Raw genomic sequence first — 139,730 nt, forward strand, 5'->3', positions numbered from 1 at the left:
CAAAGTTTTTTTTATATATTTATTTACAAAAAGAAATGTGATGGTATAAAAATAAAAATTAATGGAAAACGTTTTTTGCAGTTCTAATTTTACTGCGCACTTTTTTTTCTTCTTTTCTTTGAAAAACTATATAATGCAAATGGAACATGACGAAAATGCAAAATCGGTCTGATAAAACTATTAATGTGCCAAATATATGTTCTGATAAAACTATAAATGTGCAAAATATGAAAAAGCATCCTTACCTGTTATTGAATATTTGACATTACCATACAACGTCCTGGTACAGTATACCTGTTAATCGTTGGAACTCGTGCTTAATTTTATTTCAGCCGGTTGTCAATGGCTACAGATACAATATTATGATTATATAACCTTTTTTGGTCTATTGGTTTATTGCGCAGAAATTTCAAGAAGAAAAAAAAAACTAACTTTGAATTCATATTCGAGTTTATATAATTATATCGGGAAAACTCTTTAAGGATAAGTTTATCTTTACTGCAAAAGTTACGTATAGTCTTGAAAATTCACGTTTGTACAAAGATTTTGATATTTACTGTTTTATGAAGTTTTACAAAAGAAGGTCTGTTCAACAGTCACAAACGAAACAACATTACAAAACAAATAGGAGCCTGCTTGTACAAGGTAAAGATAAATCATCAACGAAACTTGAAAATGGGTTTTTATGGATCATGTAACATGAAAACAAAATATTTATCGACAAATTTATCTGTAACTGAACTAAAATACTTGTCAAATTTCATTTAAGTAGCATTTTTGTTCCGATATGACACAGTAACTGAAAATAGATTTAAAATTTAAAATCCTTTCGTTACTTTAATTTGTAACTATTTTCATGTCGATTAACGACTTTTTAACAGCGGTATACCCATGTTGCCTTTATTCATTTGAGGGTTGACAGTTTATCATTGTATCAACAACAAACTCCTCATAGATACCCGGATGTTGTTTCTGTACGCTCGATGCGCGTTTCGTCTACAAAAGATTCACCAAGAACGTTCTAATAAAAATAAAAACATAAAAAAGCCAAACAAAGTACTTTGTACAAGTGTTTGTGATCATTGAATATCTAAAGTTCCGAAAGATTATGACAAATACAATTATACGGTGATATATTCCTTGGGCAGAAAGTTATTAGTACAAGTATTCCAAAAATTTAAAACTTTTGTAAACATTTCATTCATTATTATGACGAGATCAATTCATGTCAATACGGAATGCTATTAATACGGCTGGTGATGCCCTCAGAGAGGAAAACTCCACTATCAGGCTTATTATATTTATCATGGGTGCATTTCTTTCTTACACAAACGATGCAAACGACTAAGCGCGCACATGTTTTGATTATTTGTTTGTAACATACGTTTGCAAAACTTTGACAAACTATGCACACGCTACAAATGCGTCTGCAGTTTGTCGTTTTTCGTTTGTTAGTACAAAAGCTACATTTGTTTCTAACTTCAACCTGATTAAACGAAGTATTTGTTTCTACGTTTGTAAAAAGTCTGTTTACCAACAATATGTGCATGCATTATTGAAAGTTCAAACAGGGTTAGTAAAGACTTATTAAACGATGTTCTTGTGTCTACTTTTGTAGAGTTTAGAAAACAACAACAAACGCTACACAAGGTTTACAAAATTTTGGTTAGAAAGACATGCGGCCCATATTTATTTAAATTGGACTTTGTCGTAAATTTAGGCACAACCGTTTACCTTTTTTCGCTACTTATTGTCTAAACGGTTTGGACAATAATGTACGAATAAATTTAGCCATCGATATTTATTCAAATAAGTACAGAATCTATGGCTGTTGGGAAAAAGTATCGTGAACGATTAAGTAATAGTGGGCCACTTTAGCGATTGGATCGTTAAAGATCTAGTTTAGGATCGTGAAGGAGACCTTATCGAAAGAAAAATATAAACAAAGATGATTTTCAAATTTATTATCAATAAGATGCGTTTCCAGGAACTATATCGTTCAATATTACTGTCTTAATTAGTTAAAGAAATTTGGTTTTAGTTTAAACTGAAACTTCTCAACTTGGAATATTTGTAAATAAAATATTAATTTCTCGTCGTGAAAGATAGGGTATCGTACTTTGTGTGTAGAGAAAAGGGGGGGGGGGAAAGATCCGTTGCAGCTTATTTGTTATTGCAAAAAAATCCACGAAAATTATCATATCACAGGATAAATTAAATTTGTAACTGTTATGACAAGATATTGAATTTGCATGACTTATTCACATTTGTTTCTATTTCAGTAGATTTGTTCTATCGGAATAGAGATGTACCTTTTTGGTGAAGATGTCGCCATTTCTATTTTCTTAAAAAGTCCTGCTTCTGTTTTTGGACGTAGTGCACAGTATTATTATGGAAGTAAAATAACAGTGATATTTCTTTTTTGGCTGATTCGTTCCACTTTTTGAAATATGACAGATATTTCACAGAGTTTGAAGTAGAATTACACACAATTGCAATCAACTATCCTATACCGGATCTTTCACGATCCAACCGCAGTGTTCGACCCCGTTAGTTTTTTTTCAGCGATAATTTTTCTCGAAAGTACCATTTACATCCGTGAATCCTCTCTAAATAAATTAAAACTTAAAACAAATTTAATGAAAAAAAAATTATTGTCACGCAATGAAATTTGAGAATGTTCTCTGTCCGTTAACAATGTCATACGTGATGTATGTCCTACAATTAATAATTCTATAACCGGATACAAAATATCATCCCATAATTCTGAACCACGGTTATCAAATTAAGACGCGAAAGTGGTTTACCACTGTTCAAAACGCGTAAATCTATTTGAATACACATTATAAAAACGCATAAAAAAATGCATTCTAATGCAACTAGTTTTAAGACCAAGGATCGTAGTTAGGTCAAAGGTAACGCAACAAGATATATCATCTATAATTAGTTACATGATTATCTAATATCTTATTATCAAGTTATAGTTACCTTGCTTTAAGGAAGATGACTCAATGGAGTGATTAGAAAAATGAAACCTTTCCCCAGTGTGAAACTTTCCCAATCTAGGAGCAACTATAACTTTCTATCGAAGGTTGGTGGTTTTCTCCGGGAACTCCGGCTTCCTCCACCAAAAACAAAACCCGCCGCCACCAAATAGCCTAAAAGCGGTGCTTAAAAATGGCGTTATAACAACAAAAATCAAATCTAATTCTTAATATCTATTTATATACAAACATTTCAATAGAGCTTAACAAAACACATCTGATCAAAAATGAAGGAAATAACTCGCGTGGCGCTTAGGGCCATATGAGAGTTTGTCATGGCGTTGTCAGTTTTTTTTCAACTTATGAGTTTTCGACATCCCTTTAGCATCTTTTACCCAAATTTTCTAGAATTAAAATATGCATGTATCATTTTGTATTTTAGCGCGTTTGATATGTTTATGTCGATTAAAGGACGATAAATGATAATAAGCGATATCGAGTTCAAATATTTGTTAACTAAAAGGGATGAAAGATACTAGAGGGACAGTTAAATTCATAAATCGAAAATAAACTGACAACGCCTGGCTAAAAATGAAAAAGACAAACAGACAAACAATAGAACACATGACACAACAAAGAAAACTAAAGACTAAGCAACACGAACTCCACCAAAAACAAGGGGTGATCTCAGGTGATCCGGAAGGGTCAACAGATCCTGCTCCACTTGTGGCACCCGTCGTGTTGCTTGTGTTATGGTTGCTTATGTTATGGTATGCTTAATCTGTTATGGTAGAAATCCCCTTTGTGTTAAATTGAAATTTCACAAAACACTGATTTTGCCATTGAAATATTTAGTAGTACAGTAACGAAAATACGACGATTTATAGAAGTATTTCGTAAAATGCCTTTGTCACAATGCTTATACTATTCGTTCCCTGGAATAACCGATTGCTGTTACGTCATTTGCGCTGATTAACCCCCTGTCAAACGTTGTAGCTCATTCATAAAACACCTCGAGATTGGAGTACAAGATTGCTTCTCATAATTATTAGCTAAAATTATCCTTTTTGTTTAATTTCTAACTTGTAGCTTAGACTAACAGACATGCATAAGTTTGTCATCGACATCTTAGATAGATTTGTTTTGTATTTATCAAATGCAACAATCTGCATTTAATCTGCTTTTAGGTATTGCAAAAGGAGAAATGAATGTAACGTGTGCCCCATAATTGGGTTAAAAAAAAAGAGAAGTGGAATCCAATAACTTTATATGAAAGTAGCTCTCCTGAAACAATTGATTTTGATATATCTGCAGCTCAAATACGACTTAAGGGTTTTTATCCTATTTGTTTGTATTCGTTGATAGAAAACAATGTGTGCACGAATTGTTTGTATTGATAATAACAAATACCAAGAACATCTGATGTAGCGATAGAGACAATGCGAAGAACAATTTTTACTTGCGCATCAATGTAAAGAATATTATTAATTGCTATTTTGTGGATTTTTCCTTTGATCTTATTTTGTGACAATTTTCCATTTCACGCTTGAGATTGAAAATTATCGCTAGAAACTAATGTTGAACGTGTTGTTGTCAATATTAACATCCCGATGTCACAGGTAAAAAAAAGCGACAAACAGATTATCAATGTCCTTTCAAGGGTGATACACGGCCACATCCCATGTTAGTTCTGTCTCCCTTCGATGAGATTGAAAATGAGAAAAAAACCACTGGAAAACCCATCGATAACATATAAGCATCCAGAAGGAATATCATAAGTGGCAGGTGTAAGAAGGAAAGGTAAACCATTATAGGTCACGGTACAGCATTCAAAACGGAGCTTACGCTCACACCGACCAGCAAGCTATAAAGGGCCCCAAAAATACAAGTGTTAAAACATTAAAGCGGGAAAATTAACGGTCGAATCTATATAGAAACCGAGAAATAAAGGCAACAGTAGTATACCGCTGTTCAAAACTCGAAAATCTATGGACAAAAAACAAAATTGGGGTAACAAACAAAAACTGAGGGAAACGCATTAAATATAAGAGGAGAACAACGACACAACATTAAAATGTAACACACACAGAAACGGACTAAGCATTAGACAAAATCCGATGAGAATAACAAATATAACATAGAAAAGAGAAACACTTATGCACCACATAAACAGACGACAACTACTGAACATTAGATTCCTGACTTAGGACAGTTGCAAACAATTGCAAATTGATATCAAATTTGTCATAAGCTTACAAATGAAAAACATGGATGTAATCGTTATTAAACTCTAGTTTCCTCAGATAGAAATAACAAAAATGTGTAACGAACGGAAGGACGGACAGAGGTAAACCATAATGGACCTTCCGTTTGAATGGGTGTACAATGAAGACTACATTGCAACAACGCATGAACTTAAGGTGGTACCTAACACTACAGTGAGATAACTCTGTAAATTCAGCTTAACATTTTAAAAACGTTGTGTTGTAAAAGGAATATTAAGCTTCTCAATGATCAAAATTGGTGTTTGTCAAATTGGTATATAACCAGTGTAATTTTTCTGACAAAATGGTTGGTTTAAATTTTTTTAAATTTTTATATTTTTGTTTGTGTGTCAAAGTAAATACTTTGACAAAATTTTATGAAAATTAAAAGAGCCAAATTTATTTTAGTGAAAGTGTTGGGTATCACCTTAAATTATTGAGAAATTTACAAATTTTCATTTTTATGGTTTATCATGTCATAGCAGGTACAAATTTGATATCTTATGACTCAATTCGACTTTGTTTAAGCCCGTGCAACTTTATGCATATTTCAAGCATAAACAACAAGTTTTACAGTGTATTTAAGTATACAATAGCTGTATCAAATGTGCATGCGGCTAACAGTTTTATTACATGAATTTTAATATTCATAGTTTTTAGAAGAAAAAAATTGTAAAGTAAATGACATATTAAAGATGAAATAAGATACACTGTTTACTCTTAAATTTAACCGAGACACATTACGATAAATAACTTTAAATAATCAAATTAACATGATAACAGAGAACTTCCCCTATAAAAATTTGATAATCTGCTTTTTATGAGATATTACCACACAGGGGGGTTTGCATTTCGAAATATAATTTATTTTAACATTTCACAATAATTTTTCAATTACGCAGTTGAATTTTGAGAATCATCTACTAAGCTCTGATTCCTTTCACGAATTTGGCTATACCTTTTGGACCTTTTTTATTACAGCTCTTCATCTTTTATATAAGCTTTGGATTTTCAAATATTTTGACCACGAGCATCACTGAAGAGACATGTATTGTCGAAATGCGCATCTGGTGCAAGAAAATTGGTACCGTTAATTTAACTACTCTTTAATATAAAGACAATTAAAATTTTAGAAGCTTTCATAATCATAATTGATAAATATTCATAGAAACCGATAGACAACAATCGTTTAATATATTTTTTTAATAAATGAATCTGATTTGTGCTAATTCGACGTTCAGTCAAAGATAGCTTAGGTATGAGTTTGACATCAACATATCATTTTTATTACACCCCACCTACAATAGTAGAGGGGCATTATGTTTTCTGGTCTGTGGGTCCGTTCGTTCGTCCGTTCGTCCGTCCGTCTGTTCGTCCCACTTCAGGTAAAAGTTTTTGGTCAAGTTAGTTTTTGATGAAGTTAAAGTCCAATCAACTTGAAACTTAGTAGACATGTTCCCTATGATATGACCTTTCTAATTTTAATGCAAATTAGAGTTTTTACCCTCAATTTCACGGTCCACTGAACATAGAAAATGATAGTGCGAGTGGGGCATCCGTGTACTTGGGACACATTCTTGTTAAGTTTGCATTGTACCTTTTTATTTTATGAATTTTAATGATTTATATCGCTGAACTTGTTCTTTCAGGCTTTTTTTGTTTTTGTTAAAATTACCAATTGTGCGTCTATTTAGAACACCATCCGAATCAATGAATATATATAGATTTGATCGGTTGTTTTCCTGTTTGAATGGTTTTACTCTAGTATTTTGGGTTTTTATATAGATTTGATTGGTTGTTTTCCTGTTTGAATGGTTTTACTCTAGTATTTTGGGTTTTTATATAGATTTGATTGGTTGTTTTCCTGTTTGAATGGTTTTACTCTAGTATTTTGGGTTTTTATATAGATTTGATTGGTTGTTTTCCTGTTTGAATGGTTTTACTCTAGTATTTTGGGTTTTTATATAGATTTGATTTGTTGTTTTCCTGTTTGAATGGTTTTACTCTAGTATTTTGGAGGCCCTTATTAGCTTGCTTATTGGTGTGAGCCAAGGCTCCGTGTTGAAAAACCATACTTTGACCTATTATGGTTTACTTTTATAAATTGTTACTTGGATGGAGAGTTGTCTCATTGGAACTCATACCATATCTTCTTATAACTATTTTCATCTTTTGAATATTGAAGTTTGGTTCAAAGGCAAGTTTTTTTCGCTTAATGGACGTTAAAATCTACTTTTAAAAACTAAAAAATCATGATTAAAGTCTATTAACAATAATCAGATACTTGGACGTGCCATGTGTAATTTTTACAATCTTTTCATACGTATTACTAGAATGAACGGTCAACCTGTCAGATTTTTAATTATATGGAATGTAAAAATAACGCAATCTTGTTCAAAATCGATCTCGCATAGGGAGAAATGCAAGATATATTTTTAAATTTGATTGGTCACAATGGTCTTTCCAATCTTCTTTTGTATGTGTTTTTCCTTTTAAAAAACTTTAAAGTTTCCTCTATTAATGTTCGTTTTGACAGAGAAAAAATTTAACAAGATTTAACCAGCAAATGAAATCTAGAAAGCGTCTCCTTATCAATAATGTACAAGTCATTATTCATTTGTTCGGCTATTAGATGAAGTAAATGAAAGAAAGAAATGTAGTATATACGTTTTACTCTTTGAGTATGTTTGTTTTGTTCATACATCGTTGACAATTTAATGGAGTTTTATGCTACTGTCATACAAGTGAGAGGTTTAGCTAGCTATAAAACCAGGTTCAATCCACCATTTTCTACATTAGAAAATGACTGTACCAAGTCAGGAATATGACAGTTGTTATCCATTCGTTTGATGTGTTTGGACTTTTGATTTTGCCTTTTGATTTTGGATTTTCCTTTTTGAATTTTCCTCGGAGTTCAGTATTTTTGTGTTTTTACTTTTTAATTATACAGCTATCGAAAACACAATCACACAAAGAAATGGCAATTAGGGGTACATAACACCTAAGTGAGTTCACTCACGAAAAACAGTTGAACTCTTTATTCACATATTTGATCAAGCTTCTTAATGATCAGAATAAGTGTTTGTCAAACTGAAAATTATTTGGTACACATATCTTGAAACTTTCATATTATCGTAAACAGGTCGAAGTTAATAGTTTGTAAAAATTCTAAAAAAATAAAACGAGCTATATTTATTATAGTCAGAATCTCTTTATCGGCGAATGTCTTTAACAATATACCACAATATATTATTATATTAACTAATAGATCAATTCTAATGTATGAACGATGTGATAAAATTGAGAAAGGAAATGGGGAATGTGTCAAAGAGACAACAACCCGACCAAATAAAAAAACAACAGCAGAAGGTCACCAACAGGTCTTCAATGTAGCGAGAAATTCCCGCACCCGGAGGCGTCCTTCAGCTGGCCCCTAAACAAATATATACTAGTTCAGTGATAATGAACGCCATACTAATTTCCAAATTGTACACAAGAAACGAAAATTAAAATACTACAAGACTAACAAAGGCCAGAGGCTCCTGACTTGGGACAGGCGCAAAGGATGTTTATTTGGACTTATTCGGTTAAAGACTACCAGTCACGGCATTCTTGATTTGAGACCGACATATTAACAAATATGGAAATGCATGATTAATTGAGAAAAAAACAATCAATTAATTAGGTTATTTTCTTTCATCAGGAATGTCCAACTCCAAAAATTCGAAACCTGTTAACACATATAGTTTGAGGATACAAACGAAGGTCAAACAAAATAGGCTAGACCAAATAAGGGAAAAATTTATCTGAGATAGTCGAAACCTAACTTTCTAATAATTTCTTCCAATTTCACGGAAATTTAAATAATATTTCTTATAAATCAATGTCTCCTGGGGTCGAAGTCATAAAACTTTGTGCTCGGAGCACAAAAATCATGCTCGATACACAAAATCCAGTATTTTGATTGGTTGATTCTTGAGTCTGAATACAAAAAAATCGTGCTCGAAAGTTTTATGACCGCAAGGCCTGAGCTTATCATACCATCAGGGATAAACCAGTCCATCAGCAGGGTATCCACCCTGTACTATATAATCAAAATATCACTTTATACTTTTTGTGCGTCAAATATCAATGCTGTGTATCCACTAAATGTGTATTACCACTATTGGTTTCCTTCTATTATTCTTTGTTACATTTGCACTTAAAAAAATTGTAGGATTTAACTTTGTTTTAAATTAAGAAATACTTGGCATGAGTAAAGTTTTATTCTTTTCAGTAGTTCAGTACTATAGACATAATTTCACATGATATTTCATTGCATATAACATATATAAGAACATAACCATCACTGGAAGTTAACCAATCAAATGTTCACGTCTTTTTATCCTGTGTACAAGCATTAGTAATCATGTAACATCAAGTTTTCAAATTATTCTATAGAAACACCTAAAAAAAAATAGAAACTATGGTGCTTTGAAACACCCAAGATACATGGTTATGAAATTGTTTACTGCCATTAAATGTAAGATTATTTTCCTACAACTGTCAAATTCAAGTTAATATTTTATCGCCCCTTTTTCGTATTCACCCAGATGTAACAAAATTTCATTATTATATGAATATCTGATATTCATAGTTTTGTTGAAAAAAAAATATTTTAGAGATTAACATATAAAGTTATCAAAGGTAATAGGATATAAATAAAAAACGAAATAAACTGCACCGTTATGCACATTTAACATGCAACGAAGATAAATTCTTCGCATGCAATTACATAAAGTTGTTTATTATAAGATATTTACAATTTTTCAGCCCAGATTGACAGGGGGTGTTTGCACTTCAATACATAGATATTTTGCAATGATATTTCTATTACGCAGTTTAACTTTTAGCATTAGAGTTGTTTTTTTTTTTATATCGAAACAATTTAAATCGATGATATGCTAATCATAATTGGTATATATTCATAAACAACTATTTGACAACTAAGGCTTCATGCATTTATTGATAAATGCAATTAATTTTTGCTAACTAATATTTAGTTAACAGATCGCTGTATTGACATTTTGACATCTATCTGTTTGTTTTGTTCACACATCGTTCTCAATATAATGTGACTGTCATAAAGGTGAGAGGTTTAGCTAGCCAGCAAACCAGGTTTAATCCGCCTTTTTCTACATAAGAAAATACATGTACCAAGTCAGGACAGTTGTTATCCTTTCGTTTGATGCGTTTGATCTTTAATCATTTTTTATTTAATTAGGGACTTTCCGTTTTACATTTTCCTCTGCGTTCGTTTTTTTTTTGTGATTGCACTTTTGAGGTATGAGGTATGAGTTGAAAACCACATAACAAAAGACAAGAATACAAGAATACAAAAAATGACAAAAGCAGAAAAATACAATGGCTGGATATGTAAGCATATATCTTAAAGTTGCACCAAGTTGACTGGACATGAACGTTTGGTTCAATGTCAATTGCTTTTTTCGCCTAAATTGCATAATGCACTTTTACAAAGATAATCAGATACCTGGACGTGTCATGTGTAATTTTTACAAGTATATCATACTTTAGTTGGTAGCAATACGTATAACTAGAATGAACGTCCAACCTGTCAGGTTGTTAATTATCTGGAATTTAAAAATAATGCAATCTTGTTAAAAATCGATCTCGCATCGGGAGAAATGCAAGGTAGATTTTTATTTAGATTGGTAACAATCTGCACGTGTCAATCTTCAAAATCGCTAATCTAAAAATACTACCATGGCTAACATTTTTAACAATAAAAATAGTGGTTACCCTTCTATCGATAAGTGTCATGCCAAAAAATGACTTACATGTCCCCGTCTTTCCACCAAAATTACAGTGAGGTCAACGGTTAATGGTCGCACATTTTCTTTAAATTTTGAAACTGATATAACTTGAAAAACAAACAGTATTATTTATTTACTTACATGAAACAAACTGGATGCGGTATCCAGTACGTAGGTGAAACTGGACGATATTTATCTAAACGCACTCAAAAACATCTGTATCGTTTTAAAAGACCCAACAAATTCAAAAGTATCATTTATCAACACCTTAAGAAGCACAATCATCCTATTAAATATTTAGCAGTTCAACCTTTAGAAGTAGTAAATAATCAGCCTGGTGAATCTCATTCAAAGTTTGTTAGATCACGGAAAATAATTGTATTAAATTGGATTAAAAAATAACAGACAGTCTACCCTCTCGGTCTTAATGATAATATCATGGGAATTGGCAATATATCAAGAACCGATCCTGTTAACATATTGGATATAGTTTCTAAAACTGTTCGTAAAAACCGTTCTCATGGTCGTAGAAAAAATCGCAATCAAAGAAATTTTCGAACCAATCATATCAATATTTCGGACCTAATTTCTATTTCAAAAAACAACGGCAGACATCATCTGTTAACAAAGCTCTCTTCATTACCGGTTAATAGATAAAATAAAATTTAAGAGGATTGCAACACAATTTAATTTAGCAGTCCTAAGTATGAAATCGTTCAAATTATAATGGCATATAGTTATTCTAAACTGTTTACCAAAATTGATCGCCATGAAGATCATAAAAACATTTTATTAAAATAAAGTATGTCAATAAAGGTTTTGATTTTGTAAATATTGTCGGTATTTTTAACGACCATTCTGTTAAAGAACAAATTCCTTGATACTTTGATAATACTGAGCTCCCTCTTTTTTGATATATTTACAAGAAATCCACCCGGAAATTTGTGTTTAATTATAGCCAATTGTGTAAAGATGTTAATATCAGTGAGAATATACATATTTCATGTAATTGCAGTTATTCCAAATATATTTATGGACCCATTTCTCATGTCATAACAGGAGATCTTAACATCGTTCAAGACTGAGAGTTAAAATCATTCCTCATTAAAGGACCTAAATATCGTCCCCCGTCAATTATTAATTGGAATGAGTGTCGTAATATCATCCACAACTCACTCCTCACTGACTGTTTGAACTGGATAAAGTTGGAAAAAGCTGACAAAAAATCTTTAGACTTTTTTTTTTAATTCTTTAATGAACATAGTTGATGAAGAACGCCTCCGGGTGCGGGAATTTCTCGCTACATTGAAGACCTGTTGGTGACATTCTGCTGTTGTTTTTTCTATGGTCGGGTTGTTGTCTCTTTGACACATTCCATATTTCCTTTTTCAATTTTATTGATATACGTATTCAACATTTTAAAGAACATTTTACTCTTAACAATAACCACAATAAACCTATTTCTCGTATCAAACATAAACTAAAAGAACTAGCCAGGGAATTTGTTTTTGTTCCGGCCGATAAAGCTGCTAATAATATTATTATTGTTTGACGTAAACTTTACATTGAGGTTCTGCAAAAAGAAATCACCAATTCACCAACATTCCAACCCACTCCATTTTCAGAAAACGACATCTGTAGCAAACATAAACTTTTAGCTACCGCTTTACAAGCAGAACCAAATACAATAAGAGTCCCAACTATATATTGGCTTCAGAAGCTACACAAAACACTATACAAATATAGATTTATTTCGTCTTCAAGCCATTGTTCCACTACTAAAGTGTCTATTCTTCTTACCAGTTCACTTGGTACAATCAAAAACCTGATAATAAATTGTTCAAATAAGGCCTTCGAAAATAGTGGAATTAATTACTTTTGGAGTGTCAAGAACTCGTTGGAAGTACTTGAAAAATTGCATTATATCTTGGTGATTTTGAATATGTTCAAAGTTTTGATTTCTCTACCCTTTATACAACTTTGCCTCACATTCACATTAAGAAAACAATCACACACCTAATTAAATGGGCATTTAAAAAGTCAGAATGTGAATATATATGTTCAAACTCTTTTAGGTCATTTTTAAGTAGCAATAAAAAAAAAACTGTGTCAATTGGACATGCTTTGATACTATTTATGCCCTTGATTTTTTACTAGATAACATTTTTGTTCGCTTTGGAGATTCCGTATATCGTCAGGTTATCGGAATTCCAATGGGAACTAACTGTGCACCATTTATTGCGGACCTGTTTTTGTATTGCTATGAGTTACAATTTATGACAACAATCAGCAAAGACCCATCGAAACAACATCTGATAGACAAAATTTAATAATACTTTTAGATATTTCGATGATATTTTTGCTCTCAATAATGACGACTTCAGTATGTATACTAAAGAAATTTATCCTGTTGAACTTACTTTAATTAAAACCTAATACTAACAATTACCACTGCCCTTTCCTCGATCTTGATATCTATATCATTAACGGAAAGCTTAATCCTAAAATTTATGATAAAAGAGATGATTTTTCATTTCCTATCGTTAATTATCCATTCTTAGATGGTGACGTTCCTTGTCACCTTCTTACGGTGTTTATATATCTCAACTTGTACGATTCGCTCGTGTATGTAACAATGTTTCAGATTTTAACGAGAGAAATTTATTTATTACTGAAAAATTATTACACCAGGGTTCTCGATATCACAAACTAGTCAAAAAATTTACTAAATTTCATCATCGGTATTAGACCATCATTCGTTAATATAGCTCAACATGCAGACTTCTTATACGTTCAGGTATTTCACATCCAATTTTTTTATGGAAATATTCTTTAAAAAGCACAAAAATGTCAGTATTCACCTCAGAAGCTAACAAAACCTTTAAATAGACTTATTAAGCAGGGATATAGTTACGATACTGTTGTCAGGTAATTAAAGATTGCATATTTTGGCGTTAATATAGATTCACTTATAGAGTCTTTGCATCGGAACTAAACACATTCATTTAAAAACCAGTTGTTGGCATGACACGGGTTATGTTCTTCTCATATATGTTATGATGGAATGATACTAAACCCCTAACGGGAAGGATTGTACCTGATAGTCATATGATGAAGACATAATCTTTCAATCAGTTTTATGGAAGTCTGGAGCTGGCATGTCAGTTAACTGCTAGTAGTCTGTTGTTATTTATGTATTATTGTCATTTTGTTTATTTTCTTTGGTTACACCTTCTGACATCAGACTCAGACTTCTCTTGAACTGAATTTTAATGTGCGTATTGTTATGCGTTTACTTTTTTACATTGGCTAGAGGTATAGGGAAGGGATGAGATCTCATAAACATGTTTAACCCCGCCGCATTTTTGCGACTGTCCCAAGTCAGGAGCCTCTGACCTTTGTTAGTCTTGTATTATTTTTGAATTTAGTTTCTTGTGTACAATTTGGAGTTTAGTATGGCGTTCATTATCACTGAACTAGTAGTTTAGGGGCCAGCTGAAGGACGCCTGCGGGTGCGGGAATTTTTCGCTGCATTGAAGACCTGTTGGTGACCTTCTGCTGATGTCTGTTCTTCTATGGTCGGGTTGTTGTCTCTTTGACACATTCCACATTTCCATTCTCAATTTTATGTCCGATCTTCTTTTGTTTGTGTTTTACCTTGTCAAAAACTTTAAAAGTTTCCTCTACAAATGTTCGTTTTGACAGAGAAAAAAATCCAACCAGATTAACCGGCTAATGACAACTAGAAAGTTTTCTCCTGGTAAATAATGTAGAAGTCATTATTCATTTGTTCGGCTAATAGATGAGGTAAATGAAAGAAAAAAATACTTGTAGTATATACGTTATTGATACAGCTATCAAAAACACAATCACACAAAGAAATGACAATTAGGGGTACAGAACACCTTAGGGAGTTCACTTATGAAAAATCAGTTGAACGTTTTATCCACATACTAATCAAGCTTCTAAATGACTAGAATAAGTGTTTTTTCAAACTATTATATATCCAATGAAAGTATTCCTGAAAGGTTCAAATTTCTTGAAATTTTTATATTATCGTAAACAGGTCAAAGTTAATAGTTTGTAAAAATTCTATAAAAATTCAACGAACTATATTTATTTTAGTCAGAATCTCTTTATCTGTGAATGGCTTTAAAAATCTACCACAAAATAATAATATACTAACCACTAGATCGATCCTAATGTATGGATGATGTGAAGTTTATTTGGACTTATTCGGTTAAAGCCACAAGTCACGGCATTCTTGATTTGAGACAGACATATCAACAAACATGGAAATGCATAATTAATTGAGAAAAACACTCAATAAATAAGGTTATTTCCTTTCATCAGGAATACCCAACAACGAAAATTTGAAAGCTGTTCACATATAGAAGTTTGAGGATACAAACAAAGGTCAAACAAAATTAGGTAAAATTGGTCTGAGATAGTCGAAACCTTAATTTCTAATAATTTTTTACTATTTCACGGAAAATTTAAGAAATATTTGTTATAATCCAATGACTCCTGAGCGTATCATACCATCAGGGATAACCCAGTCCATCGGCAGGGTATCCACCCTGTATAAGGGAATTAACATATCACTTTATACTTTTAGTGCGTCGAATACATAGCAATGCTGAGTATCCACTAAAGGTGTAATACCACGATTGATTTCCCTTATAATAATTATCAAAGGTACCAGAATTATAATTTAATACGCCAGACGCGCGTTTCGTCTACACAAGACTCATCAGTGACGCTCAGAACAAAATACTTATAAAGCCAAACAAGTACAAAGTTGAAGAGCATTGAACATCCAAAATCTATGTTAAATTTGCACTTTTTAAAATATTGTTTAGGATTTAACTTTGTTTTGAATAAAGAAATACTTGGCATGAGTAAAGTTTTATTCTGTTCGGACTAAAGACATAATTTCACATAACATTTCATTGCATATATAGATGTGGTGTGAGTGCCAATGAGACAACTCTCTATCCAAATAACAATTCAAATAAAAGTAAACCATTATAGGTCAATGAACGGCCTACAACACGGAGTCTTGGCTCACACCGAACAACAAGCTATAAAGGGCCCCAAAATTACTAGTGTAAACCCATTCAAACGGGAAAACCAACGGTCTAATCTATATATAAAAAAACGAGATACAAGAAACACGTATAAATTACATAAACAAACGACAACTACTGTACATCAGATTCCTGACTTAGGACAGGTGCAAACATTTGCAGCGGGAATAAACGTTTTAATGGATCCAAACCTTCTCCCTTTTTCTGAAGCAATAGCATAACATCACAACATAGAAAAACACACGGTAAAATATCAATTGACAGGCTTAACTCAATCAAAAAACGTAAATTAATAAACTATGAACGAATAAATTTGATCTGCGATATCTGAATGCACAGTTAATAAAATATTAGGGACAAACATTCAAGGCCGAAAAGCAAACAAACAAGTCCAAACAAAGCCATGGCAAGACACCACTGCGAAATATTTAACCCTTCGAAAATATTCACTTTAAGAAAAAACCCGGTTTTAAAAAATACAGGTAAATCTTGAAGTTTATACAAATGTAGGAAGACGAAGTGAGTGAAAATTAGAATATTCAAAATAATCAAAGCTGGTATATAGACAAGATCCATATAAATATAATATAACAAAAAAGCATTATAAACAGTATCAACAGGTCGAATTAACAAGAAAATACGATTTGAGAGTACTCGCAGTTACTGACACCTAAAAGCCAAAAACAATTAATAATAAAAAATCATGCATCAGAGACCAAAATCAACTAAAACACATCCCAGGGATATAGTATTTTAATGTCATAAACAGTCAGAGAAGACATGAATTGTGCAATGCCAAAAATAAATGTATCGACAGGTAGTAGGATAATGAGGAGCGACTTCTATAGAGATAACAATAAACGTGTCTGTGTCTCTATACATCCCGCCTCAAAGAAGATACAATTTAGTTATGTTTTAATTTGCTAATGACAAAATCGATATTAGTGCCAATGTAAACTATATTCAGAGATCTAATTACAATATTGGTATAATAACCCTTACTTATAAGTTTGTTTAAAGGTTCGAAGAGTTTACATGGATCATATAGTGATTTCCTTGCTTTAAGTACAATATTACTATAAAATTTAGGATGTGAAATACCATTTTTAATAAGTTTTCTACAGGTATAGCCAAATTTACTAATCAAATCTTTGTATTTATGAGAGAATTTAGTAAAAGTTTTAAGTAATTTATGGTATCGAAATCCCTGACACAACAATTTCCCAGTGATGCATTAATTACGTTCGTTAAAATCTATGACATCAGAACACACACTAGCAAACCGAACGATTTTGGATATATACACACCGTATGATGGAGCCAAAGGCACATCGCCGTCTAAAAAAAGGAAAATTAACAAAAGGAAATGAAAAATCGCCTCTTTTGTCGTAAATTTTAGCATGAAGTTTCCCGTTTGAAATTGAAATGTCTAAATCTAGAAAAGGACAACTGCTGCTGATTATGTTAGATTTAGTTGAAGTAAGTTCTTTGGGGTAAATTTCTGAAGTATATTTAGAGAACTCTAAATTATTCAACGAAAAAATATCATTCAGATAACGGTAGGTATTTTGAATGTATCAACCAAATATAACAATGATGGGTCTTTACTGAGTTTGGTCATAAACTGAGATTCATAGCAATATAGAAATAAATCGGCTATTAAAGGGGCACAGTTGGTGCCCATAGGAATACCTACTACCTGACGATACACTTTATCGCCGAAACGTACATAAATGTTATCTAGCAAAAAATTTAAAGCTTCAATCATATCCTCACATTTCCAGTAAGTGTATCTAGCATACTTATATTATAAAGCTGTTTATTATAAAAAAAATTACAATTGTACTGCCCAAAGTGAAGACAGGGGGTGTTTGCACTTTAATACATAATTAATTTAGACATTTTACCATAATATTTCTATTACGCAGTTAAGTTTTGAGCATCATTTAGTCTTTTATATCGAAACAATTTATATCGATGATATGATAATCATAATTGATATATTCATAGAAAACTGTATGATAACTATGGCTTCATGCATTTGTTGATAAATGCAATTAATTTTTGCTAACTAATATTTAGTCAAAAGATCGCTTTATTGACATTTTGATATCTGTATATTTGTTTTGTTCACACATCGTTGTCAATATAATGTAATTTTATGCGACTGTCATACAGTTGAAAAGTTTAGCTAGCCATAAAAACCAGTTTTTATCCGCCGTTTTCTACATAAGAAAATACCTCTACCAAGTCAGGACAGTGACATTTGCTATCCTTTCGTTTGATGCGTTCAATCTTTAGATTTATTTTTGTCATTTGATTAGGGACTTTCCGTTTTACATTTTCATTTTTTATCAACAAGTTTGCATCGTGCCATTTAATAATATATAAAGTACAATAGCAAAAATACCGAACTCCAAGGAAAATTCAAGACGGATAGACCTGTATCAAATTGAAAAATTAAATTCTTAAACACATTAAACGAATGGAAAATAACTGTCATATTCCTGACTTGGTACAGGCATTTTCTTGAGTTGAAAATTGTGAATTGAACCTGATTGTAAAGCTAGCCAAACCTCCTATATCTTGTACGACGGTAATACCGGGTATTGACAACAATGTGTGAGCAAAACAAACAGAATTGATAGGTAAAACTGTTAAAACAGGGGTAGTCAATATTGTGTTTTTAACTTAATCACTATATAACAAACAAATATGTAAAAAATCATATGTCATATGTCAAAGCATATAAGTAAAAAGAAAAGAATACAAAAATTGACAAAAGCAGGGTAACACAATGGCGAGATGTGTAAGTATATATTCTAAAGTTGCACCTAGTTGGTTGTACTATGAGCGTTTGTTTCAATGTCATTTTTTCCCCTCCTAAATTGCATAATGCACTTTTACAAAGATTATCAGATACCTGGACGTATCATGTATCATTTTACAAGCAAATTATACTTAGATTGGGGGCAAGACGTATTACTAGAATGAACTGCCAAGTTGTTTGGTTGTTAATTATATGGGATTATTAAACTAACGCAATCCTATTCAAAATCGATCTCGCATCACTTCCGTTTTCTGATATTCGACAACAGGAGCAATTGGAGATCGATTTTTGCTTAGTCTTAAGTTTTCAATGTTGTGTCTTGTGTACTATATTTGTCTGCTTGTCTTTTCTTTGTTAGCCATGGAATTGTCAGTTTATTTTCTATCTATGAGTTTGACTGTCCCTCTTGTATATTTCGACGTTTTTGAATTAGATTGGAAATTAAGCTTATTTGAATCTATTGTTACTTGTGGTTTTTTTCTTGTTTTGCCCGTTTTCAATTGCGAAATCTTCATAGTTTCTCAAGTTCCGTTTTGACATCAATGTAATCTATTTAAACCAGCTAATGACAACCAGAAGTGTTCTTCTTGTCAATATTGTAAAAGTCATTATTCAATGCAATGATTGAACTTAAAAAAAAACCCAAGCATTACAAAACAAGTTTGACATTGTTTTAAAAATGTATGATAGCGATATTATATATTGATACAAGCGACAGTTTTATAAGATGAATTTTAATATTCACACGCTTGTTCTAAAACCAATCAAACTAGTCATCAACATATTAAACACACTAAGAATGTTCGTTTTGAAACCACTGCAACCTGATTGAACCAGCTAATGACAACCGGAAAATGTTCCCCTTGTCAATTATGTAAAAGTCAGTATTCATTTGTTCAGCTAAGAGATGAAGACAATACTAGTAGAATATATCTTAATGATACAGTAATCGGAAACACAACCACACAAAGAAATTCCATAAAGAAGAGGAATACAGGACACCTAAGGGAGTTAACTCATTAAAAACCTGCTGAACGTTTCAATCACATACTATTAGCAAAGAGAAATCAAGATTCTAAATGATCCCAACTAGTGTTCAAGATAAATTTTATTTATATATAACAAATGAAATCATTCGTACTAAATTGTGAGGTTCAAATTTCTTGAAACTATTTTTGTAAAAAAGGTCAAAGTTCAATGAGCCAAATTCATTTTACCAGTGTTTGGTACCACCCTTAAATGTCTTTATCGTTGTACTGTTTTCAACACATTGATATTATAATTTATCAAGTACTTGATCAACCTGATTCTATGAACGAGTTAAAGTTTATTGGACTAATTTGGTGTAAGACAGACACATTAACATTCATGGATGTGCGATAAAACCGCTGAAAAATTAGGCGCATCTGAATCGCTTTTGGTGAAACGAGATAGTAATTTAAACCAAAAAAAAAGAGTCCAGATAACCTCTAGAGGGGACAAAAGACTTGTGCATTATACAATATGTTAAGTTCTATATCGTCCGGGTCTGTAAAGACCATGAATTAATTTATCAGAACCAATCGTTCTGCATTTAAGCTACAAATTATCCTATCAAAAAATTAAATCTCAAAGAAATGACGTTGGAGAACAGGTAACAAATATACAGGCAAATGTATATATGACGGTTTGGTGTTTATTGAGATCTGACTCAAAACTAAAATATGTGATGCAGGTAATTGAGGTTTGCAGAGTAGAGAATAACGAGAGAACAAAATATAGAGAAAAATGTGCGAAATATTAAGAATAGAGAATAATGGTGTGCTAAATTATAAAAATAACTGCAAAAAATAAAGAACTGGTTAAAATATTGATTACAGAAAGTACAATGCCAATGCCAAGAATAGAGTTATCAAGTAATTACAGGATAGCCATTATTTACGATAAAGAGTTTTGAGCAAAAAAAAAGTCAGATCATAGACATGAAAGAGCCCCCTCCTTTCAATACCCTCATAACAATGTGTCAACGGATCTTCAGAGTATTAATACGAAAAAATATAGACACAAGGAAAAAAGTTGGTATGGTATGAAAGAAATATGAGTACTCATTTATATGTGACGTCAATGCTAACACAGAAATATCTATTCTGAGAAAAGTACGCACGATAAGAAGGTTTCCAATAGAATATAAGCACCAACACATAAAAATTTAAGTATAGCAAAGAAAATGGCTTCGTATGAAAATAATCTGAGTCTCCATTGAAATATATGACACCAAAGTTAACACAGGAATATTATCCGTGCATAGACATTAAACAGTTAAATTATAATCATTTTTCAACGATAAGTATTTAAGATATAAATGGAGATTTTGTATAATTATGTTACATTTACAATATTTACTTTATTCATATGTTAAGCAATAAACTTAAGATTCATTTTTATTGTTATTAGTACAGATATACGGTTGTATTTTGAATGTTTTACTGTTACACAAGTGAAGTGGACATTGACGGTACTTGTTCATAAAAAAAAACCAACTCCTTATATGTATGCCAAGTACAGATCTGAGAGAACTCTCAGTTACTGGTAGCTAGGTCAAAGTCGTACCAACTAATAGAAAAGACTTGCATCTAAGACTAAATGAAGTATATATTACCAGAGTGTCTCAGACTAAATGAAGTATATATTACCATAGAGTCTCAGACTAAATGAAGTATATATTACCATGGAGTCTTAGAATAAAAGAAGTATATATTACCATGGAGTCTCAAAATAAAAGAAGTATATATTACCATAGAGTCTCAGACGAAATGAAGTATATATTACCAGAGTGTCTCAGACTAAATGAAGTATATATTACCATAGAGTCTCAGACTAAATGAAGTATATATAACCATAGAGTCTCAGACTAAATGAAGTATATATTACCATAGAGTCTCAGACTAAATGAAGTATATATAACCATAGAGTTTCAGACTAAATGATGTATATATTACCATAGAGTCTCAGACTAAATGAAGTATATATTACCATAGAGTCTCAGACTAAATGAAGTATATATAACCATAGAGTCTCAGACTAAATGAAGTATATATAACCATAGCGTCTCAGACTAAATGAAGTATATATTACCATAGAGTCTCAGACTAAATGATGTATATATTACCATAGAGTCTCAGACTAAATGAAGTATATATTACCATAGAGTCTCAGACTAAATGAAGTATATATTACCATAGAGTCTCTGACTAAATGATGTATATATTACCATAGAGTCTCTGACTAAATGATGTATATATTACCATAGAGTCTCACACTAAATGAAGTATGTATTACCATAGAGTCTCAGACTTAATGAAGTATATATTATCATGGAGTCTTAGAATAAAAGAAGTATATATTACCATGGAGTCTCAGAATAAAAGAAGTATATATTACCATAGAGTCTCAGACGAAATGAAGTATATATTACCAGAGTGTCTCAGACTAAATGAAGTATATATTACCATAGAGTCTCAGACTAAATGAAGTATATATTACCATGGAGTCTTAGAATAAAAGAAGTATATATTACCATGGAGTCTCAGAATAAAAGAAGTATATATTACCATAGAGTCTCAGACGAAATGAAGTATATATTACCAGAGTGTCTCAGACTAAATGAAGTATATATAACCATAGAGTCTCAGACTAAATGAAGTATATATTACCATAGAGTCTCAGACTAAATGAAGTATATATAACCATAGAGTCTCAGACTAAATGAAGTATATATTACCATAGCGTCTCAGACTAAATGAAGTATATATAACCATAGAGTTTCAGACTAAATGATGTATATATTACCATAGAGTCTCAGACTAAATGATGTATATATTACCATAGAGTCTCAGACTAAATGAAGTATATATAACCATGGAGTCTTAGAATAAAAGAAGTATATATTACCATGGAGTCTCAGAATAAAAGAAGTATATATTACCATAGAGTCTCAGACTAAATGAAGTATATATTACCATGGAGTCTTAAAATAAAAGAAGTATATATTACCATGGAGTCTCAGAATAAAAGAAGTATATATTACCATAGAGTCTCAGACGAAATGAATTATATATTACCAGAGTGTCTCAGACTAAATGAAGTATATATAACCATAGAGTCTCAGACTAAATGATGTATATATTACCATAGAGTCTCAGACTAAATGAAGTATATATAACCATAGAGTTTCAGACTAAATGATGTATATATTACCATAGAGTCTCAGACTAAATGATGTATATATTACCATAGAGTCTCAGACTAAATGAAGTATATATAACCATAGAGTCTCAGACTAAATGAAGTATATATAACCATAGCGTCTCAGACTAAATGAAGTATATATTACCAGAGTGTCTCAGACTAAATGAAGTATATATTACCATAGAGTCTCAGACTAAATGAAGTATATATAACCATAGAGTCTCAGACTAAATGAAGTATATATAACAATAGAGTCTCAGACTAAATGAAGTATATATAACCATAGAGTCTCAGACTAAATGAAGTATATATTACCATAGAGTCTCAGACTGAATGAAGTATATATTACCAGAGTGTCTCAGACTAAATGAAGTATATATAACCATAGAGTCTCAGACTAAATGAAGTATATATTACCATAGAGTCTCAGACTAAATGAAGTATATATTACCATAGAGTCTCAGACTAAATGAAGTATATATTACCATAGAGTCTCAGACTGAATGAAGTATATATTACCATAGAGTCTCAGACTAAATGATGTATATATTACCATAGCGTCTCAGACTAAATGAAGTATATATTACCATAGAGTCTCAGACTAAATGAAGTATATATTACCATAGAGTCTCAGACTAAATGAAGTATATATTACCATAGAGTCTCAGACTAAATGAAGTATATATAACCATAGAGTCTCAGACTAAATGAAGTATATATTACCATAGCGTCTCAGACTAAATGAAGTATATATAACCATAGAGTCTCAGACTAAATGAAGTATATATTACCATAGAGTCTCAGACTAAATGAAGTATATATTACCATAGAGTCTCAGACTAAATGAAGTATATATAACCATAGAGTCTCAGACTAAATGAAGTATATATTACCATAGAGTCTCAGACTAAATGAAGTATATGTTACCATAGAGTCTCAGACTAAATGAAGTATATAGTACCATAGAGTCTCAGACTAAATGAAGTATATATTACCATAGAGTCTCAGACTAAATGAAGTATATATTACCATAGTGTCTCAGACTAAATGAAGTATATATTACCATAGAGTCTCAGACTAATGAAGTATATATTACCATAGAGTCTCAGACTAAATGAAGTATATATTACCAGAGTGTCTCAGACTAAATGAAGTATATGTTACCATAGAGTCTCAGACTAAATGATGTATATATTACCATGGAGTCTTAGAATAAATGAAGTATATATAACCATAGAGTCTCAGACTAAATGAAGTATATATTACCATAGAGTCTCTGCCTAATGATGTATATATAACCATAGAGTCTCAGACTAAATGAAGTATATATTACCATAGAGTCTCAGACTAAATGAAGTATATATTACCATAGAGTCTCAGACTAAATGAAGTATATATAACCATAGAGTCTCAGACTAAATGATGTATATATTACCATAGAGTCTCAGACTAAATGAAGTATATGTTACCATAGAGTCTCAGACTAAATGAAGTATATAGTACCATAGAGTCTCAGACTAAATGAAGTATATATTACCATAGAGTCTCAGACTAAATGAAGTATATGTTACCATAGAGTCTCAGACTAAATGATGTATATATTACCATGGAGTCTTAGAATAAATGAAGTATATATTACCATAGAGTCTCAGACTAAATGAAGTATATATAACCATAGAGTCTCAGACTAAATGAAGTATATATAACCATAGCGTCTCAGACTAAATGAAGTATATATTACCATAGAGTCTCAGACTAAATGAAGTATATATTACCATAGAGTCTCAGACTAAATGAAGTATATATAACCATAGAGTCTCAGACTAAATGAAGTATATATTACCATAGAGTCTCAGACTAAATGAAGTATATATTACCAGAGTGTCTCAGACTAAATGAAGTATATGTTACCATAGAGTCTCAGACTAAATGATGTATATATTACCATGGAGTCTTAGAATAAATGAAGTATATATTACCATAGAGTCTCAGACTAAATGAAGTATATATAACCATAGAGTCTCAGACTAAATGAAGTATATATAACCATAGCGTCTCAGACTAAATGAAGTATATATTACCATAGAGTCTCAGACTAAATGAAGTATATATTACCATAGAGTCTCAGACTAAATGAAGTATATATAACCATAGAGTCTCAGACTAAATGAAGTATATATTACCATAGAGTCTCAGACTAAATGAAGTATATGTTACCATAGAGTCTCAGACTAAATGAAGTATATAGTACCATAGAGTCTCAGACTAAATGAAGTATATATTACCATAGTGTCTCAGACTAAATGAAGTATATATTACCATAGAGTCTCAGACTAATGAAGTATATATTACCATAGAGTCTCAGACTAAATGAAGTATATATTACCATAGAGTCTCAGACTAAATGAAGTATATATTACCAGAGTGTCTCAGACTAAATGAAGTATATGTTACCATAGAGTCTCAGACTAAATGATGTATATATTACCATGGAGTCTTAGAATAAATGAAGTATATATAACCATAGAGTCTCAGACTAAATGAAGTATATATTACCATAGAGTCTCTGCCTAATGATGTATATATAACCATAGAGTCTCAGACTAAATGAAGTATATATTACCATAGCGTCTCAGACTAAATGAAGTATATATTACCATAGAGTCTCAGACTAAATGAAGTATATGTTACCATAGAGTCTCAGACTAAATGAAGTATATATTACCATAGAATCTCAGACTAAATGAAGTATATATAACCATAGAGTCTCAGACTAAATGAAGTATATATTACCATAGAGTCTCAGACTAAATGAAGTATATATAACCATAGAGTCTCAGACTAAATGAAGTATATATTACCATAGCGTCTCAGACTAAATGATGTATATATTACCATAGAGTCTCATCTAAAATATACTATCTTTAGAGAATGCTTTCGTTTCAATATGTGTTCTTTGATGTTTCCCTGATTTTGGATATAAAAAAAACCTTCCTTTTTTGTTGATTTGTCATTAAAAGCTTTGAATATATATTTTTCAATAGTTTTAAGTTATCATAACTCACACAATATTTAGTGAATAGAAACAACTCTTACCTTCGCTTGTATATACTATCCTGACATAGAACGACCTATGTAAGCTAAAACGATTTTATCACAAATTATCAATTCTGTCGTCCACGGGCTGTGTATAGTATTCCTGACACTGCCTGTTACAGTTAGTGATATAATATTCTGGTCGCATTCTTGCTTTCGGTGATTGCAGCAGATAAACTATTGATTCGTATGCAGCATTTCCTGCAAGTAAAGCAAATGTTAATTTAAATACAAATACTTTTTTTTATGAAAATTATATTAAATAATGACGCAGACAAAATCTTTTTGTATTCAAAGATGGAACTTTTACTTAAAACAGGTGACACCACACAATTATTCCTTTCTCTTTTGAATAAGACCCGATAGATGCTGTTGTCAGTTGGCACATTAAGGACAGATATTTTTGATATTTTTGATATCTTTTTTTCTTTTCATTAATTTATTGACTGAACTTGGCTGCTACTTGGCTCAAATTATTGAATTTTATCTTAATAGCTCGACATAGTTCATGTAAGAGTACATTTTCTCATCTTTTATGTCGTTAATTTCGGGTTTCTATGTTTTCTTATCCAAATTCAAATGACGATTTAGGTGGTACCCAACACTTTCACTAAAATTGATTTGGCTCGTTCAATTTTGATAAAATTTTGACAAAGTATTTACTCTGACCCTTTAACAAAATTATGAAAATTTCAAAAATTTTGAACCAACTGTTTTATCAGAAAAAGTACACTGGTTATATAACAGTTTGACAAACATTGATTTTAATCATTAAGAAGCTATATATTCCCTTATCAACACAACGTGATTAAAACTTTTAGCCGATTTTACAGAGTTATCTCCCTGTAGTGTTAGGTACCACCTTAAATACAAATACTTTTTTTATGAAAATTGTATGAAATAATGACGCTGACAACATCTTTTGGTAATCAAAGATGGAACTTTTAATTTAAACATGTGACACCTCACAATTAACCCTTTCTCTTTTGAATAAGACCCGATGGGTGCTGTTGTCAGTTGACACATTAAGGATAGATTTCTTTGGATATTTTGGATATTTTGTTTTTCGTTATTAACTAATTAACTGAACTTGGCTGCTAATTGGCTCAAATTAAGGAATTTTATCTTAATAGCTCGACATAACTCATGTTAGAGTATACATTTTCTCATCTTTTCTATCGTTTATTTCGGGTTTAAACATCTATTGTGTTTTCTATGTTTTTCTCATCCTAATTCAAAATGAGTTTTAAAATGTCAATGTACGAAGACCTCATTTTCGCTAGCATTGAATTGTTAATTACTTTCGCAAGGGCACACATTACAGGAGGAAAGATCATTGCAGATGTGTAAAACTTTGTCCTTCCCTTATTTGATTATTTGAATTGGGTTATTGAATACATCAAGTCAAATTTAAAATTGCGAAATTAATTGCAAAATTCATACTAAATCTGATAGATAGGGCTTAAAGCGAAATAAAGTAATCGCAAAATATGCGTTGGTTTTCAGTAATAAATAGATAATAGGACAATTTTCCTTACTGAATTTAAACCACTGCACCTTTATTCTCAGACTGAAAACTCAAAACATAACTCCGGCCAATTCAAATATTCTAAAATTGAAGAAACAAAATTAAAAATACATACCGAGTTCCTGACACGCTCTGCAAGTGAACAGCAAGGCATGACAGTTTGAAAAATACAAAATCTATGCAAATACAGCATCGCGCATTTTTCAACAAACACAATCAAGTCTAGAAACTTCAGTTTGGTCAGTCTTTCATATGATAGTCATCAGATACAGGACGGACAGCATCAACTGAATGAATTGAAAAACTACTAAAAAGAACAGTTTTATTTAGTCATAAAGTTATATTTGAACCAAAAAGTATCTTTTTAACAGTGGAATTACTAGAGCGTCTGGTTACAACTTTTTAACGGATGACAGCCTTTAATCTTGATATTCATTTCACGTATGCACTACTGTGAACATGTGATTGTAATCTAAAGTTACTTTTTATTGTGAGCATGAGGCTAGGTGTTTCAGTATTAGTTTTCTGAAGACACTTGTGACTAAAAATAAGAAATCATTATCAGCTGTGCATAAAGGATCAGTCGAAACTTTTTGATTCAAATTTATGAGAAAATACCTATGACGGTCTGAATAGAGATCCTTCAATTATTTATTCTTCATTTAAAAAAAGGCAAATTCACACTATTCTTTATATGTTTTGCTCATCATTCTTTTCGCATTGTATTTGAGTATATTACTATTTTCAATTCTGTATTTATTGGCCATTTTTCTCTACTCTTTTTTCCTTTTTACCCTTTTTTCAGTAATAGCACACTTAAACCTTATCCTCTTTCCCCCGAATGTGTCGTACCTAATTAAGCTTCACCATACTTACATAAGCAACACGACGGGTGCCGCATGTGGAGCAGGATCTGCTTACCCTTCCGGAGACCCTGATATCACCCCTAGTTTTTTCGTGTTGTTTATTCTTTAGTTTTCATTGTTGTGTCATGTGTACTTTTGTTTTTCTGTTTGTCTTTTTCAGTTTGTTTTAGATTTATGAGTTTGACTGTCCCTTTGGTATCTTTCGTCCCCCTTGTTTTACATGACATCAAGACGGGTGCCACATAAAGAGAATGATTTGCGTACACCCACCCCTGGGCACCTGACATCACTCCCAGTTTCTGCTGCGGTTTGTGTTATTTATTCTTTAGTTTGCTATGTCATATTTTCTTATCTGATTTATTTGTATTTGTAAAATATTAACTTTAGGTTCAGTTTATTTTTGGTAATATCCATTTCGAGTGGCTTGATAATTATGCATCCCGGCAATATGTTGTTGTGCTATGATAATGTTTTGTATTCTCGCCTTTTATTTTTGCATATGTGCTTTGTTTATATAGTTATTTTTTATTGACATATTTGTTTGTTGTTATAGTGATTAAGATTATAACACAAAACTGACTGATGTACCTCAATTTTTGCCATTGTTACCTATCATGTATCTTTGTTTGTTTTGTCAACACATTCTTGTAAATTAAATGGTCTCTTAAGGGAATGTCATACATCTCTACAACCAGGTTTAATCTAATATATTCTACATAGAGAAATGTGACAGTAGTTTGGAGCTCGGCATTTTTGTTATCATACTCTGCCTTTTGGTCTTATTATTGTTTAGAATTTTCCGTTTTTTTCATTCGATTTATGAGTTTGAATGTCCCTTTGGTATCTTTCGGTTTTACTTTATTCTATGTTCTGATTTTCGTAATGTAACAAAGTATACATAGACAAATGGATAAAAATCATACCTATGGTCATCTTATTCAGTGTAATAAGAAAATAAGATATTGTGAGTTAAATGTGTAAGAATATATAAACTGTTATAGTTTTAATATATGTAGTCAAAACACAAAACAAATATCAAGCATGTAGACACGTTTGCATCCTTTATGCATTTAGCTTTGCTTTTAATGTCTTAATAAAGCGCGTCTCTAGAACTTTCCTTTATCATCGTGACGACATTTGTAGAATGGAAAAAAATTAAATGTCCTTCGGCGCATATGTCAAAGTGATCTCTAAGTGGAATTTGCCATAAGTGCGGGTCGCGGATTTGTCGTTTGTGAACACGTACTCTTGCACTCAGTTTCCCCGTTTATCCAATGAAATTATCTTTCATGTTAAAAGCACGAAACAATAAATTAAATTTCTGGATTTGCAAGTAATGTCTCTGTTCACATGAACTATTTGTCCACTTTTAAATGTTTTTAATCCAACCGTTTCAAGATATTTATAGTTATCTTTACTACATATTCAACATATTGAAATTCTACATGTTTTCACAATTTTGTTTTGTTAATTTGCAGATTAAAATTTTGCTCTTGTAAGAATTCTTTTCAAGATTTTTTTGGTTGTCTCTTACTATTTATTATAGATTCTGGTGTATAATGTTCCTCATCCTCTCGCTTTTATTTAACACAATGTTTAAATTGGTAAATTATTTTTTATGGCGCAGAGACCTTATTTTCTCCTCTAACAATTTCTCCTCTAACAATAAGGTATCAACCTAGCATTGCGCAGGGCAAACGCTTTATCACCTCCTCTAGCTATATATCAAATGATCAGATTGCATTTAATCTAATAGTACGACTTCATATGAAAATAGCACTTTGTCGGTGTTATGCGTCTAGAGCACTTTTCAGGATTAACCTTCATCGGGAAAACTCAAAGCCGAATATTTGAAAGCAGAGAAATAATATCGTCCGAAAGAGTTGTAGAACTTTATGATGACATGAAAATTATGGCCAAATACATCTACGTTTGGCCGATCTAAACAAAGGACAACAAGTGTTAAAATTCATGTAGTACCGAAGTTTTGACTACTGAGCTGGTGATACCCTTAAGGATTGATAGTCCACCTGCAGATGTATCTACCCAGTGCTGTAAAATGAAAACAGCACTTTATGTCCGGTCTGAAATACGACAGTTATAGTCCATTCGTTTTATGTGTTTGTGCTTTTGATTTTGCCAATTGATAAGGGACTTTCCGTTTTGAGTTTGGAATTTTTGTTATTCTACTTATTTATGAATGTCATGCGTTCGAACTATCCATGCTCTTTTGAATGCTTATTTGTTGTGACTTTTTATTGTACCATACATAAGGGACAGGATTCAATTTGATAACATGTTATATCAATAAAGGATTGGACACAAATTATTACAACTAACATAAAAAGCTTTTCTAACATATGCTATGCACATTTACAATGATAGAAACACATAAAACAATAAAAAAACTAATTACCGAAAGCAAAAGAAGGAGTCACAATAAATGTTGGAAAGATGATTAAAAAAGGGAAAAGAGACACACACTACTGACTAGGAATGTTATATTGTTGTACAGTGGTTAACTAAATAACGAACTGTATAAACACATTAGTAAGTTTTGAAATTAAATAAACTCATCATAGATGCCAGGACTAAACTAGGTATATACGCCAGACGCGCGTTTCGTCTACAAAAGACTCATCAGTGACGCGCGAATCCCAAAAAGAATGCCAAATAAATTACGAAGTTGAAGAGCATTGAGGACCAAAATTCCTAAACGTTTTGCCAAATACAGCTAAGGTAATCTATGCCTGAGGTATAGATTATGCATCTTTTCCCAACAATTGGGTTTCAATATCAATGTATATGTTCATATTTATACGATAATTGTCAGAGATTGTCTTTGCTTGTTGTATAATGTCGATTATCGCTATTTTGTGCATTTTTCCTTTGATCTTTTTTTGTGATAATTTTCATATCATGCTTCTTGCTTGATATGGAAAACTTATCACTAGAAACTAAGGAAGCCACGTGGCGTTGCTAACGAAATTGACATTGAAAAAAATAGGTAAAATAGCGATAAACAGATTATCATTGGTCATCTCAACTCGATTGCTTTTCTCACCCTTCGCTGTACCAGCTCAAGCGAGAAAATCAAGGTCGTTGAGATAATCAACGATAATCTATAATTCTAATACGTAATGAGTGGCATTTTCAACAGGAGAACTTCAAGAACATTTATGATCATTCACAACACGCATTTTATAAAGTTTAGCATTAAGGATTATACTAACAGGTCTTTCAAACTAATACAGTTAAAATGTTTTCGTAGATATAGAAATGAGCGGGATTTAATTTTGTGTTTTTTTTTTTATTGGGGAGTCTTTTTTGTTTCGGCAAGACAAATTAAGTATGCACTTTTACTACACATACTAGTAACTGTATTATCTATAGAGTTTCTAATAAAATACATAGATTCACTAAAGCAACATTATATCAAATCAGTCTCTCAACTTGTACCAGATATGTCATCTACTACCAAATCTATTTTGGATCAGGATCTAAGAGCACATGAATTCATCCCCGGCATTATGTGTTGCTTGGTCTTTTGTTTCCTATATTGCGTTTTGTATACTGGTTTTTTTTGTTTTGTTTTGTGCGTTTCCGGCCATTGCGTTATAATTTTTTTCCTACTTCTGCGTTTGAACGCCCCTTTGGCATTGTTCACCTATCTGTTGGTGATATCAATTTTTAATATAAATGATCAATGTGGTTTTGACAGTACATGATGGATTGAAATGTACTCTATGGAACGTCAAATCAATCATTATAGAACAATACTCTTTAATATGAATGTATTACGTGTGGTTACAAACCCACAAGAGGAAATAAATTAGTATTCGTAATGAGTACTAGAGACAGCGAGGATCTACAAATACAAAGATTACAAACTATTTAATTACATGGTTCTGTTTATCACGCATTTTTTTCCTAATGAAAGTTAATTTCTTCTGTTTTGGGAAATTAACAACAATTGAACAAATAACGTTTACTTAATAAATGTCTACAAAAGAATCGTTTTTTCAGCGACGATATATTTGATCATAATTGATGTATTAAACAAAACTCTTCAATTTTATACTGCAAGTTTGTTTTTTTTCTTCAATGGGTGTTGCAATTTTTTACCGTAACTTTTTTCTGTAATGTTTTATATTCTTCAAAAACTTGTATGACTTAATTGTTCGAGTACAGCAGGAGGGGATAATTGAGTGCCGAAAGAACCATTTATCCCTGGAACATATTTAGTAATTGTTTGTAATTTTTTTACTGGCGTATATACAAAATTTAGTCCTGGTATCTATGATGAGTTTATTGTTATTGTTTTTAAAAAAATAAGTGCTGATGCCAGGTGTATTTCTCTATTTAAATGGAAAGACTGCTTCATAGATTGTAAAACTTTCTACAGTTGCAAGCACATTCTAATAATCCTTTACTAATAAAAGAGGGACGAAAGATACCAAAGGGACAGTCAAACTTGTAAATCTAAAACAAACTGACAACGCCATGGATAAAAATGAAAGAGACAAACAGAAAAACAATAGTACACATGACACAACATAGAAAACTAAAGAATAAACAACACGAACCCCACCAAAAACTACGGGTGATCTCAGGTGCTCCGGAAGGGTAAGCAGATCCTGCTCCACATGCGGCACCCGTCGTGTTGCTTGTGTGATTACAATTCCGGTAAATAGTCTAATTCGGTAGGTCAAATTCATGAAAGGGAAGGGGATTGTAATTACGACGTAAGGAACAAATCCGATATCATTTGTGAAACGGTTATTCCATAACGGTCAACCAACTCGTGATGGCGTCCGTAAAATTTACGAAGGAATGATTTCAACTTCGACATTTGGAACTCTTGGTTTAATAACTTCCTTGTGAGCAGTAACCCTCCATCAAGAAAATCATGATAGGAAATGCAAGCACGGGAATATCGTATCAATTGGGAGATATATACCCCGTATGCAGGTGCTGCTGGAATGTTGCTACTTAGAAATGGAAAGTTCACAATTGGAAAGCTGAAATCATCTCTTTTGTCGTAAAGTTTTGTCTTCAACCGACCCTCATTGTCAATTTCTAGATGTAAGTCAAGATATGTCGCCGACTTAACTGTATCTGTAGTATCCTTTATCTCCAATTCGATGGGATAGATGCGATCCACATAGTCACCAAATTTTGAATTGTTTAGTGAAAGAACGTCATCTATATAGCGGAAAGTAGAGTTAAAGGATTTGCTAACTTCTTATCTTTCTTCCTAAGAAGTTTCTGCATGAAGTGCTTATACTATTTCATTGCCAATCTATAAATATCCGGGAAACCTCTTAGCGACAACAAAAAGCTGAACCTAGTTTTCCGCGTCTTTATAATTGAAAGACGAACATTTCTAAAAAAACAAAATGAATTAATCGTTAAAACTCATAATATCACAATTAAATACGATTTGTTTACTTTTTCTCAGTATGCATTGCGCACGATAGTTGATATGTTTTATCATCGCCCATTCCGTCCTTCCGTCTGTCTGTCACAATTATAGATTAAATATTTGGTTTACAATAGTTAACACTAGTTGTGGTCATTCAAGTTGGGAATTTAGTAGAAACGTTCATAATGATATAAATTATTCAAATTGTATACCAAATTAGAGTTTAATTCAGATAAGATATTTTATGTAATAATCGGATGCTATGGTATTTTTCAGAAACGGTAGCTATTTATATTTTGATTATGGAAAAAATGTCTTTCAAATTATACGGTTTAGTCAGAATGTCATTTTCATTTTATAAAAAAAAACATTCCCAGCGTTTTCTTCGTCTGAATCAAGACACAATATGTTACGATTAAAATTGCACATTATAGAAATGATATCAGTAAATGACGATGAAAATATTTCTTCATTTCTATCTGTTCAATCAATGTTGATTAAAAATACATATTTGTTTGCTACATGGGGGGAAAATCTCTCATTCCCGGATACAAAACAAAATATTTCATTTATTTTGTTACCTATTTATCAATTCTAGTTCAGAAAGTTAATAAAAAGAAACTTAGAAAGATCTTTGGGGAGATTTAATTCAGTAATGTTATATTTAGTAAATTTATTCGATTTGCATCTGTACTTAACGTTTTGAATAATTATATGTTTCAATAATTCACCATGTTCACTTCGACAATTATACTTCAGCAGTTAGCATGATTTAACGGTTTATTTAAAATGTTAACAAACAATGTGAATGGTTATGAAAGTGGTTGACCACAAGTGGTTTACAGTATAGTGTGCTTGTTTTGCCTTTCTGTTCTAATGTTCCAGAATTTTGTTCGTTTTTCTTTCAAATTTGACATACACAGCCTATCTACGAAAAAATTGTACAATAATGATTCATCATTACTTATTTATTCAGATAGAAACTCCCTTTGCCTCAGAACTTGCTGCAATGTTCAATCAGATTTGATGCTACTATGAATATCAAATCAACAAAACATTGCAAAAAGATCATAACAAACAAAATGCCCTATATAAAGGCAAAAAAGCACAACCGAAATAATCATTGACAACCATTGATGAATAGTTGCATCTGACTATTTTTTCTTGATTCTTTATGCCGCTTTGGTTTTTTTAAACGATAATAAAAATGGTGACGAAGGAAAACCTTTTTTATGATCGAATGATAAAAGATCAAATAAATAAAATTTAAAAGCTGTGTGTACATGTCTGCACATAATTTACATCATGAGGCTGCAATTACACAATGAACAATCGTTCCCGGATACGATACAAATATTTTATGTATTTTCAACCTATTTCTCATTTCCCATGTTTCCATTAAACGGCTATAAAAGTTGAACTAAATAAATATATGCATTTGCAGTGACGTAATTGGTAATTTTGTTTAACCTTAGAATTCTCGCGACACGATTATGAACGTATTTATTCAATAACATCTTGCTACAAGTCAGAACTGCCACCTGATCCTTCTGGATCTCAGTTTTAAATATAACTTTTGTGCAAAACAAACTGATGAATTTGATTTATTATTAATAATTCATATGCGGTGATTATATTTCGAAAAATATCAACAGATGTATTAACATGATATTATCAGATTATATACCACGAAATTGTACACACGTCGATGCATGTCATGTATATTTATAATACTTAAGAATTTGTAAATTTATTGGGGTGTAAAAGCGTTGACCGAAGTACATTTTGTATGAAGCGCGGAAGCGCTTCATCATAAAAATGTACGAACGGACAACGCTTTTACAACCCTATTAAGTTACAAAAAGAAGCATTCAATACTTATAATTACATTTTTTAGCTAGGATCATGAACACACGATTTTTATCCAGTTTTATTTAAATCACCTGTGCACTTTATTGTGGACCTCGTGTCATCATGCATTATAAATTTTATTGTCTAATGCAATTGTTTACGGAATAACATTTGATGTGCAGTTAGCCAATCAGAATAACGTATTATAATGAAACTTTCATCTAATGTAATTAAAAGTCTGTAATTTATAATTATGGCATAACCATGATTACTCCACTCAACACTGTTGCTGATAATGGGATGGTTATATCCAATATTAAATATAAGGCTACCACAAGTTTCTTCTTTTTCTAATAGTTACTTGCCATATACTGCATTTGTCATGAGGTGTAGTCCGTTTCGTGTTACTCGACTGCAACAGTCCTCAACCACTAAATTAGAGAATGTCATCATTTCCTTTTTCCATGCGGTACATTGTTGAGAACTACTTTCTGGTTTTTTTTTCAAGTTGCCATTTTCATAACGTGGCATATCCTTGTAAAACTTTTGACGTTCTTACTTTCACTTCTCTATACTTGATTGTTATGCACTGTGTTCACTAGCAGGAATTACGACGATTTCCAATATGTGCAGAAGAGTAGTTTAACTGTCCGTCCGTTAGTCCGTTTGTCAGCCCGTTTCGACCTCCTTCCATTCCGTTTAGTATACTAATACCACGAACTTGTGTTCACATGGACTTAAAAGTTTCTACACAGAATTTTTTTTTAGTGACAGTGCAAGCAAGGCATGGTGATATATTGATTGATATTCATTTTACTGTTGATCTTTTATTGTGAACAGATTTTTGTGCATAAGAATTATGAAGTGCTGCAGAAATCGTAAGACGAATATATGAAAACTTCGACTTGATAGTGGATAACCATGAAATTATACTTGGATTTAACCATACTTTCAGTAAGGAGAAGGGAGATCAGTCAGATTTATTTTATCTCCTAGATTTAATAGATTTATTAAATTGTTGAACTAAAATAAAAAAAATATTTACATTTCATACATAGATTGAATGATAAATATTCTCATTTCGCCTTAGCTGTCAACATTTATATATAAAATTAATCCCAGTTTGCCTTAGTACAAATTTTCAGGTACACAAGTATTAACTAAGGCGAAATGGGAGCTTCTGTAAACAATACAATTAAGTTATGTTTTGCAATTAATTGATACTTGTTATTTTTATGTCAAATTCCACCATGAAATACTTTTAAAAGGAAAGATATTTTTTTTTATTTTTGGTGTCCCACTTTTTATAGTTGCTCTTTTTTTTTCCTGAAAGTGTTTTTTTACTAATGTGTTCTATTTTGTAAATAAAGTCTTATTAGAGATGACAAATTGGATATGAACATTTCATATTTTAATGAATGAATAAAGGCAAATATCATACAAGTACAAGGCACTGATATACATATTTGAATTTTCAAGGTTAGTTTAGTTTCCAAGTTTGAGGATATAAGATGCTGCATCGCCATACTGAATATAGTCAGTTGTACCATTGTGTAGGGTTTCCTTTAAAGTGGTGAATCTTTTTTGCTATTTATCTATACTTCTTTGCTTTTCCTCTCATCTTGGACACCTGCTGCACACTGTCATGACTTTCTTTTCCTCGTAAGCTGCTTACTCTTTCTGGAACACATTGGTAATTTAAAATATATTTGGATGTGTTGTTTTGTCTTTTTTTATCTTGTTATGCAAACCCTCTAAATGCTTATTTGTCCTGCATCCTTCTGTCTGGTAGTGGTTCCAGGTTGGTTATAGGTTTCTGCCCTCTCTTCATATCACAATTATACGTTAACTTGGTGCAGGTATTAATTTAGTCTGTGGTACGTTTTCCAAGGTGTGTATTCTTGGTTAAGTATTTGATAAACGTGATTGCAGTTTTGTCTGGTAGAGTGCTGATCTCCTGCTTTCGAATGGAGGCAGTTTTTGTGCAGTCCCATTGGTCTGTGCATCTCATGATAAACTTATCATTGGTAATTTGTTCAAATCTTGAAGAAGTCAAGTCATGGATTTTGCTAAATATATATTTTACCACAGTTTTAGAGAATTTTTAATACATTTCTGTATTACAGTTTCTGTAATGTAATTAAACAAGTCTGTGGGAATTTTTTTTTTCTTTCTGTAAAACTTTTTGTGTTGCATAATGAAAGGATAATTAAATTATTTTAATTTTTCTAACTTACTGCATGAATTAAAAAACCTTTTATTAAATATCAACAAACAATATTTCAAGAGAAGCAACTTCCAAACTACATTTTTTTTTATTGTAGATTGTTCCTGATTTCACAACTTTTGAAATCATAAAAATGGTCACTTTTATTAAAAAAAAAAATTAAAAAGAAACAAATACCTAATTACATGTTGTTCAAATTGCTATAAAAACACAAAGGTTTAATTAGTTTATTTAATATTTTTATCTAAATTCACATTTCGCCTTAGTTCAATTCCCATCTGGCCTTAGTATATTTTATACTTTTTTTACCTGGAATTCACAGCTAAGGCAAAATGGGAACACACCGAACGCCATAATCAATTTAGCTTTAATATAATAAGATTCATTTGATACGACAGAATATACAGTTATATCTGACAAAAAAACTCATTGAATGAGCCCAAGCTTTTGTGTTTCTCTAGCAAGGTAAATTTTTAGTCAATCCGAGATTTTAAATAATAACTAGAGATACTAGTATACATCTATACTGTCTCTGCAATAATCAAGAACAACACAAGAATATTTTTTTCACTATTAGTTCTTTTCTTTCTTATCTTCTGCGGTAGTCCTACTTGAGTGTTTTTTTTAGAAGTAAGAGTAATTATTTTTGTTTGTTGGGCGACTTGTGTTGAGCAGCATCTGATTTATACCCTTCGCATCCATGGTGTCTCCTTTTGCTTTGTGCTGAATATAAATATCCTCATATATATAATGACTTTATTTGACTTGACTTAAAAAGTTGGATAGTGCCTTCCATCTCTCTATTGGAATGTTAGGTAAGTCTTCGATTGATACTGATGAATACAGAAATCAAATTTTGCCCTGAATGGTATTTATAATAATAAACATAATCCTATCCGAGTTGCCTGTCTTCTCTGGTGTTGCATTGTTTGGTAAAAAAATGGTTTCCGGAATAACGTTTCAGAGAAATGGGGAAGTTTGTTTTAAGTCGTGTTGTTTGACAGAGCTACAGTTATTTATACTAGTCTGGTTACAAGTTGCAGCAGCAGTTTTATCACTTTTGTATTGTTTAGTAGGACTATATTGATGCATACTATTTGGTAACTTTTTGGCAATGTCCTTTAGATTTTCTGGGATATGGCGGACGATGAATTTGTAACAAGAGACCCTGTTTCGCTTCTTTTCGAGTTCATGCGGTTCCTTCAGTTTTTGTTTGTTTTCATTTTAAAATTTGCCTGTCTAATAAATTTTTATGTTTGAACATCTACTACTGTTCTCTTAATTTAGAATATATAAAAAAGAGGATGTGGTATGATTGCCAATGAGACAACTATCCACCAAAGACCAAAATGTCACAGACATTAGCAACTATAGGTCATGGTAGGGCCTTCGACAATGAGCAAAGCCCATACCGCATAGTCAGCTATAAAAGGCACCGATATGACAATGTAAAACAATTCAAAAGAGAAACTAATCGCCTCATTTATGTAAAAAAAATTGTAAGGGTTCCGCGGAACCCAGTGTCTCGCCTATTTTTGCTGTAAATTGCAGGCTCAACAATAATGAGGAAAACAATCAATAAAAATATTCTTCTTGTTACTATTTTATGATTGTAAGAAGAAGTCCATTTAAAAGTAAATTACAGAAAAACGGAGTAATCTTTTTACAAACTTATTAAAAAAAAAATTAACCACAGAGTGAATGTTTTGTTTCCCCGCAGAAAAAACTAAGTCCATTTATAGTAAAATACGGAAAAAATGGAATTTTATTTTTACAAAATTTACTTCTGGATACTATCTTATGATCATAAACAAGCATCTGTCCAAGTTTGGTACAAACCCAGGATAGTTTGAGAAAGTTATTAAAATTCTAAAAACTTTAACCACAGAGTGAATGTTTTGTTTCCCCGCAGAAAAAACTAAGTCCATTTGTAGTAAAATATGGAAAAAATGGAATTTTATTTTTACAAAATTTACTTCTGGATACTATCTTATGATCATAAACAAGCTTCTGTCAAAGTTTGGTAGAAATCCAGTATAGTTTAAGAAAGTTATTAAAATTTCAAAAACTTTAACCACAGAGTGAATATTTGTTGACGCCACCGACGACGCCGACGAAGACGGAATGTAGGATCGCTTAGTCTCGCTTTTTCGACTAAAGTCGAAGGCTCGACAAAAATGAATATGTCTTCAAAAGACTGGTGAATTGGTGTTATAAACCTGGTGTTGTGCAAGGTTATGATGAACTGTAACCCAGTTAATAAAAACCGTCCTTCTTACCAAGTACTCAGGTCAAAAAGAAGACATCAGGTTTTATCCTCATTTTATTCAAATAATGAAAAAATACCACTAATGGCAATTCTAGAAGGGTAAGTAGGTCCTCCTCCACATGTGGCAGCCATTGTATTAGTCGAGTACATGTTTTGTGGGTAAAGGTAAACCAGTAATTTAATTTATGAACAAAGTCCTATTGTCTACAAAATAGTTCAGATTCATGATATTGAGCTTCAATAAAAATCTAATTGAGCGACACTGATGAGTCTTTTGTAGACGAAACAAAACGTATGTATAAAATTTTAATCCTGGTATCTATGATGAAATTATTTTCCTCAACCAACAAAATTTGTTAACACTAAAAAAATCATAGTAAAAGATAATAATGACAAAGAATACTTAATAAACCACTGGTAAAAAAAATGAATTTTATGAAAAGCAGTCATAAAATTTCATGTTTATTGGCCTTTTCAACTTTTTTGGATTCAAGCATTACTGATGAGTCTTTTGTAGACGAAACGTGTGTATGGAGTATATACAAAATTGAGTCCTGGTATCTATGATGAGTTTATTTATGATACAATACAATCACAATATTGTGTCAACAGAGTAACTGTGTTTGTTATATTTGTTTTGAGCATAATCGTATAAATTAAAATTCAAAAACAAGCTATCTTTCATAAAATAATTACAATAGAAAAAAAATCAGTACAGCTATTTGAGCATTAAAGTAAAAATAAAGGATGTAAAACATGAACAATATTTTGGTTTTTACAAATAAAATGTCCTGAAAATATTATTTTATGCAGCAATATTTTACAATTTACAATCTAATCAAACCATCTTAACTGATCAAGCAGTAGTATAATTTATTCATCATATGGGTAAATTTTTTAAAAGATATACATTTGCCAAAAGTTTTTTCAAATTTTAATTTTTCCTTGCAATAAAATAAAATACACCATTTGTTTAATCCTTAATTCTGAACATCAAACAAACAATAAATTACACGTCTGGCGTATATATAAAATTTAGTCCTGGTATATTTGATGAGTTTATTTACACCATCTCATTTTTCTAAGTGATTACCCTGTCAACAAAATATTGTTTTATTATGTTTCGATTTGATGCAATTCCAACTGTTTCATTCTCATGTTCATCTACTTACAACTGATGGTCTAAACTTATGATATAGCCTATATCCCTGGGTTTGTGACCCAGATTGTTTTCATTTCATACGGTAGATTTATGAGTATTGAACAACAGTATACTACTATTGCCTTTATGATATCATACCAAGACATTAGACGTTGACTCCTGATATCAAACCTGACTTCAGTTTAGTCATAAATATCTCTTAAAACAGGCAATAATTTGAACTTGGAATTATTTTTAATTGTGGAATTTGCAGAATTTCTTGTGCCTGAAATTTTTAATAAATTCCATGTTTATTCTGTATTATTATGTTCTGTGAGCTGCAAACCACTTTCTATTACAAAGAAGATAGCACATTTTCAACAAAATACATTGAATGGAAAGTGTTATGAACTGCTCAAAACATTATAATACCAAAAAAACACGGAATTTATCAAAAGTTTCAAACACAAGAAATTATGCAAATTCCATAGTTAAAAATAATCCCAAGTTCAAATAACAGCCTGTCTTAAATGTATTTCAGTTAAAAACAACTATTTGGTTGCAGTTTTAATTACATTTGAAGCATGAAATGAAAATGTGACAACCATCTTTACCTCATTACAGATAGGCAAAACTACTAATTACATAAATTAAAAAAATATTGGCAAGCAAAATGTACTGTAATCTAGAAAAATATGTACCCTTTTTTGTGTGACTATACTAAGAAGCATAAGGCAATTAAGCCTATACATGAGAAAGAAAGACAACTCATAAATATTTGACATTATATAAATTATCAAGACAATGGTTTTCATTTGCTTATTGTTCAACATAAATTTATCTTTTGTTTTATCCTATTACAATATGATGACTACAACTATTAATCTAAACATATAACACATATTCCTTTCAGATTAAAACTTCATATTGCTGGCATTTCTTAAATTTATGCTTTTGAGCAAAATAGACAGAATTTTGAACGATTTGTAAAATTCATTTTTAAAGATATTTGCAGTAAAATATATCATCAACAGTGCTGACCACCAAAATATATTTTTTTTTACAATGATCATGATATTTCAATATTTTACAATGTATGCAGATGATTCACACATGTAGTACCAGTCAAAAAATGTATGCATGAAAATTATTTAAAAAAATAAACAAGCTCATGATTTCTATAAAACATGTGACAAATGTAACTATTTTTTTTCTTAAAAAGAACCTTTTTTTCACATTTTTCAAATAAATGTATGTGTTGATGAAATATTTCCAATTACAAGATATTCAAACCTTCAATATGAATTGTTGTCATACTTGGGCAAATAATAAAATTCTATCCTTAGTCCTTTTATTTAATATTGTTGATATTATAATGTTTACAACATAATAGAAATCAACACATTTAATATGATTTTTATAAAAAAAAAATCATAATAAATATATTTTACTGTAAAAATAACAAATATAAAAAGATTATGGCACAATATATAAATTAAAACTGTTGTCTTCTTATATATATATATTATAACATGAACATTTTTTAATGGCAAAAAAAAGTTATTTTAAAAAATAAACAGAAACGTACAACTGATGAAAAACTGGCCTCAACAACAGAATATTAAAAAAAAATTAAAATGTTCAACACCAGGATGAAAGAATGAGAAATTTAAAGAAGTCAATTCTATAAATAGCTATGGGGCCTCGGTGGCCAATATAAAAAAGAAGATGTGGTATGATTGCCAATGAGACAACTATCCACAAAAGACCAAAATGACACAAACATTAACAATTATAGGTAACCATACAGCCTTCAACAATGAGCAAAGCCCATACCACATAGTCAGCTATAAAAGGCCCCGATAAAACAATGTAAAACAATTCAAACAAAAAAACTAACGGCCTTATTTATGTGAATTTTTTTTCAAAGTCATCTGAATAGTTCTACTACTGTTATCACTACCCAATTAACCCTGAGGTTGAACTTAACTCCAATATTAATTGACTAGAATTGTCAGTTTTCCTATCCAAGGTTGGTGGTTTTCTCAGGCTACACCTATAAATACTAACCACCACGAAGTAGCCCAAAGTTAGGCTTAAAAGTGGCGTATATATAGATTCTTACATTGATACCAGTGGATTATCGGATTTATCCAATCGAGATCAATTTTAAAGTTCAAGCCACCTCAGCGAGTACTTTAAAATTTATAATTTAACTATCGAGATTGGATAAATCCGATAATCCACGAGTAACTATGTTAGAATCTGTTTCTCTAATGATTAAAAAGACATTTTCTTTTTTTGTTTACCGAAAATCCCCTTCGAGTGCCTTTTACATTGCACGAAGTTGTCAATTTCATTAACACCGGTTATCATATTTTGGTTCATCCAGTCAGTCAAAAGGTCATGACCCTTAAAATCATCCAATGATCTTCTGAGTTCACCAGCAACCACACGTTGATTAAATTTTGTTATACAATGGGTTCGAAAAGGGATAAATTTCCATAGAATTAGAGAAACACCAACAATTAACAATCAAGTCAATAGCTAAGCATTTTTTAAAACAAACATTCATCTAAATAAGATTGTACTTTTAAGTAAAAGAATTTTTTGAACTGTTGGATAAATTTTTTGATAACTCATATATAGACAAAACAAGCAGTGTTTCATTTTAAACTATGCTTCGAGATTTTTAATTGTCCCATTAAAACTGTTTTTTCCATTTTGTTGCATTTATCATGCGTTTTACTCAATCTTAAAAATTGAATTCTAAAATCTATTTTTCAAGATGGAATTTTAAATGTAACTCATTAAGATCATGAATTAAAACAACTTATAATAACTACTGGGCGTATACACATGGATATACATTATTGAGAAAAACAACCACATTGACACATCAAATTCCTAAAAATATATTTTTACAATCAATATACTGAATTCACTGGCAATCAAGTATATAGCATTATTTTAAGCAATATATCTACAGTCTATGCTAATAAAACAACAAAAAGATCATCTTTAATGAGCACATATTTCAAATAATAAAGAACAAACACTCAACATAGGTTATCAAACATGAAAAGTGATTAAGAAACTTCCCTTTCAGATGGACATGTACACCTTACAACACTTTAATGAAACAGTCATAGTAAATCTGCTTCATTTTGGACAAACTAACCTTAGGACAAAAACTTAGCATTAGTCAGTATACACTGAAAAGTGATAAAGGTTAAGGACTTTCCTTTCAGATGGACATGTACACCTTACAATGCTTCCATGAAACAATTAAAGTAGACCTGCTACAATATAATAACACACACATTCATCTTTATTATATCACATAAGACTGAACAGGGTCATTGAACCAAGAAAAGATCATTAAGCCTTCATGTTTGAGTGACCTCTGTCAGATGGTCATGTATATTTATATACCTATCAATGCTTCCAGGAACAAATTATGAGGGGGGGGACAGGGGGGTACCCTTCTCCTTTCTCCTACCCCTCTTCTCCTTTCTCCCACCCCTCTTCTCCTTATTTTTTTTTTTAATTTACTGGAAAAAAGAGATATTTTATTTTTTCATATTTTATTTTTTTCTCCAACTTTTTCTCCTTTCTCCCAGCCTTCCTCTCCTTTTTCCTACCCCCTTTCTCCTTTCTCCCACCCCCTTTCTCCTACCCCCTTTCTCCCTGTCTCCCTTACCCCTGTCCTCCCCCTCAATTATAGTAGACCTGTTACCTCTACCATACATTGGTAACAAACAAAAAGACAAACACATTGATTACTGACTTGATGAAAATGAGATAAAGATAAAAGGACCCTTTCCTATGTAAGGGAGCTACCATTTGATTTTTATGGGGGGGCTAGAATGAAAAATTTTGTCCTGCCTTTTTTTTTAGTTGTAATCATGTCCTACTTTTTCATTATTCACTCTATCCGGTCCTGTTTTTTTTTTTTTAGTTTATCCTGACTTTTTTTACATAAATTGTCATCCTGACTTTTTTTTTAGCAAGTGTCTCATCCTGCCTTTTTTTTACTCAAAACTCCTGTCCTGCCTATTTTTTTTTCAAATTTCATCCTAGCCCCCCCCCTCCCCCAAAAAAAAAAGTCAAATGGTAGCTCCCTAAAGAAATAATTTATATATTTACCATAAATGACATAAAGTTTATACTGTAAATCTTCAGTATATTTAGCACAAAAACTTAAAATTGTTCACTGTACATTAAAAAGAAAGTGTAAGGTCAAGGGTCATGCACTTAATGATTCAATAGATAAGGGACTAGATGGGTGTCTTTTGTTTTTAATTCTTCAAATTTTCAAGAATATTTAAAGCAAATTAACACTACCAAGATGGATCATTTAAATTTCTTCATTTAAACATCAGTTCAAATATAAATAGCATTCCTGAATCCAAATTTGCAATTTTAATAAAATTCCAAAAACTGATCATTTGCAATAGTATGTGATTCAAAAAGATTGTGGAAGTCTCTATAAACTTAATATGAAAAAGAAACAGAAATTGTGCAATAAAAAAATCTCCATGCAAGATGTCAAACAAATGAAAAATAACTCGCATTCAAATATTTTTGCCCTATTTACAAATTTGTTTTCTGACAAAGCACAATACACATCCATGGTTTATAATGAAAAATATAATGACTAAATACGGCAATTATTTTAAGTACTAAAGAAATCACATACTGAGATCAATGCATTTAACTTATAATGTAAAATAACAGACCACATAAACAATTATATTTATACAAAACTATTTTTTCAGTGGAGAAAATATATACATCTATTCACTATAAAAATACAAAAAAAGTAAAATTGATAAGGCAATTCTCCCCCTCCCCTTTTTTAAAATTCAATATCTTATTTAATATCTTATTATCACAATGGAATGAAGTTAAAACAATGACTAGAAATGTATTTAAATTTATGTATTAGTTTACTTTTTCAATGTCACAATAAACCTCATTTCCACAAAATATAAAGAAATGGGCCAATTTCCATTTTTTTTTATGAATAACATATCTTAATTGAATTTTAAGCTCGTCAAACTGTGCACTTAATGTTTCAGAGGTCTAACTTTAGTTAAAATACAGGAGATGCTGTTGAAAAGACAAATTTCACTTGCATTGCATTCCTTCAAAACTTTGGTTTTAGTGAACATCATTAGGGTGTTTTGGGGTGTCGTTACTTCTGTTCCTATGTTGAGCGATTGGTTGAAAAAATGATAATGCTATATTGCACAAATTAATCGGCAAATCAAATTCTTATAATGGATATTCAGTACTGCTATCATTAGGCAATTGTGATTAAGTACCTACGTAACAAATATTATTTTTAGTTTATTCTGAATAATGACCATCATAAAGGCGCACAAAATTGACGATCTTTTCAGGTGAAGGACGCAACTAGAAAGTTATCAACTTCACAAAATTCTCTATTTCTTGCCTATTTGGAGTGCAAAATAAAACTTTTTATTTAAAACAGAATTGTTTAAATTCACTTATCAAATGTTTATTTAAGAATTGAATGCTTCTTTTTGTAACTTCATTGGGGTGTAAAAGTGTTGACCGAAATATATTTTGTATGAAATGCAAAAGTGCTTCATTCTAAAAAGTTTTTACAACCCTATGAAGTTACAAAAAGATGCATTCAATACTTATAACTACATTTTTTTAGCTATGCTCATGAAAACACATTTTTTTTTATTTGATTCACCTGTGCACTTTATTGTGGGACCAAGTGTTATTATGAATGATACATACGTCTAATGTAATTATTAGTCTTGAAATGAAGAGCCAAATTATGCCCTTACCAAACCTACTACCCCTTTTATGTGAAACTGATTTGAATGTACATTAAAACTTTTGAATTTTTAGTTGTAACTAGTTGGTATAAGGACTTCATCAATGATAGGCAATATAGGAAAGGTGTACTGACATAAGTTATCTCTAAACACATTAACTCCAAAATGGAGCTTTCGTTAGTAGAACCCATGTTAACTATGTGTATCAGTGAGAAAAATGTAAAAGCATAAATATATATATACCAATACACATAATTAACAGGGCCTGGTGATGTTTCATAGCCTGACCGGTTTCGGTCTAAAAAGGACCTTCATCAGAGGCAGAATGCTGGATTAATGTTTTGCACCCTATTTATATAGATATGGTTAATCTCAACCCCCGGTTAAATCTCAACCGCCGGTTAATCTCAACCGCTGGTTAACTCAACAGCCAGTTAGCATATCTAAATAAATAGGTTGCAAAACATTATTCGACTTCATCAATGATACTTATCACATTATTAAATCACATTTGTATATCAGACTCTGTCATAAGTTATGAGATATTCTGGATAACACTGTTCACTTCTGTATACTATAAATTCTCTGAACAACCATGTCCCATCAGCCACTACTGAGTCAAATGGAATATGATGGCCTTTTGTACAGTTTGATTTCAAACAACTTGCACATGGTGGTGTTACGAACTTCTCAGGCTTACTCGTCACAAACATATCTCCAAGCAACATTCTCATCAGTAACATTTTTCTGCCAGGAGATTGCCTGTTTGAAGCACTATCTGAAGAAAAAAAAACCAATAAGAGTAAATAGGAGATCACATACAAAATTCTTTCTTGAATAATAAACAGTGGTGGATACAAAATTTTTCATAAGTGGGGGCTCACTGACTTCCTAAGATGGGGCCGCTTCGGTCATGCTTCAGTGATTCTCTATATCATCAACCAAAATTTTCCCAGAAAAGGGGGTAGGGCCTGTGATCCCTGCCCCCTCTAAATCTGCCTCTAATTAATCAATTTCTGTCTAAGGTGTCCATGGCCTTGCCCACCACTTGTAGAATTTTTTTTAATTCAGTGCTTTGTGATGTGTCTTTAAAAGTGTTGGACTTTGCTTTAATATTTCTGACTAAAGTCTCCTTTTGGTAATGTTTTGTTAAAAAAAATAGTTGTTGTTTCTATTGTGAAAATCACATATGATATTAATGGATTGTGAAATATAAAATATAATGTTTCCATCTTGAAAACCACAAAAATGAAGCCTTATTAATCAGTTATCCATTATTGGAATAATAAATTGGTTGCAATGAAATAACATGATTTCGAAATAAAAAAAATATTAATAATAATTTTGAAAGTGGTAGACATCTGTCATGATGTGTTATTTGGCTTAAATTTGTGTTAGTGTTATTTTGGATAAAAAATATGTTTTATTTTAAGAAAGAAAATTTTATGTTTGTATTTAGTAAAATTTTAATTAATGTGTTTATTTAATTTTACCTATGCTGTGGCATTAGTACTTGAAATGTCACAGTTTGCTCAAAGCACTTTATTTTGAAATATTAATTGTAACTAGCATATGTCACTTTGAAAGTTTAATATTTTATCAAAACATTATGGGCACAGGACGTTTGCGCTTTTTACCTGTAAAACGATATGACATTTGCGCTTTAATTTTGAATCCAAAACCTATGATGGTCAAACCTGTATTCAATTGACCGGACATTTGCGCTTTAAACCTATAGTTGTCCATCTGTAATTTTAAGTAGAAGTAATATTACATAGATGAATTTAACTTATGTTTTTCATTATAATGACAAATGGTGCAAAATCCTTCCATGCCCACTTTTATGAACAGTTTTACTCACTCATTCTGCAAATATTTTTTTCTTTTTGAAGAGTATCATTTGACAACAGTCGGTTAATTACAATTTGTTATATTGATGAACATGCACCCCAGAATTTAGAAACATAAAATGAACATGATTATTTATTTGAAATATGGGAGAAATACCAGTCAGAACAGATTTAAAGTCAGAGCTATATTTTTTTTCGGTCCTTGGGCTTCAGATATCAAGCGAAAAACTGACCAGTGATGACTGTATGTGTAAACATGTCTTAAGAAAGTTTTCTTTTACTAGTTTTAGCTGTATATAAACTTTTTAACATATATCAATATGCTATGAAATGTGCTATGGAATGAGTTTTAATCTTTTAACTCTGCGAGGTCAAACCTGCCGGTCCCAAGCCCAGATTAAAGAGGCGGTCGAGACATATTTATTTATTTTGGATTTTAGTATAAATATTGTTGGTAAATTTTGTTAAAGCCGTCAGTTTTTCGGAAGCATAACCTCACACTACTCATGTCATTATACTGGCCCTATAAGACTGTCTACCAGTCTACTAGTTGACTGTGTAGTGTGAGACAAAAATTTATCTCTGACTCTTAATTTAACTTTGAAAATACTTTTTAAAATCTTTTTATTTTGAGACTATTTATTTTGAATTTGAGATTAAGTACATTTTATGATTTAGCAATTTTGAAAGAAATTGTTTTACTTTGGAATTGATTTTAGATTTGATAATTTGTACTTCAATTAGATTATTATTATTATTTGGAATTGTTTACTAATTGATTTGTTATCATCATTCGTTTAAATTGTAACAGTAATTAAATTATGAAAACCTTCCTTGCGTTTTAGCTATGTCTATCAGAACATTAAGCCTAGCGATAGACTGACCCCCTGTCCCTTGGTTCCAGCACATACGAGTTAGCTCCCCGTTATCTAACAGTGCTCTGGAGTGGACCTTGATGACACATCTTTTATTTCACATCATACAGCAATGGGTATTTAAAAGACGTGGTCTGCTGGTGTCTAACAAAGTAATAACACAAAAAATTTTTTTTTAATTAATTTAAATTTCTATATAAAACTTAATTCTCAATTGAAGCTTTTGAAAAAGTGTTTAATTTAAAATAACAAGAGGCTCTCAAGAGCCTGAATAATCGAAATAAAATATAAAATTTATACTAGATACTCTGAAACTCATTTAGCCTAAGTTTGGCTGAAATTGATACAGCAGTTTCAAAGGAGAAGATTTTTTAAAGAAGGTCAACATGATGAACAAATTGTGAAAAAAGTCTTTAAAGGGCAATAACTCCTTAAGGGGTCAATTGACAATTTTGGTCAATTTGACTTATTTGTAGATCTTACTTTGCTTAACATTTTTGCTATCAACAGTTTATCTGTATCTATACTAATATTCAAGATAATAACCAAAAACTGCAAAATTTCTTTAAAATCATCAATTCAGGGGCATTATACCTGCAAAACCAGTTACCCGATTTGGCTGAAAATTTCAGGACAGGTAGACCTTGACCTAATAAATACTTTACCTTCTTGTCTTATTTGCTCTAAATGCTGGAGTTTTTGAGATATGAGCCAAAAACTGCATTTTACCCTGTGTTCTATTTTTAGCCATGACGGCCATGTTTTTTGACGAAATAGAAAATAAAACACAAACTTTATCTTATACACCCTACTGATCATTCAGTTGAAGTTTGGTTGAATTTGGTTGAGTAGTTTTAGAGGAGAAGATTTTTTTAAAGTTAGCAAATATGATGAACAAATTGTGAAAAATTGTCATTAAAGGACAATAACCCCTTAAGGGGTCAATTGACAATTTTGGTCATATTAACTTATTTGTAGATCTTACTTTGTTGATAATTTTTGCTGTTTACAGTTTATCTTTATCTATAATAATATTCAAGATAATTACCAACAACTGCAAAATTTCCTTAAATTACCAATTAAGTGGCAGCAACCCAACAATGGGTTGTTTGATTCATCTGAAAATTTCAGGGCTGATAGATCTTGACCTAATAAACATTTTTACCCCTTGTCAGATTTGCTCTAAATGCTTTCGTTTTAGAGATATAAGCCAACCAAAAACTGCATTTGACCCCTATGTTCTATTTTTAGCAATGGCAACCATGTTTGTTGATAGATCAAAACTTGGGATACAATTTATAAACTAGATACCCTAAGGAACATTCAGTTAAAGTTTGGAAGTATTTTTTTGGCTAAGTAGTTTCAGAGGAGAAGATTCTTGAAATAGTTTACAACGACGACAGACGACGGACGACGGACGACGGACGCCAAGTGATGGCATAAGCTCACATGGCTATGCCAGGTGAGCTAAAAATGAAAAAAAAAGACTTTTACTTGGTGATGCTAGAAGGTAGCTCAAAAATCTTTCATGACATCCAAAGATTATAAATTATGATTCTAGGCACATAAATAAAATAAGTGAAATCAAAAGAAAGACCTAGGGAGGTACCATTTGATTTTCATTTTTTAGTCCTACATTATATTTTCATTGTAATATCTGTTCTGCCTTTTTATTTTTTCACTCATTTCAGTCCTACCATTTTTTTTTATTAGTTTATCCTGACTTTACTGTATATGAATTGTTATCTTGCCTTTTTTTGTCAAGTTGCTCATCCTGCTTTCTTTTTTAACACAAAACTCCTATCCTTTTTTTTCATTTTTCATCCTACTCTACCCCCCCCCTAAAAATCTAAAAATCAAACAGTTGCTCCCTTACCTGCATACTGATCAGCCTTCGTTGATGATTCAGCGGCATAAATTCCACGTCCAAACATGGCTTTATCTCCCCCTAATCTGTCATCCAGTCCTTTGTTTATAATGTTTTCAACAACCTGATCATTAGTTCCATGAAATAAATAACACTCATTAGCATGAGAAGCCAAGTCTAGCCCAGCCCTCTTGGAATGTAGAGCTGTCAAAATTGGTCCACTAGATAATTTTTTCCCTCCACCGGTAACATGTTCAAGAGCTGCATATTTCTTACCTCGTGCAAGGTCTCTATAAAATTTCTTCTTTGTTGTATTATATTTATCAAACAGTCCATAGTTTTCAATTCTTTGAATTTTTGTAACTTGGATACTAGAATGAGTTAGATTTTTAGCATCAGCACCTTGTCCAACTTTAGCTTTATCCCATGTCTTCATAACAAGTTGTTCAATAAATTTAAACATGTTTTCGTCTCTTTCAATAGTGACCTTTTTTGCTGTGTCACCTTTAAAAAAACCCTTAACATTTGCAGCAGCTTGTTGTATGTTACCTTGGAAATTTTTCCAATATGAGGGTACATTAGCATCATCACATTTTGACAACCAATAGTCATGAGGTCCTCCTGCCTTTTGATCGTTTTTATGATTATCGTTCTTTCCTGAGGGACTATCTGTTTTATCATTTAGCAAAATTTCCAATATTTCTGTTTTTGTTTTAGTTACACCATCTTTCTCACCTTTAATGGTTAGTTTGTCCTGATCTAAAATGGAAATAACTATTTGTTTAAGGTATCAAAACTATATACCATGTACTGTAAATTTAGAAATTATAACATGCCTTTATTATTACAATTTTTAAAGAATTGACAAAAATAAAAGGTAAATTATTGAGATATTGGGAAACGCTTACAGAAATATGTATCAAAACTATATACTGTAAATTTAGAAATTATAACATGCCTTTTATTTTTACGATTTTTTATAATTGTATTAAGGTATGAGTTAAATGAAAGATTATATTTTAATATGTATTTGAATTTTATTTGTAGAAGATTTAATCCTTTTTATCCCAAAAAATGTAAATATAAGGAACAATTTTGAATGGTGACAAAAAAGGGAAAGTAATTCAAGTTGAAATTTTTTGTAAAACATGACAACAGTGAAATTTAATTACGACCTAAAACTTCTTAAGGTAATTGGTGTTAATTAACAGTGTGTTTGACACCAAAGCTGTCAAGTGAAGAAATGCACTTAATGGGTCACTTAATTTGACTGTTTACACAGCTAGCTGAACTTCTGTTAATGGAAGAATAACGAATTTGGCTGGTAAAGCGTTGAAATCCAGGTGAAAATGGGTCATTTTTGGAATTCCGGGGTTATTCAGTGACACGCGGGTGTCCCAAGTGATCCCTCAGAATTGTGAAAATCTCGGGTCACATTGCCAGGTATGGTGTCTTGGTCGTAGGGATATTGAGAAAGCCCCTTCCTACCCATGGAATAGCCCTAACCCTATAGAGTCTGAAATATCAAATGTTTGCAGCAATCACGTACCTCTTTCAATCCAGACATGGCCTTTCTTAGCTGCTATAATTTTCTTCCAAGTGCTGGTTGACAATGATTTTATCTTATCATTCTTAATAATATCCTCATTCAAGAATGTATCTTTTATTTCTGTAGATAGAGTTTTGCGTATCTTTTCTCCCTCGGCTTTTGAAACTGCAAATAACTCCACTGAAATGGCTTGTACAGTCAATTTGGGTTTATCTGATCCATCTTTAGATCCAACAGCTAAAAGTATTTGAAAAATTCACACTTATATCTAATAGAGCTTTTAAATGTAAAACAATAGACCATTTTGAGTTTGTCCTTTACCGGAAAAGAGTAGTAAATTACACCAGAAATAATGGTTGTTCTGCATGTTCTTTATCACAATTGCCTATTGATAGCAAGCCTGATTTTGTGAGAATTCAATTTGCCGAATAATTCATGCAATATAGGAACGTAGTTTTCCAACCACTATCTCAACATGGGAAGGGAAGTGATGATGCCCCTAAACGCACTAATGATGTTTCTTAAACCAAAGTTTTTGACAAAAATGCATAGAACTCAAAAGTTGTATATTCCAACAATTCAAAACAAAAAAGCCAGATTCATGTACATAACAATAAAAGAAAATACAAATATAGCAACAAACAACATTAGCAACTGTTTTTCTTACAAAAACTATGAAAAAATATCAAGGTTTTTATAAGATTTTTAAAAATAGCTTTTTAAACCATAATTTAAGGAGGCGCGCGGGTATAAGATTTTAGAAAAAAAATCAAACATTTATTTTTCATTACAAATTTTATTAATTACCTTTAGTAGTTGTTACTATATCATATGGTACAAAAATCATTCCAAAAAATCAATTTGTGTTGACCCCTGGTGACTTTTAAAATGTAGATATCATTGAAAAAGCTCCAAATTATCTCCCTTTGGTGCAAAAATGCCATATTTTGGCATTAAAATTGAAATATCTTTTTTAAATCATCGGTGACCTATATTTTTTATTGTTGTTTTCGAATAAGCTGTACATAAACTAAATAATTGTAAAATTTAAGCGATTTCTGTAATTTAGTTCTTCTTTTATTTCGATATTACCGATATTTCGCCTATTAGATCAACAGAAAAAAAGGACATTAACAAAAATGTATACTTCTTTTGAAGGCAGATTGTGAGCGTAAATGAACAGTGACCCCATTTTTTTATTTCATTTTTCCATTAAGTATAAGATAAAGTTCATTTATAGAAAAATATAGCGAAATCCTATATTAAATTAAAAAAATCATTTAGACCCGCGAGCCCCCTTAATTGTGAAATAATGAAAAGAAAATTATGTGATAACAGGCAAATTTTAATGATCCAAGATGGATAACACTAGAGGATTCCAAATATCTGACAAAAACTCAATAAAATGCTTTGCCTGATATGACCATCGAAGTAAACCCTAAACAGTTCAAGATTGGACACAATATTTAAGATTTAATACTGTCTGAATTTAGATTGTAATTTTAAACATTTGACATAATATAGGTTTCTGACACAAAACAAACAAAAAAAATTGTTTGCGGTCGTATACAAACAAATAAAGTATAACTTACCCTCTTTACTATCTGATGGTGAGCTGTCGTGTTTATGACGATCATATATGACGGATTCTGATAGCTTTTCTAATTTATCTTTGAATGCACCAACAGTTGCAGAATCAAAGATTACAAACTTTATTTTCTGAAAATAGAAGCAATAAAATCTATCTTTCACAATATTTTTTTTTTTTTTATTTCAGGTCTGCATTGAAAGAAAAGTACAAGTTAATGGGCGCATTTCATTTGCGCCGATTTAAAAAAAAATAAAACCTTTCATTTGCGCCAAAAGGTTATATATCATTTGCGCCAAAAAAAAACACCTTCATTTGCGCCATTTTACAGGTATGACAGGTAATATAACGGAAAAGTTAAAGAATTTTTACGATTTATTTTGTTTTTTGTTTGTACATAACTCCCCGTGGATACATGTGTGGGTTCATACTCATTTCTAATACAAAACTGAGAGTCACTAAGGTTATAATTATATATATAGTGTTCACATGACCAGTCCAGTGTGAGGTGTCAAGATGGACATAGTCAAACAGAGGAAAGAATTCTGTGATATTTGATGACCACATGTATAAGTTATCAAATGTTTTAAACTAGAGGCTCTAAAGAGCCTGTGTCGCTCACCTTGGTCTATGTGCATATTAAACAAAGGACACAAATGGATTCATGACAAAATTGTAAAAACGGCAAAATTTCTTTAAAAATTACCAATTGGAGGGCAGCAACCCAACAACCAGTTGTCCAATTCATCTGAAAAATTCAGGGCAGATAGATATTGACTTGATTAACAATTTAACTTCTTGTCAGATTTGCTCTAGATGCTTTGGTTTCATAGTTATAAGCAAAAAACTGCATTTTACCCCTATGTTCTATTTTTAGCCGTGGCGGCCATCTTGGTTGAATGGCCAGGTCATCGGACACATTTTTCAAACTAGATACCCCAAAGATGATTGTGGCCTAGTAGTTTCAGTGGAGATTTTGTAAAAGATTACTTAGATTTATGAACTAGAGGCTCTAAAGAGCCTGTGTCGCTCACCTTGGTCTATGTGCATATTAAACAAAGGACACAAATGGATTCATGACAAAATTGTATTTTGGTGATGGTGATGTGTTTGAAGTTCTTACTTTACTGAACGATTTTGCTTCTTACAATTATATCTATCATGAACTTTGCCCATTAGTAACAGAGAACTATATTTGGTAAAAATTTACATAAATTTACCAAATTAATGAAAATTGTTAAAAATTGACTATAAAGGGCAATAACTCTTTAAGGGGTCAATTGACCATTTAGGTCATGTTGACTTATTTGTAGATCTTACTTTGCTGAACATTATTGCTGTTTACAGTTTATCGCTATCTATAATAGTATTCAAGATAACCAAAAACGGCAAAATTTCTTTAAAAATTACCAATTGGAGGGCAGCAACCCAACAACCAGTTGTCCAATTCATCTGAAAAATTCTGGGCAGATAGATATTGACTTGATTAACAATTTAACTTCTTGTCAGATTTGCTCTAGATGCTTTGGTTTCATAGTTATAAGCAAAAAACTGCATTTTACCCCTATGTTCTATTTTTTAGCCGTGGCGGCCATCTTGGTTGAATGGCCAGGTCATCGGACACATTTTTCAAACTAGATACCCCAAAGATGATTGTGGCCTAGTAGTTTCAGTGGAGATTTTGTAAAAGATTACTTAGATTTATGAACTAGAGGCTCTAAAGAGCCTGTGTCGCTCACCTTGGTCTATGTGCATATTAAACAAAGGACACAAATGGATTCATGACAAAATTGTATTTTGGTGATGGTGATGTGTTTGAAGTTCTTACTTTACTGAACGATTTTGCTTCTTACAATTATATCTATCATGAACTTTGCCCATTAGTAACAGATAACTATATTTGGTAAAAATTTACATAAATTTACCAAATTAATGAAAATTGTTAAAAAATGACTATAAAGGGCAATAACTCCTTAAGGGGTCAATTGACCATTTAGGTCATGTTGACTTATTTGTAGATCTTACTTTGCTGAACATTATTGCTGTTTACAGTTTATCGCTATCTATAATAGTATTCAAGATAACCAAAAACGGCAAAATTACCAATTGGAGGGCAGCAACCCAACAACCAGTTGTCCAATTCATCTGAAAAATTCTGGGCAGATAGATATTGACTTGATTAACAATTTAACTTCTTGTCAGATTTGCTCTAGATGCTTTGGTTTCATAGTTATAAGCAAAAAACTGCATTTTACCCCTATGTTCTATTTTTAGCCGTGGTGGCCATCTTGGTTGAATGGCCAGGTCATTGGACACATTTTTCAAACAAGATACCCCAAAGATGATTGTGGCCTAGTAGTTTCAGTGGAGATTTTGTAAAAGATTACTTAGATTTATGAAAAATGGTTAAAGATTGACTATAAAGGGCAATAACTCCTAAACGGGTCAACTGACCATTTTGGTCATGTTGACTTATTTGTAGATCTTACTTTGCTGAACATTATTGCTGTTTACAATTTATCTTTATCTATAATAATATTCAAGATAATAACCAAAAACAGCAAAATTTCCTCAAAATTACCAATTCAGGGGCAGCAACCCAACAACCAATTGACCGATTCATCTGAAAATTTCAGGGCAGATAGTTCTTGACCTGATAAACATTTTTATCCCATGTCAGATTTCCTCAAAATGCTTTGGTTTTTGAGTTATAAGCCAAAAACTGCATTTTACCCCTTTGTTCTATTTTTAGCCGTGGCGGCCATCTTGGTTGGTTGACCAGGTCACGCCACACATTTTTTAAACTAGATACCCCAAAGATGATTGTGGCCAAGTTTGGATTAATTTGGCCCAGTAGTTTCAGAGGAGAAGATTTTTGTAAAAGATTACTTTAATTTACGAAAAATGGTTAAAAATTGACTATAAAGGGCAATAACTCCTAAACGGGTCAACTGACCATTTTGGTCATGTTGACTTATTTGTAGATCTTACTTTGCTGAACATTATTGCTGTTTACATAGATATAGGAAGATGTGGTGTGAGTGCCAATGAGACAACTCTCCATCCAAATAACAATTTAAAAATTAAACCATTATAGGTTAAAGTACGGCCTTCAACACGGAGCCTTGGCTCACACCGAACAACAAGCTATAAAGGGCCCCAAAATTACTAGTGTAAAACCATTCAAACGGGAAAACCAACGGTCTAATCTATATAAACAAAACGAGAAACGAGAAACACGTATATATTACATAAACAAACGACAACTACTGTACATCAGATTCCTGACTTAGGACAGGTGCAAACATTTGCAGCGGGATTAAACGTTTTAATGGGCCCAAACCTTCTCCCTTTTTCTAAAACAATAGCATAACATCACAACATATAAAAACATACGATAAAATATCAATTAGCAGACTTAACTCAATCAAAAAACGTATGATTACAAAAGTTTATCTCTATCTATAATAATATTCAAGATAATAACCAAAAACAGCAAAATTTCCTCAAAATTACCAATTCAGGGGCAGCAACCCAACAACCGATTGACCGATTCATCTGAAAATTTCAGGGCAGATAGATCTTGACCTGATAAACATTTTTACCCCCATGTCAGATTTCCTCAAAATGCTTTGGTTTTTGAGTTATAAGCCAAAAACTGCATTTTACCCCTATGTTCTATTTTTAGCCGTGGCGGCCATCTTGGTTGGTTGACTAGGTCACGCCACACATTTTTTAAACTAGATACCCCAAAGATGATTGTGGCCAAGTTTGGATTAATTTGGCCAAGCAGTTTCAGAGGAGAAGATTTTTGTAAAAGATTACTTTAATAAACGAAAAATGGTTAAAAATTGACTATAAAGGGCAATAACTCCTAAACGGGTCAACTGACCATTTTGGTCATGTTGACTTTTTTGTAGATCTTACTTTACTGAACATTATTGCTGTTTACAGTTTATCTCTAACTATAATAATATTCAAGATAACCAAAAACAGCAAAATTTCTTCAAAATTACCAATTCAGGGGCAGCAACCCAACAACCGATTGACCGATTCATCTGAAAATTTCAGGGCAGATAGATCTTGACCTGATAAACATTTTTATCCCCCATGTCAGATTTGCTCTAAATGCTTTGGTTTTTGAGTTATAAGCCAAAAACTGCATTTTACCCCTATGTTCTATTTTTAGCCGTGGCGGCCATCTTGGTTGGTTGACTGGGTCACGCCACACATTTTTTAAACTAGATACCCCAATGATGATTGTGGCCAAGTTTGGTTTGATTTGGCCCAGTAGTTTCAGAGGAGAAGATTTTTGTAAAAGCTAACGACGATGGACGACGACGGACGACGGACAACGACGGACGACGGACGCCAAGTGATGAGAAAAGCTCACTTGGCCCTTCGGGCCAGGTGAGCTAAAAATGTTTAAAGATTGACTATAAAGGGCAATAACTCCTAAAGGGGTCAACTGACCATTTTGGTCATGTTGACTTATTTGTAGATCTTACTTTGCTGAACATTATTGCTGTTTACAATTTATCTCTATCTATAATAATATTCAAGATAATAACCAAAAACAGCAAAATTTCCTCAAAATTACCAATTCAGGGGCAGCAACCCAACAACCGATTGACCGATTCATCTGAAAATTTCAGGGCAGATAGATCTTGACCTGATAAACATTTTTACCCCCATGTCAGATTTCCTCAAAATGCTTTGGTTTTTGAGTTATAAGCCAAAAACTGCATTCTATTTTTAGCTGTGGCGGCCATCTTGGTTGGTTGACTAGGTCACGCCACACATTTTTTAAACTAGATACCCCAAAGATGATTGTGGCCAAGTTTGGATTAATTTGGCCAAGCAGTTTCAGAGGAGAAGATTTTTGTAAAAGATTACTTTAATAAACGAAAAATGGTTAAAAATTGACTATAAAGGGCAATAACTCCTAAACGGGTCAACTGACCATTTTGGTCATGTTGACTTTTTTGTAGATCTTACTTTGCTGAACATTATTGCTGTTTACAGTTTATCTCTAACTATAATAATATTCAAGATAACCAAAAACAGCAAAATTTCTTCAAAATTACCAATTCAGGGGCAGCAACCCAACAACCGATTGACCGATTCATCTGAAAATTTCAGGGCAGATAGATCTTGACCTGATAAACATTTTTACCCCCCATGTCAGATTTGCTCTAAATGCTTTGGTTTTTGAGTTATAAGCCAAAAACTGCATTTTACCCCTATGTTCTATTTTTAGCCGTGGCGGCCATCTTGGTTGGTTGACTGGGTAACGCCACACATTTTTTAAACTAGATACGCCAATGATGATTGTGGCCAAGTTTGGTTTGATTTGGCCCAGTAGTTTCAGAGGAGAAGATTTTTGTAAAAGTTAACGACGATGGACGACGACGGACAACGACGGACGACGGACGCCAAGTGATGAGAAAAGCTCACTTGGCCCTTCGGGCCAGGTGAGCTAAAAATGGTTAAAGATTGACTATAAAGGGCAATAACTCCTAAAGGGGTCAACTGACCATTTTGGTCATGTTGACTTATTTGTAGATCTTACTTTGCTGAACATTATTGCTGTTTACAATTTATCTCTATCTATAATAATATTCAAGATAATAACCAAAAACAGCAAAATTTCCTCAAAATTACCAATTCAGGGGCAGCAACCCAACAACCGATTGACCGATTCATCTGAAAATTTCAGGGCAGATAGATCTTGACCTGATAAACATTTTTACCCCCATGTCAGATTTCCTCTAAATGCTTTGGTTTTTGAGTTATAAGCCAAAAACTGCATTTTACCCCTATGTTCTATTTTTAGCGGTGGCGGCCATCTTGGTTGGTTGACTAGGTCACGCCACACATTTTTTAAACTAGATACCCCAAAGATGATTGTGGCCAAGTTTGGATTAATTTGGCCAAGCAGTTTCAGAGGAGAAGATTTTTGTAAAAGATTACTTTAATAAACGAAAAATGGTTAAAAATTGACTATAAAGGGCAATAACTCCTAAACGGGTCAACTGACCATTTTGGTCATGTTGACTTTTTTGTAGATCTTACTTTGCTGAACATTATTGCTGTTTACAGTTTATCTCTAACTATAATAATATTCAAGATAACCAAAAACAGCAAAATTTCTTCAAAATTACCAATTCAGGGGCAGCAACCCAACAACCGATTGACCGATTCATCTGAAAATTTCAGGGCAGATAGATCTTGACCTGATAAACATTTTTACCCCCCATGTCAGATTTGCTCTAAATGCTTTGGTTTTTGAGTTATAAGCCAAAAACTGCATTTTACCCCTATGTTCTATTTTTAGCGGTGGCGGCCATCTTGGTTGGTTGACCAGGTCACCCCACACATTTTTTAAGTTAGATACCCCAAAGATGATTGTGGCCAAGTTTGGATTAATTTGGTCCAGTAGTTTCAGAGGAGAAGATTTTTGTAAAAGATTACTTTAATTTACGAAAAATGGTTAAAAATTGACTAAAAAGGGCAATAACTCCTAAACGGGTCAACTGACCATTTTGGTCATGTTGACTTATTTGTAGATCTTATTTTGCTGAACACTATTGCTGTTTACAGTTTATCTCTATCTATAATAATATTCAAGATAATAACCAAAAACAGCAAAATTTCCTCAAAATTACCAATTCAGGGGCAGTAACCCAACAACCGATTGACCGATTCATCTGAAAATTTCAGGGCAGATAGATCTTGACCTGATAAACATTTTTACCCCCATGTCAGATTTCCTCAAAATGCTTTGGTTTTTGATTTATAAGCCAAAAACTGCATTTTACCCCTATGTTCTATTTTTAGCCGTGGCGGCCATCTTGGTTGGTTGACCGGGTCAAGTCACACATTTTTTAAACTAGATACCCCAATGATGATTGTGGCCAAGTTTGGTTTGATTTGGCCCAGTAGTTTCAGAGGAGAAGATTTTTGTAAAAGTTAACGACGACGGACGACGACGACGAGGGACGACCGACGACGACCACGACGACGGACGACGGACGACAAGTGATGAGAAAAGCTCACTTGGCCCTTCGGCCAGGTGAGCTAAAAATGGAGACAAATCCGTCAGGTGTACCAAAAAACCCGTAAAGCCAGGATTACGACTGATACGGACAGCAAAACAATTTTTAGCATTACTTGTATGATTTTATCGAGGTTTTAGCATAACTTGTATGATTTTATTGAGGTTTTAGCATAACTTGTATGATTTTATGATAACTGATTTCTGAGGAATATGTTTAAAACCTTCTTTATTATTAAAAGACTTTTTGAAAAATTTAATGTTTTATACTATTATTACCTGTAACTACATGTATTGACCTGTATTTACCTGTAATATTGGCACAAATGAAAGATGTAGTTTTTGGCGCAAATGAAATGTGGTTTGTGGCGCAAATGAAAGATCTTTTTGGCGCAAATGAAATGCCAATTGGCGCAAAAGCAAAGCACCGCAAGTTAATATGATATAATTTTTTTGTGATATGAAAATTGATGATTTTTGTTATGCCATAGAAAGGCCCCAATCTCTTGAAACAGATCATCAATTAAGTATTGAAGCTCAAATTCTGCTCGTGAAAACTTCTCTTAGCTGTAGATTTCAAATAGACACATTTTGGTAAAAATATGGCATTCTTTCAGGGATACAAAATATCTTCATTTCCAAGTTCCTGATAAGTGCAAAGCCTAAATAAACTCCAAAAACGAATGAAGGCCCAATATTTTAATCTAGAAAAAAGGTCCTTCCAGCTTAATGAGTTACCGTAAGTTTTGAAAAGCAGAAATTATAAATTTTGAAAAGCAGAAATTATATAATAATCTTTATTTGTCATATAAGTAACATTATACTTGTGACATAAACAAAAGTAACAACAACAATAAAATAACTGAGTTGAACACACACATATCTATATACATGTATATACAAGTAAAACTAACTAAGAGTCCCCTGTCCTCAGCTCTAAAGACTGTTTTATAAAGGAACCTGTTTTTTTCACTTGGTTTATATTAGAAGGATTTAGTAGGATTACTAGTTTTTGTGTATCAGATAGATATGGAAACATAGGATTATCTATTGCCATGTCATTAAAAAGTTTTATACGTAAAACGTTATTAATTTGACAGTGGAGGAGAAAGTGATTTTCATCTTCTAAGGTTTTACAAGTTGGACATGTCCTAATGTCTCGAGGTATTTTTTAGATATCTGCCCTTTTCAATGAGCAAATTATGGTCACTAATTCTGATTTTTGTAAATAAACGTCTAGTTTCAAAATTTTGATATTTAAGATAAAATTCTTGGTCTTGTTTGACTTTAATATTTTTGTAAAGAAAAAGTTTGTTATTTTCGTTCAAACTATTTATTTTATTTTCCAGTAGTTCTGAATAAAATTTACTTGTAATATTTTTAATCCAAGTCTTTAATTTGTTAACTTGTTCCATGTTTTGACAGGACATTACTTTTTGTGTATCAATATTCATTTCTTGTGTTGAGTCTTTTATAAAAGTGAACCAAGTATAAACTCCTTGTGAATCAAGGTGTTTACTTAATGTATAACTTTCTTTTAGTAACGGGTTTATGTTTTCAGTATTTAATCTAGCCCAATAAAGAATTGCTTGTGTTTTTATATATTTTTCTATTGGTTGTCTACCAAGTTCAGCTTTAACACCTAAATTAGCAGATGTTGTTTTAGTACCTAGAATATATTTACAGAAATTAACATGAAACTTTTCGAAGGGAGTCTTATCCAAATATTGGAAATTATCTATATCTTTGTTTTGAGATTTTAATCTGCCTTTTGCTCTATAATAAGATTGATATGTATCCATGTATGATATTTCAGCATTATATGTTAAAATTGGTTTTATAAGAGAATCAAAAAGATTACAGGATACATTAACAGGGAAATTTCCCAAAAAGGCTGCATGTGTTTTTAATGAAAACAGAGCTTTCCTAGCTTTTTTGGCTAAATCTGTTAAACTTGCATTTATAAACCTTGAGTGCATCAAAACTAAAATGGCCTAATTAGATCAGTGGTAATTTTTGCCACTGCAAATCTAATTTTAGGATAATTACAACTTGTATTGTGGGTCAGTATAAAACATTTGCTGACCTACTTCTTTACCACCACATCAGTTTAATCACAAGATATAAGTATTAGGTAATTTAAAGTCATAAGAAACCTCAAATCAAAAAAAATAATGCATATGTTTTTTATAACTCAATGGATAGTTTTCATTCTAAAACTTATGTACATATACTTTTTTCTGAAGAAAATTCTTTAATTTATTCATATTTAGAAGAAGTTTACTTTATTTGAATTGCTTCCTTCCAGCAAGCAATTCCCCCGATATATTTTCCGTATGCAAGGTGACCTCAGTGTGACCCATCTCGTAAAAATCCGGTGACCACAATACGCATGGAGGTCCTTAAAATAAACTATTATCTGAATTTACATGTTAAACACGTGCTCAATTTCCTTGCTTTTTTGTTTATTTTTTTCTTCAATTGTTGACAAATAGGTGACAATCGTTAAACTTCGGCTTCAAAACACGAACTTTAATTACCTGCCATATTTTCACAACATCACTGACTGATTGAAAAAAAAATTGACGATTATACGAAATTTACACGAAAAAATTATAATTTCGAGCACAGAAGACTAAGTTTATGATGTTTGTATGCATTTGTTTAAGAATTGGAAGAACATTATTTTTCACCGGTCACTCGTTTCTTATGACTTTAATACTTGTGTAAATCAAAATTACAGATTTTTTCATCTGTCTGTGTATTAAAATGAATGGCTAGTTACAGGAAAGCATGCTTTCTATTATTTTTGCCCTAAAATATCTTTACTTAATCAGAAAAAAAGTCTTCCTATTTTTCATCTGCTCCTTTTTTACTGTTGAAATGGTATATAGCTATGGGTTTAGATCAATTAAAAGTTTTAAAACAATTTAAGAATTTTCAACTTGACTTGTAACAATACAGATTTTAAAAAAATGTCTGGAACTTACCGTAATACATTTTGACCTCTGAGCTGTGACCTTGGCCTCAGAAACAAGACAATTTACAACTTCATGGACAGGATATTTAAGTAGCTGTCCAGTTCCAACTGCAGAAAAGGCCACACAATTGTGGTTCCTAATGCTACACTGCCTCAAACAATCTCTAACTGCTTTATACAAAACCTGTAAAAGTCAGGGAAGATAATTACACCAATTCATAGGTATAAAAGTAAAAAGACCAACAAAGAAGTAACATTAGTGTACAAGTGTCTTATTTAATGTTAAAAGTCTTTAAGATGAAGGTTTTACTATAAGTATACATAAACTAAACATTTTTAAATATCAATAAAATTGAGGTCAATGTCAGATTATACCTACCAGACAGACATTTTCTTCTCACAATAATTCAATCCACCAAATATAGTTGACCAACTGCCTATAGTATACAAATAAAGGGACAATGTGTCCATGGGACACAGATTATCCTCTTGCTTGCATATAACATTATAAAGGGACATAACTCCTAACAGTAAAAGAAATGCAACCCAAATTCAAACTTGATCTGTGTTTTGTGGAATAAGTGTCATAACATTTGGTTGAGGTAAACTAAAGTTATAAAATGTAAACTAGATTTGGAATGAACTGACTTGCTAAAACTAAATGCATGCCTCCAACATTGTGGTGAAAGCCAAAAAACATAACCCCAAAATCTTAACTTCTACATTATGTTCAATGAAAATGAGGTCAAGGTAATAAAATATCTGCCAGACAGACATGTACACCTGAATGATTCCATATACCAAATATAGTTGATCAATTGCTTATAGAACTTGGAAAAAAAAATACAAAATAATAATACATTGTATTGACCAATGAACTATGGACATGATGAAAACTTGCTAAATTGAAATGAACCCATACACCAAATTAAGTTAACATTGTACTCATACTAAATGAGAACTTCACATGACAATTTCTTTTTAAGTACATGTTGATTTTGAACAATGAAAATGAGGTCAAGGACAATGGACAATAGGTTTGAAGCATCTAGGTTTCCTATCTTCTGAAATATAAAAGCTTTATAAAAAAAGTTTAGACAGCCCTCGATCATACCATAAATTTATCAAAGGTGAGACAAAAGTACCTTGAATGGCATTGAAAGAGTAACATGAACAGTGAAAATAACTCAATCGTCTTTTTCTTTGGGATAAAATATTTCATGTATTTTTAGGATATGCAGAATAAAGGTGGATAACAAAATATCATTACCGATTTGTCACCAGTCCATTTTGGTATTTCAAGATGGCAGACTTCTTTACACGCTAGTCCAGGTGACTTTTCAGTAAATATTACAGTACTGGTTTCAGTGGTTTCTTGTCCTCTTCTTGCTTGAAAATATTTCTACAATGAAAAAGTTACATTACATGTAAAATCCATTAGAATCTGTTGTTTTGATTTGCTGAAAAAAATCACCAGAGATTTTAAATAACACATTGCAATTTTCATGTCAGTACTAGCTCAAGTCACAAAAACACATAGCAAACAAACGGCAAAACTTGTATAATATCTAGCAATTTCACGGCAGCATAAAAATGTAACTATAAGAATTGAATGCTTCTTTTTGTAATTCTTTAGGGTTGTAACAATGTTGGTAGTATGAAGTGCTTCCACTGTCATAATATCTATACGTTCTTTTAACCCTTTAAAATAAATTTGGATGCATGCTGTCCTGCATACTATAAATTCAGAAAATATTGCGAGATTTTCATTATTGTGAAAAATAAGACAGAGTTGTAAATGCAATAGTTTTAACTCTCATTTTGAAATATTTAATATGAATAAATCAGGATTTTTTTCAGAAGAATTTTATAGAGTTATCTCCCTGTAGTGTTATGTACCACCTTAAGTATTTAAAAATTAAATCATGTTGACTGTATTCAAACTAAACATGTGTCATGTCTGGTCCTTTTAAAGATGACTGCAGTATGGGCTTTGCTCATTGTTGAAGGTCATAAAGAGACCCATAGTTGCTAATTTCTGTGTCAATTGGTCTCTTGTGGAAAGTTTTCTCATTGGCAATCAACCACATCTTCTTTTTTATAATATTGAAGTTCAGTTTTAATTCAAATCAAGTATAATTACCTGTTCAAACTCCGCACCACATTTTTTCATAAAAGCCTGTGTTATTCTGCTCTTATTAAAATTGTCGTGTCCTGCTGCCACAACATTCACCAGAACACCAGACTAATAAATAAAAAAACATATATGAAAGTATCTAAATATTGAGGGTCTGAAGGGGGGGGGGGGTCTGTTATTCTGTAAACATTCAATTTTCACCCCTTTTTTTCTCTAATCTTCAAAAAATAAACACCTATTTTCTCTAATCTTCAAAAAATTAACCCCTTTTTTCTCTAATTTTCATATTTTTTGCCCATTATTTCCTCATCTTCATTTTTTAAGGGCATTATTCTTTAATCATTTAACCCCATTCAAACCCTGAATTATTGTGATCAACAAATAGTCTGTAGCGTATTCTTCATTCTTTCGTGGCATACCAATATTTGTGGATTTCATAGATGAAGGTGAATGACAATGTTAAATGTTCAACAAAGTCAAAATATTCCATAAGTTTGTATGCAAAACTAAAAAATCAAATATCAGCAATAGTACTGTTTTAACTCAATCCAGGAAATTGGTACCCCCTAAAAACTAAAATAAGAGAACAAAATAAACTTTTAAACCACAGCTGCCAAATTTTAAAAATCCTATTGGATATTTTAAGCACTAGAGAAACTTATGTTCTTTTTCTTTTGTCATAAAATTTAAGGTACAATGTATTCAGAAAATAACAGAAAAAGTAAAAGATAAATTTTTGTTACTTATAAAAAAAAAACCACCAACATGTTCCACTCTTTCAAGCCTTGAACATTTTGATTATTCAACTGATCTACTATTGTGGCAATGGTAATGCTTATATAAATTAATAACTCTTTACTCACTCTTTCATGAACAATGTTTCCTTGTTTGAGAATGATTTCCAGCTGGTCAATGCGATAAGTACTAAAGTTGCTATGACCATCTTGTTGTGGTTGTTTAGGTCTTGCGCCACCAAAGTCTGGAGTAATATTTCTTCTTTGTAAATCAGGTTTCTCAGCTCTTTGGTGAAAAAATAAAATAACTCATGGACATACTGTATAGTTACGTTATGATATTAAAATATAACAATAATGTTTCCATAGTACACAGATGATTCCCATTCACACTATCATTTTCTACCTTTCCGTTTACCTTGAAATTGGGGTCAAACCTCTGTTTTGGCATTAAGATTAGGAAAATCATATTATAGGGAACAGTTGTACTCAGTTTCTAGTTGTATGGACTTCAACTTCATCAAAAATTACCATGACCAAAAATTTAGCCTCAAGGACCAAATACTCTAACATGAAGTAAGACAGATGGACAAACAAACAGGTGAATGGACAAACAAACAGGTGAATGGACAAACAAACAGAAACAGGTGAATGGACAAACAAACAGGTGAATGGACAAACAAACAGACTCACAGACCAAAATATATAATGCCTCTACAGAGGCATGGAAAATATAGCTGTGGTATGACTGTAAGGGAACACTTAAAAGAAAAAGCGCATTAAAGAATAATCAATCTTTCTGCCTATAATAAAGAAGCTTTATGTAGCTTCCAAAACCAGTCAGACTAAGAATCATCACCAGGTGCTGCTAATTGTGTGTTTTTGACGTAACCTGATTTATCCCATATCACTGAGTTTAATGTTTACAAACCATTTAAAATCAGCTGAATGAAGATACTGGCTAAAAAATGCTCTGAATTTAAAAGATTTGGTATTTCTACAAATCATCAACCAAAACATCAAGACAGCATGACTACCAAGTATGATAATTTAAATAAGGCCCTTATATAACAGTGTAGGCCCTTATGTAACAGTGTACATGTTGGGAAAGAATAACTTATATTATTCCATATTTCTAAAACTTTAGTAGGTTTTTGTATATTACTGAGATTTTGAATAAATAAGCATAATCACCTGAGGAAAAGTATATTCACGTGAAAAACGTTATGTGCGTTCACGTGTATAATTTTGGTTAAAAAAACGTTTGATGTACAATTGGTTTTGGTAAATATTTTCCATTACATACATTTTTGTCAGAATATGGAATAAAACATTTAATGTCTTTTGTTTCCATAAACATGTGGTTTCATTGACTTTTGGCCTCGGTGAATATCAGTTTTTCAAAAGTCAATTAAACCACACATTTACCTAATCAAAAGACAGTAATTGTATTATATTTGGTAAAGGATAACTTAAAAAAAAAGTGTGGCACTATCAATTCATTATTCTGCCTCTGAAGAATGTTTATATAGGACGGAAACCAGTCAGGTAATAAAATCATCACCTCAGGCACTGATAAAAAGTTAATTATGTTTTTTTTTTTTGCCATACATAATTATTTTACTGATCTAAGAATTCTTGATCTTTAGTATATTATTACCTATACATCTGTTCTATGAACTTACCCATGAACTGCAGGCAAAGATTTTACGGGATGTAAATCATGTGTTGAATCTTTCTTCCTCTCTACTTCAATTCCACATTTGTGTTTCTCTTCAAAAGTTGACAAAAACTTTCTCCCACCACTCGAGTCCAAAGACCTAGACATTATGGCAGGATCATTCCCTGAAAAGTCACATAAATAATAAACAAAAGTTGCAGGCTCAACAAAAATATGGTTAAGAATGATTTGTGGCAATCAACATTTTATAATTACATTAACTCTGTATTTAATCGTGCTACTTTCAATTTGGTAAGAACTCAGACTTTGAAAAGTGTTTTAATTTGACTGATTAGTGTTTTTCGCCTTTGATAAAGATATATGTGACAATAAAATAATGAAATGAATATATAGTCTTATAATGATCAACCTGAGCACATCCCTGAGTATTGCTTAGGTGATCTTCAAAATATATAAATGGGGAATGTGTCTATGGGACACAGATTATGCCCCGCTTGCATATCATATAAAGTTATAAAGGGACATAACTGAAGAACGGTACAAGTGACGCTACCCAAATTTTACTTGATCTTAGTTTTGTGGTAATTAGTATTATATGTATGAGTTTCATAAAATGTAGTTTAGGCAAACTTAAACTAGAAAACTGAAACTAAAAAAATCAGTATTTTTTCCATTTGTAAAGGGGCAAAACTCTAGAACAGATAAAGTGTTAAATTTCAATCTGATCTGTATTTTGTGGTAATAAGCATTGTGTCACAGTTTCATAACATTGGGTTGAGGCAAACTAAAGTTAGAAAATGGTAACCAACTTTTGGACATACAGATGTACAGATAAGCAAGGGTAAAACTTAATGCCCCCTCAGCTACGGCTGATAAAATATATTCAACATACATTAAATCTTACCTTTATTACTTATCTTTGGAATATCAACTGGACCTTGCCAAATGGCTGCTACCAACTGGGAAATCTCTGCTTTCTTATCTTCCACAATAGCAGAATCTCCCTTCAGTTCTATAACTGTCATCGGCTTCCGAGGATCATGTTTGTAAAGAAGATTACCATTTCTTTTACTGTGAAGAAATTTATTTTGTGCAAAACTACATGACTCAATGAGACAGCAACTCAAAGACACAAAAATCACAGACATTGAAAGGACCAATCCTAAACTAATTTGCAGTCTCAGCAATGAGAATACATTCTACTGTATCTGTTCCGGACCATATGAGTATTTTCATTTGCAAATAAAAGATGTAAATGAGGATCGTGCACAACAAGGACCAGTAAATGCAAAAAAGCCGTGTGGAAGTATAACTGTAACCTCACGCCTACATGCAAGAATGTAATTAGCGATGAAAACTAACTAGGACATCAATATTTAATTTTTATGTAGTCTTTGAATTATAAAATTAATCCATTTCATGTAACCATCATTGCTTTTTTAGATAGTTTTTGTATTGATACATTTAAAATGTAATTTGAAAAAAAATACCTATATGGTCCAAATACTCATATGGTCCGGCCCGTTAATAACCAAACAAGTATTATACTCATATGGTCAGAACCATACGCGTATGGTCGGACCATATGAGTATAGGCATATGGTCATGACCATAAGTGTATGGTCCAAATACTCATATGGTCCGGAACATATCCACACCAAACTAGTTCATATGTGTAATATGATTGGAATCACCATTTTTCTTTACAAACATACGACTTTATAATCCTTTCAACTTTGTTTGTTTGAATTGTTTTCATTTTTGATTTCAGGGCCTTTTATAGCTGACTTAATAATGCAGTATAGACTTTGCTTATTATGGAATGCTGTTCAGTGATATATAGTTGTTAATCTATGTGCCATGCATTTGGTCTCTTGTGAAGAGTTGTCTAATTGCCAATATAATACCAAGTCATCTGCTTTGTTTTAATGTGGATTCATTTATTTTCTTGTATTGATGAAAATAATGTTTTTTTAGTTATTCAATCTGTGGTTTTGGTAACATTTTCATACAAGACTTTAAGAAAAACATTAAGCAATCTCACCTTATATCAGTCTTTATCTTTTCTAATTTGTCCTGCATTCCATGATGAAAACACACAGATTTACTTCCCTTTATTTCAATCTTTTCTGATTTGGCTTCTGTATGTTTATTCAATTCTTTCTTTATCAAATCTTTAGCCGACTGAAAGTCGCCTTTTATCCCAGTGACTACAATAAGTTTATTATCCTTGATCATTTCAATTTCAACTTTATTCTGATTTTTCAGCTTTGATACTAAATCAGTCCACTCTTTTGAGTTCACATATTTAAAATGTCCTTCATTGTAAGGAATTTCAACCTGTTCTAAGTTTGATATGATTGTCTTTATCCCTTTCTCTGCCAAATGTTTAGAAAATGCTTGACAGCAGAGCAAATTGGCATCCTTTTTGGCATCCTTTAAAGTACAATAAGCATGAACTTTCTCTTTTTTTAATGTTTCTATTATCCAAGATGAGTTTTCCTTCAATATGGCAGCAAACCCTTTAGAAACATATTTTGTCTCTTCAACTGATTCTTCTAAACATTCATACATGTATAGTTTTGCAGCCATCACGACATCTTGTGAACCAATAAAAGTTATCTCATCTTTATCAGAATTCAAGTCTATTTGACATGCTGTACACTCCTTGCTAAATCCTCTGATTTTTAACAATATTATTTTGCCTTTGTCCATATTTTTTATTTTTTCTTTGTATTCATTGGCCAACTCTGACCTTTTTACTGAAGGTCGAGGGGTTGCTGGTATAGGAGGAAAATCCTCATCATTAATTTCTGAATAGATATGCTCTGATCGTGTAGTTTCTGTGAACTTTTTTTGTTTCTGTTTTTCAAAATATTTCCTTTCATCACCTCCTCCAGAGGCCACTGGGATTTGATAACCTTCGTCATCTTCATAGTCTGTCATGTCTGCTGACAAAATTTTTATAGAACTGTTGCTTGTTCTATTTCCAACATTATCTTTCCTTTTTTCAACACTTTCTTCAATTTTTCTCAAATTCATGGATTCGTATCCAGATTTTCTCTCTATCATAGTCAAATAGGGATCAACCGCTTCCATTTTTGTCAGTGCCTCTATAACTTCTTCATGAAATGCATCGTAGTATGGTTCAACTGTCAAATCTTTGCCTCTTATTTTGTGTCTAATTTTGAATAAGTTTTCAAGAACTACAATGAAAATAGTCATACTAAAATGCACACTTTAGAACATTTTTTGTCGAAAATAGAGGTGATGTAAATCTTTAAAGTATCTATTACTTTACCAGGAATGAACACTCATTTGAATTTTATGCTGATTATATAGAAAAAGAATTGACTAGGTCAAAAATTTCCTTCTTCTGTCTTCCGTTTCAAGTGATTACTTCCTTACATAATTTAAATCCAACTTATATATTATGGTCAATGATATTGTTTTTATATTTAAAAAGATTTATTCGAGTGGAACATTCACTACCATCTAAAAGGTATGAGAAGACCAAATTGTGGCCCCTTGAAAATAAAAATAAAAAAGTGTTAAAAATCTACCATTATGAAATCTTTCAGATGTTCATAAAACATAAGTTAGGTTTTTTTTATGTGAAGCACATTTAAAAAGATGAACTGGTAGTCAATTGGAACATTCACTATCATACAAATGGTATGATAAGACCAGATTTTGGCTCCTTAAAAACTAAAAATCAAAAAGTGTTAAAAATCTACCATTATGAAATGAATTTCAGATGTTCATATAACATAAGTTAGGTTGTTGATGTCAGCACATTTAAAAAACAATTTGTGGCTCCTTTTGTTTTTTAATTTGTCCTACATGTTGGCATTAGGGTTTCAAACATCTTAAATTTAGTAAAAAATACCCAGTAAAAACAGCCGCCTTGTGAGATGTTGTCATTGATATTTATATGTTTCAGGCAACATGTAGCTTTACCGATAAAGATATAAAATACATGTACCAAAGATGTAAATAAATCCAATCTATAAAAAGAAAACAACATCCTGGTTTAACAGACATGACAGAGAGGAAATAATTTTCAATGTGACAATATATTTCACCACTTAGAATGGCCTCTTCAGAATAATATATATAGGAAACAATCACTGAGAACATCAATTGTATAGTTCATGAGAGAATACAGAATTAATATGTTGGAAAAATAAATAAATTCTGATTATTTCCAAGATGCTGCCTTTTTATATTTTGCATTTATTAGGTCTTTAGACAACTGCAACATACTGTGGAATCATTATTTCTCGTTGAACACCACTTTTTGAGAGTTATGTGGATACAGGTGAACCATGAATTCAAATGTTCTATGAATTTAAAAATTTCTATATTAATAATACTGTGGATTTATTTATTTTCGTGGGTACCAATTTTCGTGGATTAAGAAAAACTTGCATATTCGTGGATATTTAATTTCGTGGTTTTGCTGCAGTCTGCATACAAACATATAGAAAAATTATCATTCGTTGAATATTTAATTTCGTGTTTTCACTGATCCCACGAAATCCACGAAAATTGGTATTCAACGAATAATAATGAATCCACAGTAGGCTTAAAAATGTATCTTCAGTTCAGGAAATCACGAAGTCAAATATCCTTGAAAATGCATTTTTTTCCCAAATGAAGTTTGTGAAATTAGTTACTGTGGATTCATTAATATTCGTTGGATACCAATTTTCGTGGGTTTCGTGAGTACTGGTGAACCACGAATTCAAATGTCCAACTTTATAATCCAATTTCCATTGGAGATGCACATTTCTTTTAAGTTATATGGTAATATATATCCAACACTTGTTGATCTTTTAAATTTTTTTTCTTAAATATGCTACAAGAAATAATAATTAGGCAAGAAACTGCTTAAAATTGAAAATGGTAACAGGTAATATATGTTAATGACTGACAGCAACCCAACCAAAGAGAAGTTGATTAGCACAGCTTTACAAACTACTTCATGATATGTTGATATAAAATTTCATGATGATCCTATAAGAAAGGAGTATAGGTAAGGTCTTCCTTTTTAAGTGTAAAATTCAAATTCAGATTTATTGACCAATATCACAATTAATTATAGCTAATACAGTGACTAGTTAGGAAATAAGCCATTTTATTGAAAAATTTATGTTTCTGTGTTTCATTACGACGTCACAAATTGTACTCATATTGATTTTTCATGAAAAAATCAAGGACAATGGGTAAAAATCCATAGATTATTGAACAGGAAACATAGTCGACAACAAAGCTAGATCTTTTAAAATAATGTTTGTTAAGACATTTCACATGTCTCATGTTGATGCCTGCGCTCTATGTTTCTGGGTCCTTAATTTGGTTGAAAATCAGCTGATTTTGTCAAATTTTACCCATATCCCTTATCTTGACCTTTTTGGGAAGTAAAAATCAACGTGTTAGAATTAAACTTTGACAAAAATAGTTCTGGTTAACTTTCTCACTGTGTCTTTAAGTCAACTTAAAACACTTATAATCTTGTAACTATGAACTTTATAATTGGGACCAAATATGGCCCTTACTGAACTTACTCCTTAGGCTAGGAGAGCACTAAAAATACATTATTTTCCATATAATGTATATTTTCAAGGGAAATAACTCTTTTGAAAAATAATAGATCAGCCATTTTTTTTACATTACTGATTTAAACCTTATTGTTTGAAAAGAATTGTGCAGTGAGAGAGTGCTGTATTCCCATGTACATGACTATAAAACATGATTACTTTATATAACTATTTAAAGAATTTACTTTATATAACCCTGCCAAAGATGTGAAAAATCTCTTTCCAGTTATCAATGGATCCCTGTATATAAGTGTGCCTGAATGTCTCAATCATGTTCAATATATTCAAATTATTGTTTGTTCTAATAAAACTAAATCGTTAAATTTCTCAACTAACAGTTATAAAAAATATAATATGTAGCTAAATATCTAATGTGAACAAAATAGCCTTTTACAAACAGAAGCCGATGTAACTGAATGTGAAAATCATTTAAATAAACAACTAGAGGCTCTAAAGAGCCTGTGTCGCTCACCTTGGTCTATGTGCATATTAAACAAAGGACACAAATGGATTCATGACAAAATTGTATTTTGGTGATGGTGATGTGTTTGAAGTTCTTACTTTACTGAACGATTTTGCTTCTTACAATTATATCTATCATGAACTTTGCCCATTAGTAACAGAGAACTATATTTGGTAAAAATTTACATAAATTTACCAAATTAATGAAAATTGTTAAAAATTGACTATAAAGGGCAATAACTCCTTAAGGGGTCAATTGACCATTTAGGTCATGTTGACTTATTTGTAGATCTTACTTTGCTGAACATTATTGCTGTTTACAGTTTATCGCTATCTATAATAGTATTCAAGATAACCAAAAACGGCAAAATTTCTTTAAAAATTACCAATTGGACGGCAGCAACCCAACAACCAGTAGTCTATTCATCTGAAAAATTCAGGGCAGATAGATATTGACTTGATTAACAATTTAACTTCTTGTCAGATTTGCTCTAGATGCTTTGGTTTCATAGTTATAAGCAAAAAACTGCATTTTACCCCTATGTTCTATTTTTAGCCGTGGCGGCCATCTTGGTTGAATGGCCAGGTCATCGGACACATTTTTCAAACTAGATACCCCAAAGATGATTGTGGCCTAGTAGTTTCAGTGGAGATTTTGTAAAAGATTACTTAGATTTATGAAAAATGGTTAAAGATTGACTATAAAGGGCAATTACTCCTAAAGGGGTCAACTGACCATTTTGGTCATGTTGACTTATTTGTAGATCTTACTTTGCTGAACATTATTGCTGTTTACAATTTATCTCTATCTATAATAATATTCAAGATAATAACCAAAAACAGCAAAATTTCCTCAAAATTACCAATTCAGGGGCAGCAACCCAACAACCGATTGACCGATTCATCTCAAAATTTCAGGGCAGATAGTTCTTGACCTGATAAACATTTTTATCCATGTCAGATTTCCTCAAAATGCTTTGGTTTTTGAGTTATAAGCCAAAAACTGCATTTTACCCCTATGTTCTATTTTTAGCGGTGGCGGCCATCTTGGTTGGTTGACCAGGTCACGCCACACATTTTTTAAACTAGATACCCCAAAGATGATTGTGGCCAAGTTTGGATTAATTTGGCCAAGTAGTTTCAGAGGAGAAGATTTTTGTAAAAGATTACTTTAATTTACGAAAAATGGTTAAAAATTGACTATAAAGGGCAATAACTCCTAAACGGGTCAACTGACCATTTTGGTCATGTTGACTTATTTGTAGATCTTACATTGCTGAACATTATTGCTGTTTACAGTTTATCTCTATCTATAATAATATTCAAGATAATAACCAAAAACAGCAAAATTTCCTCAAAATTACCAATTCAGGGGCAGCAACCCAACAACCGATTGACCGATTCATCTGAAAATTTTAGGGCAGATAGATCTTGACCTGATAAACATTTTTATCCCATGTCAGATTTCCTCAAAATGCTTTGGTTTTTGAGTTATAAGCCAAAAACTGCATTTTACCCCTTTGTTCAATTTTTAGCCATGGCGGCCATCTTGGTTGGTTGACCAGGTCACGCCACACATTTTTTAAACTAGATACCCCAAAGATGATTGTGGCCAAGTTTGGATTAATTTGGCCAAGTAGTTTCAGAGGAGAAGATTTTTGTAAAAGATTACTTTAATTAACGAAAAATGGTTAAAAATTGACTATAAAGGGCAATAACTCCTAAACGGGTCAACTGACCATTTTGGTCATGTTGACTTATTTGTAGATATTACTTTGCTGAACATTATTGCTGTTTACAGTTTATCTCTAACTATAATAATATTCAAGATAATAACCAAAAACAGCAAAATTTCTTCAAAATTACCAATTCAGGGGCAGCAACCCAACAACCGATTGACCGATTCATCTGAAAATTTCAGGGCAGATAGATCTTGACCTGATAAACATTTTTACCCCATGTCAGATTTGCTCTAAATGCTTTGATTTTTGAGTTTTAAGCCAAAAACTGCATTTTACCCCTATGTTCTATTTTTAGCCGTGGCGGCCATCTTGGTTGGTTGACCGGGTCACGCCACACATTTTTTAAACTAGATACCCCAATGATGATTGTGCAAGTTTGGTTTGATTTGGCCCAGTAGTTTCAGAGGAGAAGATTTTTGTAAAAGTTAACGACGACGGACGACGACGGACGACGACGGACGACGACGGACGACGACGGACGACGGACGCCAAGTGATGAGAAAAGCTCACTTGGCCCTTCGGGCCAGGTGAGCTAAAAAGGAGTGTTTAAAATACAGGAAGAGTATCAATAATTAATATTCTTTTTTCAGCTTTTCCAAACTTGTATTGACTACAAGTACGAAGTATTTTAAACTTATTTATAACATATAACTTCAAATTGTAAGAAACATAATTACATGCATAATTAAAGTATGTACCATAAAGTATCATTCTGTAGTGACAGCCATTATAGGTAATCTTCAAAATACTTATGGAGGAAAGAATTGCTGGATACTTTGAAAATGGAGTTTTCTCACTACATGTGATAAATCTTTGAAATGTAGAGTAAGTCATTCTATTCAAAGCAATCTTTAAAATTTATTTATTGTATTAATTTGACTGTTTAATAAAACATCTGCAAAATTTAAATGAAATAATTTTAGAATTCTGATAAAAATCTGATAAAAATTGTGAGTACTCACAGATATCTGTATTTAGTGTCTTTTTGTTGTTGGGATGTACAAGTACCCAGCCATGTCCACTTGTATTTGTGTATTTGTATTTTTATCCATCTGATGAGTTAAGCCTTTTTTAACTGATTTTTATAGTAGTTCATTCTTATATTGTAATGTTACATCACTGTCTCAGGTTAGGGGCGGGTTGAGAACCCACTTACATGTTAACAACCCCCCCCCCCCCCACCCCCCAAAAAAAAATTCTTTATGTATGTGCCAGTCCCAAGTCAGGAGCATTTTATTCAGTGGTTGTCATTTGTTTATGTGTTACATATTTGTTTTTCATTTAGTTTTTGTATATAAATCAGGCTGTTTATAGTTTTCTCATTTGATTTTTTTTACATTGTCATTTCATGGTCTTTTATAGCTGACTACCTGGTATGTACTTTGCTCATTGTTACGTAGGCTGTACAGTGACCTATAGTAATTGATTTCTGTGTCATTTGGTCTCTTGTGGAGAGCTGTCTCATTGGCAATAATACCACATTTTCTTTTTTATATGTTGGCTAGTTCGTGTTCACATGTATCAAGCTGCTTCATTTTAGATTTCACCAGGCAAACTATTTAGCTAAGGGATCTAGAAACAAAGCACATGAAATACAATTTCCATTATAATCTATAATTTCCTTTCTCAGCGGAGTCAAGTGATATGAAAAATTATCAACAGAAACTAAGAGAACAAGTGGTGTTGTCAATGAAATTCACATGAAATTGACATAGTCTTCATAGGCAATATAAACAGAATATCATTGTTCATCTCAACTCAATTGCTAATCTCTCACTTTTACAGTACCGGCTTTAGCCAGAAAATCAACCTCATTGAGCTGACCAAGGATAATCTATAACTATATAGTCAATTTAAAGCTTTTCATGAATAATTTTAATTTGTTTATTTTCAGATAATGGGATCATCACCATCATCAAACCAAGCCCAGTGTCCTGTTAGCTCTGATCATGAACAACCTGTCTATCCAGCACAAATTCCTGTCACATGCATGGGATGTAATGAACCAAAAGTTAAATGGAAGTGTAAAGAATGTGTTGTATTGATGTGTGACAAATGTAAAGTTTATTTACATACATCCAAAAAACATCACATTTTCAAAATCAAACCGATCCAAGTTAAAATTCATGATTTGAAGAAATATGACATTCCTGGACAAAGTATAGAATGTCTTGCAGTTTCCAATGACAATTTATTCTGGATAGGTACTCTGCAGAAAGCCAGTTATCAAAAGACACCACAAATGTCTCTTCAGAAATTAAGCATTTTGGGAAATCAATTTAACATCATAGAAAGTTTTGCAATGACGATAACTGATTTAGCTGTTACTAAAAAAAATGACATCTTACTAGCTTCATTGAAATCATACCTGCTAGAAATCAAGGCTGGATCTAAAGTGGTTACAAATTTTAATTACAATGCATATGTAAAAGGTTGTCCAACAAAGGTGCATGTAAACAAAGATGGCAGGGTCATTGTTAGTGATACTAGTGCTACTATTATTGTTATGAATAAAGATGGTAAAAAAAAATATCTGGCAAAGTATGACACAGATGAAAAAAGACAAGCAATATTCACTTCTATAACATCTATAACCAGCACCAATAATGGCAATATTTTTGTGGCTAGTAAATATGACAGAGGACATTCTACAGTTCACAGTGAAAAATTATTCTCTCCATCTTCATTAGTTAACACACCTAAGGACAATGTTATCGTGGCTGACTGTAACACTCATTCACTACAAATACTGAACAACACTGGTGATCCACTAGCCACCCTCTTTATTAAAGACGTGGGAATGTCAGAGCCAAACAATCTAGCGATTACTACAGAAGGATCATCCACTTTTTTATTTGTGACTTGCTTTGGATCAAATATCCTGTACAAAATGATTTTTACAGAGTGTTAATTATGAGTTACTCATAAATTTCACAAATTTAATTAAACTCACAGACCATAAATACAGAAGGAAAGAAAGATTATATATATATGATATGGCATCAAAAACTTGCTGTGACTTTTTACTTATTTTTGTTGAAAAAGCTAAGTACTGGAAATGGTACTGTTTGATTAAAGTATTTTGTTCTGAAATATTTACTGTAACTAGCATGTCACTAAGAAACTTTTAGATTTAATCAAGACATTATAGGATAAGGCTTTGTAAATTAAAGTCTATTTTTGCTAATGAGAGTACACATTTATAATGATTTATTTTTGGTTTTACATGTAGTATAAATAGCATTGTTATATTTGAGAAAGCAGTCAGTGTGTCGGAACTGTAACTTGAAATTAAGTTCATGTTATAATTTAGTAGTGTTGGCATTTTAATTATATTTTTTATGGTAATAAGAAATAGTTTTACTTTTGATTTGATATTTAGATTTTATACTTTTTACTTTTGATTGATGATTATATATTAGAATTATAACTGATTTGACATCATCAGAACATTAAGCCTAGTGATAGACTGACCCCCTTGTGCCATGTTTCCTGTACATACGAGTTTAAGCTTCGACTTATCTAACAGTGCATGCTCTGAACCTTGCAATTGGTGACAGAATTAGAAAATTTGAAATTAAAACTTTAATTGATTTTGGTGTAATATCCAAAATCTAAATACATGTACATGGTTTGATTTGGCATATCATAAAAGAACCAACGTGAATAAAAAAATTGTAAGGGACCCTTGAGGGACCTCAATGAGGACAAATTTGACCCAAATAGGTCCGAGACCACAATTGTCGTCCCTTGATTTCCGTTGTTCACGAATATAGTCCCTAGTGTTAACAGTGGGTTACTTGCCAATAATTTTTATACCCCTTCCAAATTTATTTCTCCATGTTTAATGCCTGAAATTGTAAGTAGGGGGGTGAAATTACACTGTAAAAAAATTTGGGTCCAAAATTTTACAGGAAAGTAGTGATTTGGTCCAGCTGAAAAAGGTAAAAAATTAGCACTTCGGAAGCTGTCAAAAGATTTCAAGACACCCTAAACACAAAATTGTCCATATTTTGAGTTAGAGGCGATGAAGTTTTCTATAATTTGTCCCAAAAGTAGTACAACACACTGTAAAAATTTCAATGAGAAAGCGCAGGTGGGATTTTTTTAATTTTCATTTATGTTCTAAAAGAAATGCACTACAAATTAATTGTGTTCTCGGACCAAATAGGACACTAAAAATCAAAAATATAATTTAAAGTTTGATTGAGAATAAATTGTGAACCTGGTATTCATGGATTTTACTGTATTCATTTGTAAAAATTTAAATGAAATCTAATTTAATTTTCAATCCCTCTTTTTGTTCTTTAGTTTATTAGTTTTTAAAAAAATTGTGTGATACACATAAGTGCAAAATATATAAAAAAGACAAAAAAAAATAAATACTATTTGTCATACTGATGTAAAACTATCTAGCTTTTAAAATGTTCTTTTTTGTTAAAACTGATTGAAATGTTTATACCAAAAAGTTACTTTCTGTTGATTTTTTTTTCATTCCTAATAAAAAGTAATAGAACACTTTTATGTAGAAAATATATACACCTCAAATTGTATTTCATCTTGCCATCTATAACCAGTTTTATAAATTTAACAACTTTCAATTAAATGAATGCTGGCAGCCCCTCTAGTTTTATGTTGGTTTTATTTCAACAGTAGTTGTCTTTACCTTTTCAATTTGGGGACTGTGTGAAGGTTTTAATTATATATACCTTAATAATCAAACAAATACACAAACTAGCTAATATTAAGGAATTGAATATTGAAATATACAATTCCTTACTTTTAATTATAAAATAGGAAGAACAGATTTAACTCAGTACAATATCATAAAGCATTTTAAGAAGTGTAACCTTAATTTTGGTCATGCTGATTTTTTTTTAAATTGCCCCCTGGTTTTAAGATACAAAATAATGTTACAAAAGGGTGTTTTCTCTTCAAAAAGTAATATTCAAAACTGTCAAAACCCAAAATTGACCTGTATTTTTGGTCAATGACATTGTTTTTTCCTGTTAAAAGCTTAGGTATAAAATTTTATATAAGAATTAAGAAAATAATTAGTTTTATGATTGCCAATTAGACAACAATCCACTGAAACCAAATCATATACTATTTGTCATATTACAGAGTTTAAGAATGGATTCCCTTAAATGAATTTTCTTTAATATTTTAGTGTCTATCTAATCTTAGAAACAATGACAATACAGAATTTTTTTTTAATTTTTCCTGAATTTTCATTTTCAAATAAGGAACTTAGGAATGTATAGTAGGTTGGAATACAATAAAGTCATCAAATTCTTCTACACATGTAAATAAAAGTTTTAATCAGACACAATTTACCTGAATCCAAAGACTTATAAAATAACACTGCTATCTGTACTTTCTTGTGTAATTTACAGCTTTTTACTTCTGCCCCTACACCAGCAACTTGAGAACGATCAAAATATAGCTCTATCTCATCATCAGTAGCCTCCCTTGGTATATCAAATACAATTATACCACTAGGATTTTTCAGTAAATCTATATGAACTACTTGTCCTTCTATTGGTTTCTTTTTGGCTTTCTCTTTAACAGAACTGATATCTGAAAAGGTGAAGTTCATTTAGAGATAAAACTTAGATAACAAATTACATGAAGTAAGATTTCTATTAAGGATGACATCAAAAGATCGATGTAGGATAAAAAAAACTCTAATCAAATAGTTTGGGGTGGTGGGGGTGTGTGTTAAAATTCTGCAAGTTTTGTATATCTTAAATCGATTTTTACATTTATCCCTATTGGTAAATCAATTTTTCCCAAATTAAGTTAAGAAGGGGGTAGGATGGTCAGTGAAAAAACTCTGTGAATTAAGTTGTTTATCCTACATTGAACTTTTGATGTCGTCCCTTACTGTGGATCCATTTATTTTCAAGGGTACCAATTGCAATTTATCTTGGATTATGGAAAACTTGCATGTTTGCTTATATTTAATTTTGGAGTTTTGTAGAAATTGGCATACAAGTCTACAGATAATTTTTCATAAATTTGTTGAACATTTAATTTAGTAGTTCAACTTAAGCCACAAAATCACCTTAAATTGGTATCCAATGAATAACAATGAATCCACAGTATTAATATATAATATATATTGAAATAAGTCATTATCTTTTGTCTGAAACACTTTTGTAGGTCCCAGATATTTTTAACAATGTCATGGTCATGCATATGGAGCATAAAAGTTCAGACATTCAGGGTGTTGGGATATTAGAAGAAATAAGGATGTAAAATGGTGTGACATTAAGAGGTAGATGCAAAGAAAGGGGATATGAAAGCAAGAAATGTGGAACTAACCCATGTAATCTAATACTGAAAAATTGTAAATAATCATAATGAATAAATTCTGTAAATTTAGTATTCTCATTTTGGGTATTAAAGACTATCAACTATCAAGTAAAACTTTTTTTCGGTGTTGCATATAACTGACATTCCAATACAAAATGGAGCTCATCCTCAATCACATTCAAATTGCAATAGTTACAAAGTCTTTCACATTTTTGTGTATTCTCCAGTTCATCCATAGAGGTTAACCTGCAGTCATGACGTCTTTTTCAATTCTCAGTTTATAATTACTAATACTCAATCTGCTTCAAATAAAATTTAGAATGGAAATGGGAAATGTGTCAATTAGACAACAATAATAAAATTGAGAATGGAAATGGGGAATGTGTCAAAGAGACAACAACCCGACCAAATAAAAAACAACAGCAGAAGGTCACCAACAGGTCTTCAATGTAGCGAGAAATTCCCGCACCCGGAGGCATCCTTCAGCTGGCCCCTAAACAAATATATACTAGTTCAGTGATAATGAACGCCATACTAATTTCCAAATTGTACACAAGAAACTAATATAAAAATAATACAAGACTAACAAAGGCCAGAGGCTCCTGACTTGGGACAGGCGCAAAAATGCGGCGGGGTTAAACATGTTTGTGAGATCTCAACCCTCCCCCTATACCTCTAACCAATGTAGAAAAATAAACGCATAACAATACGCACATTAAAATTCAGTTCAAGAGAAGTCCGAGTCTGATGTCAAAAGATGTAACCAAAGAAAATAAACAAAATGACACCCAACCAAAGAGCAGAAAATACTACGTGTCCACCAATGGGTCTTTAACACATAAATGACTTTGTCTTTCTAGAATAAGAAACAATTGTGTTCATCTTATCTAATACCAATGTTGAATAACAGACATAAATGTGAAAACTATTTTTATTAAAGGTGGTTTCAGAATTTACTGCAAGCAAACAATGCTAACAGAATTTGATATACGAGGTACGTCTAATAATCACTAAAAAAAAATAAGGAGTTAAGGTATAATGCCAATGAGACAACTATCGAATTAGTGCCAAAGGACAAGGATATAATCAAATACAGGTCACTGAACCATCTTCAACAATGAGCAAAACCCATACTGTAAAGTAAGGCCTGGTATAACAAATGGTTGCTATCTCTATATTAACATTTTTAATCTGCTTTCCTGACCACCTCACAAATCTGAATTTTGAGAAAATATACAAAATTTCGACCACATTTTACACAAAAAGTAGCACATGAAGGTATATTTTTTATTACATAATTGATTTAATCAGGTTAAAAATAGCCTATATGCAAATTTTCACGAACTTGTAAATACAGGATCAAAACTGTATTGTATGCCCTTATTAGCTTAATGCAATATATACAAGTCAAATGTTCAAAACATTAAATTTGAAATATCCTGGTTAGCTGAATATTTAAAATCATTCATTTGCAATTTTGAAATTTCTGTGGTGAACATTCATTTTTTTTAATTCATTTCTTAAATTTAAATGGCTTAAACTTTAAAATATAGGAATACAAACCAGCGATCTTTTCCTTAAGGTGCACAAGAGCTACTTGTTTGAGCTTTTCACCATTTGTTGGTGAATGGAAATAAAGATGATCAACATCAACTTTTGAAATTACTTCTATGTAATTGTGAAGCGTTTCATCAGTAACTTTTTGAGGGATGTCCTGAAAAATATAACTAGAGGCTCTAAAGAGCCTGTGTCGCTCACCTTGGTCTATGTGCATATTAAACAAAGGACACAAATGGATTCATGACAAAATTGTATTTTGGTGATGGTGATGTGTTTGAAGTTCTTACTTTACTGAACGATTTTGCTTCTTACAATTATATCTATCATGAACTTTGCCCATTAGTAACAGAGAACTATATTTGGTAAAAATTTACATAAATTTACCAAATTAATGAAAATTGTTAAAAATTGACTATAAAGGGCAATAACTCCTTAAGGGGTCAATTGACCATTTAGGTCATGTTGACTTATTTGTAGATCTTACTTTGCTGAAAATTATTGCTGTTTACAGTTTATCGCTATCTATAATAGTATTCAAGATAACCAAAAACGGCAAAATTTCTTTAAAAATTACCAATTGGAGGGCAGCAACCCAACAACCAGTTGTCCAATTCATCTGAAAAATTCAGGGCAGATAGATATTGACTTGATTAACAATTTAACTTCTTGTCAGATTTGCTCTAGATGCTTTGGTTTCATGGTTATAAGCAAAAAACTGCATTTTACCCCTATGTTCTATTTTTAGCCGTGGCGGCCATCTTGGTTGAATGGCCAGGTCATCGGACACATTTTTCAAACTAGATACCCCAAAGATGATTGTGGCCTAGTAGTTTCAGTGGAGATTTTGTAAAAGATTACTAAGATTTATGAAAAATGGTTAAAGATTGACTATAAAGGGCAATAACTCCTAAAGGGGTCAACTGAACATTTTGGTCATGTTGACTTATTTGTAGATCTTACTTTGCTGAACATTATTGCTGTTTATAATTTATCTCTATCTATAATAATATTCAAGATAATAACCAAAAACAGCAAAATTTCCTCAAAATTACCAATTCAGGGGCAGCAACCCAACAACCCATTGACCGATTCATCTGAAAATTTCAGGGCAGATAGTTCTTGACCTGATAAACATTTTTACCCCATGTCAGATTTCCTCAAAATGCTTTGGTTTTTGAGTTATAAGCCAAAAACTGCATTTTACCCCTATGTTCTATTTTTAGCGGTGGCGGCCATCTTGGTTGGTTGACCAGATCACGCCACACATTTTTTAAACAAGATACCCCAAAGATGATTGTTGCCAAGTTTGGATTAATTTGGCCAAGTAGTTTCAGAGGAGAAGATTTTTGTAAAAGATTACTTTAATTTACGAAAAATGGTTAAAAATTGACTATAAAGGGCAATAACTCCTAAACGGGTCAACTGACCATTTTGGTCATGTTGACTTATTTGTAGATCTTACTTTGCTGAACATTATTGCTGTTTACAGTTTATCTCTATCTATAATAATATTCAAGATAATAACCAAAAACAGCAAAATTTCCTCAAAATTACCAATTCAGGGGCAGCAACCCAACAACCGATTGACCGATTCATCTGAAAATTTTAGGGCAGATAGATCTTGACCTGATAAACATTTTTATCCCATGTCAGATTTCCTCAAAATGCTTTGGTTTTTGAGTTATAAGCCAAAAACTGCATTTTACCCCTATGTTCTATTTTTAGCCGTGGCGGCCGTCTTGGTTGAATGGCCAGGTCACGCCACACATTTTTTAAACTAGATACCCCAAAGATGATTGTGGCCAAGTTTGGATTAATTTGGCCAAGTAGTTTCAGAGGAGAAGATTTTTGTAAAAGATTACTTTAATTAACGAAAAATGGTTAAAATTTGACTATAAAGGGCAATAACTCCTAAACGGGTCAACTGACCATTTTGGTCATGTTGACTTATTTGTAGATCTTACTTTGCTGAACATTATTGCTGTTTACAGTTTATCTCTAACTATAATAATATTCAAGATATTAACCAAAAACAGCAAAATTTCTTCAAAATTACCAATTCAGGGGCAGCAACCCAACAACCGACTGACCGATTCATCTGAAAATTTCAGGGCAGATAGATCTTGATCTGATAAACATTTTTACCCCTTGTCAGATTTGCTCTAAATGCTTTGGTTTTTGAGTTATAAGCCAAAAACTGCATTTTACCCCTATGTTCTATTTTTAGCCGTGGCGGCCATCTTGGTTGGTTGACTGGGTCACGCCACACATTTTTTAAACTAGATACCCCAATGATGATTGTGGCCAAGTTTGGTTTGATTTATCCCAGTGGTTTCAGAGGAGAAGATTTTTGTAAAAGTTAACGACGACGGACAACGACGACGACGACAGACGACGACAGACGACGGACGCCAAGTGATGAGAAAAGCTCACTTGGCCATTTGGGCCAGGTGAGCTAAAAAATAAAATCTTGGATATTTTAACTTTTTTCCAGAAAGTTAAAATATTAGGGAATCTGCAGCTAACAAGATACCTCACTTGTTTAGAGAAAATTATTCAGCAAACTTAAATGTAAATAGTGTATCTTTGTTTTATATAACAGTTACTTCCCTTTTGTGTTCTTTCTTCAAAATATTGTATAAAACAGTTTATGTGGAAATAAAAAAATTTAACAGATCAATCTTTTGTCTTTCTGTGGATTTTGTTTTTACATCAAATTATGAATACATAAATTTGAGAAGGGAATTTGGGAATGTGTCAAAGAGACAACAACCCTTCCAAAGAGCAGAAAACAGCCAAAGGCCACTAATGGGTCTTCAATACAGTGAGAAAATCCAGCACCCAGATGCGTTCTTCAGCTGGCCACCAAATAAAAATGTGTACTAGTTTATATAATTCTAATAAAACGACCTATTATCGTCAACCAGTATAATCACAATATATCTACCTTTAGCGCAAACGCAGTAATACACAAAAATGGTTGTTCCGCTTTACGACCAACTTATTTATGCAGCCAGATATTCAAAATTTTCATAATGAAAACCCCCAGTTTACGTTGGCCAAGATTCAGATACAATATATTTATCACTATTCTACAACAGCAAAATGAACAAATCAGTCCATTTTAGTATACATGTCTCTGCAAGTACCTTCTATAATATTAAAGAGTTTAATTTGTTCTGATTAATTTCAACTGGATATCTGCATCTGTGTGGTCATAAAAAAATGTAGCCCTAAAATTCAACTGCCTTTTAAAAAAATTACCTTGATGACTAGAATATTCCCTTCCTTATGAGACAACCATAGCTTTGTTAGTTCTCGATTTGCCATCTGTCAAAATTTCAAGTATCTACAAAAATGAATAAAATCATATATATAATAACTTATGATTAATACTATTTTTAATTTAATTTATAATAAACAAAGGACAATGTATACAGTGGTCATGTTGGTTGGCAGGTATCTGATACCTATTTAAGAATTGGGTTAAAAACTTAAGACATGCATATGAAACCCAGAACTGATGATGAGTGGAATGTCAAAAACTTCACGGTTTCAAAATCCAACATGACCTGTTGGCAGCTTAAAAAGAGGAGCAAAAGATACCAGAGGGACTTATAGATTCAAACTCATAGATGGAAAATAAACTGACCATGCCATGGTTAAAAAAGAAAGACAAACAGACAAATAATAGCACACAAGAAACAACATAGAAAACTAAAGACTAAGCAACACGAACCCAACAAAAAACTGGGGGTGATCTCAGGTGCTCTGGAAGGGTAAGCAGATCCTGCTCCACATGTAGCACCTGTTGTGTCACTCATGTTAATACAACCTAGTAAATAGTATAATTCAGCAGGTCAAATTCTTGGAAAGGGAACAGGATTGTGTTTACATCATTAGAACATATATCTGATATCATCTGTGAAATGGATATTCCGTAACCGTCAACAAACTTGTCATGCTTGTAATGGCATCTGTAAAATATATGAAGGGATGATTTCAACTTCACCTTTTGGCACACTTGGTTTTAAAGCATCCTTGTGAGCAGCAACCCTTTATCAAGGAAATCATAATAGGAAATACAACCCCGGGAGTTTTGTATTAATTGGGAGATATATAAGTCTGTATATTAAGTGGTTCCCACATCCCCAGTTTTTATTTCTTGGTAAAAGAAATATGGGGAAGTTAACAAGTTTCAAAGAAAGACAGTTCTAGGAAAATGCGTCCAAAGTTTGAATATATGACTGATATTTTTTTCAGTTTTTTAATACAATGTATTTACGTTTTTTTGTGCAGATTTCTCGGCAAAAATGCCTAAATAGCCTCTGGAAGTCATAATTATTTGGACTGTAGCAGTTTGGTGTGCATATGAGCCACCATAATTTATGCCTCACTAATTTGAAAAACTTTGAATTATAAAGTTCCTCAATTTTAAAGAAAGACACTAAAGAAACCCTCGTCAGGTATTTTTTTTTATAACAGTAACCTAAAGTAAATGAAAATAAACCAGAATATTTAATAGTGTGTTACGAGCTTCTACAACCAGTATAATTTAGATGTCAGAATGTTAATATGTAAAAATCTAAGAATTGTTATAATTCAGTATTAGTTAGATATTTAACACTATAGGTTAAGAATTAATTTACTCGGTCATTTTTTTTTTAAATCTTCAAAATTTTAGATATAATAAGTGTAAAGCAAATTATCATGTAATCCACTGAGGGTTAAATGACAAATGAGAATTAAGGATTTACCGATTAAAGAAGTTTTATATACAAATGGGACTTCTTACTTTTTAAGATAATTTAGGTTCTGTCACAAGACTTTATATTTGGAAAAATAAATAAACTAGCATTATTATGTAAAGTAAATATATTGAGAGTTAATGTTATGTAAATTCAATAATGAAAAAACGATATATATTAGTTGACCATGCATTAAGGGACACTTGTGTTATAGACTTGGATTTAGACATTTGTTTAAGACAGTTATACATTTTATCTATTGGATTGATAATAGACATGCTGTTATATTTTTTATCATGAACTTATGTGATTATTGCTATTGCTGAATTATACTGAATGTTCATTTAATATGTAGAACTTAATTTGAATCTGTGTTGCATTTACATATATTCATATGAAAGATAACAGCTTAAGTTCCCCTAACCTATCAAGATGAGTAACCACTGGCAAAGAAAGAGAGGGTACTGGCCTTGGTTATACTTAAACATTTATATAAAATATAGAATATATTTACAACAATATATATTAAACAGAGGTGTACTTAAAGGGGGATTCCCCCTCTTTTGTCGGAAAAAAATTGCAAATTATATAAGTAATCACTGAAACATGACTGGATCTTGGCCCCCTCTTAGCTAGTGAGTGCTTCCCCTTTTAGCCAGTGAGAGAGCTTCCCCTCTTATGAAAACTTCTGAATCTGCCAATGCATGCATGAGGGGGATAGGACCTTTATCGGGACTCCGGGATCGGGTGTTTTTTAAGCTCAGGATTTCGGGATTTACACTTTGGGGATCTGGGAATTCTTTTTTTTCGGATTTCAAGACGTCGGGATACACTTTATTTAAATTCGGGACCTCAGGATTTCATTTTTTTAAGCCCGGGATTTCCGGATCAGGCCCTGCCTATCCCCCCTCATGCATGTAAAACATAAATTAAGTTGTATATAATGCACTGTTTCTAATGTAAATACATTTAGCTTCATTATATGTCCGTTTTAAATCATTTTACCAAAAGAGTACTTACTAATACCTGTATGTCTTACTGGATCAAGAGATGTCTCCATCCTTGGAAATTTTCATGACAAACAATGGCTTATTTTTAGACATAAAAGTTTCACTTTTGTTTTTAAAGAACACAGTTCAGATGAGTTCAGTTATGTACATCCAATTAAAATTCTTTTCTATTGAAGAACTATATATCTACTAATTCCTCTTAAGCTGTTTATAGACTTACTTTCTCATTGGCTTTTGATACAAATGGTGACACATTCAATGCTGAAAGACTTCCTGAAAACCACTTTCTCTATTTGACCTATATATTAATCTTGAAATTGTTAATTTGGTAAAAAAAAGGTAGAATATTTTACAGTTCTATTGTTCCATTTTAACATCATAAATAAAGGTAAAAAAGTATAAATAATACAAACTTGACATAAAAGTGACTGCCATGATTTAACTTGCTTTCCAGCTGACCGTTCTGAACTTCTGCGATTCCTACTTTCGTTTTCGTTTTAGATATGCGGATGGCACACAAGACCGACTTCGATTTGCGATTAGTTTCTTTGTTTACAGGAAGTTGTCTTGTCAGCAATGAACCATCCTAAGTAAATTGTCATTTACAACTCAATTAACAGTGTATATTGTACATCCTAATGAGGATTAATATTATAGGTGAATTTTTGCAGATTTAAGTAATGCCAAATGTCCAAATACTGCATGACAATGTATTCAGTGGAAGTTATCTTGTACACAGAAACTGCCCATGAGCTTACAAATAGATAATTTTATATGTTGCATGGGTATCGGGATCGTTCGCCCTGATTACATGTTCGCCCTAGGTTCGTTCGCACTGAGTTTGTTCGCCCTGGTGTTCCATTCGCCCTGAGTTCGTTCGCCCTATTCATACTAATGATATGTATATGTTACATTAATCAGGTTGGGAACAAACCCCCTGGATGGTGATTATACCTGTATAGAGGGATAAACCTTCTCAAGAGGGATAAAATTATCCCTCTATAGAGGGGTATTTGTGTTTGCACTGGATTTAAAGCAAATTAGGGCAGAATGGCATTTTCTAATTATATTGGCTATAATCTCTAGCAGTAGGTGCATCAAAATATGCACATTACTAAAAATTGGGATAACCCGTTTTCTGCTAAAGTGACAAAACTTGAAATCTATTGTATACCTATCTGAACACCTGATCAACATCAAAAGGAATAGTTGACCTTTAAATTTCATGTTAAATCTAACAATAGAAATTCTGTTCAGTGAGGCATAAGTGAGTAGAATTTACTTGATCATCACAGCTTTCAATCATGGTGAACAATAGATTTTATATTTAGTCAGATAAGCATCAAACTGGGCATGTGCATATTAAACTAAGTACATCAATTGGTGCATAAACTGTTGCAGGTTACTGCCATAATAAGTAGAGAATGCCATTCTGCCCTGTTTTGATTTAAATCCAGTCTAAACAAAAATACCCCTCTAAAGAGGGATAATTTTATCCCTCCATAGAAGGTTTATCCCTCTATACAGGTATAATCACCATAGAGAGGGTTTGTTCCCAACCTGTTAATGAAAGAAATGCATATTTATATTAAAAAATTGTGTTTATCTATTAAAAGCTGAATACAGAATATTAATTAAATAAAATTCGTGGCTGCATTGTTACACTTTATTTCATAATTACTTTTAATTACTGTTGATTGAATTTTGATTGTTGATTATAGGTACGGGTAATTTGAAATCTTTGATATTACTGATTGTTATATGAATTGTCTTTGAGGGATTAATAATGAAAATAACATTTTTCTCAAATAAAATAGTCAGCTTGGATGGGTAAAAATGCTGATGTACAACTTGTGAGGCATGAAAGGGAAATTATTTTCGCAGCTTGGCTTCTTTGATCTCAGTGTGTTTTGACAAATTTGTTATATATGGAAGTGGATAAATTTTTGACAGAAATTTAACTTGGCATAAGAATAAGAATAGAATAAAATTGTTTATTATAGTGTCACATATTGATTGAAACAAGGCATTCACACAATATTCATATACATACAAACAACAATCAATATCCAGCCAAAAAATGACTTACATGTATGAGACACTGATCCTTAAAACCAAAATATATACAAAAATATACTATTTAAACTTGTAAGTAATCACATAAAAGTTTTATCTAAATGGAACATATCCAAAGTTTTAAAAACAAAATGTCTAAAAGTTATTAACTGAATGAGAGTACTTACAGGAACAAGATGGGGCGCAGCCAGTAATTCTCTTAGAACTATTTATATTTCTTTTATTAGATCAAAACTTGATTATGGATGTGAAATTTATAATTCAGCTTCTTTTAGCACTAAAAAATGTTAAGATAAAATTCAAAATCAGGCATTACGTATATGTATACTGGTTCAATGAGATCAGCTTCCTTAAGGTTCCACTAAAGTCAAAATATAGGACACTTCATAAACATCTAAACTTTGCCTGTATTTTTCAACCTATAAGGAATAAAGTCATTAACTATGAGAACATATGTTCATTTAAGAATTGAATGCTTCTTTTTGTAAATTTATTGGGGTGTAAAAGCGTTGACCGAAGTACATTTTGTATGAAGCGCGGAAGCGCTTCATTCTAAAAATGTACGCACGGTCAACGCTTTTACAACCCTATAAAGTTACAAAAAGAAGCATTAGATCAATACTTATCATTACATTTTTTAGCTAGGATTATAAAAACACGATTTTCATGAAGTTAAATTTTCAAATTCACCTGTGCACTTTATTTTGGGACCTCGTGTCATCATGAATGAAATGTTATTGTCTCATGCAACTGCTTACGGAATAACATGTGATGTGCAATTAGCCAATCAGAATAACGTATTATAATGAAACATACATCTAATGTAATTATTTAAACATACTTTACATATACACACTATATAAATTGTAAATAAACTTGAAATTGTTATGTTGTGGCCAAACCGGTTCTTGGGGTGAACAATAAATTTTCAAAAAAATCTGGAGGCCTGCAAGACGACTTAAATTGCTTAAAATTGGTATGGACGAATACTATTACATGTAATGCAGGGCAAGCGCATGTTGATTTTTTTATAAAATGTATTGATTTTCGAGTTTCAGTTAATTTCATGTATCTAAGTGAACGAATATCGAAGGTACAATACAGAAATTGGACAAATATGCCATTAAAACATATGTATGTGACAAATCAGCATGAGCTTGCTCTGCATTACATGTAACAGTATTCGTCCATACCAATTTTAAGCAAATTAAGTCGTCTTGCAGGCCTGCAGATTTTTTTGAAAATTTAGTGTTCACCCCAAGAACCAGCCACAAAGTTTGGCCACAGCATAACAATTTCAAGTTTATTTACAATTTACACAATGTGTATATATAAAGTATATTTAAATAAACATATGTTCTCATAGTTTATGACTTTATTCATTATAGGTTGAAAAATACAGGCAAAGTTTAGATGTTTATGAAGTGTCCTATATTTTGACTTTAGTGGAACCTTAAAAGCTTTGCAAGTTAAAATGGGAGATCCGCCTTTAGAAATAAGAAGACAAAGTATAATAGCAAAAGCTTCTTTTTTTTTTTAAATATGACTAGTTTTGATAACTTGATAGCCGCTGTTAATGACACTTTCATTTTTGATTATTACTAAAAAGACGTAATACAAGTTGTGCATGTGTTGTTCCAGAACTTAAAATCAAAAAAGGTTTTAAATTACCAAACTATATTTATATATTTATGTCAGAATTGATGGCAATATTTATAAGTCTATTATGGCTAGAAGATTTTAGACCTATTAAAACTGTAATTTTTGTAGATTCTTTGTCAGCTCTTCAAGCCATCAGAGCTCCTATTTTTAAAGTAAAGAATCAAATTTTATACGATATATTTAATTTTGAATTCACTTAGAAAGGGGGATCAGAAATTATATTTGAATGGATACCATGTCATGTTGGAGTAATGGGCAACGCAAGTGCAGATTTACAAGCAAATAAATATATAAAATTTTGTTGCAACAATCAGCAAGAATAGAATAGAATAGAATAGAATAGAATAGAATAGAATAGAATAGAATAGAATAGAATAGAATAGAATAGAATAGAATAGAATAGAATAGAATAGAATAGAATAGAATAGAATAGAATAGAATAGAATAGAATAGAATAGAATAGAATAGAATAGAATAGAATAGAATAGAATAGAATAGAATAGAATAGAATAGAATAGAATAGAATAGAATAGAATAGAATAGAATAGAATAGAATAGAATAGAATAGAATAGAATAGAATAGAATAGAATAGAATAGAATAGAATAGAATAGAATAGAATAGAATAGAATAGAATAGAATAGAATAGAATAGAATAGAATAGAATAGAATAGAATAGAATAGAATAGAATAGAATAGAATAGAATAGAATAGAATAGAATAGAATAGAATAGAATAGAATAGAATAGAATAGAATAGAATAGAATAGAATAGAATAGAATAGAATAGAATAGAATAGAATAGAATAGAATAGAATAGAATAGAATAGAATAGAATAGAATAGAATAGAATAGAATAGAATAGAATAGAATAGAATAGAATAGAATAGAATAGAATAGAATAGAATAGAATAGAATAGAATAGAATAGAATAGAATAGAATAGAATAGAATAGAATAGAATATTTTTATTTACCAAATCATGTCAAGAACTTATAACCTAGTAGCAGCTAGCTGTATACAACACAATACATCGTAAATATTCGGTGAAATTGTAGACTTCAACATATTCAATTAAATACACACAACACAACACTGTAATAAAAAAATAAAATCAGGGCGAACATACCCAGGGCCAACAGGTATCAGGGCGAACGGTCTCAGGGCGAAACGGAACTAGGGCGAACAGTAACTAGGGCGAACCGAAATCAGGGCGGACGGACCCGGATTCTGTTGCATGTATGTTAGTAATTTTACAGAATTTCCCACCTCTTAATACTATCATGGACTATTGAATGACCACAAGGACACTGTTTGCAAGCAATATTTTATGAAGTTATTACAAATTTACTCAAAGCAAGTCTAGTATAGTCGAACAGATTAACATTTCGCTATTGGCTAGCACATGTTTTATCAAAATCAACTAAGGGGTTGAACAGCTTGTGCAATATAATTGTGTAGCAACTTTAGATACTTTTTCTTGCTATAAGTTGCAGGTGTTACCTGACGATAGAGTATTGGTATATATTTTGCACATCTGATCTATTTCCGCTGCAGGAATCAAAGAATTTCAGAAAAATCTTTTTGTCGTATATATATATATATGTATACATAGATATACACGTTTTTCTGAATTGTTGAAGGCAGTATGATTGTCTATTAATTATAGTTGCTTACAACTACTACATTGTACTTTGAACTTTTTTTTTTGCTAGTTGTCTCACTGGCAATCATACCACATCTGATCTCCTTATTTTCACATTGTCTTCATGGAGTTAAGATCCTTATGTACATGTAGCAAATTAACCTGACGATATCGGGATAAAGGTATTTAGTCGGATCTTAACATGTACTTGTGATTTGTTTAAAACCTGTTTTGATAAAAATAAACGAAGAAATGTGGAAATGTTCAGGACTTAAATCAAATCTGTATTTGGGTAAGATGATGCAAGCATACATTTTTTATTGCGTCTTACACTTTGAGAAGTGAATAATCTTTAACTTCTTTATTAAAATATTGTGTAAAAACATTAATTTTGAGCTAAGAAAGTCAAATGGCTCGAGCATTTTTCTGAGGAAGTTTTAAAAAATTGCAAAGAAATATTTTTTACAGTAGCTTTCATTAGTCTTGAACACTATATATATCCTAAAGATTAACAACTTTTGGTTATATTTATAATTTAGAATCATCATTGAAGGTGGAGCACGAAGGCACAGTTAATTTATTTTATTGATGTGCCATTTGTATGCAAGAGTGACATTCCTTTGTATTATGTGCCGATTCGAAAAAGTTATGCGATTATTGTTTCCCTCTAACAGGTTCATTATTTCATAATTAAGTTTACAAATGTAGGTTTCTGATATAATTTTGAATAATTACAAAATAGATCAATTAAATATATTTCAGTTTTTGTTATTGGTGTATCAAAAACATTGATGTACGAATATAATTTCATAAATTTGAGATGTTTAGAATGATAACATACCAATATAAAGAACCGTTCATTATTTTTGAAAAAGACTATAAATGTAAATCATTTATCTCCCCTTCATGATAGATTGATTGGGAGATTAACCAGAGTTATCTAATATGTCTAATATTAATCACAGAGAGGGACAAGCAAGCAATTTTTATTGTAGGTTATTTAACGTTAAGACAATTTTCCACTATAAACAAAATGTTACTTTATACAAATATAAGGACTTTGTTAGCTTAAATCTACAAATTTTATTAGATTTTATGATTTTTTTTATTACAATAGATTAATATGATACCTTATGATTCTTTGATCTGGTTTTTGTCGAGCCTGCAACTTTTGTTGCAGAAAGCTCGACATAGGGATAGTGATCCGGCAGCGGTGGCGGCGTTAGCTAACTTCTTTAAAGTTTTATATTTAAGAAGGTAGAAGACCTGGATTCTTCATACTTTGTATATAGAGGCCCCATGTTACGAAGTTTCCGTCAGTCACATGTCCAATGTCCTTGACCTCATTTTCATGGTTCAGTGATTAATTGAAAAAAAAGTTCAAATTTTTTGTAATGTTAAATTCTCTCTTATTATAAGTAAAAGAATAACTATATTTGGTATGTGCCTACCTTGCAAGGTCCTCATGCCTGTCAGACAGTTTTAACTTGACTTGACCTCATTTCATGGATCAGTGAACAAGGTTAAGTTTTGGTGGTCAAGTCCATATCTGAGATACTATAAGCAGTAGGTCTAGTATATTCTGTCTATGGAAGGACTGTAAGGTGTACATGTCCAACTGGCAGGTGTCATCTGACCTTGACCTCATTTTTATGGTTCAGTGGTTAAAGTTAGTTTTTTGTGTTTTGGTCTGTTTTTCTCATACTTTATGCAATAGGTCTGCTATAATTGTTGTATGGAATGATTGGAAGGTGTGCATGTCTAGCGGTCAGATACATGTATCATCTGACCTTGACCTAATTTTTATGGTTCAGTGGTCAAAGTTAAGTTTTTTTCAGATTTGGTGTTTTTCTCTAATGCCATAAATCAACTATATTTGGTGTATGGAAATATTTTATGATCTATATGTCAGTAGCGCAGGTTTTATTTGACCTTGACATTGACCTCATTTTCAAGGTTCATTGCTCAGTGTTGACTTTTTGTGTTTTGGTTTGTTTTTCTTAAACTATAAGCAATATGTCAACTGTATTTGTTGTATGGAAGAATTGTTAGCTGTTCATGTTTGCCTGCCATGTTTCATCTGACCTTGACCGCATTTTCATGTTTCATTGGTATACATGTATGTTTAGTTATCTTGGTTCATGTTAAGTTTATGTGACAGTTTTAATAAAGCTTTATATTTAGGACTCAACATAATATCAATGATTAATAAAGAAGGCGAGACATTTCAGTGTGTGCACTCTTGTTAATCAGATGCCTGTCTTTTCACAATTTTATAAAACATACATGTATGCTCAAAATTTTAAATTGCAAAGCGTTTTTATCATTAGAAACATTAATTATTATTTTTGTATTATATATATTTACAGTATGTAGAAGTTATAGAACACCATGAATGAATTATTCGCACAAGTTTTACAAAAGAGGGACTTGTCAAAGGCTGGTGAACTGTTTTCACTTGCTGATGATGAAATCAAAGATGACCTCGTTCCTGTGTTAGAAGCCATTAGTAAGATTCTAGATTGCACAGACTATCTACAGAATGATAATGATCAAAGTGTTGTGGAAATCTGTATTACCAGAGTCACCACAGCAATCAGGTAGGGCAAATAAGATATTGAATGGACTTTGCTCACTGAAACTTTCAGTTATAATGCTAAGAACAAACACTGAAACTTTCAGTAATACATTTTGTAATGCTTTAAGTTAGAAGAAATATTTGTGTATTTAACTTAAATTTCTGATGGATATCTGATTGACCACTGGACTTTAATCAATCAATGGCGCCACATACCTTCTTGTATTGTGTATAGTACACAGATATTTACCCATGATAGATGTATGAAAAGGGAGGGAGGGGCATATCATGTATGGCTACACTGTTCATTAGACTTTTCAGGTCCAAATTCTGACAAAAAGAATACAAGTAGTCGGAAGGAAATTAAACTTGAATGTTGTTATGTTTAACTTATATTGATATATTTGTACCTTCTTGTACTAAATATGTTTGTACAAAATGTATCTGATTTGTAATGTTATATGCTTAGGTTCTACACCTACACTATACATTGTAGTCCAATTAGTTTGGGTGCTAGCTATATATAAACTTTAAGACCCGTAAAAACCAATACTTTATGTTTAGAAAGCCATATGCATAAAACCCAGTTAAGATAACATTTTGTACACATTAGTTTTAGCAAAAAGTTGTATACTAGTAATTGGAATATTTCTGATGAGATAAAATTGAAAATATAAATTGTTTATTGCATGAACATCTTTTTGTAGAGAGACAGGTTCTATTGAAGCACATTCCAAGTGTTTGGTATCGCTGCTGGAGGTTTGTCAGAAATATGACCTCAATCCTGCTGCACCAGAGAAGGACCCACCTCATGCTAAAATAGCTTCTGATATAATGAGCTGTCTTTTTATGGTAAGTTAAACTGTGCCTCTCTCAGACTTGTCATCTATTGAAAAAAGTATCTTATTGGACCTATCACTTCAGATTCATGTCTGAGTTTGACTGCAGAATGTAATTGTGTTCACATCAGTGTTTTTTTCTGCAATGTATCTTACGTTTTTCATGTTTTAGTTAGTTTATATTGTTAAGAAAGCAATAAAATTGAGAATGGAAATGGGGAATGTGTCAAAGAGACAACAACCCAACCATAGAACAGACAATAGCAGAAGGTCTACAACAGGTCTTCAATGCAGCAAGAAATTCCTGCACTTTGAGGTGTTCTTCAGCTGGCCCCTGAACAAATATATATAAACCTTTGTTCAATAAAATTATTTATTAATGGAAATATTATTATAAATTCCATTCCTAATCTACTGAGATTCGTATTTTTCCCCCTACTTTTATTATACCTCCAATTCACCTCATATTTAGTCAGCAGCTTGGTAGTGATGAGCTGTAATGTGTGAGCAGTTATGTGATCAGGCAGACACCTTTCAGTTTAAATGAGGAGGGATAGGAGGGGTCCTGATCCGGAAATCCCGGGCTTAAAAAAACATCAAATCCTGAGGTCCCGAAATTAAATAAAGTAAATCCTGGCACCCCGAAATCTGATAAAAAAGAATTTCCGGATCCCGAAAGGGTAATCCCAAAATCCTGGGCCTAAAAACAGCCGATCCCGGAGTCCCGATAAAGGTCCTATCCCCCCTCTTAAATGAGTTAGGGATTAGCATCAAAACACATATATAAAAAGTGTTCATTGTCGCCTGACTTGGCTTTCTACATTTGTAAGTTACAAAGTAAGGTATACATCTAAAGATTACTTGAGTAAGTTAGATTACACCTACACTAAACTACATGTACTTTTAACATCACATATACAAATAAGATCTTCATTTTTATGCTCCATTTGTGGGCATTATGTTTTCTGGTCTGTGCATCCGTTCTTTGGCTGGCTGTTTGTCTGTCCTGCATTAGGTTAAAGTTTTTGGTCGAGGTTGTTTTTGATGAAGTTGAAGTCCAATCAACTTAAAACTTATTACACATGTTCCCTATGATATGATCTTTCTAATTTTAATGCCAAATTAAAGTTTTTACCCCATTTTCAAGGTCCACTGAACATAAAAAATGATAGTGTGTACTAATGACACATACTTGTTACCAAATGAATTTTGTCTTAATCTTTTACAGCACTACAGTAAACCAAAAGTGATGTCTTTAGCCATTCCAGTTGTTGTGAATTTTCTACGTTGTAATAATAAAGAATTGACTAGAAATGTCTCCAGTTATCTGTCCTTGGCTGCCCTTGACAATGCAGACACTCTAGCAAAATATGTTGATCTGATTATTAGTACAATCTTAAGAGGTAAGTGTTAACTCAATTCTATATATATTTCTATTAAAAAAGCATCATTGAGTCTTGGTTTGTTCATGTTCTATGCTGAGTGCACAAGTCATACACTCATACATGTATACCTGAAAATTGATATAATTGTGGTAAAGAAAGTGATAACTGGCTGGAAAAATAATAATCTATTTTAATGGGATATGATGTTTCACTGTAACATCTCTCCTTTCATATAGCAATTTTGGTTCATATATCATGAAAAAGATCTTTTGTTTAAAGACATTAAAAAAAATATCTAAGATTAGAAAGAAGGACTAGTTTAAAAATTTCATTTTTATGCCCCACCTACGATAGTAGAGGGGCATTATGTTTATTGGTCTGTGCATCCGTTTGTCTGTTCTTTCATCCGTCCGTTCGTTCGTTCGTCCGTCCGTCTGTTCGTTCGTTCGTCCGTCTGTCCTGCTTCAGGTTAAAGTTTTTGATCAAGGTAGTTTTTGATGAAGTTGAAGTCCAATCAACTTGAAACTTAGTATACATGTTCCCTTTGATAAGATCTTTCTAATTTTAATGCCAAATTAGAGAATTTATTCCAATTTCATGGTCCAATAAACATAGAAAATGATAGTGCAAGTGGGGCATCCGTGTACTGTGGACACATTCTTGTTTGTTTGTAAGTTAAGTGAAGAAGTTGTAATTTTTCATATGAAGAAAGGACATCAAGGCAAAATTATTTATGTTAAGAGTAAATTTTAAGGGGAATCTCTTAAAATCTTACCATTACCCGACTCCTCCTTTGAGAAAGTCTGGGTAGAACTTCTACATTAAAACAACCACCAAATGTAACTCCCTTATTATGAATTAAATTTTTAGATGTGATGTATAGTTGTTAAAGTTAATATACTGTGGATTCAGTTATTTTCGTGGTTATCAAATTTTGTTGACAATTTGGTGGTTCGCAAGAGTCTTCACACAAACCTATAAAAAATGTGTACTTCATTCAATATTTAAATTTGTGTTTCACCTATTCAGAAGTACCAATGTAATCCACACAAAATTGGTATCCAATGAATATAAATGAATCCGCAGTATTAATTTCTGTATTTCTACCAAAATCATTTCTTTATTTCCAGGCAATTACTTTTTGAGTACAGTGTTACCTCAGATTTACTCGCAGAACAAACAACCAATCATAAACAGTATTGACAAGCTTACAGCCATTATCAACGTGTGTGACGTGTCTGAACGGGCAAGTCTGTTCCAGGTGTTTGGAATGATATCAAAACACGAGCCTACGGTAATTTACTTAGTACGCTATCTTGATTTTGAATTAATGAGTTACACCTGAGGTCAATCTGTGTAAATTAAGTCATTGAACAATCCAGTCTTACTTTGACGTATTAACATAAGTATTGTGACATAAAAAAATGTATGGGAGAGTTCAAAAAATTTGAGTGTCATCTATTGGATATCCATATCTCATAATTATGAAAACATTAAGATATTACATACAACAACTTCTAATGAGGATCCTGATTTGGACAGGCATTTGAATTTGCAGCAGGTTTAAACTTTAAAGCACTTTAAATTCACAAATTATTGTGGGCATTTATTATTACGATTTTGTCATTTTACACCAAAATGAGATTATTAATTTTGGTGATACTGAGAAAATTCTGCTTCATTCATGTAAAAAAAATCCAAAAAGCATGTTTAAATTATTCTGATTATGTCGCATTTTTCTCATTAATAAAAACATCTCAATACTTTCCAAATTTTAGAAGTTTTTTATATCTTTATTCACATCCTTTTTCAATCTCAACCACTAAATTAACAAAATATGAACAAAATGAATGAACATAGATAAAAACCAGTACAGGAAAAGCACTTAACTTTAAAAAGATGGTCTAATAGATTACACAAAAAAAATAACAAATTGTATTGTGTTTAATCTATAATATAAATTAAATTAATTTACACCAGGAAATATTGTTATAAATTTTATTTTTTTTCATGGAAAAAGTAGAATAACAATATACCAACTTCAAGGAAAATTCAAATCAGAAAAAAACTTATCATATGACAAAATCAGCTTTAACACATCAAACGAATGGAAAACAACTGTATTAATTGATCCTGACTTTTTAATCGGATTTGAATAAAACCCTTTATTTCAGTTGAGGAAAGAAGACACTGGGACCAAAGCAATGTTTTGATTATACATTTTTTTAAGTAATAAATTTTATACTTTATAATTATATTATGATTTTTTTTAAAGCTGTATTTTTTTTACAGATTTTAGAACCACACATAGATGAATTTTGCAAATATCTGTCTTCGAGTACTTTGGCAGCTTTGGTTCTCATGATGTTTGTTGACATGGCAACAGCCAATCCTAAAGCATTTGTGGATTACCTCCCTTCGTTGAAGGATTTAGCAGAACAACAGCCAATGTATTTTATACAAGTTATACAAATTATTGGTGCAATAGGCAATATAGATCAGGTTTGTAGCTTTAGAGAGTTTAATGGAATTGTTTCAAATCAATTTATTATATAAAACATAGTAAAAAAAGGAAATAAAAAGTAATTTAGAAAAAAAAACATAAGATCAATGAAAAAAAGAAATTTAGATAAAAAAGACATTTTTCTAAATGACAGGTCACACTGAGTTCACTGCATACGAAAAACATATTGGTTAATTGTTTTAAAAAATACTGGAAGCAAACAATTCAAAAAAAGAACTAAATTTGGACAATTTCTTGATTAAAAAGGTATTTGGACATAAGTTTTATAAAAAAAAACTAGCCATTTAGTTATAAAAAACATATACATATTTTTTTTAATTTGAAGTTTTATATGACTTGTAAGTATTGGCATGAAAATACAGATATGGTCTGATGCTATAAGTCAGAAAAGCATTAGTTTTATCATAATAAACGATTGACTGGTAAAAAATAATGTTATTCCAATTCTTGAACCAATGCATACAAACATCATAAACTTAGTCTTTTGTGCACGATTTTATCATTTTTTTCCTTTAAATTTTGTATAAACATCAAATTTTTTTTTCAATCAGTCAGTGTTGTTGTGAAAATATGGCAGGTAATTAAAGTTCGTGTTTTAAAGGTGAAGATTAACGATTGTCACCTGTTTGTCAACAATCAACAAAAAGCATAGATATTGAGCATGTTTTTTACATGTACAATCAGATAATAGTTTATTTTAAGGACATCCATGCGAATTGCGATCACCAGATTTTTAAGAGATGGGTCACACGGAGGTCACTTTGCATACCGAAAATATGTCACGGAATTGCTTCCTGGAAGGAAGCAATTAAAATAAAGTAAACTTCTTCTTAATATAAACAAATTAAAGAATTTTCTTCAGAAAAAAGTATATGTACATGAGTTTTATAATGAAAACTATCCATTGAGTTATAAAAAAACATATGCATTATTTTTTTTAATTTGTGGTTTCTTATAACTTTAAGAAACAAAATAAGCTCAAAATATTGATAGGTTATGTAGCTGCTTTTCAAAATCGTTGGAAAAAATAAGAAGTCCAAACATCTGTCAAAAATTGAAATTTATTGTTGAAATACTCACATAGTGCTTTAAAACAATACCAATAATATTAGAACAAATACAAAATTATAGATTTCATTTTATATATTTCTTTTTAGGACAATGCTAGAAGAAGTATGGTTTACTTTGTATCATGTCTAGGCATGAAAGACCAGACTGCCCTAGCGGTCATTTTACAAGAAATTAAAGCCCTGAGTATCAACAATCACTCGTTACTGGAAGAAAATATTATAGAAATTAGTAAACTATCACAGAGTGGCTCTAGTGCTGTGAGACTGCTGGTTCAACAATTAAAAGACGACCTGAAAAAATAGTAAGAGACTGTTGTTCAAACTATATTCACTAGAAAATAAGATGTTTTAGAGTTTTGTCAATACTTTGTTCCTTTTGAAAATATTTAAAGTTGTTGGGATGAAGATATACAATAAATGTTGGTTTGATTTCACAAAATTATGCATTTTTTTACCATTTTGTTTGAGTGCTATTTTGATAGTGAAAAAAAAAATCCTTGAAATTTTTAAAACATTGTAAAACACATGTCTGTTTTGGGGTTATTTATGTTTCCATGTCAATTGTCTTAAATAGTGAAAGTTTCAATGACTTATACTGCGAAATTATTATTTTCATAAGTGCAAATAATTTGTCTTGGTGAGTACATGTATTTCAATCATATGAATTTGCATTATGGTGTCTGATACATATATGTATATGCAGCTTTTACTTTAATCACAGTAATTTATCTCATATTTATGTCCACTCTTTAACAATCGCAATAATAAAAGCATACAACATCTTCCTAATTAACAGTGCATAATTACACATAATGTCAACAGCATAAACAAATATAGATTCCATTTCTGCATCAAGTGTATAACAATATTTCTTCTCTCAAAACAGTTGAATTTTTAAATTTCAAACTTGAGGCTTAAAGAGCTTTTAAAATATTTAAAACTGAACTGTTGAGATTGGAGAAATATCATAATACAAAGAAAGATGTGGTCTTTATATGTGACATGACTGACATTATTAGACATGGTCCCCTTCTTCATGAAATCACAATTTGTATTTAGAAGAAATAAAGAAAATTTGACGTCATAATTGAATTAATTCTAATTATTTACAGAGAACGATTTTTTTCGAGACCAGAAATGTTTTTCTCACACCTTTCATATGAAACATTTCTTATTAAAGATTGATTGAAATGAAATGGGGGGGGGGGGGGGGGGGGGGGGGGGTGGAGCTGTGACAGGGTTAAAAGACATATCATAAGTTTTGATACTTTTACAATATTTTATAATATTTATTTATTTATATTGTAAACAATTTGATATTTATTGTTTATGCTTTGTTAATTTTTATAGTATTTACTATTCTTTTCATGTGAGATTTTTATTATTACACATATGATAGATGTAGGGGTAATATTCATTGCATACATTATTTTAACTGTATTGGTGACAGTTTAAAAATTGTCTTAATCTAAGGAATGTATGTGATCCTACAAACAAAACAAGTAACAAAAATACAGAACTGGGAGGAAAATTCAAAATTGAAAGTCACTAATCAAATGACAAAATCAAATGCTCAAACACATCAAATGAATGAATAACAGTAGTCATATTCCTTCCTGACTTGGTACATGCATTCTCTTATGTAGAAATGGTGGATTTAATTTGGATTTATAGCTAGCTAAACCTCTTACTTGTGTGAAAACTAATTATGAACTGTATTGAACCACTCTTTGAAAAGTGTCTTAATCTTAAGACTTTCTGATCATGTTGATTAAAACTAAATAATTTAAGGAAAAGTAAAATATTGAAGAACACTTGTGACAGAGATTAGATCTTAAATAATATTCTGATCATATTTTTAAACTTATCTTCCATTAAAAAAAAATTTGAAAAATCTTTGGAGTTTTATGTTTATTTATTAAGAATGTTTAATTCATACTCTGCATCAGGATGTGCCAAATGGTCCAATTTTTTTTCTAGTTTACAGTGAGAATTACTACACTTCTCTTCTCTTTTGCTTGCATTATACACATACACATACCACAAAGTTATTTATGATCATACTTGAATTTCTTCTGCGGATACATTTTAAGAGAGGTTGTCACCAGCATGTTGATAGTAAGATTTAAAAATTTTAAGATTGGGTTATAAAGCACCTGCCTTCTATATAATTTTCAAGTATTAACTTCATAGTAGTGAATAAAGAAAGATCCAAACCTACCAGAGAAATTGTCTGTACATTTACCTTTTAATGATATTTCCATAGTCAACACTGTCTTGCTCCATTCTAAGTACATGAGATTCCTAAGGTTTTGTTTATTAACTAGATTTTTGTCTGGCCTGCTACGAAATTTCGCAGAATGAGGAGGGGCTGCATGGGTTATTTTCGTTTTTCGTGATCGGCACATTTTCGCTTACGTGATCCATTTTTCTACTGATTTTTTTTTATATATATTTTCTTGATTTGTGATCATAGAAATTTATTTTCTGTGAATTGTGATTGACAAAAAAATCAACACTTGAATCATGATGAGACCTCTCCCCCCTCATCAGGCCCCTCAATGAGAGACATAAGGATTACTATCTGGCAGCAGTGTATGGGGTTCCTCCTAGAATTAACGTAGGAAAATAAGTGATAAGATACGAGGTGAAAATACCTTCTGTCTCAGTGACTGCTGTGGAAAGTAAACTTGGAATTGATAGTATGATAGTTCAAAAATAAAACACAATAGGCCTTCGTACATTTTTCATACACTTTTATCCGGGATTGGCTATTTTGTAACTATTCAGATTACGTAAATTACATTTTACATGTGCAGTTGAATTAGTTTTGAAAATAATATGATTATCCAGCTACATGTATACATGTGTCAATGAAACAATGGCAATTGTATCCCTCAGAGCAATCTGCTATTTGATTGGATCTTTCATTGGTGTATTTAAGGCTGTAGAAAGTTTGGCCTTCAAAAGTCAACATAATAATTGACTTGATACAGAAAATTTCGCCTTTTTAAAACATTGAATGATTCACAAAAAATACGCGACCACAAAACAAACTCATTTCTTAAAACACTGCCAAAAAAATCTGATTGATGCAGTGGTATTGTCATAAATTGCACTGGAGTGAACAGTGGTACAGCAAACGTCCAATTCCCTCACACAATGTTATCACACACTATAACTACATTGAAATAAATGCAAAATATTTATTTTCCCCTTAGCTCATCTCCTCCACAAGAAAAAGAAACCAGATCAGTATCCAGTCAAACAGAGGGTCAGGTGACTGTGATCACTGTTGGGAATCCACACAATGCAGCATACCCTAGTGGTGCAGTATCTGTCAGACATACGGCTATGTCACAAAGTACAATCTCAAGTCAACAAAGCATTCCTAAATCACTCAGGTATTTATTTATTTACGATCTGAAAAAGTATTTATTTATTTACCATCTAAAAAAGGTATTTGTTTATCATCTGAAAAAGGTACTTATATGTTAGGTATTTATTTGTTTACCTTCTTAAAAGGTATTTATTTATTTACCATCTAAAAAAGGTATTTATTTGTTTACCTTCTTAAAAGGTATTTATTTATTTACCATCTAAAAAAGGTACTTATTTGTTTACCATCTAAAAAAGGTATTTATTTGTTTACCTTCTTAAAAGGTATTTATTTATTTACCATCTAAAAAAGGTATTTATTTGTTTACCTTCTTAAAAGGTATTTATTTATTTACCATCTAAAAAAGGTATTTATTTGTTTACCTTCTTAAAAGGTATTTATTTATTTACCATCTAAAAAAGGTACTTATTTGTTTACCATCTTAAAAAGGTATTTATTTGTTTACCTTCTTAAAAGGTATTTATTAATTTACCATCTAAAAAAGGTACTTATTTGTTTACCATCTTAAAAAGGTATTTATTTGTTTACCTTCTTAAAAGGTATTTATTTATTTACCATCTAAAAAAGGTATTTATTTGTTTACCTTCTTAAAAGGTATTTATTTATTTACCATCTAAAAAAGGTATTTATTTGTTTACCTTCTTAAAAGGTATTTATTTATTTACCATCTAAAAAAGGTATTTATTTGTTTACCTTCTTAAAAGGTATTTATTTATTTACCATCTAAAAAAGGTACTTATTTGTTTACCATCTTAAAAAGGTACTTATTTGCTTACCATCTAAAAAAGGTATTTATTTGTTTACCATCTAAAAATAAGTTAATGGCACTTGTATTTTCCATTGTCTCAGAAATATTTAAGAAAGAATAATTTTGTTTTCTCATGGAACATAAAAGTGCTGAAACAGCCATGTTTTTGTTTTTTCTTTGCGGTCGGTGGTAAAGTTTTAAGAGTTTATTATTCTTGATGTACTTTTTCAATTTATAAACCATTAAATCCCTGATATTACATTAAAATTCTATTGAATATTAATAAGAAGATGTGGTTATAGTGCCAATGAGACTACTCTTCCTTCAAGTCACAATGTGTAAAAAGTCACCAATTAAAGATCAAAGTATTACCTTCAACACAGAGCCTTGGCTCACACAGAACAGCAAGCTATAAAGATCCCCAAAATTACTGGTGAAAAAAAAATCGAATAAGAAAACTAACTTATAAAAAACAAGAAAAATGTATGAACCACACCAACAAACTACAACCACTGATCAACAGGCTCCTGACTAAGGACATCATGTTTTGTAAGTTTCATGCAAATTCTAGAAAAATCAATCTAACAATTAAATTTTGTGTATTCTATAAATAGCAATCCAACAACATTCATCAATGAGATAGCAACCCCTTTATTACAATATTGTGGGTCTCATTGGGGTCTTGCCGATTTTTCGAAAGCATGAAACGTGAAAGTAAAATTATTGTGTTGTGAAAACGGGAAATGAGGTCTTGCAGGACCCGGGAAATGACAAAAAAATGAGAATTGCTTATGTATATAGTGTTAGTGGGATACAGGAATCTGACAAAACAGTAAGCGGGATCCGGGATCAGAACCCCCCAATGAGACCCCCTATATTGTATGTTATTTTAATAAGTTTGAGGATTTTTAACAATTAAATGATGTGTTTCTATAAATAGCAATCCAACAACATTCATCAATGAGATATTATACTGCAATCAGCTAGTTTACTGTACAGATAAAGCTATACGTATAAACGTTAGCTTTATACGTCAATGACCCCAACTGACCTATAAGCCCCGCCTCCTTATTGTATTTCATCAACAACATCACGTCACGACCATGACAACCTAAAGTAACAATGGTCAAACTTTTTTGAATTTAAACTTTTATGTCTTCAAATTGGTTATTTATATATCATGTTTTTCAAATGCTATTAATTAAGTTCATTTTCCCTTTCTAATTCCTTAATACGCCAATGTCTTACCACCTGGACTACACTCATAGGGAAATACCCCAAAATGGTACCCCAAGAGGGAAATTCCAAACACTTTTTTTAACAAATTTTGTTACATGTTTTTTTCATTTTTATATTTTTTTTCGATTTCAGTATAAAGACAATATACGTATAGTGTCTTGAAATATGAAATTCATTTGTATTCGGCACGAAACGGGAAAAATGCTCGGTAGAACCTCGCATTTTCCTGTTTCTAAGCCTCATACAAATAAATTTCATATTTCAAGACACTATACGTATATTGTCTAAGTAAACCCTTTATTAACATATTGTATGTTATTAATAAGTTTGAGGATTTTTAACAATTAGATATTGTGTATTCTATAAAAAGCAATCCAACAATATACGTCAATGAGAAAGCAACCCCTTTATTAACATATTGATATAGAAAGATGTGGTGTGAGTGCCAATGAGACAACTCTCAATCCAAATAACAATTTAAAAAAAGGAAACCATTATAGGTCAATGTACAGCCTTCAACACAGTTCATTGGCTCACACCGAACAACAAGCTATAAAGGGCCACAAAATTACTAGTCTAAAACCATTCAAACGGGAAAACCAACAGTCTAATCTATATTAAAAAACGAGAAACAAATATAAATTACATAAACAAACGACAACTACTGTACATCAGATTCCTGTTATTAATTAGTTTGAGGAAATTTAACAATTAAATATTGTGTATTTTATAAATAGCAGTCCAACAATATACTTCAATGAGATAGCAACCCCTTTATTAACATATTATATGTTAGTCATAAGTTAAGGGAATTACGCAAAATAATACTTTATTTGAAACACTACAGTGTAATTTATCTTTTTTGTTCTAGAAATAGTAGCTCTAATACTAGACATGAGAGACCAGTGAGTCCAGCATCAACTATTTTGTCAGATAGACTGTCACTTGGGAGCCTACTGACTGTTGGAAGTACACAGACTGGGCCTCCTCTGCTAGTAAGTATTATTAAACCCCTGTTTTAAAAAAAAGTAGGGTTATACGGTTTTACCTCTGTCTGTCAGTCAGTTATACTGTGAGATGTGTCTTATCCAGATGATAATAAAATTGAGAATGGAAATGGGGAATGTGTCAAAGAGACAACAACCCGACCAAAATAAAAAAAACAGGGGTATCATCAGTGAAACAGAAGTTATTACAAAAATTTGACCTCCTCTCCCAGTAAGTGGTAAAGAACGAAGATTAAATTTACTGTGAGTTTCATCAGCTGTCAAGTATCAAGTTGGATCTTAGAGCCAAATTATAAGATGAAACTAAGAGGTCTGTCATCTTTCCCAATTATGAGTGACTTATCAAGATTTGATGAGTGTTAACCTAACTTTTGAAATCCTCAAAACTGGACCCCTTTTTTTTAACTATCAATTCATTTGAATGTGAGCATATAGTTGGAACCCCCTTTTTAAAATGGCTGGATCCATGCCTGCATGATGCTAAAAGTTCCTGGGAAGAACACTGGTTAATTTATTCTTAAAACATCCCATGGAGATGTTGAGAAGTTGGAAGGTATAAAAATCATATTCAGATCTAAGGATATTGTAAGATTCATACGTCTCTTTGTCTCTTTGATACATTCCCCATTTCCATTCTCAATTTTATACGGTCAAAGTATTAGTATTTCTTTTAAACCATTGTTTAAACTTTTATTTCAGGCTGAGCCAATCAGAGATGGGATACAGCATTTTTGTGAGAAACATATGACATCAATTAGAAATTTTATCTGTCAGTTTTCTGCCAGGATTCCTATACCAGCCAAGTGTGGAATTATAAGTATGTGTATTGCATACATTCATTTTCAATGAAACCATTATAATGCCCTCTTTTGAGGATGCGGCCATATTTGTCTGCTCACATTGAAAAAATTTTTAAATTCTTTGTTTTTGACAAAAGTTTGAAATTTTACTGTAGAGAAAACATATTTATTCTGCCATAGGCGATGATACTAACATTTTCTAAAGTTACCAATTTTTATAATAAAAACCTGGATAAAACAGTTATGTGTGGTGTTAGTACTTTATTACTGTATTCTAAAAATTGAAGCCAAATAGTATCATGACCAATTTCCAAGGGAGCTTGTTTATGTTATCCATTCCCACCATCATTTTGAACCAAATTTATGAAATTTTGGAAGCCTTTTCGAATAACTCTCTAGGAAATATTTCAATAGGTTTTAAAATTTATATTATAAATTTGCAGTTATTTATAGATAAATAAAAAAATATGTTGTACCCTTATATTCAATGACAGCGCTCCTAGGTTGACTTCCTTCACCTGTCTAGTGTACACAAAAGACCAACCTAGTGCTGGGAAAATATAATACTACTGTTTTCCCTTGAACCACAGAACATGATTTTTATTTAAATAGTTCCTAGCTTGAAAAAATGTGAATGTATTTCTGTCTGTCTGTAGTTTTCATAGAGAAATATTAGACAAAAGATATAATTTTCAGCACACTTACCAATGTATGAAATTTGATTATCATTTAAGAATAAGGTGATGTTGTATTGTATGGCAGACTATATGAGACAATTATCCAACAAATGACTAGTAAAGAAAACACTTTTGATAAACAAATACAGGTCACTGTATGGCCTTCGACAATGAGCAAAAAATATATTAAGCTGTCAAATGGTCGAAATAGATAACAAATTGTTAAACAATCCAACAGATAAAAAACTTATGACCTGATTTAAGCTTATACATGTAACGCTAATCAAATAACAATTATAACAGAAAACAACATTATATCTTTATATAACTCCAAATTCTGTGGATTCATTAATACATAAGAAATCCTCAAAAAATGCCATCTACAGAAAAATAATGAATCCATTGTAGAATATAAGCAACAATATTTCCTCGAAAATCCAAGTTTATATCTGAAAATAAAAGTTAAATTTTTGTTTTGTAGATGGGAGACACAGGCAGTATATCCGTTTATTTTTCCTGTGTGGTGATCAGAAAGAACGGTGTATATATGGCAACAGTTATTTTACATTGGATACCAAAGTTCCTAAAACTTGGATTCATCTAATGTTTTTAGCAATACAGGTAAAATGTATTTTCTTAATCTTAGTTAAGCTGGGGTCACACATTCACGAATTTTAACAACCGTTCTTGATAGGACCATTCCCGATTAAAATTTATTAAAAGTCTTATCAAGATCCTGTGAATCGTGGATGGAAATTCAAACTTAAATTAAAATTTGTAAAAAAAATAATTTGATCACGACAACAATCAGATAGTATTCAGGAAGTACCGATATTCAACCGTTTCTAAGCGAATTAGTCCCGATAATACCGTTCTGAATCCGCTTCTAATCCGATTTGTATTTTTCGCCAGGTAAAATTCGACCGAGTCTGTCACGACTGCGTCCCGACTCTACCGAATGTTATCCGACTGAGATCAGACAGTGACCGGACAGTGAACCGACGCTGACGGAAGTTATCCGTTCGAAAAACTGTCGGTATATTCGGGATGATCAAGTACTGTCGGAACGTAATCCTATCATAGTCCGCTCTATCGCATTGCAAACGGCTTTGTCGGGTCTCAGTCGTATTGTATTCTGTAATTGTCGGGACTCTGACGTGGGTATCATTGACGAATTTCGTATTAATAACGGGACTGTTTCGGAACGGTTTCGGCAAAAAACGGTTCGCAATCGACAAGATCTGGATGCAATCTGGACTCAATCAGCAGAAAAACAACTATGAAAAATTACTCCGGATCATTCCCGTTCCACGGGACACTGTCCAGAATACACAAGACATTGTTTGGAATTCGATCTGATACAGCAGAATCTGTCACGACATAGCCACGATTGTAATCCGACTAGACCAAATAGGCTGAGTTGCCCCAAATGTTACGGGACGCACCTAACTGTCGGGATGCTTTGCCGAACTATTTGGACCCTTCCCGATCCGTAGGAATCTGTTACGAACTGAAACAAATGCGTTCAGACAATAATAGGACATTCCAGATAATTGAGGATACTAATCCGACTTTTTCACTTTTCGTGTCGTATTGCTGTCTGATCTCAATCGGGAGCAATAATCGGCAATGTGTGAAACCCGCATTAGCCAATTCAAATTTTTTCAAACTGTTTAATTTTTATTTATATTACTAATGTGGAAAATATGAGAAAGTAAAATGCATGAAAAAAATAGTCAGTTTACAGTATAATTAAGGGGGCTCCTGGATATAAATCTTTTTTTTCTCCAATATAGGATTTCGCTATATTTTTTTTATAAATGAACTTCATATACATGTACTTAAAAGAAAACTGAAATAAAAAAAAATGGGATCACTGTTCATTTAAGCTCACAATCTGCCTCTGGAAGAAGCATACATTTTTGTTAATGTCCTATTTTTGTGTTGCCTCTAATAGGAGAAATAGAGGCCATTTCGAAATAAAAAAATAACCTAATTACAGAAATCGCTTAAATTTTACAATTATTTAGTTTATGTACAGCTTATTTGATAACAATAATAAAAAATATAGGTCACCGATGAGTTAAAAAAGATATTTCAAATTTAATGCAAAAATGGCATTTTTGTACCAAAGGGAGATAATTTGGAGCTTATTCAATGATATAAATATTTTAAAAGTCATCTGGGGCCAAACCGAATCATATATTTTGGGTTAATTTTTGTACCATATCATAAAGTAATAACTAATAGTGTAATAAATAAAATTTGTAATGAAAAAATAAAGGTTTAATTTTTTACTGAAATTTTTGTACCCATGATCCACCTTAACTACATGTACCGGTTTGTTAGTTTTTGAGTAGATCTAAAAGAGTCACTCACTAGATTTTCTAGCAACTGATCACATTTTTACTTGCAAGATTCAACCTACTTTTCAGGCACAGTCAACCTCAGCATTAAGTCAGAATGATCCTAGTATTAGTTCATTAAAGACATGTTTAGAAGCAATCTCAGAGAGAGGACAGAATATATTCCTCACCATTGTAACATCATCATTTCCATCAGCAAAGGTAATGTCAGCTTCTTTGTAATACTGTTAATTCTGAAATTATTCTTATTATTGCGAAAAATGCGACAGAGTTATAATCGCAATAATTTAAAGTCGCATTTTGTAATTTTTATTAGGCTATTTTTTTTTGTCATTTCAGGCTTTGGACAGTTATACAGACACTTTTCTATACACCTCTAGATTTTGAGCTGATTTTTTCTATATGTGAGACCACCATCATGTTTGTGTCCACATGTGTTATTGAAATTGCAGATTTTTTTAACTTTTGGAGACTCAAATGACAAAATCGCATTAATAAATGCATGCAATAATTTCTGAATTTCCAGTACCATAGAAGAATGTCAAATCTACAAACTTCATTTCTTATTTTTTTGTTTTTTTTATTGTTTTATAACATTGTTTATGAACAGAAATATTTTCGAAAATTTATCTTAATATTTGCCAAATAATCTAACCTAATTTTAAAACTATTTAGAAACAAAACCAGAGAAATTTGTGTAGAAGACTCTAGAAAGGAGTCCTTCATTTTTCTAATCTTAAATTTTTTGGTAATTTTACTTCAGAGGACATCATTTCAATTCCATATTGTTTTGGCCTTTTTTATGACCACAAAAATTAAAAATATTTTGGTCATATATTGGTATCATGTCGTCTTTATCTTCTGCATCAATAGTGTCGTCTGAAGACGGAAGAAGTAAAGAAATCAATAAAATTTTAACACAAGGTTTATAACCACTAAAGGAAAGTTGGGATTGATTCTAGGGGTTTAGTCACAACAGTTTAGGAATTAGGGGCCAAAAGGGTCCAAAATTAAACTTTGTTTGATTTCATCAAAAATTTAATTCTTGGGGTTCTTTAATATGCTGAATCTGAACATGTACTTAGGCTTTTGATTATGGGCCCAGTTTTCAATTTGGTCCAAATCAGGTCAAAAATTAAACTTTGTTTGATTTCAACAAAAATTGTATAATTGGGATTCTTTGATATGCTAAATCTTACCATGTAGATTTTTAATATATGGGCCCCATTATCAAATTAGTCCACATTGAGGTCTAAAGGGTCCAAAATTGAACTTTATTTGATTTCATCAAAAATTTAATTCTTGGGACTCTTTGATATGCTGAAATAGACCACTTTCGAGTTCATCCGTCACCGGAAAAAACTCGTCAATTATACGCGCCTTTATCACCGTCATTTGTGCGTTTAGGGGCGTCGTCACTTCCCTTCCAATGTTGAGCGAGTGGTTGGAAAACTATAATTCTATATTGTACGAATTATTCGGCAAATTGAATTCTCAAAACTGACAATCAACACTGCTGTCATTAGGGAATTTTCAGTAAGTACCTACAGAGCAGCCATTATTTCTAGTTTATCCTGCACAAAGACGATCACTTAGACGCTTGATGAACGTAAATAGTGCAGGGATACAGGCTACCCCCTCTATCTGGTAAATGACGTCATAAAGGCGTGCATAATTGACGAGTTTTTGCCGGTGACGGATGAACTCGAAAGTGGTCTATTAACCAGGTACTTAGATTTTGGATATTAGACCATGAAATGTAAATGTCAAATTAAATTTTTTTGAGTTCTTAGACCACATTCATTCTGTGTCAGAAACTTATATGTTGTGTCACCTATTTATTCACAATCCAAATTCAGAGCTGTATCAAGCTTGAATATTGTGTCCATACTTGTCCCAACTGTTCAGGGTTCAACCTCTGTGGCCTGTCAAACTGCGCCCTGCAGAGTATTTTATTTAGGTCTGTTTTTCTGAAGTATTTATTTATTTTGCCCATTATTTTCTATTTTGTAAACCAAATTCTGACCATTCTATATAAAATATTCATTGAAGAAGATAAACATTCAATATTTCCATACTGTTTACAGGATCAAGATTTGTTGATACAAGAACTAAACAGAATCCGTTTCTTTGATGTGTTTGAATTCAATGCAGCAAAGAAACATTGGGCATGTTTTGTGTGCAATCATCCAGAAAAAGTGGGAGATCTTTTACAAGATGGTGTTCCTGTAATAGCTGTAAGTATAGTGTTAGACAATGGCTTGATCAGTAACTTTTCATGGAGAAGTGGAGTGCCTTGATCTGTAATTGTTGTAAGGAGAGAGGGTTTGAGAAGGCTGGCAACTTTTTTATGATCCCTTGCAGGGGCATGAGATATATAAAAATCCAAAGTATGATTTTTTTTTTTTCAATCATTCATAAAAGTGAAATAGTGAAATAACATTTTGGTTTCAGCACCCAGTTTGGTTCATTTTTGTCCAATTAAGCTAAGTTACATTGATGATGAATTATTCACTTGCAGGCTTCATATCATCATGATCATCCAGCCCATGGCCTGTAAATTGTTTATTTAAGCCTTTCTATAAATTAGATAAATGATTTACATGGTTACAAATCAAATATGAGAATTTTAGTCAAATCAGTGAACATGAATTTGACTGCTAGTGCCCCTTTAATATTTAATATATAAATCTTCCAAATAGCATATGTTAGGTGTTCATAAGACATTAAATGTCATTTAACTGTCAATGATCAATATTTGTATTTTGTATCTTATAACTTTAAGACCTAAATAACCCATAATAAAATATAGCCAACAAAATATTTGTATCTGTTTATTTTGGATGTTTCTTTCCACATTAATAAAATGCTTTTTTCTGTGTCATGACATTTAACCTCTTACCTGATTGACCTTTTGATTGTTTTCTTTTTTTATAATTTGGTTTTATATTGCTTTAATAATCTAACAATCATTTTCAGGGTCAGTTAAAAGAAAAGAAAGGAAAATGGAAATTTCTGAAACGATGGAAAACAAGATACTTCACATTATCTGGTGCTCACATGACCTATAACAAAAGTGACCATGTAAGTTTGTATTTTCCGTATCACTTTAAGGATGTACTAAGGTGAGGTTGTGGAATTTGTGTCAGATTTTCAGACTCCTTGGTATTTACCCTAAGACACAGGGTAAAATATTTTGCTCCATAAAACCCATTTTTTCTTTTCAGGTAAGACTTCAATAGCTCATATAAAAGGTCATTTACCAAATTTTAAGCTGATTCTTGATTTTTAGCCTTTTCCTGTCATAGAGGATTAAAAATCAAATATATTAAAAAGGAGCTCAATAACCTATCAATATGTTTAGCTTATTTTCATCCTCAAGTAATGCTTTTTCCACTTATAGTATCAATTTTATTTTCCTGATTTATTTAATTTCACCTAATTATAAGTACATCCTGAAAGTGATAGTCAATGCTACAACCATGACAATTTTCCACCACAGACCAAATGACGTAAAAGTTAGCAACATAAGGTAACCTTTATGGTGACTTGAATAACACTGGTATCACTCAGATTACAATTCTACTTTGACAGGTAAGTTTGTATTTAGCCTATAAAATACTTATTTAGCCTTGAGAATTGAAAGGTCAGTTTCCCATTCATACAATAGTAGTTGATAAATTTGGCTTCATACCATTTACCTTGTCCAAAATTAAGGTCACTTTATTGTTATTGTGATATTGTTAAAGTACAAAAGAACCCTATATTCTGACCAATACTTAAAACTATGTGCATCTTGATTTATTTGTTAAAAATCTGTTAATGTTGAATTTTAGGGATTATTTAAGGTCTTTAAATTGCATATTTCTTTACATGGTGGTTTTTTTTCAGATATAAAAAAAAAACTATCTGCTTGACTGTTATAGAAATAGACTATGCTTGCGTGTAATCTATTACACTATCTTGTTTTTAGTTTACACCAAATCTGACAAATTATTATTTAGCTGCAAAATATTTTAAAGAGACCTGAATTTTTTTTTATCTTTAAATGTGCATTGAACAATGTTGAAGGTTAGAATAATCATAATATAAACTAGAATAAAGAAAACATCTTGGTCCCAAAAAACATCAACCAGGATATAAAATTCCAAATATTAATATATCATTGTTTATTATACTAATATCAGTTGAAATCTCAAGCCACTGTTTTTCATGTTAACAATGTAGGTCATGTCCCAACAGAAAATCAATAAATATGACATTACAATGTACTCTTAGCACAAACACATACTGTCACTGTGAAATATACAACTAGGGCAAGAAACTATCAGTTATATCAAACCAGTTGACTAGATGTCTAGTTTAAAACCAGTTTGACTAGATGTGTCCTATATTTTGACAATGTAAATGACATGAGGACCTACATGGGTCTTTTTAATATCTGTATTCTTTAAATTTTTATGGCATTTTCCTTATAACATGTAAATAGCCTTAAAAATAACTCTCCTTCTGTAAAATGTTCATGAAAATGATTTTACTATATAGTCTTTCTGTTACAAGATTATTTATCAATTATGTACATTGATCATTATATTATCAGTATTGCATTAAAGTTACTAAAGTTACCTTTTCAAGTTATTTTGCAAATTTATTCTTTATACTTTTGCACTGCAGTATTCTCTATATTTTATTTTGTTGTTCATTTTCTCTATTATTTTTTGTTGCTATTACATGTATTCTCTATTCTGTAAATCCCATTCTGACCCTCATAGGTAAACTTCTATTGTATGAATGGGATAAAGTGACCTTTCAATTCTCAAGGCTAAATAAGTATTTCATAGGCTACATACAAACTTACCTGTCAAGGTAGAAATGTAATCTGAGTGATACCGGTGTTTCTCAAGTCACCATAAGGATTGGTTTGATTAATGAACATAAAATTACCAATATACTGTATCAAAATTAATATCTTAAAAATATCTATTAACTGTGAAAAATATTATGCACTACACCATAACCACACACCTACCATGGTCACTGACAACTAGTTCATCAGAAAAAAATAGTTTTTAAACAAAGACAGGGTCCACCTACACTGACTTGGTACAGGCACAAATATTACAGTAGAAAATATTTTTGCGTTAACAGCTGTCAGCATCTTCAAATGAGGAAAGGGTTATTGTATCATTTTTGTAATCAAGTTATGACTAAATCCTTAAATTAAATGCTAGGTTTTATTATTGCTTCTTGTGAATTTTTTTACGATACTGTGGATTCATTTATATTCATTGAATACCAATTTTTGTGGATTTCATAGGTACAGGGGAACCATGAATTTGAATATTCAATGAAATGCAAATTTCTAAAGGAATGTATGTGGAATTTACCAAAACTACAAAATTAAATATCCACTATAATATGCAAGTTTTCATCAAACCACAAAAATTGGTATCCACAAAAATAAACGTATCCAAAGTATGCTGATTTGCAGTATTTAATAAATCATCTTGTAATTGCATGTAATTTACAATTTACTCTTTCATGTAAAAGGAAGTGTTTAATATAATGATTTCATAATTTGTAGAGAAAAGAGACTTTGCCAGTTAGCAAAATACAAAGTGTAAAAGCAGTACGGAAAGGCATACGTGACATTCCGAAAGCATTTGAAATATTCACCGGGGATGAGACGTATACATTCAAAGCTAAAGGTCAACAGAACATTGAACAATGGGTCCAGTGTCTACACATCGCGGTAGCCCAGGTCCAGAACAAAGACGATGAAAAAAAGAGCACAAAGATGGTGCCGATGCCCAGTCATGTGAATCCACTGAATCAAGAAAACGTTGTCATTGAACGACCTAGATCTGTAATGGATACTAAATTATAGCAATGAAATATAGTTCCATATAAATATCATCTGAATTAAGATTTTCAAAACACATGAAAACACCTTTAACGCTATTTGTCCGCCATTACTTGACATCACAAAAGTTCCCTTCAAATTTTGACGTCACAATAGAAAATATCTGATGCCACAATGGATAAGTGATTGTTGTATGACATCAAAAATTCATGCAGAACACTCTCTTGAGTCAAGCGGACCAGATGTTTAAATAGTGATAAGGTGTGAAAGATACTGTAAGTCAACCAATATTTGCAAATAATCTATTTTCGTCACATCCATGAGTACAAAAATATGTAAAACTTCAATCGTCTCGTCTATAAATACATCTAGAAAATCATGTTGGTAAATTGCCAAGTAGTCAAATAGAAAGGGCTAAAAGCAAAATGAAGTATCCAGGGAAATAAGTTGGTTTACAGTAATGTAAAATGAATCTGATTTAAAAAAAAAATGATCATGTTGAGTCACAAATATAAAATCTTCTTGCCTGCAATCCTGCCATACATCACAATGTTATACAAATAAGTGTGATGATTTTTTTTTAAGTAAGATTTAAATTTTAGGGAAGTATTTAGACATTTCATTTCACAAGACCTACATGTGTTATAGCAACATTGCAGAGCAACGCATTTTGTTTTGATTGATTCTTATTAACAACATCCCAACCATATAACAGACATGTCTGTGAACTGTAGGGAGCAAAATCTTTAAGCCTTTTTAAACAAATTTTCATTATCACAACAAAACAACTATTCACAGTTTGATTTTGCACATGGAATGTTGGTGTATGATTTTTATATGGAACTATGTTTTTATTGTGAAAATGTTATTTTTTTTTATAATCATCTAAATATATCAATTTTATTGACATTCCATATCTTTTTTCTAACAAATTACATTACTATAAATTACTAAAATTTTGCAATGTTTTTATTTCTGTTGATTCATTATTATTTGTTGGATACCAATTTTTGTTGATTTTGTGGGTACAGGTGAACCACGAAATTAAATGTTCAACAAATACGAAATTTTCTATAGGCTTGTATGCAGATTTCGCCAAAACCACGAAATTAAATATCCACGGACATGTAAGTTTTTCTCAATCCACGAAAATTGGTACCCACGAAAATAAATAAATCCACAGTATTAGAAAAATTTGGAAAAAGTAAGATTTACCTTTAAAATTTTGAATGCACTATTGCTATACTGTGTATAATTAGAAGCATTGCAAAGCAAGGCTTTATGTTTTGATGGATTATTATTAATATGTCCTTAAACTTGTTTGGAGTAACATCTTTAAGCCTTGATAAATTATTTAACAGTATTATTTTTTGGAAATAGCAATGATTTATCTCATGATTTTGTGTAATATTCAACATTCTCAATGATCAAGACATGCAAAAATTTCTGAATTTACAGTTACTTGTATTCTAATACTAATTATTATCAGCATTATCATAATATCATATATTCTATTTATTGATAATATCATATTAATTTTAATACATATCTGTAATATTGTATTTATAGCATGAATCATTGATCAAAAATAGATTACAGCTATTATCCTAATGCTAGCAAGTTAAAGGTTTGATTGACATCTGAAAGCAAACCAGTGCAGGGTCTGTATAGCCAGTCAAGGTCGTTTTAAATGTCTATCATTTAAAGCGGATTCCATTGAGTGTGTAGCGAAATGTAATATCTTTGGTTAGCTTGCTTGTTAGCTGAACCGTGAAGTCAGTGTTATGTTAGGTATACTACCCTCCCTTCGAAGTAGCATAGTCCAACAGACAGATTGATTTGTTTTCTGTCGGACTAGTCTATTTCTTAAAGTAGGGTAGTTTACCTAACCTAACTGACTTCACGGTTCAGCTAACAAGCAAGCTAACCTAAGATATTACTTTTGGCTACACACTCAATGGAATCCGCTGTAAACAATATAAAAAGTCGGAGTTAAACTTGTATACAGTATATTTAGATTTGATTGGACATTATCAAATAATCAAATTTACCTATATACAGTTTTAACTCCGCCTACTTTATTAAACTTTAATGCAAACTAAGCAAGCAAGCAAATCAAATTTTCAACTTGCTAGCATTAGGATGACATGCTGTACATGTACTTCGGTTTCATATTTTACATATCTTGTTTAGAAATAAAGAGATGTGGTTTGTTTGCTTTGGAATAAAAGAAAGGTCTTAGAAAATGATATCTTGATAGTCTTCTACAAATTCCTGTCATTATATTTAACTATGACACTTTGGTGAGAGACAATTTGTATATAAATCAAGAGGCTCAATTTGTTATTCTCCGGTGAATAATAGTATTATCGTTACATATTGTTACTTTTCAGGGTTATTTTCTTTTCCTTGCATTTAAATGAAAATTAACCCAATTATTTCATGTCACATGATAATGCTTTACCCAATTAAAACTGTGTAATGTAGATGTAAGATACTGTGGATTCATTATTATTCGTTGGATACTAATTTTCGTGGATTTAATGACAACAGGTGAACCACGAATTAAATGTTCAACGAACACTGAATTTTCTATAGGCTTGTATGCAGATTTTGGCAAAACCACGAAATTAAATATCCACGAACATGTGATTTTTGCTCTATCCACGAAAAATGGTACCCACGAAAATGAATGAATTCTCAGTAATATGAGATAAGAGGTTTGACCTTCTTAACCTTGTTATAACAGTTGTGAAATTATGGTACTATTTTGTTGAAATTTTGTATTTTAATGTATGAAAATTAAATTTTATACATGAGAAATTAATGTTGGATTGTGCAAAAAAAATGTGCTTTTTATTATTATTTGTATATAGTTTTGCAAGTACTATACAGAAACAAATATATATAATTTTGTGCCAATTAATATCATTCTACAATTTTTACTCTTTTGCCTTTTTTACATGCATTCCTGTTATTTTATCTTGTGTAATTGTTTAAAAAATGTGCAACTCATTTCACAAAAAATCTTACGAGTAAAAATACTCACAAGTTATGAACATTTCAATATATTATTAACTAACGATGAAGTTTAGTCTTAAGATTTTTTGTGAAAAGAGCCCTAATTGTTGTATATTATTATGAAGGTTCCTGGATAGGCTGTAACAAATCATTTATTGGTTGTATATTTACATATTTTTTAACAGTTTTATTGCAATATATATCACTATACCCACATTTGTATATACTGCTTAGGTATATTTCTGGTAAACATTTTAAAAAATATTATTTTCTTACAAAAAATTTTAATACATTTTTAATCATTCAACTAGTTAAATGAAATATTTCTGAGTATATCAAGAACTGTTGTTTGGAAGGTTGTACATGTGTATAAACAAAACAAAATCAGAAAAAGCTTATATTAAAAATAAATATAGGGTCATTATGAAAATTTTCTAATACTTTAGCAGCTTGAAACAGGCCTGTACGTACATTGTCAGATCCAGGAGGGGGAAGGGGGGCCTAGGGTTTGGAACCCCCTTTTTGGGGGGGGCAATCAATGCATTTGAATGGAAACATATAGGTGGAACCCACCCTTGGTCCCGGGTAAGCCCCCCCCCCCCCTTTTTTTAAATGGCTGGATCTGCCCCTGACGTACTTGTAAACCAACTCATTTTCCACCTGCAATTTCATTACTTTAATAGACTAAAGAAGAAAAATAACTCAATATAAATCTTTAGGATGATGTTGAGTTTGGAGTGAGTGCCTCTGATATATGTATCAACAAAGTTAAAAAATAGTGAAAAGACATAGAGCGTTATAAATGACTAAATAATAAAAAAAGTATCTAGAAAATTATTGATTATTACTTATATAATCACTGTATCAGCATTATTATTGAAATTTGCATTTATGTATAGTTCTCAAAATAAGTTGTAGAAATTAACCAGATTTTTCCAATGTATTCTGTTTTAATTACAAATTTATTCATTAATGATTAGTCAGATTTAACATCATAAACTGTACAAGTGTTTAAATTCTTTATTCACTACAGATGCATTCTGTTTTAATTACAAATTTATTCATTAATTAGTCAGATGTAACAGCATAAACTATACAAGCATTTAAATTCCTAATTCGCTATTCAAAAATCTGAAGAATTCTGGGTAGTTTCATTATTTGTACTGAAGGATTCTGGGTAGTTTCATTATTTGTACTGAAGGATTCTGGGTAGTTTCATTATTTGTACCGAAGGATTCTGGGTAGTTCCATTATTTGTACTGAAGGATTCTGGGTAGTTTCATTATTTGTACTGAAGGATTCTGGGTTACGTTTCATTATTTGTACCGAAGGATTCTGGGTAGTTTCATTATTTGTACTGAAGGAATTTGGGTAGTTTCATTATTTGTACCCAAAATATCAATAACATGACATCATAGGTTGTGAATATCTGTTATTTACATACCTGCCAACTGTCACTATTTGTGGTGGATTTCCCCCATGGAGGCTCCCAAATTGAAATTTTTAAAGAGCAATAATGTCCACAATTTTAATAAAACAATTAATTTTACAATGAATTGAGGCTTATAAAAGTATGAAGAAGCCAAAAAACAACATTAGATTGTAATTGAAGGCCCCCTTGAAGGTTTTTTTAGGAGTATGGCAGCCATCTTGCATGTAAAACCCCCATGGGCATTTTGAAAATTTGGCAGGTATGTATTTACGATATCATGTAAGTGAACCACAACAGTTGTTGGAAGCTTTAGAAAATATTTCCCAGAATGTATTTAATTTTACAACGGCAAATTTTTCTGAAAGTTGCCAATTCTTTTTTTTTAACAAAACTTTGTTAATGAAATTGTTAGATTACAAATGAAAATTTGTTCAGATAGAATTAGAAAATCTAAAGTAAAAATCCTGAAACCAAGCTGCTTTACTGTGTCAAAATAAATTTAAACTTCATAAATTTTGTTCCCAGAATTTTATTTTGAGAGACATACATGTTTATATATCTATATCTGCCTAAAATCCAACAGAAACACAGGTTTTGGCTGATAATTGAAATTTGCGTAGAAGTACAAATATTTCATCAACTCATTGATGCTGTAATAACAGTTCCAGAGTAAAATTTATGCCCCTTGTATTGTCTCAGGAAAGGTACAATTGGTTGTTTCATGAAACTAAAATTAAATTGATCTACGGTAATATCCATCTGGAAAGTGGGAAATTTCTTTGACTCATATGGCTTATTTTCGCTAATTTCGCCATTTTAGTAAACTGCGAAAATATCCCATAATGCGAAACAAAATTTTGAAAGCAGTTTTGAAAAGAAAATATTATACAGTATAGCCTTTATTCTTTTAATTTATTGTAAGTTTGTGGCTTGTTGCTATCTGTTGTTTTAACAAACTTTTAAAAACTCTAAAGAAACTAACCAATTGCTGGAGTATTGGTCATCATGTGTCGTGTATGAGTATTGGTCATCATGTGTCGTGTATGAGTATTGGTCATCATGTGTCGTGTATGAGTATTGGTCATCATGTGTCGTGTATGAGTATTGGTCATCATGTGTCGTGTATGTTGTAATAGACTATTTTTATATTAATGACTTTTGGTTCTAAATCAGGAGTTTATAATTTTTCAACAGTTAATTACCTACTATGTTGTTATACATTCTGTCAAGTAAGAGCAACTAAAAGTATTAAAATAATCGGTAAATTTTCAGGAGGAAATTAAATGTTTTTTTTTGTTTTTTATAGACTACAAAATCATGTGAAAACAGTTAATTTCTCTGTAAGTTGCATCAGTTGTAATCTTGATTTTCCTTTTTTCAGTTGCTCTTTCTTAACCTAGTACCAGAATGTTCTACCACAGAAAAGGTTACCTGTTGAAAAATTATATACTCCAGAGTCAAAAGTTGGTTACATAAACATACTGTAAATTCAGAAATTAATGCGAGGTTTTTGTTATTGCGAAAAATGCGACAGAGTTGAAAACGCAATAATTTAAACTCGCATTTTGAAATATTTTATATGAATCAAACAGGATTTTTTTCAACATCGTAAAAATTAAAATCGCATTTAAATCTAAACTGACAAAGTTGCAATAATAAATGCACGCAATAATTTCTGAATTTACAGTAGTCTTTTCATGTTACCTTTTCTACATCTTATAATTCTCTTCAAATTAAAGTCTTTCATGTTATAATTATGCACAAATATTTTAATGCTTGTAAGCTATAAAAGGTAAAGGTTTAACCAGAGATATTATTTATATATATATCAAATTATGTATATGATATTATAATATGTTTTTATATATTATGTATGTTGTCTACAAATATTGTTTTTGTTTTTAAAGCCTTGGTGGCTTAATTATACATTGATCTGAAAGGTCTATTATCAAATAAAGCTGTAAGGAAAGAACTTCAGAGTTTAGTTAATTAATATATTGTTTTGTAAAAAGCCTCCAAAATCTTGCACCTGTTAATCTTTTTTTTGTCCCTTACTGACTTAATCATGGTGGATTTTAGATTTCCACTCTGTACATCTGTATGCGTGTTCATCTGTCAGTTTGGCAATTATTATTTTTTTGGATTTAAATATATTGATTTGATGATTGGTATATAGGTTTTTTTTCATTTTTTTTCTTCAAATTTTGGTCCCTTCTAATGATTTTGTGCAGAGTTATGGTCCTTGTACTTAAACAATTCACTCAAATATTCAGTTTTCCTAACTTCTTTTCATAATGCCTGAAGAAATTGATTTGATGATTGGCATATAGTTTTATCATGACAAGTTACATCTCAATTTCAAATTTTGGTCTCATTTAATGATTTTGTGCAGAGTTATGGTCCTTTTACTTGTAGAGTTAACTCAAATATTTAGTTTTTCTAACTTCTTTATGTCATTCTTGAAGATGTTGATGTGATATTTGTTATATAGTTTATACCATGACAAATTATAGTTCAAGTTAGCATTTTGTTAAGGTGTAAAATTTACTTTTAGCCAGTAAGGGACTGTGTATTGCCAGGCAATACTCACAGAATGCTTTTTAGCTCACCTGTCCCAAAGGGACAAGTGAGCTTATGCCATCACTTGGCGTCCGTCGTCTGTCTTCGTAAACTATTTCAAGCATCTTCTTCTCTGAAACTACTGGGCCAAATACTTTCAAACTTTAACTGAATGTTCCTTAGGGTATCTAATTTATAAATTGTATCCGAAGTTTTGATCTATCAACAAACATGGTCGCCATTGCTAAAAATAGAACATAGGGGTCAAATGCATTTTTTGGCTTATAACTCAAAAACCAAAGCATTTAGAGCAAATCTGACATGGGATTATATTGTTTATCAGGTCAAGATCTATCTGCCCTGAAATTTTCAGATGAATCAGACAACCTGTTGTTGGGTTACTGCCCCTGAATTGGTAATTTTAAAGAAATTTTGCTGTTTTTGGTTATTATCATGAATATTATTATAGATAGAGATAAACTGTAAACAGCAATAATGTTCAGCAAAGTAAGATTTACAAATAAGTCAACATGACAGAAATGGTCAGTTGACCCCTTTAGGAGTTATAGCCCATTATAGTCAATTTTTAACCATTTTTCATAAATCTTAGTAACCTTTTACAAAAATCTTCTCCTCTGAAACTACTGGGCCAAATACTTCCAAACTTTAACTGAATGTTCCTTAGGGTATCTAGATAGTAAATTGTATCTAAAGTTTTGATCTATCAACAAACATGGTCGCCATTGCTAAAAATAGAACATAGGGGTCAAATGCAGTTTTTGGCTTATAACTCAAAAACCAAAGCATTTAGAGCAAATCTGACATGGGATTATAGTGTTTATCAGGTCAAGATCTATCTGCCCTGAAATTTGGACAATTCTGGTGTTTTAGAGAACAAACCTGACGTTTTTGCACTACTGATGTTTTAGAGGAGTCAAGCTGGAATTTATGTTTTTGGCATTACTGGTGTTTCAGGAGTCAAGCTTTTAATTTTACTCTTTTGTTGTTTAAGAGGAGTCAAGCTGTTGTTTTTGCACTTCTTGTTTTTTATATGAATCTTTGTGTTTGTGCTTGCACTACTGATGTATTAAGGGAGTCAATCTGTTGTTTTTGCATTTGGGCTGTTTGAGTGAAGTAAAGCTGTTGTTTTTGCACTTCTGATGTGTAATATGAGTCAAACTGTTGTTTTGCACTTCTTGTTTTTTATATGAGTCAAAGTGTCTATTTTGCACTTCTGATGTTTAATATGAGTCAAGCTGTTGTTTTTGCACTTCTGATGTTTAGGGGAGTCAATGTGTTGTTTTTGCATTTGGGCTGTTTGAGTGTAGTCAAGCTGTTGTTTTTGCACTTCTGGTGTTTTAGGGGAGTCAATGTGTCGTTTTTGCACCTCTGGAGTTTAACATGAGTCAAGTAGATGTGGTATGTTTGCCAATGAGACAACTGTCCACAAGAGACCTAAATGACACAGACATTAACAACTAAAGGTATTGATACGGCCTTTAACAATGAGCAAATTTTCAAGAGTAAATAATGAAGTGATTTTATGTTATCTGCTTAAAGTGCTTATGCAGTAAGAGTACCAGGATGATGACACAGCAAGCCAACCACACAATCATGTAAACTTATTGTCAATGATCCATGATGAGGTCAAGGTCAAATAAAAACCATGTCAGATGGACATGTACATGTTACAATTCAATCATTCCATAAAACCAAATATTGATAATACAGTGAAACCTGGCTAAACCGAATCCTGCTTAAACCTAAAACCTGTATAAACCAAACATGTTCTAAAGCACTGTCATATCAAATTTTATGCGTTGTGAACCTGATTAAACTGAACATCGGCCAAAAACAAATTCCCGAAGAGGTTCGGTTTAAACAGGTTTCACTGTATATTGATTGTAGTATCTGAGAAACAGACCTAGGATCATAAACCTAATGTTAACCAAAAAAACAATGTGAATGAGACCAGGTTCAGAACTTAAGATGGATATCATTCCATACACCAAGGCCATAAAAAAGAATAGCTTTGTTTGCCCTTACTCTACCTACCCAGAAAATAGCTGCCTACTCAAAATATTTTATTGTCCTGATGTGAACATATTATTTTTTTATTCAGATAGGCATAAAGACTAATAAAAAATCTGATACTTAAATTTCTCAATGCCAAAATAAAAGAAAATGCCTACCTACCTACACACTGTCTCTTATTTTTAAGTGTGGCCCAACCATAGTTGGCATATATATGGCTTACAATATCGGAGAAAAAGAGCTACATGAAACATGAAAATAAGGTCAGTAAGACTGATATGTACATCATTCATGCAGTTTATTCCACGCACCAAATACAGTTAACTTATTGTTTCTCATATTTATAGAATCTGAGAAACCGATCCAACCTTGAAAATTCTAAATTTACCAAATTAGTTAAAAGCAAAATAACAAAAATAACAAACTCAGAGAAAAATTCAAAATGGAAAGTCCCTAATCAAAGGAATGTTTGATGTAAAGATAAGATGAAGCCTTCTACTATACAATTATTTCATACACCAAATATAGTTGAACCATTGATCATGATTATGGTATCTGAGAAACTCACACAACGGCCATGAAAACAATGACCAATGAATTATGAAAATGATTTATAGGTCAGATGAAACCTGTCCGACAGATATGTATATCTTACAACCATTCAATACACTCAACACAGTTGACCTATTGCTTATAGTATCTGAGTGGCCTGTAGTTCCAGGGTTGTTGTTGCTTATAGTATCTGAGTAGCCTGTAGTTCAAGGGTTGTTGTTGCTTATAGTATCTGAGTAGCCTGTAGTTCCAGGGTTGTTGTTACTTATAGTATCTGAGTAGCCTGTAGTTCAAGGGTTGGTGTTGCTTATAGTATCTAAGTGGCCTGTAGTTCCAGGGTTGTTGTTGCTTATAGTATCTGAGTAGCCTGTAGTTCCAGGGTTGTTGTTGCTTATAGTATCTGAGTAGCCTGTAGTTCCAGGGTTGGTGTTGCTTATAGTATCTGAGTAGCTTGTAGTTCCAGGGTTGGTGTTGCTTATAGTATCTGAGTAGCCTGTAGTTCAAGGGTTGTTGTTGCTTATAGTATCTGAGTAGCCTGTAGTTCAAGGGTTGTTGTTGCTTATAGTATCTGAGTAGCCTGTAGTTCAAGGGTTGTTGTTGCTTATAGTATCTGAGTAGCCTGTAGTTCAAGGGTTGTTGTTGCTTATAGTATCTGAGTAGCCTGTAGTTCCAGGGTATTGTTGATTCACATCTGTTATATTTGGTTTTCATGAATTGTTTAGTTATAAATAAGGCAATTAGTTTTCTTACAGCTAATACATAAATGCTAGCAAGACAAATCTTTGTTTGGCTTGCTTGCTTTGCTTGTGTCAATGTTTGCTCAAGCATTGCAATTATGATAGGCGGGGCTTTAGCTTGTATACATCATACTTAAATTTTATTGGACGGTTATGTTTGAAGTTAAGGACACTAAATTTTAAAACATCACAGGATGACAAATATAAAGGGCAATCGTAGAAATGGAAACCAAAAAATGTATTTGTTTTTTCTCGAAGATATGCATTTTCATCATCCAACTGAAAAGAAGTGTCGTCAAGTACTTTTAGAAAAGCAAAATAACTATTTGAACACACCTACTCTGATTTAGTGATTCATTACATAGGTATTTCATTTGACCCATATATTTCATCTTTTAGTACTGTGATTTTTTTATGTTATAAAGTCAACCTGTAGCTTTGCTATATAAAAATGATAGAATCAGAAGCGAGATGATGTATCAAATGTTCTTCCTTTGTGCGTTTTTTAGACAAATTATTCATCTCAAACACACCCTAACATAAGAAGGTTCGCTCGATTTTCTCTTTTTGATACAATTGTTACCAATTTTTTGATTTTTTTTCTTGAGTCACGAAATGGAAGGACAGACACGGAAATAAGTAAACTTATAGATTGATATGTTCTCCGTCCGTATTAATAAAAAAAAAAAGGGGGAAGTATTTTCTACATCCAACTTGATAGATAACCATGTCGTCGACTTGATATCTAACTGTTCTGCTTAACTATGTAATAGATAAATTAAAAACTTATGCAAATGGTTGGTTTTTTTTACATTAAAACACTAGTATTTGAGAAGAAAATTGTTATTTTATTTGTTTCTATTCACTTTTAAAAAATGTCTTACTAAAGTAAACATAACAGAAAGCACTTATCGCCTTCTCTATAAACAAAGAATAATCAGTTTGAAGGTTTACAAGCAAAAATTAATCCAAAGTGCGCAATATTCAATAACAATAGACATAATGAATAAACTTATTACGTCATCCCCCCTAATTAATTTATCCCTTTTATTAGAAAATCAACTGCACCTTCTTTACTAGGGTGTGTTTGAGATGAATATTTTGTGTTGAAAACGTACAAAGAAAGAATATTTGATACACCATCTCGTTTCAGATTCTATCATTTTTATATAGCAAAGCTACAGGTTGACGTTATAACATACAAAAAAAAATCACAGTACTAAAAGATGAAATATATGGTTCAAATGAAATACCTATGTAATGAATCACTAAATCAGAGTAGGTGTGTTCGGATAGCTTTTTTATTTAACCAAAAGAACTTGACGACAGTCTTTTCAGTTGGATGATAAAAAAAATGCATATCTTCGAGAAAAAAAAAAATACATGTTTTTGGCTTCCATTTCTACGATTGCGCTTTATATTTGTCATCTTGTGATGTTTTAAAATTTAGTGTGACTGTCCTTAACTTTAAGCATAACCGTCCAATAAAATTTAAGTATGATGTATACAAGCTGAAGCCCCGCCTATCTTAATTGCCATGCTTGAGCAAACATTGATACAAGCAAAGCAAGCAAGTCAAACAAAGATTTGTCTTGCTAGCATTAATGTAAAAGCTATAATTGTTTCATATCTTTCATGTTATGCCCTTTTATAGCCGACTATACAATTGGGTTTATCTCATTGTTAAAGGCTGTTCAAGTTGCTTCTCAATATTTACATCCACTGCTTTGAACTTTGGTGGATAGTTGTCTCATAGGCAATCATACCACATCTCCGTGTTTTAATAAGAACAATCATAGAACTTGACAATTGATCACTGATAAACAAAATACATGTAAGGGTGAGGTCAAGTGAACCGTGTTTGACAGAAATGTACATTTTGTATGCATTTCAATAATCCCATATATATCAAAATATAGTTATCCTATAACTCTTTAGAAGTGAAAATTTCATGCGACCAAATTTCTTTTTTTAAAGCAAACACTAAACTTGAAAATTTGATAAACATGGTCAAGCATGTCAAGGGCAGAAGACATAAATTATGACAGACTGAAACTCTGTAACATAAGGCAGTGGTATACATGGTATACAAGGTATAAAGCATCTATATCTGCTGCATGGTACATGCAATAAGCATCCAGGACGCCTGAGGACGTTTATCTTTTGATATAGAAAGCTTTATACAAATATATGACACCATAGTCACCAGTCACCATTGCCTGTTAATAGCATCCCTATCTCTTGCATTCTGTGGCTTTTAATTTTGTCACATGCCAGACAAAAATGAAAGAGCCTTTGAAATTGAAGTCAAAAAGTCTGACAGAGTTCGCGAAAAGTGTCAGTCCTCAGGATTTTACCACCAAAATTTTGCATAGGACTGACACAATTTTAGTATTTTTCAATAGAATTACATGTAATAGTGAGGACCACCACATTGACCAGGGGAAAAAAGATTTCGTGAAGTCAGAAAGTGATACATCTCTATATTTATCTTCTGTAATCTGATTAAAAACATTTTTTTAACAGATTGTATTGTCTATTTAATTGCATATAATATTGTACTTGTCCATATAGAACTTCAAAATAAAAGTACACAAGCTCATAAATTTTAATAAATTAAACAATACATTTGGACAGTTAACAATGCAAGTCAGTTCTGGGAACACAGTACATAAAAAATGTTACATACAAATAAATTCTCAAATAATGAAATAAAATAAAAGTTCATACAATCTGTACATGTTGTAAGGCTGACATTTTTTTTTAAAGTTAAAGTGTGAATATAACCAGCCACCCGAACAAACATAATTAATTGCAATGCAGGCCCTAACACAGTTTATATAGATTTTTAGTTACACCATTTAAATGTACGTAAATAACACATATTATGTAAATTTTAAGTTATACACCATTTGACATTTTTAGTCAAACATCCTTCAACAAAATGTTAAATTACAATACTGTAGATTCAGAAATTATTGCGTGCATTTATTATTGCGATTGTGTCATTTAAGACTTAAATACAATTTTAAATATTTACAATTTTGAGAAAAATCCTGTTTAATTCATAATTAATATTTCAAAATGCGGGTTTAAATTATTGCGTTTACAACTCTCTCGCATTTCTCGCAATAATAAAAACTTTGCAATAATTTCTAAATTTACAGTACTTTTCCCAAGACAGTTTTTGTAAATCATTTGTAAATTGATATAATTTTGTACATGTTTTACCTACCGACATACCCAACATAAAGAAAGCAAGTATATATATTTTTGGGGCCTAATTAAAAATTTGTACACTCAGCAAATTGTTACATGGTACAATATTGTATAAGCCCTACAAGGATCTCAACAATGTTTGAAATGTGTCATCATACCAGCTGAAGGGACACCTCTGGGTGCGGGAATTTCTTGCTACATTGAAGACCTGTTGGTGACCTACTGCTGTTGTCTGCTCTATGGTCGGGTTGTTGTCTCTTTGACACATTCCCCATTTCCATTCTCTATTTTATGATATATCAAACAAGTAAGAATGAAACAAAAAATCTGGATGGTGATCATGGTGATGATGGTGATTATGGTGATGATGAGATTAAAATATAAGAAAAGTTCACATACAGAAAGAAATCATGTGTGGTAAAATCTTAAGAGACAGCTTCTTACATGATGTCTAATATAATATTTTTGTACTCATTTTGTTCATGTTTGTACAAAAAATGTATTATATGGCATGCACATGTACATGTTTCAAATTAAAGGACTTTTATAAACTGATAAAGGTACACAGGAATTAATTAACTTTAAGTGATTGAATAAAAATATGATTGAAGCAATCGAAAATGCAAACATTATCATGATTATTCATGTTATTGTTTATAAGATACTGAATATAATTAAATTCATAAACCAAAACAAATCAACAGTATTTCATGATCATGCATTGAATTATATATATATATATAAACATGATGAACCTGATGAATACAAACAAATTGTATACTCTCAGTTTGAAAAACAAGCATGAAAAGTGTTGTCATTTACTCATACAAATAAGCAGACTATTTTTTGAATTATGCAAGGTAAAAATAATGTGACTATATAGATATCAAAAAGAAGATGTGGTATGAATGCCAATGAAACAATTGTCCACAAGAGACCAAAATGACACAGAAATTAACAACTATATCACTGTACGGTCTTTGCCACAGACTTAGACATGTATGTTAGATGCTGTCCACCTTTAAATTTCGACTACATGTATTAAGTACAATAATAAATGTACATGTGTACAAACTGTAACACTCTTGTCTTATCATTTTCAATTCTCAAAAAAATATTATTGATTATCATATTAAAATTGTGTAAACTTTATATATAACAAATAATAATTTATCTACTTGTAACACTCTCAGATTCTTTTAAAATTCAATAGCATCAAACGTAATCAATTTTACTTTCCATTATACACAGTTACATGAACATTTTTACATCTTGCACAATACATACACATGTAAATACAAAACCAGAAATGAAATACAAGAAATTTATAATAATAATTCATGTACAAAATTATGCTGATATTTTTTTGTAATGATGGATGTTATGACATGTATGATAATGCTTATTAATTGTACATGTACAAATTTTTAGCAATGAAAAATCACATCTCCTAATAGTAATTGTTTGATTATCTAAAGGTTTTGAAACACAGATCTATCTGCTAAAGCAATGCCCAATATAAAAAGTGTCCCCATCAACAAGTTAAGTTTGGCAATATCATGTGGCAGTCTTTGGAGATTTCCTTTCATGTACTCTCGTTCAAGGTTAAAAGCTTGAAATATACAAAGCAACGGCAAGAAAATCCATTTTGAAATGTTCATTCCCATCACAGCAATTATGATAAATGGAATGAAAAGCAATGCTGTAAATAGAAGATATGACCCTGTCTTTCCAAGCAGGATTGCAAGAGTCACTATTCCTGCTCGATGATCAGAATCCATATCTCTCACATTGTTTGAATGTAAAATTGCCTCGGTGTTCAAAGCTAAAGGTATTGCGTATAACATTGGCACTAATGATAAATGACCACACTGTGATAAATAGGCAAAAAGTACAGAAAGTGGTCCAAATGTAAATATGATTAGTATATCTCCAAGAGCAATATATTTCAATCCGAATCCTCCTGTATATAAGAAACTACTGGAAAGTCCCCCAAAGTACACAAGTGCCAAATGTTCCATTCGAGCTGATGTTGTGAGTGTTAATATGAGGAACCCTATACAACCGAATAAGTAAAATATAGCTCCAAGTCTGGCAACATCTTGTGGCGACAAAATCATGTCTACAAGTGTCCGATCATCTGATGATTTTGTGTCTATACCTTGGATGAAATCATAATAGGTATTTACAAGGTTTCCTGCAGCGTGTATTGACAAAGCAGTTAAACAAGCTATAACGAATGAGACAAAACTAAAGTCTCCTGTAGATTTGTATGCTAATGTACTCCCTAATGCTACTGGTGTAAAACTTGCAGTGAAAGACCATGGTCTTAAGGCTGCAACATATTTTTTACATTCAAGTATCAAATTTTGTTTAGAAAACAATGTCCGTCGTTCTTTATCACCGGCATAGGAAACCGCTCCATTGGCTTCGTTTTCTTTGGGTTTCATTACTGTCTAAGAAGAATAATGCTTACGAAATGATTATAGTTATCCAACACTGATTTATTATTTCATCAAAGTTATTTTAGATCTCCGAATGCTACTTTCGTTTTCGTTGAAATAAGCGCTTGAATGATTTTAAAAGGGTCTCATTACTTAGAGACAAGAAGCATCAAAAAGCGAAAAGAAGCGACAAAAATAATAATTTTAGCGACAAGGAGCGACAAGAAAACATTTTTATTATTATTAAGATTACTTATTTCAAATAAATATTAAAGAAATGTGTTTCCCTTGTTTTTTGCTACAATAACATCCAATGAACACCTTCAATCATTTTTTACCTGGGAGGGGTGGGCTGGCCATTTTGAAATCAGACTTACAAAATTCCTTGACCTCCCCTCAGATCCCCCCTATAATATTTCACTGTTTTTATTTGACCCACCAGTAAAAACGTTTAAAATTTTTTGACCCCCCCTCTATTAAAAATGCCAAAATTTTAACATGCAAAACACTTATCATGTTATTTCACGAAAATATTGAAAATGATATATTCTCAGTGGATTGAGTCAAAAAACATATTTAAGGGGGAAATTGTCTTGAAATAGATTAGGGCACTTCCGTGAGACCTCTTCCATGAATAAAAGTAGGCAGCGCAAGCCAGTGCTTTGAGTATTTTTTTTCTTATTTCCTGTATTGTGCTATTTAAGAAAACTTGATCCTAAGTAACTCTAAAAAAACCTTTTTGAAAAAGTAACAACACATTATTTACTAAGAGGAATCTATGATATCTTATGTAAGGCCTTATTGAAATGTCAATTGAGTAGCTAAACTTTTATATGGAGATAGTTCATGCTTTCAGCTTGTACCAGTAAATGTGTGATAGTACATAACCTCATTTTTTTTCTTTATAGCCTAAAAGTACAAATTTTGCGGGAGTAAAAGGTATCAATAGACCCAAAGAGATCTTGTTATGAAAACAAAAAGTTACATTAGTGATGTTCATCATTCATTACAAAATCAAGTTGTATTCAATATTCAACTGTTTGTATGCAGATTCTAAGACTGAATCATTTATTGGAGAATTTATTACTCTACACTATATTCCTTCATGATGCGGCGTGCTTTATATTTTTGGACAAAATTTTGCACAAATCGCTGTAGATTTCGCTTTAATTTATACTATCAAGCTGATTAAAAAAAAAATTGGCAGTAATACTTGTTAATTTAGTGATCAAAGTGAGTGAAATACATGTACATATAATGTATAACGACTGAATTATTTGGATTATATGAAGCACCGGCTACATCACTAAATTCTTGTGATGTCTTACTTACCTGTATATGAATGGTGCTAAACATTTATTTCGATTTGACTGCTGCAATGTTCTTCTTGACATGTTGCCTCTTGAAGTATGTGAAATACTCATTTCCATCTGTAAAAAAATATTTATTCCACCACTTAGACCAACTTGACCCCCCCCCCCCCCCCCCCCCCCCCCTATATTTTGAATAGCCTCACTCCCAGATAAATAATGATAAGTCCAGTCCCGGCTTAGTCTTGTACATTATTGATTTTATTTTCTTGTGTATAATTAGAAGTTTAGTATGGCGTCCATTATCATTGTACAAGTAAACATATTTTAAGGGGCCAGCTGAAGGACGACTACGGGTGCGTGAGTTTCTCACTACATTGAAGACACATTGGTGGCCTTCGGCTGTTGTCTGCTCTATGGTCTGGTTGTTGTCGCTTAAATTGATACATTCCCCATTTCCTTTCTCAATTTTAATCATTGTAAATTTACAGTGAACACCTGTTGAAAACTCAAGAATGTCATTTATTCCTTTTAATCTTCAATCAACATTAATAAACTATAAAATTAATATGCATACGCATGATAAAATTCGTTAATTGAGGCTGAGTCTCAGAATAAGGCAATACACAAAATAAAATGATGAAATATATTTATACATTTTAATTATGTTTTCCTCTTGTTTGTCATACTTTGAATTTCACAATTTGTCTCTGGTTTTTTTTTCTTGACAATTAATGATGCACAAATAATGCATTTTGTAAGTTTATTGTATATTGTACAAAGAGAATTTTAAAAACAAATTATAAGACAAATACAAACCCTAAGCCAGTGGGGGGAGTGGGGTGTTTTCGCACGAAAACAAATAAATATTGTTAAAGTATACGTTCTGCGTTCTGTTCAGTCGAATTGTGACGGTTATAGTCGAGTTCGTGAGTCCATATACCCCCGGCATTTTTGAAATCCCTAGCTACGGGCCTGAAATAAATTATGGTTTTAAAACACAAGTAAAATTATCGTAATACAACCGTTGAGTGTAAACTTCTTGCTTTATACATAATAAATTATCGGGGCCTTTTATAGCTGACTATATGCGGTATGGGCTTTGCTCATTGTTGAAGGTCGTACGGTGACCTATAATTGTTAATGCTTGTGTCATTTTAGTCTTTTGTGGATAGTTGTCTCATTGGTAATCATACCACATCTTCTTTTTTATATCACAAATAAATGGAGTATGGTACAGTAGGGCTAAATGTAGCTATATTTCAATTTTGTTTCTATCTATTTATTGATAGAATATCAACATTCTTGTCGCTAAAATTGTTTTCTTTTGCAAATTCGGTTCTTGACGCAACTTG

At 31.6% G+C, this 139,730-nt stretch overlaps 3 protein-coding genes across 6 annotated transcripts; 1 reads left to right on the forward strand and 2 right to left on the reverse strand.

Moving 5' to 3' along the window:
* Nucleotides 1-45,711: 45,711 nt before the first annotated feature.
* On the reverse strand, nt 45,712-91,697 carry LOC134692726 (uncharacterized). Of its 3 annotated transcripts, none has more exons than XM_063553227.1 (15): nt 91,605-91,697; nt 88,698-88,782; nt 85,437-85,587; nt 82,893-83,135; nt 71,793-72,954; nt 70,653-70,819; nt 69,753-69,912; nt 68,197-68,353; nt 67,340-67,441; nt 66,467-66,598; nt 65,207-65,380; nt 55,164-55,290; nt 53,572-53,808; nt 52,032-52,781; nt 45,712-48,208 (listed from the first exon to the last, which is right to left on the reverse strand). In XM_063553227.1, exons 2-15 carry the CDS (start codon nt 88,761-88,763, stop codon nt 47,949-47,951), a joined length of 3,888 nt encoding a protein of 1,295 aa, XP_063409297.1. In that variant the 5' UTR covers nt 88,764-88,782; nt 91,605-91,697; the 3' UTR covers nt 45,712-47,948. The 3 variants fall into 3 exon arrangements, with proteins under 3 accessions (XP_063409297.1, XP_063409298.1, XP_063409299.1); XM_063553228.1 differs by lacking the exon at nt 91,605-91,697 and adding an exon at nt 91,202-91,286; XM_063553229.1 differs by lacking the exons at nt 85,437-85,587; nt 91,605-91,697 and adding an exon at nt 91,202-91,218.
* A 50-nt stretch (nt 91,698-91,747) lies between these two features.
* LOC134692727 (ventricular zone-expressed PH domain-containing protein homolog 1-like) lies at nt 91,748-121,300 on the forward strand. 2 transcript variants are annotated; one of them, XM_063553230.1, is made up of 16 exons: nt 91,748-91,848; nt 98,941-99,171; nt 99,857-100,001; nt 101,217-101,391; nt 102,504-102,667; nt 103,666-103,875; nt 105,055-105,269; nt 105,587-105,604; nt 108,189-108,371; nt 111,226-111,349; nt 112,061-112,178; nt 113,320-113,459; nt 115,274-115,405; nt 117,292-117,441; nt 118,184-118,288; nt 120,789-121,300. In XM_063553230.1, the coding sequence occupies exons 2-16, from the start codon at nt 98,963-98,965 to the stop codon at nt 121,089-121,091; spliced, it is 2,391 nt and encodes a 796-aa protein (XP_063409300.1). In that variant the 5' UTR covers nt 91,748-91,848; nt 98,941-98,962; the 3' UTR covers nt 121,092-121,300. The 2 variants fall into 2 exon arrangements, with proteins under 2 accessions (XP_063409300.1, XP_063409301.1); XM_063553231.1 differs by lacking the exon at nt 105,587-105,604.
* A 12,692-nt stretch (nt 121,301-133,992) lies between these two features.
* Nucleotides 133,993-137,177, reverse strand: LOC134692729 (ubiA prenyltransferase domain-containing protein 1-like). Its single transcript, XM_063553233.1, has one exon. The coding sequence runs from the start codon at nt 137,069-137,071 to the stop codon at nt 136,094-136,096; it is 978 nt and encodes a 325-aa protein (XP_063409303.1). The 5' UTR covers nt 137,072-137,177; the 3' UTR covers nt 133,993-136,093.
* Nucleotides 137,178-139,730: the final 2,553 nt, after the last annotated feature.

The sequence above is a fragment of the Mytilus trossulus genome, chromosome 12, assembly GCF_036588685.1.
Source record: "Mytilus trossulus isolate FHL-02 chromosome 12, PNRI_Mtr1.1.1.hap1, whole genome shotgun sequence".
In the NCBI taxonomy this organism is placed as follows: domain Eukaryota; kingdom Metazoa; phylum Mollusca; class Bivalvia; order Mytilida; family Mytilidae; genus Mytilus; species Mytilus trossulus.

Excerpts from the sequence above, each read along its gene's own strand:
- LOC134692727 (XM_063553230.1), top strand. The coding sequence starts at position 98,963 with ATGAATGAATTATTCGCACAAGTTTTACAAAAGAGGGACTTGTCAAAG. Across the intron at positions 112,179-113,319 it reads AGCCAAGTGTGGAATTATAA|ATGGGAGACACAGGCAGTAT; the intron begins GTATGTGTATTG and ends TTTGTTTTGTAG. Across the intron at positions 117,442-118,183 it reads ATGGTGTTCCTGTAATAGCT|GGTCAGTTAAAAGAAAAGAA; the intron begins GTAAGTATAGTG and ends AATCATTTTCAG.
- LOC134692729 (XM_063553233.1), bottom strand. The coding sequence starts at position 137,071 with ATGAAACCCAAAGAAAACGAAGCCAATGGAGCGGTTTCCTATGCCGGT.
- LOC134692726 (XM_063553227.1), bottom strand. The coding sequence starts at position 88,763 with ATGGCAAATCGAGAACTAACAAAGCTATGGTTGTCTCATAAGGAAGGG. Across the intron at positions 83,136-85,436 it reads CCTTAAGGAAAAGATCGCTG|ATATCAGTTCTGTTAAAGAG; the intron begins GTTTGTATTCCT and ends TCACCTTTTCAG. Across the intron at positions 72,955-82,892 it reads TTATAAGTCTTTGGATTCAG|TTCTTGAAAACTTATTCAAA; the intron begins GTAAATTGTGTC and ends TTTTCATTGTAG.